Source organism: Lissotriton helveticus, chromosome 1_1 (assembly GCF_964261635.1).
Source record: "Lissotriton helveticus chromosome 1_1, aLisHel1.1, whole genome shotgun sequence".
In the NCBI taxonomy this organism is placed as follows: domain Eukaryota; kingdom Metazoa; phylum Chordata; class Amphibia; order Caudata; family Salamandridae; genus Lissotriton; species Lissotriton helveticus.
Window position 1 is genome coordinate 470,160,700 of NC_136057.1, and position 144,179 is coordinate 470,304,878.

General features: G+C 49.3%; 1 protein-coding gene across 1 annotated transcript; it reads right to left on the reverse strand.

The window, feature by feature from the left end:
- Positions 1-6,417: 6,417 nt before the first annotated feature.
- TSPO (translocator protein) lies at positions 6,418-99,607 on the reverse strand. Its single transcript, XM_078654030.1, has 4 exons — positions 99,442-99,607; positions 66,099-66,302; positions 39,126-39,264; positions 6,418-6,865 (listed from the first exon to the last, which is right to left on the reverse strand). Exons 2-4 carry the CDS (start codon positions 66,278-66,280, stop codon positions 6,692-6,694), a joined length of 495 nt encoding a protein of 164 aa, XP_078510156.1. The 5' UTR covers positions 66,281-66,302; positions 99,442-99,607; the 3' UTR covers positions 6,418-6,691.
- Positions 99,608-144,179: the final 44,572 nt, after the last annotated feature.

Consider the following 144,179-nt stretch of genomic DNA (forward strand, 5'->3'; position numbering starts at 1 on the left):
GCCCAGTGTCGCGTAATTTGCCGTCGCCATGTCGGCTAAGGAGGGTGCCAATAAGACGCCCAAGTACGGGAGCAGATCTTTAGACCAGGTCATGGGGAAGCGGTTCTGCAACTCAAGTCTCGTTGCAGCGGTCAGCGAGAGGTCTAGGGCAGACGACTTCTTCATGTTCATTTTGAAGCCCGCCACCGCGGCAAAGGCCTCCAGTTCAGCTACGCAGGCCGGGAGAGCGGTCCCCGGGTCATCAAGCATGAGGATCACGTCGTCCGCGTAAAGGCTAATGGTGTGAGTGTAGCACCCCATCCGGACTCCAGTCACTTGCGGATTCCGGCGGATCCTCTGGGCAAACGGCTCCATATAGAGGGCGAAAAGAAGTGGGGACAGTGGGCACCCCTGCCTGGTCCCCCGTTCTATCGCAAAGTGCGCTGAACTGCACCCATTCACCCTCACCACCGCCGACGGGCGTCTGTAACAGTTAAAGACAAGGGAGCGGAATTTCTCCCCTACCCCAAACCTGCAAAGAACTCTCTCAAGGTAAGACCAGCGCACTCGATCGAACGCCTTCTCAGCGTCAACCGATAACAACATGCGTTACCCCGGGACGCGAGAGGCCTTCTCTAGGACGTGTATCACTCTCTTAGTGTTGTCCACCGTTTGCCGGCCGGGGACAAACCCAGCTTGATCCGGGTCCACAAGTCCCGGTAGATATTGCGCAAGCCGAGTCGCCAGGATCCCCGTATAGAGCTTAAGGTCCACGTTCAACAAGGAGATTGGCCGATAAGAGCCGCACTCAGACCGGTCCTTCCCCGGTTTGGGAATAACCGACACAGTCGCCCGGAGCAAGTCTGGAGGGATAGCTCCCGGCTCCGCGAAGGTGTTATAAAGACGCGTCAACAGCGGGACCAGTTCTTGACAAAATGTCTTGTAAAAGAGAGGGGTGTACCCATCGGGCCCCGGGGCCTTCCCAGGTTTAAGACGGGAAATGGCCGCAATCACCTCCTCCGGCCGGATGTCCCGTTCCAGGTGTTCCGCCTGATCCGGGGTGAGAGCAGGTAGCTCGACCGACTCAAGGTAATCAGTCTCAGCCAATGCTGAGGGGGGGTTCGCCTGCGTATAAGTCAGCGTAGAACCGGCGGAATTCTTCCGCAATCCGAGGGTCCTCCGCAACGATCTCTCTGGTGGAGGTCGACAGCTCCGCAACCCGCTGACGTTGATGTTTCACCCGGAGCTTGTTCGCCAGGAGGCGGCCGCACCTATCTCCACCAGTGTAGTATGTATGTTTCAGGCGCAGCGCTGCATATTCCGCCCTGTCCATGTCCAGCGCGGAGAGCATTTTCCGGGCTGCCTTAAGTTGCTTCCAAATTCTAGGGGCCCCTGTTCTTTGATGCATCTGTTCCAGCTCCCGCACCCTGGCGGTAAGCTCATCTCGTTTTTGTTGTCGGTCTCTATTTTCCGCTGACGAGGTGGCGATGAATTCCCCACGAAGCACCGCCTTCAAGGCGCCCCATTGCGTCGCGCGTGAGGTATCCCCGTTTTCGTTATGGGACCGAAAGTCGGCGATCGCGTCCCGTATTTGTTTCACCACCACTTGCTTATGCAGCAGGGTGTCCCTGAGGCGCCAGACTCCCCGAGTGGGTGACACCGGCGGCAGTTGAAAGGAGCCTGTCACCGGGGCATGATCCGATAATGTGAGTACCCCCAATGTCAGAATCCGTCGCAAGTGCGGCCATCGGCCCCGTAACCAGGATATGATCCAATCTCGCGTACGTCCGGTGTGCGTTTGAGTAATAAGAATAGGCCCGGGCAGTCGGATGTAGGCGTCTCCAGAGATCATGCAGGTCAAGATCGCCTAGGTGAGAGCGACAGAGGTCTGAGAACTCCCCTGTGTGTGGGCGTCGCTGTGCCGACCTGTCCATGAGGGAGTCAAAGACCATGTTCAGGTCCCCCCCAACGATCACGTGTCTGTCGGGTGTAGTCGCTATGTTCTCGAGGGCTGTTTGTAAGAACAGGTCTTGATGGTCATTCGGGCTGTAGATGGAACCCACAGTAAACAGGAACCCCCCCGAGTTTGAGCCTGTAAGCAAGGAGCCTCCCTTTCTGCTCCGCAACTTTGTGTAGGACCTCCCCCTTAAATGACCTAGATATTAAGATGGCTACCCCCGCAGTCTTGGTAGGCCCCGAGGAAAAGAGCTGTACTGGGAATTTCGGTGACCTCATCCTAAGGCAGTCACGTGACAGGAGGTGAGTTTCTTGTAAAAGGCAGATGTCCGCCCGGGTGTTTTCAAGTAGGGATAATATCGCTCTACGTTTGACTGGGTTGTTTAGCCCTTTCACATTGAGAGTGACTACCTTAAGGGCCATGAGTAGTTGTCCCAGAAAAAGCGTTCAAAAGAGGCTAAGGCGGGAGTGATCGCTGTGCGCACCAAGGGCGTAAGGCCAGGCAAATTCCGGAACTCAAGAGCACCAGAATCGTAGCGCAGTGCATGCAGTGTGAGGTCAGCGCAAAAATAGCAATAAAGCAACATAAGCCAGCACAAATCCCCCAGTCCCCCCCCAACATCCCGCAACCAACCCAACTCCCGGCAACTCCACCCCGAACTTCGAGTCCCCGGGTTCACCCTCCCCGAGCCCAACTTCCCACTCCCCGTGCCCCCCTCAACCCCCCGCCCCCCCCCCCCTTCCCCAACTTCCCATGAGCAAAGATCATAGTCCCAGTCCGGCCCTTATCGGACAAATCTGTGGTGAGTCAGTTATGTGGACGTCCAGCCACCTCCTGCACCCCCCCGCCGCCCCCTCCCCCCCAGAGCCCCCGCACCTGCTGTGAAGATGAGGCCATAAAGATCTCCCCCCGGAGCTTGCTCAGGCCGTCAGGGCCACATCACCAGACGACGTGTCTCTGGATACCTCCAGTATCGCGCTGTCCATTTCAGCTCTGACTGTGAGCGAGTCCGGTCGCGATGACAAACGTGTGGGTCGGCGCCGTCGAACAGTCTGCCAGCCATCCCCGGCAGGGTGCCGGCGGGAGACCGTGGGAGTGTCGGTGTCCACCGCTGTGATCCCCAGCACCTCGCAGGTATCCTGGAGGGACCGGAGTTGATGCAAGGCGCCGTTCCAGCGAAAGATCAGCCGAAAAGGATGGCCCCAGGAATACTGTGTGCCGTGTTCTCTCAAGAAGTCCGTGGCGATCTTGAAGGATTTGCGCTTTTGAAGGGTGATCGTGGATAAGTCTTGAAACAGCGCCACTGGATGGCTCCGGAACTGCAGTGGTTGGCGACGCCGTGCCTCTCGAATGATCCGTTCCTTCAAGGACAAGTCCGGTAGGAACGCCAAAATGTCCGGGGCTGGCGCCGAAGCCCGTCGAGGTGGGCCCACTCTGTGTGCTCTATCAATCCTCACCGGGAAGTCGCTCGGTTCACCTAAGATGTCGCGAAATAGATCTCCCAGATAAGCCGTCATGTCCTCCCCTTCTTCTCCGGATGGAACGCCTCGGACTCTAATGTTGTTGCGCCTGGATCTATTCTCAAGATCCTCCACGTGGGCCTGGAGGTCAATCTGCTGATCCCGGAGTCGCAGAACCTCCTGCTGCAGGTGCGTTACTTCCTCATCTCGGGTGTGGTTAGTTTCTTCCACAGCAGCTACACGTTCACCGAGGGAGTCGACCTCCCTCCGCACCTCCCGCACTTCCCCAGCCACTTCTTGTTTCAGCACCTGGAAGTCCTCTCTGAGGGTGCTGAATAGCGATTCCAAAAATGAGCGGGTCACTGGGGGTTCCCCACCTTCTGCCCCGCGAGAGCTGGATGGGGGGCTCGGGGCTGGCTGGTTCCTGTCCTGCCTTGGGGTCGCTCTGCTCAGCATATCGGGCAAGGTGCGCTCGCCTTTCTTACCCCCACGGTTGCCAGACATCGTGGGAGTGGGGGAGTGGGGGGTGTCTGTGTCGTAGAGTGTCACAAGAAGGGGCCAAACCTCGTGGGTCGTGATGAGTGCGGCTGCACTCCGAATGCTACTGACTCCACAGTCTCTCACTACTGCTCTCTAGGGCGCGGAAAGCATCCAGGACCAACGGTAGCCGGGCTACTTCTCCACCTCCACTGCGCAATGGAACACCACCCGTGGTGACCTCAGCGTGTCCCAAGCAGATGTCGAAGTTCAGGTCCCAGAAAGAGGGGGACGGCCAGCCCCCCACCGTGGCGCTGTGGAAACTGTGCAAGCCTGCCCCCTCCAAGGCCAACGCGTTCCACTGTTGCCTCTGCACCGTCCAGTTCAACGTCCAGGCCGAGAACCAGGCACTTCTTGGTGCCCCTCAGAGGGGGGTCAGCCGCACAGTTCAGTGTCAGCGGCCCATGTGGCGCAGGAGAGGGAGTTCCCAGCTAGATATGGGCCGCAGGCTCTCCGGAGGCCGCCCGAGGGCGGGCAGGGCCCCCGCGACCGTGGGCGCTCTCCGGCCGCTGCGCAGGACTCTCGGGTCTTGGGAGGCGCCGCGGAGAGCTCCTCCCGGAACGTTGCTGAAGCGTGGGCCTCCTAGAGGGGTCTGGGGAATCCCTCACCGTGTCGCCACGGAAGTGGCGCGAATCCGTCGTCTCTCCGGTCTGCGTCCCGCTCTCACTCCCTCCAACGGTCCGCGCAGGCCACCAGAGCGCCACCCAGGCCGGGCCCCCAAGGAGTCCAGCCGTATAGTCCAGGGCCGGTAGGCCTTGCGGCGCGGGAAGCAGGGGCCGCCGGCAGGCAGGGCTCCGAAATGAGCGACGGTGCTCCCCAGAAGGCCCGCTGGGGCCCGGTCCAGAAGTGCGTCGGGGCGAGGGCCTCTGTGCAGTGCTCTGGTCACTCCGTGTGCTCACAAGCGCTCCCTGGAGGCTCCGTCGATCCCCTCGGCCCCGCAGTGTGCGGCAGAGGGCCCCAGAAGCCGGCGCCCCGGGGTAGGCCTCCCGGCCCTCCGGATCCCCGGGGTCGCGTAGTCCAGACTCCCCGAGTCCGCCGCTCGGGACTCCGGCCCGCTCCACGCAGGGCCGCCGCGATGTGCTGTCTTGTCCGCTAGGGCGAGCCCCACCTCCGCCTGTCGCCGCACTTCTCCAGGGCTCCGGGGTTCCCCGCCGCTCCGCTGTTGTTCCGCGCGGGGCGGCCCGCAGACGCTCTCCGACCCGGCGGCAGGCCTTCTCACGGGGGCTCCCTCAGCCCGGCTCCGTCGCGGTTCACAGGGCACCGGGGATCCCCAGACTGCACCGGCGTTCGTGCACCGGCACAGAGCACCGTCCCCCACAGGATCCGGGGGAGATCAGCGGGAATAGGCGGTACTAGGGCTCCGGGGTCTCGAGAGCTCGGCAGGAAAGCGTCTTCCTAGACCGCCATCTTGGCCACGCCCCCACAATTACAATTTTAAAGGGTCAGCTGCCACCCTTCAGATCAGACACCAAGAAACAAATATGCGGAATCCCACAGGGATCATTTCTCAGCCCCACTCTTTTCAACAAATACATGACAACTCACCAACATCAGTCATCTCCTACGCCAACATCCTTTCCCTGATGGACAAGACAACCATCACCAGAACAAACTTTACCAACTGCATGACCATGGTAGCAGGCTGGATGTGAACAACTGCCAGAAGCTCAACTCGAAAAGACGGAATGACTTCTTCAGCAACAAGACTTCCATATTGGACTCCACCTGGTGGCCTTTGGAGCTAGGACCAACACCCACAGACCACACAAGAAATATAGTAATCATGCTAAACAGCAAGCTCAACATGACACCTCAAGTCAAAGCAGTGTGCACCTCTTGCTTCCACATTCTCTACATGTTGTGAAAGATCCTCAAATGGTTGCCTCACCAAAATAACCACCACACATGCACTCATCACCTACAGGCTGGACTACGACAACACACTCTACGCCGGTATCTATAAACAACTACTACACAGTGCCAACTCATCCAGAACACCACCGCAATACTCATACTCTAGTACCCACATTCCAACTCTGAAAGCCTCACTGGCTCTTCATTCACAGGTGCAGCCATTTCAAACTTCTCATGCACACATAGAAAGCCCTATCCAACACAGGACCAACATATCTGAACAGTAGCATACACTTTCACCAGACACCTACGTTCTGCCTAATTCTCACTCGCACACACTCCCCTTATCCGCAAAAGGTAAACCAGAGGTTGCTCATTCTCCTACATCGCACCCATGACGTGGCACAACCTCCCTCAACTCATCAGTGCTCCCTCCTCACTTCTCGAGTTCCACAAGAAGCGGAAGACCTGGCTCTTCGTATAAGCACTTTGTGAACCACATACTTACCCAAGCGCCTGGATTACCCTGGATGATTAGTACGATATACAAATCAACATAACAAATACTAACTGGAGACTACAACCTGCCACTCAAGACAGCATTGGATTTAACAAAAAGACACTTGCCTATATTTTTTCCCATACACTTTATTTTTTTATTCAGAGTAGAAAAGACAAAAAGATTTTTAGATTACTTTCAATGCATGGTTTGATTGTCATCACTTCACTCACAATCTCACTATTAAACATGTACCAGTAATACAACATATGTTCAAAGAATTTACAATCATTTTTAGTTATAAACACAAGTTAGAGCATTGTTACTTTTAAGTAGTTACACCTTCAATGTCTGTATAAAATGTATATTTTCAATATAACTATTGAGAATTAAACGGTCATCTTTTTACTCCATTTTCTTGTCTTTGTTGTCTCTCCAAATACAATAATTCAAAGTAGTGGCGAGGCATAGCCATGCAAGATAAGGATACATGCAATAGGCTGCTGTTTTGTTTATAGGATACCAGGAAATTGTTGTGGCAAGCGCTGTTCCAGTCATGAAAACTACTTCAATTGCAGCCTGTGAAAATTAAATAAATAAATAATACACGATTAACGTGATTAGACAGTAGGCAATGTATCTACATTCAATCAACAGTTCAGATTACAAAATGGTAATAGGGGAAATGCAGCAATCCGTGTTTTAAATTCTGAGTTTATTAGGCCACGGTTGTTCATTTTTCCACAACCACTGAATGCAGTTATATGCATTTACCACCCTCGTCAAAAATAACTTTCCTATTTTGGTCCTGATCCTCAGCATCCCAGCAAATCTTCTTACAGGGCACTTGTTTATGAAGCGCATTTTTAATGGCACAAACCCATTTCCTCTTCTGTAACTTAATTTCAAATACTAATTTGCCTTACAGGTCTCCCATCCTATTTTTCTGAATCACAGATTTACGACACTGGATCTCTATTAGGACCGTTTTCCCTTACATGCACCATTATGGTACCCCTTTCAGACTGACTGAATGAATGAATGATTTACATTGCACCTATTTGCCACCAGAGTGATCACAGTGTGATTAGATACATAACCTTGGAGAGCATGCTTCGGTCAATTGAAATGAACAGTGAACATGACAAGGTGTTCAGTGCCTCTCAATGCTTAAAGAGTAGGCAGATTTTAGATGGATGAGATTTCTAAAGTGTGATTGCTTACACAGAAAACAATCAACATTATATGTCTAGTAATTAGAAAGGAGGAAAGCCCAGAGCTGGATGAGAGCTCATGGAATAGTTTGAAGTGGGAATTTAGAAATGAGAAGTAGAGTTCCCACTCAATAGACAGTCACAGAGGGACTCAAAATTAATATAGTTGAGGAGCGGGGGACTTCATGATGACAGACATTCTACATTTTTATTTTTTGTTAACTCCATTTTCCAAACTCAAAACAATATTTTGGCATACTCTTGCTACCAGCACACATGGCAGGTGATGGGCGGCGGGCATGGGATGTACTGTAGGAGAACAATGGCAAGAAATTGACCTACTTTGTGGCCCCTCTGTCCTGAGACAGTCACCACACGAATGCCACAGAATGCAGTCTTTTAGCTTAAGGCTTGGGCCAAGAAATGTTGCTTCTGTTACCTGCCACCATATTAGCCCAATTTCAGAGATGGAAAGAATTAGGTGGTAATCTCTCAGAATTAGCATTCAGGGTAGAAATCGGACGCGGTAGTGATACATTCCTAATTACAGTGTCATTCATTTAAAGGTCAGGTAGTTACATCGTAAGAACCACTTGGGAATGATAAGTCATAAATGATGCATTTGTGACATGTCGGTCTATATTGCAAATTCAATATTAATGATGTATCTTTGCTATACCTTAAAGATTTAAATGAGAGTTAACAAGACACAGCATGAATGTCATTACATTTACTTAAAATCTTTATCAAATTGTGTGCTAGAGGCAAATGAGACTTCGGATGCCCATCCTTAAAATGAATAGTTGTGCATGGATTAGAAAACCCATGTATAAACAGCCTACATAAGCTTTTTTTAATGTAGTAGTCCAAGAATCCCTCAGTAGCAGAAAATTCCAACATCTGATGAACATGTGATGGATCATATAATGAAACACGGGGAGCTGCAAAGGAATTATAGTCTGCAAACTGCCAAGAGAAATATAGTGTAAAAAAACTGGGTATTGGTTCTGGAGGATGCGACTCTTTCCCAAGTAAAACGTCCAAAATCCTGCCAGGTCAACACAACACACAAGTTAAATAAAATGACCCTGGTTCAACTCCCGATGGCTATGACATGCAGCAGACAGGCCTAACTTGTGGAAAATGTGTTAAGTATCTAGCAGTACTAAAATAGGTAAAAGGTCATAACACAAAAATACAACATTTACCTTCTAAAGATCAAGAAACATCTAATAAAAAAAAAGATACACAAATATGATTATAATTCAATAAGGGGAACCGGAGCATTTATTTTTTAAACTTTTAAGGCAAATAGTGGCAAGAAAAGTGAAGCGCCAAACAAAAGTCACTGTTCATGATTGACAGCGACCTAGGCGAGAATTCAGGCATACAGCAATAGAGACAATAAGCGGCCCATTCCTTCTTAGGGCCCGATTCGGATATCGTTCGGAAGGCCTCCGAATCGGATGTGGGTTTCCCGGATCCAATTCGTAGCCCTTGTTTACGACCAAATCATACACAGGTCCGAAAGACCAAGTATGATGCGAAGATAGCGTACGCGCCGACTGAATCGTTTCCGGGGCTTGAACCTGTCCGTACGACTCGTTCGTAGCCGAACCGTGCCACGCTTTGGAGCCGAATTCCAACCGAGCGAGTAGGATGCACGATTCGAACAGCCGCTTCACCTCGGTCTCAGCCAGACTAAACAGCTGTCTGAAGCATACTGCGGGTGGCCGTAGCAAGCCCCCCTTCACTCAGGGCCCTCCTAATCTGTCATGGGGGTGTGCCTAAGAGTCCCCCGTTGCAGGCATGCACAGTGTGGTGCCCGCCACAGGGTGTATGATTTTGCCCACCCACCCCTTTTTGCTATGGGAGCCGGTGTACGCTTCTGTAACAGGCTCCCATAGAGTTCAATAGGAGTCTGAGTGAACCGAGTCTGTAAGCATACGCTGAATCATTCTCGCTCGTTCGGACCCCTGGGGCACGTTTAGCTCAGAAAGCCCTCCAGATCAGAGTCGTACGGAGGGCTTTCCTAGCAAGATTGGAATCCTGCCCTTAATCTTTTTTATGAAGTGAAATCCTCCAGCTGTAAAAGGTTGAAGGCTGTTTCTAAAGATGTCTCCCCTCGAATTCAGTTAGTAGTTGGATGAGGTCACATTTAATCTATTGGTTTTGGCAGCAAAAGCTCAGAGCAGGGAAAATTCAAATTTTGCACCTGCCAAAAAGTCCTCTTGTCTGCAGGATACGCTTTGAAGGTTTTCTACCTTAAGACTCCAGTTTCTTTTTTGGAGCTTAAGATCCTCCAGCGAAATAAGGCTGCAGGAGGTATCTGGGAAGGTCTTGCCAAAATTGGTTACATTTGCTGTGAGGTCCTGTTCAATCTCTGGAGGTGTTGGAAGTTTAAATATTTTTTAAGTTCCACTTACCTCCCTTTGGTCATTTCTAAGGTTCCCAGGACCTCTGGGACAGCACTCAGAGGGCCAAGATCTGCTATAGCAGTGTCTACCAGCAGCATCCAGTCATAACTGGTCAGGCAGTCACCCCAGAAAAAATTTCCCTGTATCAAAAACACAAGCCTGCAACTAACCCTTGGAGTCCCCTTGTCTGTCCTGGGTACAAATGAGAGCATCAGGCCTCCTGCAACTAACCCTTGGAGTCCCCTTGTCTGTCCTGGGTACAAATGAGAGCATCAGGCCTCCACATAGGTCACATACAACAGGTCCAGTCCTCTTCAGTTTATCAACAGGTCCAGATGTGTCCTGAGATCTTAGGGGGTTAGGTGTCATGTTTGTACAATTCACTAGCCTGTGGATGTGGATGACTCGTGCACAGCACCTAACCAACAAACAAACCTCCCCCCCTTTAGTAAAACATCTTGTTTACCTTAATGCAAGCCATTTCACAGATCACCATTCTCAGGGAAAATCAAGATGGCAGAACCTTTCTGCAACTGGGTAAGGCCTGTGCCCACCCAGGGGTGTGTATTGCGAAATGATCAGTCCCCTCTACCTCAACCACAACAAACTAGTTCTGGGACAATCGCCCCCTTTCACTGGAAGAGAACTAGGCTGGATTTAGCTGACCCGAGATCAAAGAACTCCACTTCACACTTCGCTCGGAATGGGCAGGGCTCACCCTGGTAACTTTCAAGCTAAATAAGTCCTGAATCCTACCCAAAAGCCTTTCCTGAGGAGCGGTACAAAAGGGGGTGGTGATGGACGGAGCATTTGAACCAATCAAACACTCACACCCAGTCAAAAGATCTGAGTTTAATCCATCACCGTTCTTTAGCCCACTCTGCCACCCCAGTTCAGACATGGCCATATGCAAACCGTTCTGAGCCTGTGCTTCATGGGAACAGTCCAGCCCGAACTGCAAAGCCATGCCTTCCCTAGACCGGAAACAAGCTTCCTAGGACCGGTTTCTGGCATTTCAGCCGTCTTCAGCCAGGCTTGCTTGAATCCAGTGGCAAAGTGAGAAAGGGACTCACGTCTGAGCATACCCTGCCAACTTATGGCGAACAAAGCAGTACAAAAGGGGGTGGTGATGGACGGAGCATCTGAACCAATAAAACACTCCCCCCCCAGTCAACTGATCTGGGTTTAATCCATCACTGTTCTTTAGCCCACTCTGCCACCCCAGTTCAGACATGGCCATATGCAAATCAGTCTGACCCTGTGCCTCATGGGAACAGTCCAGCCCGAACTGCCAAGCCATGTCTTCCCTTGACCGGAAACAAGGGACCATCCTGGGACCGGTTTCTGGCTAATCAGCCGTCATCAGCCAGGCTAGCTTGAATCCAGTGGCAAAGTGAGCAAGGGACCCACGTCTGGGCATACCCTGCCAACTTAGGGCAAACAAAGCGATACCTGGATGAAGGGGGGTGAAACCCAGAAACCGGCCCTAGGATGCCTGTTTCCAGTCCAGGGAGGACCTGGCTTGGCAGTTCGGGCTGGACTGTTCCCATGAGGCACAGGGTCAAGACAAATTTGCATATGGCTGTGTTCAATCTGGAATGGCATGGTGAGCAAAAAAACGATGGATTTAGGCCCAGATCTCTGTATTGGGTTGAATGTATGACATTGTTCTGTATTCTGTCCATCAACTGTTGTTTTTGCATTTGTTATTTCCTTGCAGTATGTCACTCCTGTATCATTGGTACTGTGATCTGAGGGAACAGAGTTCCTCTGCGAGTTCAGGTTGTGAGTGGGTGTTTATAACCGGGCACGATTGTTGAGGCCGAAGGCACTGCCAGTTTCTCACAGTGCCAGGCTCAGTGGGTCATAAACAGGGCCGCTGGGATTATGGAATGCTGTGGCTGTGCCTTTTTTCGCACAAATATGCATTTGTCGCATTTGGCACATAATCCATAGTTAAACGCAGTGACGTGGGGGGGCGCATGCAGCAAAAGGCACTTTGTAAAGGTTAACTGGTCATCTCGCTGTTGCTTTTTCCAGTATTTGGTTGTTAAACTGGTAATAATAAGGTGAAATCTTTGCCCAGTGTTACTATCAATCAATCAATCAATCAATGAATCAGAGAATTTGTAAAGCGCGCTACTTACCCGTGATGGTCTCAAGGAGCTGAGGGTGGGTTGGGGTTGCGGGGTGTGACTGCTGCTACTGCTCGAAGAGCCAGGTCTTGAGGAGCCTTCTGAAGGTGAGCAGGTCCTGTGTCTGCTGTAGATGGGTGGGGAGGGTGTTCCAGGTTTTTGCAGTGAGGAAGGAGAAGGATCTGCCATTGGAGGTCGTTCGTTGGATGCGCGGGACGGTAGCCAGGGCGAGGCTGGCAGAGCGGAGCTGGCAGGCAGGGGTGTAGAAGTTGAGTCTGTCGTTCAGGTATGCTGGTCCGGTGTTGTGGAGTGCTTTGTGTGCGTGGGTGAGGAGTTTGAAGGTGATCCTCTTGTTGATGGGGAGCCAGTGCAGGTCTCTGAGGTGGTGGGAGATGTGGCTGCGGCAGAGGACGTTGAGGATCAGTCGGGCTGAGGCGTTCTGAATGCGTTGTAGTCGTAGCAGGTATTTGGCCGGTATTCCTGCGTAGAGGTCAATGCCGTAGTCTAGCCTGCTGCTGACGAGGGCTTGGGTCACCGTTGTTCTTGTTTCGGTCGGGATCCACTTGTAGATTCTGCGAAGCATGTAGAGGGTGTTGTAGCAGGAGGAGGAGATGGCGTTGACCTGCTTCGACATGGAGAGGGAGGAGTCGAGGATGAATCCTAGGTTGCGTGCGTGGTTCGTGGGTGTCAGAGCTGCTCCCAGCGCGGTCGGCCACCAGGAGTAGGCACAAGCAGAGGGGGTGGAACCTAGGATGAGGACCTCAGTCTTGTCAGAGTTTAGTTTCAGATGGCTGTTCCTCATCCAATCAGCGTCGGCCTTCATTCCCTCCTGGAGGTTGGATTTGGTGGTGTGCGGGTCCTTGGTGAGGGAGAGGATGAGCTGGGTGTCGTTGGTGTAGGAGAAGATGTGCTGGCGGGCCACTTGTGCGACGGGGGCCATGTAGACATTGAACAGGGTCGGGCTGAGGGATGAGCCCTGGGGTACGCCGCAGATGATGTCGGTGGCTTTGGATCGGAAGGGCGGGAGGCGGACTCTCTGGGTTCTGCCAGAAAGGAAGGACGTGGTCCAGTCCAGAGCCTTCTTCTGGATTACGGCTTCTTGGAAGCGTGTTCTTAGTGTGTGGTGGCAGACCGTGTCGAAAGCGGCTGACAGGTCCAGGAGGAGGAGGGCTGAGGTTTCGCCGTTGTCTAGCTGGCGCCTGATGTCGTCAGTGGCGGCGATAAGGGCAGTCTCGGTGCTGTGGTTGCATCTACATCTGGACTGGGATGGGTCTAGGATGCTGTTGTCCTCGAGGTGGCGGGTCAGCTGCATGTTGGCGATTTTCTCGATGACCTTCGCTGGGAAGGGGAGCAGGGAGATGGGCCAGAAGTTCTTGAGGTCTTTGGAGTCAGCCTTGGGTTTCTTGAGGAGGGCGTTGATTTCGGCGTGCTTTCAGCTTTCCGGGAATGTCGCTGTGTCAAAGGAGATGTTGATGATCTTTCGCAGACGGGGTGTGATGGTTGCGTCAGCTTTGTTGAAAACGTGGTGTGGGCAGGGGTCTGATGGAGATCCTGAGTGGATGGAGTTCATGATCTTGCGTGTCTCTTCGTCGTTGACGTGGGACCAGGAGGTCATCTGGTTGGTGCAGGTGGCGTTGGGGTGTGGTCTGTTGAGGTCGGGCGGTTGAGGAGTTGAAGCTGTCGTGGATGTCGGCGATCTTGCGATGGAAGAAGGTGGCCAGTGAGTCGCACAGATCCTATGAGGGTGGGATGTCGTTGGTGTTGGCACTGGGGGTGGCGAGTTCCTTTACTATGTTGAAAAGTTCTTTGCTGTCGTGTGCGTTGTTATCCAGTCGGGCTTTGTAGGACGATCTCTTGGCTGTTCTGATGAGGTGGTGATGTCTGCGGAAGGCGTCCCTGTGGGCTGCATGGCTGTCTGGTGCGCGGTCGTGTAGCCATTTCTTCTCCAGCTTCCGGCATGTTCGTTTGGATATCTGGAGTTCTTTGGTGAACCAGGCAGCTTTCTTGCTGGGGTGATTGATGGAGGGTTTCTTGATCGGGGCGAGGGTGTTGGCGCAGTCGTTGATCCACTGTCTGAAGTTTCGGGCGGCGGCGTCTGTGTCGGTGGGGTAGGTGGGTGGGTTCTGGGAGAGGGTGGAGGTCAGCTGGTCTTCGGTGACTTTGCTCCAGCAGCGGCGAGGCAGCTGTTGGGTGCGGTGGTGCATGGTTGTTTTCTTGAAGGTGAAGTGGACGCATCAGTGGTCAGTCCAGTGGGGTCCGGTGGTGTGGTTGAAGGTGACGTGTGTGCTTGTGGAGAAGACTGGGTCGAGTGTGTGGCCGGCGGCGTGGGTGGGTTCGGTGAAGAGTTGTCGGAGGCCGAGGTTGGCGATCAGGGCGGTGGAGTTGGCGTCATTGTTGCTCTCGAGGTGGAAGTTCAGGTCCCCGAGGAGGATGTAGTCCATGGAGGCGAGTGCGTGGGTGCTGGCGAGGTCGGCGGTGGACTCACTGAACTGAGCCCAGGGTCCGGGGGTCTGTAGATGAGTGTTCCTCTGAGGGTGGTGTTGGGGTCGGTGTGGATCCGGAGTTGAAGGTGTTCGGCGGAGTTGAGGGAGTCGTCTGCGAGGGTGTGGACCTGGGGGGTGGACTTGTGGACGATGGCTATACCTCCTCCCATCCCATTGGCGCGGTCTCTGCGGGAAATCTTGTAGCCGTCCGGGATGGCTATGGCGATGTCAGGTGCCGATGAGTCGTTCCAACAGGTCTCGGTCAGGAAGGCAACGTCTGGGGCGGAGGTGTTGAGCAGGTCCCAGAGCTCGACGGCCTGCTTTCGTGCGGAGCGGGTGTTGAGGAGTATGCAGCGAAGTTGGTTGGATCCATTCCTTGGGGTTTTGGAGGTTCTGTCGCAAGTGAAGTTGCAGGTGTGGCAGGAGAAGGGTCAGTGGGTGCGTTTCGGGGCGGCCTGGAAGCAGCGGTGGTCTCGGCCGGTGTTGAGAGCGTGGAGAGTGTTGGCGTCTTATCGATTCTCGCGTTGCGGCATGTGCGGGGTCCAGGGGTTCTGGCACTGGGCGCGGTCCAGACGCGGACGCGCTCAGACGGGCTTGGCTTTGACGCTCCCGCTGCGCGCATCCGCTGCGCGTCCGGGCAGCGGCTGCCATATAAGGCGTGGAGGGAGGGAGGAGCAGGTGGGAGCGGGGCGGCGAGGCCACGAGGGACAGCGGCGGGAAACAACGGGTCAAAGAGAGCAGAAAAGGGGGGGTGGCGGGGGCAGGTGGGCTACACACGGCAATACAGGGGCAGACTGAAAAACAAAAACAAACTACAAACAGGCAGGAGGGAGAAAAAACAGAAATCAGACCACAGTCAGAACGGCGGCAGGGGAGCGACTCGGCCCTTAAGCAGGGTCAGAGGTCACCTATTAGTAAAAATAATGAAGTCATACCATCTAAAAAGGGCTGTATTGTGCTGCATAATTTCCATTTTCTTGCTGCATAATTTAGTGAACCCGGCTGCATAATTTGGTGCTTCCCTGCTGCATAATTCCAGGGGCCCCGGTCATAAAGGTATTTAGAATACATGCTCATCCAATTCTTAGCCCCTCTGCAGATTGCATAGAGCAATAGTGATGTGCAGCAATTTTAATTGTGATTCTGTTTTTGCTTGCAAATCTTTTTATTTTATACGGTGGTAACCAAACACCGGGCCTGAGATACACAGCGTTATGCCAACAACCCTATTCAGGGCCGGCCGCGCATTATATGATGAAAGAGTGGCAATAATGCATAATTTTAAACACAGCATGTCGCCAACAACCCAGAACGGGCCGGCCGCGTGGTAAATCTTGAAAAGCAGGACCAACTTGTTGTGATGCTTCAGAAGGCCCTTTAAAAACTGTTAACATTACTACAAGGGCGCACGGCCCAAAAGAGAGTGAAACGAGAGAAGGAAAGAGGAAGAAGAAAGAAGGTAATTGAGAGGCATTAGTAAAGGAAGGCATTCCGTGGGCGAGCGGGGGGGGGGGGGGGGGGGGAGAAAAAAAGGGGAGGGGGTGGAACCAGCAAACCAGGCCGTTGCGGGACATCATGAGCCATACAGAGGGAGTTACGCATTGGGTTGGGTCAGTTGCGGGAGTAACCTGCCAGGGTCAGGCGGGAGGACAGCATCCTCGAAGAGGCGCAGCGCTCTCAGCTTGGTAGGTAGATAGCGAGCATGTTCCACCTTACACAGGGGGCGCTAGAGGGCGCACTGCGGAATGGCTGACTAGACAGTCAGCTCCGCCGGACGGTCGCGAACCTAGCGGCCTTTGACCCCTTAAAACCCCTGCTAACGCTGATATACACCGAGAATTAGGCATCGGAGCTCGGGTCCCACGTCGCCATGGCAAGTAGGTGACTCCAAATGGGCTGCTTGTATGAGATCTGACCCGAATGTCGAGGAGCCGACCGCGGCGATCCAAAATGGCCGCTCGAGAAGATCGGAAGATCTGCGCTAAAGTGGCACGCAGGTAAATTGGGGCTGTGTGCTGACCCGGCGCCGAAAGGATTAAGGGCGCTGACCTTCATACGAGGCTGCGAGACAAGCGGGGACCGCAGATGGGAGCGGAGGCGCTGTGCTTTGCCGTGCGTTCCACCAGATGCAAGATGGCGGCGCCCTTGGAACGCAAATGACCGGCGGCAACGGACGATCGAGACAGGCACAGTACTGCTTCCCCCTATCACCTGGAGATTGCGAGGGGCTCTGGAGGCGTGAAAGAACGGAGGGCTTCATGCCCCTGCGGCTGACTGTGCTGCGCGGCGGACCCCTGGACGGCGATCAGATGGCGGACACCACGAGGTGAGCGAGGAGGGCAGTGACTCACACGGGGCAAAGGGAAAGCAAGCTGCAAGAAATGCCCTAAGCTGCGCCGCAAACACACGAAATCGAGCTCTGAGGAGTGCATCGGCCCCGCTAGACCAAGTGTGCCTCTATCTCCAGCGAGGGGGTGAGGAGGTGCAGGGTTCTGTTCCTGCTGTGCCCCATATGGTCCCCAAACAGCGACACCCAATGAGATTATAAAGCGCCAAACCAGCAGAAACCCGACAATACCCACACCTGCGTCTATCAGCCGATGACTACGCGTACAGCAAGGTGGGGGGCCGCAACAGCGACACACCACGCTAGCTCCACGGTCTGTGCGACGAAGACTAGCAGCCCTGGGACGACTGGACACGGTTCGCCACAGCCACGCACCGAAATGGGGAAACCAGACAGGCAACAGACCAAGCTCCAGTTTGAAACTCGGAAACAGGGCAAAAATACCGTGACGGACCCAGAGGCGAATAGCGGCCAAGAGCTGTCGGAAGGCACGGGCATGGAGGCGGTACTGCGGGCGATCCAACAGAGCCTACAGGAGATGAACGGTAAACTGGACAACGTGGTGCAGAGGGTGGACAATATGGCGGCGAAAATTGAAAAACATGATGAACGCATTGTGGAAGCCGAGCAGCGAATCTCAGCAGTAGAGGATGGCCAAAGAACCACGTCGAAGACCTGCAGTGGACTAGAGAAAACAGTGGAGAGCCTACGAGCCAGGGTGGAGGACCAGGAAGCCAGGTCCAGGCGCAATAACGTCCGGATTTCGGGCCTGCCAGAATCCACAAACACAGGGAAGATGGAGACCTATATCGAGGCACTGATGAGGGAGATCTTTGGCTCAGACAAACTGTCCACGGTGTTCCTGGTGGAACGTGCTCATCGTTCGCTGGCACCCGTCCCAAAGCCGGGCGCTGCCCCACGCATGGTCATTGCTCGCATGCTCAATTACAGGGATAGAGACACAATCTTAAGACTGGCCAGAGAACTAGGCAAGATCACTCATCAGGGAAACACTCTGGAGTTCTATCCCGATCACACCGTGGCGGTGCAACTGGCTCGGAAGGAATTCGCCCGGTGAAAAAGAAGCTGAGGGAGCTGGGTCTGGAATACGCCATGTTATATCCAGCGAAACTCAAAATCACAAATGGCGGGAAACCGGTCATACTCCAGACGGTGCAGGCAGCACAGGAGTATATTAAACAGCAAGGAAAGCGAAGGAAATCTCAGGAACGGAATGAACCAACGAGCGATGTGGAATGAGTGAATCTGTTTGATGCGGGACTACACTGAGCTACGAGACTCGCACGACGGACGCCAACTGACAGAGGCTGCAACCGACTGTGGGAACTGCTGCGTGGCACGGCTACTGCGGTCACGTTAAACGATGGCTTGACGATGCTCTTACGAACTTACTGTGAGTACGGACCTTGCTAATGATAAGCCGCCGCAGAGACAATCAAGATGTGAGTATCGGATGTGCAGACAATGTGGTGGGGCGATATATAGGCCAGCTGATGGGAGAGTTGGGCCAAATGCCCCTAGCAGACACTTTGCCCGGACCCGTCATCGTGCAGCTTCTCTAGCATGGGAGACACTGTCCATAGAATAGCTCCACATATCCGATGACCTAAGACACTGTATAGTGGTGGACATGAGGGACTGTATTTGCGTCATCTCAACGCTACAAGTTACTTTAAGGGGGTTGGAGGAGATTACACGTATGTTACATAGTGTTAAGTACGCAAGCGTCTGTCCACATCCACCATGTGGATGGAGATGTGTGAACCTGGTGACACCCCCCTGAGGGTGTGCCCCGAGTCATGTTTGCTACCTAAGTTAAAGGTTGTTCAGGGATGGCTTTGTCAAAGTTTGGGTGCTAAAGTGGGTGGGGGGAGGGCAGGGAAGTTAGGAACTAGTCAACTACAGCCTCTGTGTCTGAGAAGCATGGCAAACTCCTTAGTTGTATGTTATCAAGTGAAAAATGCTTTCATTCTACGTGTACCACTGTCGCTGTCAGCTGTGCTACAATCTGTCACCACGCACGCGCACTGCAGGAAGCAGGCGCGATGCCTGACGTGTATACTAATCATCCACACACATGCTCATGACACGTAATAGTACGCTGAAATTTCTCACCTGGAATGTGCGGGGGCTGGGCAACCCGAAAAAGATTAGGCGATTGTTTGCATATTTTGACCGCTTAAATGTTAACATTGTTTTCTTACAGGAAACACACTTGACACGCGACGGCACATCCACACTAGGTGCTAAATGGGCGGAATCTGTAACCAACTCTAACTACTCATCTTACTCTAGGGGGGTGAGCATCTTAATACGTAAGGGGACAAACTTTGAGATTACGGGCATACACAGGGACACGGATGGGAGGAGCGTTGTTGTAGCAGGCACGATTAGGAGGCAGAGGCTACTGTTGGTGAACACATATGGCCCCAACGTAGATGACCCGGGGTTTTTCGGTAAGGTGTGGCACAACATTGCAGACCTACAGACGAATCACGTAATTTGGGGGGGTGACTTCAATGTTACACTGCGCGACACTTTAGATAGGGCAACACACACTTTGGAACAGCATGGGAATGCCAGGACGATGCTGCAGGACGCCATGGAAGACCTACACATGGTAGATTTGTGGAGGGTGCGAAACCCAGGGGTGACAACAGCAACACACATTAACGCGGCGAACAACAGTTGGTCCAGGCTAGACTACTGGCTGGGTACACAAGAGGTACTTACTTGGGTTGTAGATATAACACACCTACCACGAACACTGTCAGACCACAACCCGGTGATGCTGGAGGTTCTTATCCCACAATATGACCCACCACCCTTCACTTGGCGCTTCAATGCAGCTGCGTTGCGAGATCCTGTGTACGCTACCACCATACATAAGGCGATAGTAGATTACTTTGACCTGAACGGCCCGACAACTGAGAACCAGGGTTTACTGTGGGAGGCCTTTAAGGCCACGATTAGGGGAGTCTGTATCAGTACAACCTCAGGCATCCTCAAGGACATCCGACGGCAACTGAACACACGAGAGACAGCCATTCAAGCGCTGGAACAGACATACACCCAGACGGGAGACACTAAAATACTGGGGGACATTCAAACACTGCTGGCGGAGCATGCAAAATTTGCAACAGACGAGCTTGCATATGTGACTAAGCGGGCTACTGCTAGGCGTTATGGCGAGGGGGGCAGGCCGGGCAGGGAACTGGCAGCTAAAATATGCTCAGGCAAAACTCCACAGAATGTAGCGTCAATTTGTACTGACACCGGAGAGGTGGTTACAGACGTCAAAGGGATACTGAAGGAATTTATGAACTCGTATGGCAAACTTTATACGGCGCGCCCGTCACCATCACAAGCTGATTTACTGAAGTATATGGAGGATATAGAAATAGCGTGGCTAGCTGATGGGCATAGAAAATATTTAGAGCGCCCTATAACAGTAGAGGAAGTTACAGACACCATAAGACGTCTACCTAATAACAAGGCGCCAGGGCCAGATGGCTTCGTAACTGAATTTTATAAAACGTATGCTGACTTACTCGCCCCACACTTGGTGCAACTATATGGGGAGGCACATGAAGCCCAGACGCTACCGGCGTCTTTGAGGGAAGCCTTGCTCATTGCATTGCTAAAACCGGGAAAAGAGGAAGATAAATGTGATTCGTACCGCCCCCTTTCGCTATTAAATGTAGATACCAAAATTATTGCTAGTCTGCTGGCGGATAGGCTGAAACCACTTATGCCGTTGTTAATAAGACCTGATCAATCCGGATTCATCCCTGACAGGGCCACCACACATAACACCCGCACTTTGTTCGCATTAGCACACTACCTGGCCCCGGAGACGAAGGCTGTGGCAGTTTTGCTAGACGCTGCTAAGGCGTTTGACACTATTGGCTGGCCCTTTATCCACGCAGTACTGGTGCGTATGGGATTTCCGCAGATCTTCCTGGGTTGGATATCGATGCTATACACGAATTTAACAGCACGCATCAGAGTGAATAGGTACATCTCGGAACCCATTCAAATATGCAGGGGTACCCGGCAAGGGTGCCCACTTTCACCGATGCTCTTCGCGTTAATCTTGGAGCCACTGGCCTGTAAAATCCGACAACACCATCACTGCTCGGCGTTTCAAATGCCCTCCCGGCCAATACACATCTCGCTATATGCGGATGACATGGTGTTGTATGTTAAGAATCCTGAGCAGCACTTGAATCCGCTTCTAAGAGAATACATAAAATTTGGTCAACAATCCGGATTGCAGATAAATTGGAATAAATCCCTTGTCCTAACACTGACGGACAGCACACGACCGACACAGTTGGACTACCCGCTGGAATGGCAGGAGGAACCAACAAAATATTTAGGCATATGGTTTCACAGAGATCCTGAATTGGTCATTCGGACAAATTACGGGCGAACCATAGCGTCCCTTGAGGACAAAATTAAAAGGTGGAACAGACTTCCTCTATCCTTGGCGGACAGGGCAGCGATCATCAAAATGGTACTTCTGCCGAAGTTCCTGTATTTATTTAACAATATTCCGATAAAACCTCCAGCTGCAGTATTCCGTAGCATCAACACGCTGGTACTTAGTTTGCTTTGGGCGGGGAAACAGGCGAGGATGGAACTGCGCACCATGACATTGCCGTATGCTAGGGGGGGTTTCAAGGTTCCAGACTTCTACTTATATTACTTGTGCGCTCAGGCGCAATTTGCACACTTCTGGTACCACGACATACCCTTCATGACACATGTGGCTGTGGAAGCGGGCGACGCTGACCCGATCCCGCTCACCAGCATAATGACGCATAAACGCCCTAGGTTACACGACCACGACATCAATCCGGTCAACACCACCACGGAGGCATGGAGACTGATGGGGAAAGCAGCGGATAGCCTTCCACTATATGCACCCACGCTTCCACTAGAGCATCACCCGGCCATTTCGGTAACACAGGAGCAGGTTGGCATGGATCTGTTTAAGCGGGTTGGCATAGATACACTGGGGGACTTGTATATAGATGGTGAATTCCAGACTCTGGACAAGTTACAATACATCAGCAACCCGTCCCCACTTTTCAGATTTAACTACTACAGGCTACAGAGGGCACTCCAGGAACACTACCCTACACACCCTGTAGAGCCGAAAGCACTTGAACCCCTACGACTGCTCCTCACTACGCCCACAGCATCTCACCTAGTATCCAAACTATATGCAAGTATACAGGAGGCGGTGGGGGGCACTACACACAAGGCCAGGGACAAATGGAGCGCGGGGCTGTTAGAACCTCTAACCGACGAAGAATGGGATTCCTCCTGCATGCTTACTGGCATGTTGACACCAAACGGTAACTTGAAAATCATTCATTATAAGTATTTACACCAGGTGTACCATACGCCTCAGCGACTGTATAAATATGGCTTGAGGGAAGATTCACAATGTTGCAGGTGTAAACAAGAGGATGCGGACTTCATGCATCTAGCATGGCACTGTCGCAAAGTGGCGGGATACTGGGAACAGGTCATGCACATTTTGAATGAAATGCTCGGAGTTTCCATGCAGTGTGAGGCTAAAGTCTGTCTGTTAGGTATTGTCCCGCAGCTTAGAGCCTTGAAACGAAAATTCTGCGCTGTGGCACTTCTGCTAGCCAAGAGAAGGGTGTCTCTCCACTGGAACAGCAAGAGAGCCCCGGAGGTAAAGCACTGGATTGAGGATATGGTCTATTGTCGAGACACGCTCAACACATACGAGGAGGAGTTGCCAGTCAGATCTAGGCCAAAAGACTATTGGGGGTACCTGCGTGCCTATTTACTAGAACATGGTACGTCAGAATCAGAAGCAGACACCGAGTAATGTATACATCTGAGGGTGGGGACGTGGAGTGAAAGATTGTATAATATTGGTACTGAGGAGGGAGGATGCTGTGATGCAGAGTGTTTGTAGTAAGAGGAGAATTACAAGTTGGGTAGTATATTGTTATGTTTAAATTCCGTTATACAGAAAATGTGAAACTGTAAGAATACTGACGAATTGTGAGCGAGTGAAGCACTGACGTCAATCTGTGGACTATCAGATAACACGCCGCCGGTCCGCTGGATGTCGGCTGATGGGATGTGTATAACTACCACCAATTTTCTCTGAGGTGGGCACCTGTAGCCGGCCCCACGCGGTTGTAGGCGAATACAATGTACGTTTTTCTTTATGTGATGAAAAGTGCAATAAACATCTTACACCAAAAAAAAAAAAAAAAATAATAATTTTTCCACCTTACACAGATATTTGACTATGGGCTGCCAAACTGCGGTGACATGCGTGTCGCGGGCTTGCATTCGTGCTGTAAAAAGCTCCACAGTTATGACATGCCATAAGCGCACATACCAAGCGGCAATAGGGGGCGACTCCGATTTTTTCCAAAACTGCGCAAGGAGTTGCTTGGCTGCCCCAAGCATGTGCATTGCTATAGTCCAATCTTTCCAAGTGACAGCCTTTAAAGTGACCAGTTTAATGCCCAGCAGGATCGTATTGATAGAATCAGGCAGGGGGAAACCAAGGACCCGTTGATGTCACTTAGATCCTCTTTCCGGAATAGAGTCAAGAGTGGGCAGGACCACCATATGTGTATGAAATTGCCAGTCGCAGCCAAACACCTCCAGCACTTGGGGGAGGAAGCAGGGAACATCTTGTGCAAGCGATCCGGTGTTTAATACCATTGTGTCATGATTTTATATGCGCTTTCCCTTTGCGGGATACTGCGAAAAACTCTGGGTATGTCCCGCCATAGACGGCCCCACTGCGTGGTCGAAATTTCCTCGTCAGACGCCTGCTGCCACTTGCGTTGGTACGGATGGGCAGGTACCAAGGGAGGGTGCTGTAGGATCTGATAGGTGCGAGAGATAAGGCCCTTGGACTCATCAAATCAGCGGACCAGCCGCTCGAAGGGAGTGAATGGGTGAGTTGCTGCCTCCTGCATCTCAACCGAGGTAACCCAATGTCCCAATTGCGCATATTGTAACTCCGTTCCCTGTGGAAGATTAAATTCCTTTCTACACTGCTCAAAGGATTTGAGTACTCCCCCATCGAAGAGGTCCCCCCCCACCCCCCGAGTCCATCTGTCAAAAGCCTGAGAGCGGCACGCCGGGGGGAATAGGGGTTTGCTTGCTATAGGCGTATGGGGAGAGGGAAAGGTTGTGAGGCCTCTGCGCACCGCTACTTTGTCCCAGATACCCAACACCGTTTTGGTGGGTACCGCCAGGTAGGCACTCCTGGAGCGTGCCGTCCGGTGGAGCCACGTGAGGTCCCAGATGGTACGGCCAGTGACCATCCTGTCCATGTGGAGCCAGATTTTTTCGCTCTCAGTTGTCGTCCACTCCGATGCAAAACGGAGATGAGAGGCCCAATAGTAGTCTAAAAGGTTGGGAAAGGCTAGTCCCCCTCTATCCCGCGCCATCATCAGAATCTTGTGAGAGAATCTTGGCTTGCGTCCAACCCAGATGAAGGTGATTAGATCACGCTGTAAGCCCTGTATTTGATGGTATGGGATCGGGGTGGGCATACACTGAAATAAGTACAATATTTTGGAGAGGATCGACATCTTGATGGCGTGAAGCCTGCCCAGCCATGACATCGTCAAAGGCTTCCATCTACCCAAGTCCTCCAACAATGTCCTCCGACAGGCACGGCAGTTGATTTGGGTCCATGTGTCTAGGGAGGGAGTCAACTTAAGACCTAAGTGCTGGATATGATCAGGGGCCCATTGGTATGGCGCGAGCCTCTCCAAGGTGGGGATCTCTTCTTTAGGAATGGTAAGGTTGAGGGGCCAAGATTTAGCATGGTTAATCTTGAGTCCCAAAGCCCGTTCAAAGGTTTGCAAGAGTGAGTGCAGGGCCAGGAGGGATATGTGCGGTCGGGAAAGCGTAAGGATGAGGTCGTCCGCAAAGAGCGCCACCTTGTTCTGTCGACCCCCCATGGTGATGCCGTGTATGTCCGTCCGCTGCCTAATCATCTCTGCCAGGGGTTCTACCACGAGGGCAAAAAGCAGAGGGAACAGAGGTCATCCCTGCCGGGTACCCCTGTGAATTTGGAATGGTTCAGTGAGTTGTCCATTGACCCGGAATCTGGACTGTGCAGATTTATATGGCGCCATGATCCGGGAGATCATATTCTAGCCTAATCCGATCTTCTGCAGCACTGCCCGAAGGAAAGTCCAATCCACCCGGTCGAACGCCTTTTCCGCGCCAAGCGATAAAAGGCAAGCCGGCACATTCCAGGCGTGCACCTTCCCCACCAAGTGTGCAATCCTGCGCACATTGTCTGCCCCTTGGCGATTGCGGATGAAGCCAACCTGATCCGGTTCCACCAAACCAGGCATAAAGGGGTCCAGCCGCTTAGCTAGGATTTTCGTGTAGATTTTAAGATCGGTAATCAAGAGCGCTATGGGGCGGTAGGAAGCGCATAGTGCGGGGTCCTTCCCAGATTTGGGTATGAGCGCTATTTCCGCCATGCCCATAGCTGACGACGGGCCATCGGTGTCCGAGAAAGAATTATATAACTGCAGAAGGTGGGGTATGAGCTGCGCCTGAAACATGCGGTAGAAAGACAACGGCAAGCCATCCGGACCCGGAGTTCTTCCAAGGGGAAGGTCTTTAAGGGCTGCCAACGCCTCCTCCGCAGTTAGAGGCCCCTCGAGGTTCTGCGCATGGTGAGGATGTAGCAGGGTCCAAGTACATTGGTTCAATGCATCTTTGATAAGAGCTGAGGGCAGTGGTTCCGCCGCGTAGAGCGTGGCATAGTAGGCCCTGAAAGCTTCACTTTTGGCCCGTTCCGAAGTAACTCGCGAGCCGTCTGAAAGTTTGAGATTAGCTATGAGAGCCTTCGCTGCCCGTGCCCGCAGGTGCCTTGCCTATAGTGTGCCTACTTTGTCCCCTCCTTCATAATAACACAGTTTCTGGGTGAGAAGTGACCTTTCCGCCTTATTAGTGCGCAAGACTCGCAGTTGCCCCCTAAGGTTCGCAAGCTGCCGCCGAGTTGCGATTGAGGTACGGGTCTGATCACGCTTTTCCGCTGCTTTAATATCTGCAGACAGGCTATCTTCCAACCGCCGAACCTCGCGCCCTCACGCAATCGAGAGGGAGGTGATGTGGCCTCTAATTGTGGCCTTGAAGGCGTCCCACACCACTGGGAAGGGTGTCTCAGGGATATCATTGCTCGCCAAATAAGAGTCAATGGCGGCGCGTATGCTTTCCACATCAGCCGGGTCCCGCAGGACACTCGGCGGCAGGCGCCACCTCGAGGTGTGTGGGGGGCCAGCGGCCGGGTCCTGCAGGAGTAAGTCAACATGAGCGTGGTCGGACAGGGATATATCAGACATAGTTGCCGCCAGTACGTCGTGCACCATAGCGTGGGAGACAAAGAGGTAATCAATGCGCAAGTACGAGCGGTGCACGTGGGAATAGAACGAAAAATCCCTTGCCTCAGGCGAACTATACCGCCAAACATCTATCAAGCCCAAGACCGTGATGTGATTCTGTTTTTGAAAGAGGAACACAACTGTCGAAATATTTACAGGGAAAAGTAAAACAACATGCATTGCTTTCAGGTGAGTGGGTGCAGTGTTTGTGGGTGGAGGAGATGCAAGGAAGCGCATGCAAGGGGGGTGAAATGAGGTTGCTGAAGACAGAGAGAGAGAGAAGGTGTGAGATGCAAAGGGAGGGTTGTGGAGGAAACATGGCATATCTGACAGGCTGAGGAGGACGGTGGTGTGTGCAGGGACATTTTCAATTATAATTAATTACAACAAAATCACGGTGGAACTCGTTTATCTGACACTGCTAGCAAGCATTGGTAACGCCAATAGTTCTGGCTTGTTGCACATCCATTACTGTGCGTTATTGTTGGATGCGAAAGCTGCCTTCGAGGCACCACAATACTGGTCCGGTGCACACTGTGGGAAGTTTTAGTGTACCTGTTTCAAGCCAGACCCTTAGTTATGTAGATTCCTAGTTACATTTCTTAGGCCACGCCCCTTTTAAAGACACCCTACACACCCCTTCTCTCCAATCACCTACTTTTAACCCGATTAAAGCCCTGAAGACAACTGCACCTCTTATTAGGTGCTAAACCAGTTCTTCTGTTTCACACTCACCCGATTTGTCCTGAAAGGTGTAAGACGATGCTGAGGCGCGCGTCACTATCGGAATCGCGTCATGTTTACAGTGAAAGTGCTCCTGCCTCAAACGGCCAGGGACCGAGTTTGAGTCTCTGCATCGGCTCAACATCCTGTGATTCTGGGCAAATCACTTATTCTCCCCCTGCCTAAAAAAAGCCCCCCACAAAAAAAACAAGTGTACTTCCGTAATGTACCTGGTGCTCATGTAAAACGCTCATACCTTTAGGTTGTGTTCTACTGCAAAATAAATAAACAATACCTAAATAATCAATCAATCTGAGGTCAAAGCATTCGTACACTCACCGCAGCTCAGCCAGCACCCTATCACCTTTCTGGAAAAGATGCAGGAGAGCAATCCAGTGGCCGTAAGAGAAAATGGCAGGTGTGTTCTGACACAAGAGGCCTGTGTTCCTCTGAAAACCTGCTGCCTCCCTTTTCGTTATATTCGCACCATTTAAAAATGGAACCGAAAAAAGAAGTCTCTTGGTTTGAGAGTGAGAACGGATAACATATTTCTTTACATAGATGATGGAGCAAGGTTTTACACGTAAAGTGACTTGCTCGTACTCAACCTTCTCGTAATAACAATGTACTAATTAACATGTTTCTGTCTTATTAATATTGCATTACACGACATAATAGGTATCTAGGGGAAGCTTGTCAATGTGCTTTTGCTAACAATAATCCGCTTGCACTAAAATGGCTGCTGCTACGCGGGATTTTCTACTGCCCACGTGATATGCTTGGAGGGAAATTTCTGCTTCTGCGCAATAGAACTAAGATGGCCGTTATGTGTCCTAACGTGCAAGAAGCTTGCACCGCTGCCTTGCTAAGCTGTCTGTTTTGCATAATCTCTAACGCAATAGTATAAATAAAATAATGGGGGTAGAGTAGAAAGAATTGGTATACAATGCATTCATTTATTCTGGGTCTCTAAAACTGTTCTTTTCTATTTTTACATCATAAACTGAATGGGCCTAAATGCTTTGCTGAACTCCATCTTTGGAGAAACTGCGACTGCACGACAAGTCCTGAAGTTACAGAAGCTGTATTCTTGAATCATGGCAAAGACGGATATGGAAGGCTGAGAAGAATGAACTTCTTGCCTTGACAGAGAAATCTGAATTGATAAAATTGTTTATTAAAATAAAACATTTGATACATTTCATTACCGGGAGGAATCAAAAGAACATGGGTTGATAAAGTTATGGGAGGGGATGTCATGAATACATGATTGACAAGTTACCGCTAAAAAAATATGGTGTGATGGCTACTCCTCGTTCTTGTCCAATAAAATTGTGGGATTCACACATTTGAAACATTTGGGGGTGGTACACTGACCTGAAAAATAGTATAACTAGGGTAGGCTTAGCTAGCTAGATTGTCCGACTTGTCCGAATAGCTGACCTGTCACTGACCCAACGCACTCAATAGGTGATCGAGAGCAGAGTTGCTGGCGGAGCACTCTGTCAGAAGATTCGATAATCCAATCGGGGTTATTGGGAAGGAGATCGATGACCCAATCGGGGTTCGACTGTTAGCTGCAGAGACGGTTTATAACGCTGGCGTTTTGAACTTTAACTCTGGTGCGAGTCTTAAACTGTGGTGGTCCTGTCCGGATCCAAATTGGTCCATATCCTGTCCTGGTTCTGATTCTGGCTTGCACCTGTTCTTTTCTGCTGGCACCTGTACTTTGGGATCTAATTTCTTTGTCTCAGCCTATGACCAGGGTTGGTCATCACAACGGAATAGGTAACTATTAAGTGTGGGTTTGTCATTGAACTGTTTTTCCCTTTTCTCTTACCCACCCTCTGGTCAAATGCTTAATGACAATTTCTCTCCAAGTTATTGCAAATGTTTGTTTTTAAATCTGAATTAGTCTTAAACATAATAAGAAATTAATTTGAGTTTTTAGGTTTATAAATTTTCAAAGATTTTTACTTTAAGATTTTAAACCTTTCCCGAGTTTGTGGTTATTTATGGAATGCTAAATGTTATTATTGCTATCTATTTCTCTCTAACTCCCTTGATCCTTAGGACTTTAGGTATCGGTGACTTGGATTGGTAAAATAATTGGTATAAAAATCCAAATGGTAAAAACACCCCAATTGAATAAAGTGTGTTGGTTTACCTGATTAATATATAGATATATGAGCCCAGGTGAGTATGTTAAGCAGGTGACCCTGCGCTCTATCATAGACACTGGGCATCTGCAGCCATGATGGGCATTGGCAACAGGGCACAATATTATTTACTATACCCACAATCCAGTGTTTATGCTGTGCCCTTTAAGTAGAATTACAGGTGGCCTAAACCAAAACACATCCAAAGTCCCCGTTTTGACCCATGGCACATTTTACATAACTTGAAAAAAACACTCGGTAGTGCCTTGAAGTAGGGGTGGAGAAAGAAAGAGGTTTGCCGCTTGCAAAGTCAGGAAACTTCTCTCTAGGAAGCAGTGGCCAGATTCCCGTCTGGCGAGTTAATGTTTTATTTCCTTCCTCTGATCTATGCCTTCCTGCATCCAAGAACTGTGCCCAAGATGGGCGCAACTTCAGACTTCAGACTGCTGACAAATGTGTGCCAGTTTGCCACTCAGGGATTCTCTAGCCCTGAATGGACGTGAATGCAGGGCGGACAGAAGATGTGCACGCTGGGACTGGCTTTACTGGCGGCGAAAAAAAGAGTCCCGCTGCCAGTAAAGCATCCAATCCCCACGTGCACATCTTCTGTCTCGTTTGTCCCCCAGCGTGCACGCTGGAATCGTATAGATTCCAAACGGCCTCTTATGGCAGAGCAGCGCATGCTAAAAAATAGTGCTCACCCCCTAGTAAAAATAGTGCTCACCCCCTAGATAAAGCAGGGCGTGTAACCAGCCAAGTAAAAGTTCCAGTCAATATGGGCCGTAACAAATTGAGACAAGGCGGTACCAAGGCGGGACTAAAAAGCCCATTTACGAATCAGAAGCCACCATTTAAGAAGGACAATGACACAACGCCAATGACAAATATGGGCGGAGAGTGGAAGACGCTTCAACAACATACCCGAATACAGCATGCAACGCAGAGCAAGCAGTGCATGCTTGCTGCTGGCAGGCTCAACCGAAAAAGCGACGTCATCAGTCCACAAAAAAAATGAGGGAGACAATGCATAAAGAGACATTTCTAAAAAACAAATCACTGAAAATACAATTGCTGCTCCTTATTCTCTAAAATGTATTGTTATTCAAAGGGTCTGATATCTTTCATGGTAAAAAACAATACTTAGCCACATGGGATTATGGCGCAATTTAGGTTTGCTGTATTTATCTGGACACAATTGTATGAACATGTTCTTGTTTCATGTAGCATAGAAAACCATTTTAAAAGCTTCATGTTATGTTATGTTACTGCAATTTATACAGCACACAAATAGTGTCTTGGTGCTAGCTGAACCGGAGCTTAAAACCAGAACGCTCTCATTATTGAGCAAAAATCTAAGAAATTAAAAAGCCATGTTTTAAGTTCTTTCCTGAACCGAAGCAAGGAAGGGGTGGCCCTGATATGAGATGGCAGACTATTCCAGAGTTTTGTAGCGCCAGTAACAAAACTTCCTCCACCCTAGCTTGGCTTCCTGACTCTGGGGATTATAAGAGTATTAGATCCCAGAGAGCACATGGGTCTGTTGGGATTGTACCACTGGAAAATGTTTCTCAGAAGTTCAGGACCTGTGTTGTGCAGAGCTTCATGAGCAACACAAAGAGCTTTACATTTTACACAACTTCACACAGGAAGCAAGTAAACCTTCCGGATTCCAGGAGATATAGCATGGAATTTAGGTAGTCCTAACACTAATCTGGCAGCAGCATTTTGTAATGTTTGGATCCTGTTGATGTGTTGTTCCAGAAGATTCAAGTACAGGCCATTACAATAGTCTATCTTTGAAAGAACAAACGCAGTGATCACCTTAATTAAAGAGTTGATAGGAATGTATAGTAAAAAAAAATTCAATCTGCGCTCCATACTTTAACTTATTGTCAACATAAAAATTGAGGTTCTTAGCTTTTATTACAGGGGTGGGAAAGGAGCCAATCTCATTTGGAAATCAGAAAGGAGACCAGGCAGGGGATAGGTTACCAAATAATTCCACCTCCGTTTTCCCTGAGCTGAGCTTTAAACAGTCACTGTTCATCCAGAAACTGACTGCTCTCATACAGTCCTGGAAGTGCATGGGCACTATCGGGCCATTACTGAAGGCCACACTACCAATAGAGTGTCATCCGTGTAGGAAGCAAGTGCGAAGTTATATCTTTTGAGCAAAGAAGATAAAAAGGACACATATATATATTATAAAGTGTGAGACTAAGCGAGGATGCCTGAGGGACCCCGCATTGTAATGTAAAAGAAGAGGACCCACAGCAGCCCAAGGCCAGTGACTGATCCTGTTTGAGAGAAAGCCTTGCATTTTACTCCTAATTCAGCCGTATGATTGATTAAGTTTTTATGGTCAACCGTATCAAAGGCTGCTGATAGGTTGAGGAGGACAAGGGCCACAGAGCTACTCTTGTCTACAGAGGCCCTTATTTCCTCAGTGGCTTTGATGAGGGCTGGCTCTGTGCTTTGCCTTGGCCTGAACCCAAACTGAGTAGGGTCCAGGAGCTGGTTCTCATGGATGAATTGAGATACATATGTGTTCAGTATTTTTTCATCAATTTTGGCAGGGAGGGGAAGGCGGCATATGGGACGGTGATTGTTTGGGTCTGCTGGATTCGGATTGGGTTTCTTTATTAATGGTGGAGGCTTTTTTTCAAGCTGGTGGGAAGCCTCCGGATGAAAACAAAGAATTAAAGATGGATGAGCCTCCGGATGAAAACAAAGAATTAAAGATGGATGAGAGATTGGTGGCAATCACTTCTGGTGGAGTCTTGAGTATCCCAGGAGGGCAGGGATCATAAGGGGGGGAACAAGATTTCACTCTTTTGAGCACTGTAGTAACCAGCTCAGGGGAGGTAGGTGGAAATTCTATGAGAGGAGCATAGGATAGAGCAGTCTTGGGAGTTTGGTCTTGTGCATATAACATATTAAAGTCCCCGACATAGATTCACACATCATCTATATTAGTACACAGTCACTGGTCATGAAAAGTGTCTTGAATAAAACATGCACCGCCGTAAAGAGAGTTCTACCACCAACAAGGGATGTGAGAGGCTGATTGCATCATGCAGGGCTTCTGTGTGTAGCGTCCTCTGGAGACCAAATTCCATCGGGCTATCCATCACCACTGTGGCAGCATCTTTACTATGGGATCTAAAGATTGTGAAAAGGTAAGCCAGATATGCAGAGTGCTTCTACTGTCAACCCCGGTCAGCATGACCATGCTTGGAAAGAGGGTAAGGCAGTTGGATACTTTTAACATTGCTGGTACGACTGAGGCAGTTAATTTTAACAGTCTGCAAATTGGAGGGGCCGAGTCCCAAAGTGCTAATGAACAAACTTCCATTGCCACCACCATAAAAAAAAACAAATCAAAGAAAAATATTCCTTCTAAAGAGGAATAATAAATAAGAAATTGAAAAATAAATTATATTGTAAAGTGGAAAAGGGCAGTAAGGCAAAATCTTCTGTTCATATATTCTTCCACCACATGCTGTCTTTCTGCTAAGGGTTAAACTGCCAATGGAATGCATTGCGGATTTCAGGAATGCATGTTTGCTTTGTACCTGCATTTACCTTTACTTTTACTTAAGATTAATGGTCTGATTTACTGTTTATTCTTTTGAAACAAAATTCTGGGGAAGTTAAGAAAACGAGGCAGTGGTGTGTTATTATGAATGTGCGAAACTCATGCAATTTGCTTTAGCATAATTAAGTGAAATTTCAGGAAAATTATATACGTAGTTACACAAAATACAAAATTGTCATTTAGAGCTACATTTTAACATGAAATGCGCTCTTCGGACAAATGTGTACACAAAATAAAATTTAGTGCTATAAATATAGCGCCCAAAAAAGTGACACAAAAAATGGTCGATCATGTTCTGGTTGTTTGTATCATTCCTACACTATAGTTTTCCAGCAAATGCAACAATAACTACACAACATAGAATAATGGTGTTATTTGAACAAAAACACCAATGGAAATTAATGAAATTATGCAAATTAGGCCAGTGTAACTGAAATTTTGCTCAGCCCTAATTTGTATATCTAACGACCATTGCTAATGAATATTACACAATGGATAACATTTAGCTGCTGGGAGTTTTGCGCATAACATTTAAAACACATTCAGAATCCTGAATTGTTTACAAATACAACAGGTCTCATTTATCTTTAAAAATACATCAGACCTATTCATTATTTTATTACATACAGGTTTTTGGCACAAACCATATCCATTTTTCTTCATATTAGAAGGGCAAAATAATTGTGATCATAAACGAAGACAATCATATTGTTACGTACCTCAGCATTATTAAAAAGTGATGTTATAGTTAGGTGATAATAAGCAGTGCATGGCGAGGAGACAAATTATAGTTACTTCAGTTAACTAGAACTGGTGAGTTTCTATGTTTTTTTTGTTTTTATCAATGTGTGGACCTATAAATTTTTAAAGCAAATATAGATATTATATCCAATTGATCTGATGTGTCCTTTAGCCTCAGTTATGATTGCGTGTTTCCTGGCTGTATTTGGCCCAGAAGCTGTTTTTATCACAGTAGTTCACATGCACTTTCCTACAGAGCATAACCTTGTTTTCTATACTGGAACTAGAAGCGTAATTTAAGGAGGATAACAAACTCAATTGTATGCATGAATGATATCTTCTCCTCAAGGACGTCTCACGCTCCCTCCAACAGAGATCATGTCATCTGCATAGACTGTACTAAATTTAAATGTACTTTAACATTAGGCTCCAACTGATCCTTTTCTAGCGAGAGCTTTGTTCAGATGAAAAGATAATTATCTTTTGATTACTTGCTCTGCTGCTTTCTTTTTTTCATTAAAACCTGGTTAGGCTGGATCGCTTACCCAAGTTTTGTGTTTTAATTTTAACAACAACTAGAACACATCAATTAGTTGTAGGAAAGTAGGATCCGCTTTCATGGTTACCCCCACTCTTTCCTGGTGTCAATATGTTTTTTTGACTAGTCTAGCTGGGATCCTGCTAACCAGGACCCAGCCACTGTGCTTCCTCCCTAAATGTGACATGGTAAGTACTTTGGTATTACCACAATTGGCTACTGGTGTCCCCTTGTAAGTCCCTAGTATGCAGTATTAAGGTACCCAGGGCATAAGTACACCAGGGGTCTGCCATGGGCTGCAGCGGGTATTATGCCACCCATGAGAAACCACTCGAACATGTGACTACAGGCCTGCCTTGGCAGCCTGTCTAAGCTGGTGCTAGCACCACTTACGACAGATATAAGCTTCCTTATATCTGAGGTCATTTCACTTAAAATCTATAAGTCACCCCTAAGGCAGGCCTTTCAATCCTGAAGGCAGGGTGTTATGTTATATGTGTAAGGGTGCCCCCTACAAACCCTGGAGTCGATTCTCCAGGCTTTGTAAGTGCAGTCAGCCATTTTCATCCTATAGTGGCCATGCGTCATTATAGCTAACTATATATTGGCTGTGCCGAATCTGGGCATGTTTGGTATCAAACATGTTGGAATTATACCCCAACGCCCTTACCGGTGTTGGATGTATGATTCCATGCAATGGGGGCTACTGCGGGAAGCCCTAGCACTCCTGGTAACATCCTTCCCAGATCTGCTAGCAAGCTAGCCCTGCTGCCGACCCCAGACACAATTCTGTCCTTCTGCTGCTGAGCTGAGAAAGCGAAGGTAGAACAATAGGTTTCCTATCACAGGGAAGTGTGACCACCTCTCAGAGAGGACTTAGAGTATTGAGCTGGAGCGCTTGCCAGCGCCACCAGACTACTTTGAAGGGCACGTTTGGTGCCCTTCTTGCATATTCTAGTTAGAACCAGTTCTGTGAGCCCTTGGCTCCCGCTCTGGCGCGTAACTGAACAAAGGAAATAGGAGTATCCTCCCCTCTGTCCAGCCCCACCTCTGGGAGGGACCCCTGAGTCGGCCGAACCTCTTTCTTAGGGTATAAAAAGGCGTACTAGTGGGTGGGGTCTCAGATTAGTTGTGGGGCAAGACTGAAACCACATCACTCTTCGACCATCTGGACACTTGGACTTCGCTGGATGTCACCTGGACCAAGACTGTATCAAGGATTGGAAGCCTCAAAAACAAAAAAAAGGAATTTCCTCTACATGGTATGCTTCACTTAATCTACCATCATGGCGCCCACCCAGCTGGTTGTTTGGTCTTCTCCACAGGCCTTTATCTTTAGTGAGCTGCTCGAGGTCCTCTTGCGACTCTTGTGCCATCCGCCTGTGGGTCCTCTCAAGGGTCTTCTTTTGCTTCAGTGGACTCCCCTGCTTGCCCGAGGCCTGCTCCGACTCTCCTGCACTTAGTGAGTCCCTTGGACCGTGCTGGTTCCAACATTGCTCCATCGTTTTCCACATCTGTTACTACTGCCAAGGCTTGTTGGTACTGCTGTCGGACACCGACCCCCTGGTTCTTAACTTCTGACGTGGGACAGCTCGTGAATGGCTCCTGATCTTCCACAGCTTCACTGTGTCCTGACAGCTGCAGCGACACGGTCCCCGTCATCACTCCTGCATCTTCTGTCATCGGTGGTCATTGCTCTTCCGTGCCTCCAGGTCCTCCGAGTGGCATAGACTCTGTCCCCTCTGCTTACAGGTTCTCCTCTTCAAGAATCTACCCTTGGATTCCACCAGACTCTTGCACATCCTTCGCCAGCGGCATCTTCAATGAAGTCTTCCATTGTGGTCTACGGCGGTTTCAGACGTCACTTTGCACCTATGCACACGGCTTCCCTGGTGTAGGTATTGTGGTTCCTGGGGTATCCATGGGTGGAGTGACTCTCCAATCTTCTGTCTTTCATGTGGGTTTCTCCAGCGTCGACTTGGAAGGGTCCTTCTTCTTCAAAACTGCAACCGCAACTTCCTCATTGACTTCTATTGTGTACGTGGCTTTATTTCCACTCTGCACACAGCCGCGTGGTGGTTCCTTGGGTCCCCAGCTCTCCCGAGCCTCCGCATACAAGTCCTGACTTTGGTTGCAGTTCTCATTCCACTTTCTTAGAATATGGCTTGGTCTCCCCGCAGAGACCACTGTCCATTGTGCCTACTTACCTGTTTATTATTGAAGTATTGTGTGTATTTGTGTTGATATCTCCGGGTGGGAGATACACCAGCGTGTATAGACATTTTTATGAATACACTGTGTGGTTCTTTTTCCTTTAACCTACACTACATGATTAGATCTGGTAAAACATGCTGCTTAACACTCATTCTGGACTAAGCCTGAAGGCTGCTCTACACAGCTACCATGTAGAGCTCTTTCTATGGTTGTCTAAGACCACTAAAATCACCATAAGGGTTGTCTGGTTTAGTGAAAGGTGCTACACTTAGTTAAGTGTTATGTTGTGTTACGTTAATTGTTCTTTTAAAGCACATTGCTGCCCCAGCAATGGGGCGTCCCAGCACTAGGCTACCAGGTGCAGACAGGAAAGAGAATTAAACTATAGATTGGAGAAAAGCCACATCTTGATCATTTTCCTGAAAGCCCAATGATCCTGCGTGCTGTGAACAACAAGAGGAATAGAATTCCAGAGGGCAGATGTCATAGCTTTAAAGAGCATCCTCCTGCTCTTGCCCTGCGCACTCTCGGGACACAGGCCAGATGGACGGCCGCTGAGCGCAGGGCTTGAGCTGTATCATACATCAAGCACAATTCGTTCAGGATTTACGGGCCTATGCCATGCAAGATCCTATGAGAGACATAGCGTCTTGAAGTTGACCCTATGTTCTATCATCAACCAGTGGAGTCGGCGGAGAAGGTCTGAAGTATGGCAGTGCTTAGGTAATGCAAAGAGCATCAGGGCTGCCGCATGCTGGGCCCGTTGAAGTCTTTTGGTCACAGCTTTATTTACCCAGAGTAGTAGCCCATTACAATAATCTAGGCGTGACTTCACGGTGGATTGGATTATCATCTGCCGAGTGGGTGCGTCAAAAAATCCCAGAATGGGTTTCAGGACACATAGAAGGCCAAAACAGGTGCCAGCCACTGACTTGGCATGGCCTTCAAATGAGAGGGTGCTGTCCATCAGAACTCCTAAATTCTTCCCCACAGTTTTCTGTTGGGGGGGACCCCAGAGCCTACGGCCACCATATGTTGCCCCATGAGTGGGTGTGCCTGCCCACCGGAAGCACCTCGGACTTGGTGGAATTTATTTGCAGGCAATTGTCCATCATCCAATCCGAGATGACCAAAAGATAGTCTTGAAATTTTGCCTAGTCCAGCTTGAAGTGGTTGGAAAATGTGAACACCACTTGGGTATCATCGGCGAATAATACCATGGCAATGTTCAGAGCTTTTGCCAAAAGGGCCAGAGGATGAACATAAATATTGAATACAGGGGGGCGAAGAGCAGATCCCTGTGGCACACCACAGCCAAGAGTATAGACATTCGAAGTGAAAGGAGGAGCAGAGACCTGGAACGACAGATCAGTCAGAAAGGACGCAAGCCATTCCAGTGCTTTACCCTTGATCCCGATCTCCTCTAACCGATGTAACAGAATCCTGTGAGAGACCGTGTCGAAGGCTGCGCTCAGGTCTAATAAGATCAGTGCTGAGCTTCTGCCTTCATCCAAAGCGGACCGTAGCTGCTCTGTGACAGCAAGTAATGCAGATTCCGTACTATGTTTATGTCGGAAACCGTTTTGTGACCTGTCTAAGACCGAGTTTGCTTCCAAATACAGAGTTAGAGTAGTGTTGAGATAGGGCTCCATGATTTTGGCAAAGTATGGGAGCAGTGATAAAGGGCGGAAAATCTCTGGTAGAGATGTGTCCAACTTAGGTTTTTTTAGTAGAGGAATAACTTTGGCAAGTTTCCATGACTTAGGAATCACCGCGGCTGATAGTGACCTATTGACCAGCTCCCAACCCTCCAACAGGGAGCAGTCACGGATTTTCCTGAATAGGTCTGGTTTAACAGGGTCATCAGGGGAGCCTGATTTTACCTTGGCCAACAGAGCCTCCGTATCTTTTAGGGACATGGGTGGTAGGTCCTGAAGGGAATGAGGCGTAGCGACCCAAGAGGAGTTTTCTCGGAGTTCGGGAACATCCTTCCCTGGACAGAATGTATTATGAACTCGTTCCACTTTACTGATAAAAAATGTAGAAATGTCTCGCATTGAATGTTTGAAGATATGGTGCTGTTGGCAACAGATGGGAGTTTTACCATTTCTTTCATGAAACCAAAAATGGTTTTAGTAGGGTTGCTATTCGTGGTAATCATGTTAGCGTAAATCATTGCCCTGGTCTTCCGGACCAATTTATGGCATGCTTTTACTGCGTTCCTGTGAATAGTTTTTACTGTGGGATCATATAAGCTTCTCCAAGCCTGTTCTAAGATTTTAAATTTTTTCTTTTCTGCAGTCAAAGACTCATCATACCATGCATGGGTTAAAGTGCGTTTGACAGGGTTAATTTTTGCTGAAATGCAACATTCGAATGCTTTATTAACCCAACCCCTGAAGGCAGAGTCAGCTGCTTCTAAATCTGTTGTCCATTCTAGGCGGTGCGAGCTTACGATGTCTGTGAAGGTGGTTGGGTCTAGCTTGTTCCCAGGGCGCTTCATTGTGGGTGGACGGGGGATTTGCAAAGGAGGACCAATTATGCACAGTCGCAGTGAGATGAGGGAATGATACGTCCAGAACATAGGAAGGGGGGTTGGCCTCCATCGCCTTTAGATTAGAAAATACTGTGCACCCTATACTAAACCAGCCTCCTACATTAGTGTTATATAATAAAAACAAAACTGTAGAATACACACTTGTAGATACACGTATGCACACATGACTGGAGAGGCTGGGTTCAAAGGATAGGTCTTTGAAAACCAAAGCTAACAGAATTTAACCAAAGTATGCAAACAGGGCAATGGTGTCAAATGCACACTTACCCATCCTATTTTGTGAGCACCAAAGAAAAGCGGCGTCCATGCCCAGTTTAGGGCTAGCTGTCCAGCATAAAGTCCAAGAGGAACAACTGCATCTTTGTTGAAGCCTCCAAGCTCCTTCCACACAAGATAGGATCCATAACTAGGAAATAATTGATAGAAACAGTGAGTGTTGCAAATCTACACACAAGTAAATTCTCATAACACTCTACAGAGTAAACACCTTGCTACCCAAAGGAAAGGATTCCTGTTGGCGAGAATCAAGATACACAGGCTTTGCACGTATAACATTTCAAACAGGTCCTTAGCCCTCGAACAGATGGAAAATTGAAAACTGGTCACAATTTAGATTTTCATAAGACAACGATGCGTAACCTTCAAAGAGTGTTGGATGCTACAGATGAGTCGAGGCCCATTTCTGTGCTGAAAAGACTTCTGACTTTTTGTATATTCATGGATCGCTAAATCAATTCAAGAGATTAGTAAACTGAAGTCCAACATGCTTATTTCTTTCACTGTAACCCGTTTTTGCCTCGACTGAAGATCTGTGTCATGTATATTTGGAACACATGTGCAGTAACCGAACAACGTCCGTCACCACCTGTAATCATAGACGAGCCTTGGCTACAGGCAGACCAGGATGTGGACTCTGGTGTCATTCTGGCAGGCTTGTAAGAGACCCTGTGCAGGCTACCATCTATAAATCTCCTTAACAAAGTTGCATACTTGTGTTAATAAACTGTAACAAAGCACTGCATTGTAACACTGGAGACAGAAGAGTTACTGTGACATTTTATGTAACCCGAAAAAGCTATGCTCTGTGCCTCTACTCATTGGGTAAAATGAATAACTGCAGATTGACTTTATCGTGCTCTCAACTTTATTTAAATCCTCTTTTTGGACGCACAGAGGCAGCACAGTCTCCTGGGACGCATTAAAAACAAGCATTTACAATGCAATGGTCTCGGCATCATTAAAGGTAGAGCTATTGGCATTGCTCATGACATTTCTTTTTTTTTCTTTAAATCATAAATAAATGGCATTGTCATTTACATTGTCAATACACACCACTCTACACTCAACTGCACTCACCTGCACTGCACTGCACTCACCTGCACTGCACTGCACTCACCTGCACTGCACTCACCTGCACTGCACTGCACTCACCTGCACTGCACTCACCTGCACTGCACTCACCTGCACTGCACTGCACTCACCTGCACTGCACTGCACTCACCTGCACTGCACTCACCTGCACTGCACTGCACTTACCTGCACTCACCTGCACTGCACTCACCTGCACTGCACTCACCTGCACTGCACTCACCTGCACTGCACTCACCTGCACTGCACTCACCTGCACTCACCTGCACTGCATTCACATGCACTGCACTGCACTCACCTGCACTGCACTCACCTGCACTCACCTGCACTGCACTCACCTGCACTGCACTCACCTGCACTGCACTCACCTGCACTGCACTCACCTGCACTGCACTCACCTGCATGCCACTGCACTGCACTCACCTGCACTCCACTGCACTGCACTCACCTGCACTGCACTCACCTGCACTGCACTGCACTCACCTGCAATGCACTCATCTGCACTGCACTCACCTGCACTGCACTCACCTGCACTGCACTCACCTGCACTGCACTGCACTCACCTGCACTGCACTCACATGCACTGCACTCACATGCACTGCACTCACCTGCACTGCACTCACCTGCACTGCACTGCACTCACCTGCACTGCACTCACCTGCACTGCACTGCACTCACCTGCACTGCACTCACCTGCACTGCACGCACTGCACTCACCTGCACTGCACTCACCTGCACTGCACTCACCTGCACTGCACTCACCTGCACTCCACTGCACTGCACTCCACTCCACTCACCTGCACTGCACTCACCTGCATTGCACTGCACTCACCTGCACTCACCTGCACTGCACTCACCTGCACTGCACTGCACTCACCAGCACTGCACTCACCTGTACTCACCTGCACTGCACTGCACTCACCAGCACTGCACTCACCTGTACTCACCTGCACTGCACTCCACTGCACTCACCTACACTGCACTCACCTGCACTGCACTGCACTCACCTGCACTGCACTCCACTGCACTGCACTCACCTGCACTGCACTGCACTCACCTGCACTGCACTGCACTCACCTGCACTGCACTGCACTCACCTGCACTGCACTCACCTGCACTGCACTGCACTCACGTGCACTGTACTCACCTGCACTGCACTGCACTCACCTGCACTGCACTCACCTGCACTGCACTCACCTGCACTGCACTCACCTGCACTGCACTCACCTGCACTGCACTCACCTGCACTGCACTCACCTGCACTGCACTGCACTCACCTGCACTGCACTGCACTCACCTGCACTGCACTGCACTCACCTGCACTGCACTCACCTGCACTGCACTCACCTGCACTGCACTCACCTGCACTGCACTGCACTCACCTGCACTGCACTCACCTGCACTGCACTGCACTCACCTGCACTGCACTCACCTGCACTGCACTCACCTGCACTGCACTGCACTCACCTGCACTGCACTCACCTGCACTGCACTCACCTGCACTGCACTCACCTGCACTGCACTCACCTGCACTGCACTCACCTGCACTGCACTGCACTCACCTGCACTGCACTCACCTGCACTGCACTCACCTGCACTGCACTGCACTGCACTCCACTGCACTCACCTGCACTGCACTCACCTGCACTGCACTCACCTGCACTGCACTGCACTCACCTGCACTGCACTGCACTCACCTGCACTGCACTGCACTCACCTGCACTGCACTGCACTCACCTGCACTGCACTCACCTGCACTGCACTGCACTCACCTGCACTGCACTGCACTCACCTGCACTGCACTCACCTGCACTGCACTCACCTGCACTGCACTCACCTGCACTGCACTCACCTGCACTGCACTGCACTCACCTGCACTGCACTGCACTCACCTGCACTGCACTCACCTGCACTGCACTGCACTCACCTGCACTGCACTGCACTCACCTGCACTGCACTGCACTCACCTGCACTGCACTGCACTCACCTGCACTGCACTCACCTGCACTGCACTGCACTCACCTGCACTGCACTCACCTGCACTGCACTCACCTGCACTGCACTCACCTGCACTGCACTCACCTGCACTGCACTGCACTCACCTGCACTGCACTCACCTGCACTGCACTCACCTGCACTGCACTGCACTCACCTGCACTGCACTGCACTCACCTGCACTGCACTGCACTCACCTGCACTGCACTCACCTGCACTGCACTCACCTGCACTGCACTGCACTGCACTCCACTGCACTCACCTGCACTCACCTGCACTGCACTCACCTACACTGCACTGCACTGCACTCACCTACACTGCACTGCACTCACCTACACTGCACTCAACTGCACTGCACTCCACTGCACTGCACTGCACTCACCTGCACTGCATTGACCTGCACTGCACTCACCTGCACTGCACTCACCTGCACTGCACTCACCTGCACTGCACTCACCTGCATGCCACTGCACTCACCTGCACTCCACTGCACTCACCTGCACTGCACTGCACTCACCTGCACTGCACTGCACTCACCTGCACTGCACTCACCTGCACTGCACTCACCTGCACGCCACTGCACTCACCTGCACTGCACTCACCTGCACTGCACTGCACTCACCTGCACTGCACTCACCTGCACTGCACTGCACTCACCTGCACTGCACTCACCTGCACTGCACTCACCTGCACTGCACTCACCTGCACTGCACTCACCTGCATGCCACTGCACTGCACTCACCTGCACTGCACTGCACTCACGTGCACTGCACTCACCTGCACTGCACTCACCTGCACTGCACTCACCCGCACTGCACTCACCTGCATGCCACTGCACTGCACTCACCTGCACTGCACTGCACTCACCTGCACTCCACTGCACTGCACTCACCTGCACTGCACTCACCTGCACTCCACTGCACTGCACTCACCTGCACTGCACTCACCTGCACTGCACTGCACTCACCTGCACTGCACTGCACTCACCTGCACTGCACTCACCTGCACTGCACTCACCTGCACTGCACTGCACTCACCTGCACTGCACTGCACTCACCTGCACTGCACTGCACTGCACTGCACTCACCTGCACTGCACTCACCTGCACTGCACTCACCTGCACTGCACTCACCTGCACTGCACTGCACTCACCTGCACTGCACTCACCTGCACTGCACTCACCTGCACTGCACTCACCTGCACTGCACTGCACTGCACTGCACTCTGCACTCACTACTCTGCACTCTGCACTCACTACTCTGCACTCACTACTCTGCACTCTGCACTCACTACTCTGCACTCTGCACTCACTACTCTGCACTCACTACTCACTACTCACTACTCTGCACTCACTACTCTGCACTCTGCACTCACTACTCTGCACTCACTACTCACTACTCTGCACTCACTACTCACTACTCTGCACTCACTACTCACTACTCTGCACTTACTACTCACTACTCACTACTCTGCACTCTGCACTCACTACTCACTACTCTGCACTCTGCACTCACTACTCACTACTCTGCACTCACTACTCACTACTCACTACTCACTACTCTGCACTCTGCACTCACTACTCTGCACTCACTACTCTGCACTCACTACTCTGCACTCACTACTCTGCACTCACTACTCTGCACTCACTACTCTGCACTCACTACTCTGCACTCACTACTCTGCACACTCACTCTGCACTGTGCACGCTGCTGATATCATGGAATCTTCCACCACACTTTCTAAAACTCTATAGTCCGAAGCATAATAGGCACAGAACCAAAAGAAGGGTAGACATTGCTTAAAATAATCTTATTGTATTTATGAGAAGCAAAAGCGAGACTGTGAAATGTGCTGAATATCAGTTTGTTACGAATCAACAGAGTGGAGTTAGAGAACCAAGAAATAGTAATTTAGAATCCGGGTTAGAAGGAGTAGTAATCACAAGCTGAGGATCAACGGGCGCGAAACAGCGTGGTGGGCGCGCAGGAGACCCAGCCTGAGCATGCACATCAGCTGAAGATCGCTGGAGAAGACACCGAGCCTGCTTGCTGCCGTGACTGACCCGCTGCAGAGGGAAAGAGCCCGGTGAGTGGGGGTAGAGGGGGGGGGGGCGGCAGAGAGGGAGTGGGCAGAGAGGGAGGGAGGGTGTGTGTGTGTGTGTGTGTGTGTGTGTGTGTGTGTGTGTGTGTGTGCGTGTGTGTGTGTGTGCGTGTGTCTGTCTGTGTCAGTCTGGTGTGTGCTTGCCTGCCTGCCTTTGTGTGTGCGCGTCCACAGACCCTGGTCGGCTCGTGCACCGCTCTGTACTCCCTTGGGAGCTTACATGGCGACAATAGTTCTCGTTGCCGAGACCTAAAAAGGGCAATTTATTAATGCTAGCAAGATGCTGCTGGCTAAAATACATGCTACCCAAGGGGTGGTCTACACCGTACACTCCCAATCTGCTGTTGGAGGTCCTTCCTGGAACCTACACCTACTATGGGCACCCAGAAATCGAAGCCTAGAGGGCAGCGGGACCGGACATATGGGGAGACCTGTTTGCAGATTTGCAATTACAGGACTTCACGGTTTGGTGGACCTTTATGGGATACCACCGGAGATATTCCTGCTCTACACCACCCTGTCAAAGCACTTCTTATACTTATGGGGTAACACTTGTAACAAACCTACCTCTTCCCAGCCTCTGCAAACCGTATTAACACATGGACAGGGTAGGTGTGCAATCACAGCGATTTACAACTCTTCTAGGCCTGATCCGACACCCCTGTTGGTCCCATTGTACGAGTATTGGGACACAGCACTGTCCACTAATATTACCGATAAACAATGGACACAATGCATAAATCATCCCAGAGTTGTATCACCAAATGCTAGGCTGAAGTATACACAGTTCAATTATCGCCACCATACATAATTAACACCATACAGGCTTGCACGCATTTATCCCACCTCGACATATGTCTGGCTCCAGAGGCACCATTTCCCCACATAGTGTGGACGTGTCCATGTCGCAGACCATTTTGGGATGAGGTGGCTGGGACACTAACAAAGGCAGCAGGCACCCCGATAACAACCCAGGGACCACATTTTCTGCTGGGAATAACGAACGCCAACGCACCGCGCAAGACTCTCAATAAATTCTTGGACCTAGCACTGGTGCAGGCAAAGCGCAGAATAGCTATGTCTTGGAAGTCGGAGCAGGCCCCAGCACCCAATTATGGCTCCAGGACCTCCGTAGAGTACTTGTCGCAGAACATGAGTCACACTCACTAGATGCATCTAGGCTACCCTCACAAATCAATCCCCGACAAGGGCAAGAATATTTGACTGCCATCGAAACTAAGCTGCACACAATTGTCTCAACATAGAATGCTCCCTCGCCCTGTGCACCACCACAAGTAGAAGTGCAATCACCACACATACCGCATATCCTCACACTCTACAAACCCTTGTCTGGACATGGATGTGTAGGCGCTGTGTGGGCACACACACAGCCTATGGGGTTCTCTCTCCCCTCCACCGACACTCCCTGACCTCACACTTGCTCGCCCACACCTGACGGCACGTAAACAGTTCTTATTCCTGAATATAAGGCAGTCGATGAAGGAAAATATTCAGTTATCTGCAATTCTACCGATAGAAACAGTAAGCTTTGCGTCCAAGTTATAAATTGTCAATACTGGTTAAAAAATATTATTTTGAGTTACTGTGAGACACTTCACCACAGCCGCTTCTGTAACCTGTGCTGTAGTAACCTACAAATGTCAGTTAAAGCTCAATTGTATAACCTGCTGAAAATGAATAAACATCTATTTAAAAAAACAAACCTATATGATTATTCAAAATGTTTAATCTTTTTTCCCGCGTGTTAACCCAAGTGCCGACTTTTGTGCCAAATTTGGGAGCACGTCCCGGACGACGGTACCAAATGCACAGGTAGTGCATGTGGAAGACCCCCGCCATCAGTGCATGTTTAGTTTTGCCCTTGGTGACATCAGGGAATAATAAAAGGAAGTTGCGCAGCGGGAGTCAGAGTCAGTCCACGTCGCATCTAAAATAGCGTGTGCACTTAATTTCTTTCTAGGCCTGTCAGTACGCCTCATGTGACAGAGAGAGTTGTGGACGGGGTGTCCCTGCACTCCATATTTATTTTTCTGTGGTCCACCTCACCCTACAAACTACATCTCCTCATTCCCCGCACTCTGCGTAGCTCCCTTCCTGCTAAATCCCCTGTCCAGGCTTCGGTTTGCCTTAATGCACACTCGCCGTTTCTTTTTTGGTATTGAGACGTTCCAATGACTTTCATATTCCCTCGACAGTTCACACTTCTATTTTTTCAACAGAATTAATATTTACAAACATCTGCTTTAACACCTTCCATGCTAATGACGGAATGGTTCACTCATGAGCACAAGTGCAAGTGTGCTCATGACGGAACCATTCCATCATGAGAACACTTAAAAACAAGCAACCAGTAAACGCGTCCGTCCTAGATAAACAAACGCATTTTAAAACAAGAGGTGCTAATGCTACCTGCTGTGCGTCTGAGATGCCACGGAGTGCTAGCGGAAGAAACGATCGCTATTGTAAACAAGTTGAGGATCAACGGGCGCGATACAGCGTGGTGGGCGCGCACGACGCAGCGTGGGCGTGCTCATCAGCTGAAGATCGCCGGAGAAGACACGAGTCTGCCTTCTGCCGTGACTGACCCGATGCGGAGGGAAAGAGCCCGGTGAGTGGGGGGGGGGGGGCGGCAGAGAGAGAGAGTGTGAGAGAGTGTGTGTGTGTGTGTGTGTGTGTGTGTGTGTGCATGCATGCGTGCGTGCGTGTGTCTGTCTGTCTGTCTGTCTGTCTGTGTCTGGCGCATGCCTGCCTGCCTGCCTGCCTTTGTGCGCGTCCACAGACCCTGGTCGGCTCGTCCACCTCTCTGTAGTCCCTTGCTAGCTTACTAGGCGACAATAGTTCTCGTTGCCGAGACCTAAAAAGGAATGATAAAACATTATTTGAATAGTTTTTCAAATTGGAATTTCTCTAAAACCTATTCCGAAAGCAACTTTTAAATAAACCAATCAATGTAATATTTGTAGCCATTCTGTATTATGATGAAGCATTGGCACAGCCAATAAGGCCTGATATTTTTATCCAGCTGTGCTTGGTGTGAAAAGGGCTGTCAGAGCACTGTAAACAGGGGCACTTTGAGTCCAATGATGTCCCGTCTCAAACATGCTCACACACATACAAACTCACATACATGCATAGACATTCACAACTATCAGCCAGTGGTTCCACTGCTCTACTGGCTAGGTTGTGCTATCTAACAAAATATAGTTAAAAAACAGAGAGATACATAACAGTGGCAAAACAAGGGTCATAGGACAAATAAGTGTTGGCCAGCAAAACATGCTAAGTGTATTAACATAGGGATCCAGATATCATGGGTTAACTGTGTGAGGAACTCAGCACTGGATTTAAGCTTCGTGTCTTCAAATTCACAACTAACCTAATAGTTTTCTATAAAGTCGAGTGGCAGGATTGAGTAATACAATTCTGTAATAAAGGTGAAGGATGCAAACCACAGCAACAGTTGCTTTTGAATTGCAGATTTTAGAGCATAACCCTCATTACTGGGACACTTCATCGTTCAACCATGTGCATTCAGAGCTGGAGAGAAACCAGAATACCGTGCATGGCTGCAACAAACCATATATGCATATAAACAAGCTGTGCTAGGAATCAAGTTGATCAAGCACAAAGCTGGCTGACCCATCCTCATACCAATGCCCCAAGATTGAAAATATAACACTCACTGGTATCGCACTCCTAGAGACAAGCTACACATCTCCACGTTTCTGCAGAGTGTTTTTACAGCTGGTGTACAAAAAGAATATACTGCACATCTGTGTGATCTCTTTCTGTCAAGGGTACCAACTATCTGAAAAGGCATGGAGTGCTTGCACTTGCAAGTATGATGGTCATCCCACCATATTACATCTTTGTATAAAGTGCTGGAGCAACACATGACATCACTCCTGACAATGGGGCATGAGACAAGGCTATCCAAGTTCAGAAATACAGAAGCTTGAAATGCCACTTAGTTATACAGGAGTTGCCATGCTATAAATTATCACTAATGAACTCAAAACAATGTGCATGAGAAGGCTGTCATGGGAACACACACTGAAGAGACGGAGTTGCCTCTAGTTTTAAATAAAAACAGTTTGAATGAGGAGTTTTCTTTCTAAACAGTAAGCTTGCAAACTGGTTCGTCTGACTTGCAAAATCTAGTATATTGTAAGTGATGACGCCGGGTCCTCGCAATGTTCGCAGAGTACCATTTATATGTAGTGATACACATTTCCGAAGTGAAATGTACTACTTTAAAGGCTGATGTTCACACCGAAATAAAGTCACCCAAACAGGAGTAGAGAGAACGCCTGAAATGGGCTGATCCAATTCACCGTGTGTATACCATGGTGAGCGACAGAAAAAGGTGAATACCTAACAAACCAGTGGATGAACACAGAACAGAATAGCTAATCCAAATACCCTCTATGCAGCGGTAACAGGATTGTTTTTGGGGGAAAAAAACATAGCTTAATAAAAAAAGCTAGGCTGGTTGTCTCGGAATAAAGCATGCCAGATCTAGCATGTTCTCTGCCAAAGAGCATTGTCCCTCCCGACCTGGGCCCGCAACAGTCCAGGCCTTTGGATATCTCTTGGTCAAGCTAAGAGATTGACTCATTGTTTATCCAGGGGGCCAGTTCCACAGGAGGTGGTCCTGGCATACCAAGTTTTATCCGACTAAAAGTGACACAGGTAGTCAATGTTAGAACCACCTCATCGGTGTACACCACAACGCTCCTTAATACAAGAGGAGTACATTTATTTTTCATTTATTTGAGGAGTTTTTTTTTTATATATATCACCTCTGGACCCTCAGTTGCACCCGACAACGATGAAAATATTCCCTCTTCTGCCTCAGCTCTTCAGACATCAGTGCACCTGATAAACAATCAGGAATAATTCATCATATGGCACCAGCAGTCATCTGCCCTGCTTTTTTGACAGTAGGTATTGATTTGTTTTTGCTTAGCCTTCTACCAGAAGTGTAGAACATAATTTAGAACAGGATACATATGTATATGAAAAAGTAGAAACATGAAACCGGTAATAACTGTAGATTGCGAGTTCAACGTAGAACAAGAGATGTAAGTGCATTTTGCTTAAATATGTGTATTAAATTCATGCAATATAAAAGAAACCACAGTGGTAATAAAGGTCTGAGAGGGTGTTTACATGTTGGGGTAGGTGTTCTAATAGGTCTTATTTACTAGTTCAAATAAGTGTGTGTTAGACGGGGACCCTGAGGGTCGGACGGATACTGAGGGAGAGATCCCCGAGGGGGACCGTCTCCGGCGATCGTACAGACACGTTACCTCCCTCCCCACAAATAGGCACCACACCAGGTCGAGTTCAATACTTTATATAAGGTTCGTAAGGCAAGGATATCAGCGATACAGGATATCTCGGACCCGGGGGATCCTCTCACTTCTAGTCTCTGTAGGGAAAGGGTGTAGCGGGACAGTCTTAGTACCGGGTCCGTACATGTGGTGGTAAGAGGCGAGCTCACAATCCTCGAGCTGGAGAGTCTACGAGTTGGGCCGCGGCAGCGCCAGCAGGCCAAGATGGTGGTTTCACGAGGCAGAGGGCCGCGGCAGCGCCAGCAGGCCAAGACGATGAGTTCACGAGGCAGAGGGCCGCGGCAGCGCCAGCAGGCCAAGACGATGGGTTCACGAGGCAGAGGGCCGCGGCAGCGCCAGCAGGCCAAGACGATGAGTTCTTCTCGTGTCTCTCGACTCCAGGATACAACTCCCTTCCTGGTCTGGCCCTGCCCCAGTTATAGGTCTGGTCCCCTTTGATGTCCGGACCCTCGCGCCTGGGGGCCGGGAGGTCCGGGATGAGGGAGTCCAGACACCCAGCAGGGGGGTGGAGCCAGCGCCCAGGCGGCCGGGGGTGATCGACACCTGGCGGAGGAGAGCCGTTGACGATTCCTTCTCCCATTGACTCGCCAAGTGGTCACTCTGCCTCCTGGGGGGAGGTTGGTGCCTCGATGTCGGGGCCGGCCGGGCCCAGGGTGAGGGTCGAGTTGAGGCCACGCGGCCTCGTGCTGCAGTGCCCCAAGATGGCGGCTGGGCCGAGGCCGTGGTGTGGATGGTGACCCGGGCCAGCTGGGTCCGGAGCTGGTGTCTTGTGGTGGAGGAATTGCAGTGTACTTCGGGTGGTCGTCGGGGACTCTGGCTGGGGATGCAGGGGGAGCCAGGGTCCAGGTCCCATTGCGGGGAGGGGGGGCAGCCCGACCATGCGGCCTGTCCAACATGCGTCCCCCCCAGCTGAAGGCGGGGAGAGTCAGCCATCTTCCTGGGGACTCTCCTCGCTGAGGCGGAAAAAGCGGGACAGGCCGTCGGCGTTGGCGTGGTCCTGGCCTGGACGATGTTCTACCGTGAAGTCCATCCCCTGCAGGGAGATGGACCAGCGCAACAGCTTCGGGTTCTCCCCCCGCATTTGCATCAGCCATTGCAGGGGTCGGTGGTCTGTTTGCACCCGGAAGTGGGTGCCGAAGAGGTAGGGCCGGAGCTTCTTGAGTGCCCAGACTACGGCGAAGGCCTCCCTCTCAATGGTGCTCCAGCGCTGTTCTCGGGGCAGCAGGCGTCTGCTGATGAAGGCCACGGGTTGGTCGACCCCTTCGGCGTTGAGTTGGGAGAGGACGGCCCCCACACCATGATCGGAGGCGTCCGTCTGCACAATGAATTCCCGGCTGTAGTCGGGAGCCTGGAGCACGGGGGCCGTGCACATGGCGGCCTTTAGTCTCTCGAAGGCCGATTGGCAGTCCGGGGTCCAGTTGACGGTTTTGGGGCCCTTCTTGGAGGTGAGCTCTGTGAGGGGCCCCATGATGCTGCCATAGTCCTTCACGAACCGCCGGTAGTATCCGGTGAGCCCCAGGAAGGCCCGGACCTCCGTCTGGGTCGTAGGGGGTTGCCAGGCCTGGATGGCAGCAATCTTGAGTTGGAGAGGGGCCACCAGCCCGCTTCCCACTTGGTGTCCCAGGTAGGTCACGGACCCTTGGCCAACCTGGCACTTGCTGGCCTTGATGGTGAGCCCGGCTTGCTGGAGGGCGTGTAGAACCTCCCGCAGGTGGCGGAGGTGGTCGGTCCACTGGTGGCTGTACACAGCAATGTCGTCCAGGTAGGCGGCGCTGAAGTCTTCCAGGCCCGCCAGTACCTGGTTTACCAGCCGTTGGAACGTTGCCGGGGCGTTTTTCATGCCGAAGGGCATTACTTTAAAGTGGTAGTGCCCGTCCGGGGTAGAGAAGGCGGAACGTTCTTGGGCCCTAGGGGTGAGGGCGATCTGCCAGTAGCCCGCTGTTAGGTCGAAGATGCTCAGGTAGCGGGCGGCCCCCATCCGGTCAATTAGCTCATCTGCCCGGGGGATGGGATGAGCGTCGGTCCTGGTAACTGCATTCAGCCCCCGATAGTCCACGCAGAACCGGAGCTCAGGGGCAACGCCCGGGGCGGCCGCCTTGGGAACCAGGACGACTGGGCTCGCCCAGGGGCTGTCTGAGGGTTCGATCACTCCCAGGGTCAGCATTTTGGACACCTCGGTCTGGATGCAGGTGCGCACCCGGTCGGGTACGCGGTACGCCCGGTGTCGAATAGGAGGGCTGTCCCCGGTGTCCACATCGTGAAGGCACCAGGGGGTGACTCCGGGGGTGAGGGAGAACAGGGAGGCGAACCGCCTCAGGAGCGTTTGGCAGTCTTGGCGTTGCTCCGGGGACAGGGCCTCGGAGAGCTGGACCCCTTCCACTGAGCCATCCCGTTCGAGGACCCTCAGTAAGTCCGGAAGGGGTTCGGAGTCTTCTTCTGTCCCATTATCGGTAGCCATCAGGAGGCTGAGTTCGGATCGCACAAAATGGGGTTTGAGCCTGTTGGCATGGAGGACTCGTAGGGGGTTCCGGGCAGTCTCCATGTCGATTAAATAGGTGACGGGCCCCTTGCGTTCGATCACCTTGAAGGGCCCGGACCATCTGTCTTGGAGTGCACAGGGTTCAACCGGGGACATCACCCAGACCTGTTGTCCTGGTTCGAACTCAATGGAGGACGCGTGCTGATCGTACCACCTCTTCATGTCCTCCTGACTGGCCTCGAGATTGGCTTTGGCGGTGTCGCGGAACCGCCGGGTCTGGTTGCGGAGAGCCAGGAGGTACCTGTAGATGTCCGGGGGAGTTTTCTGGGGGGGCTGCACCCAACCTTCCTTGACTAGGCTGAGGGGGCCCCGGACGGGGTGCCCGTACAGGAGTTCAAATGGGCTGAAGCCGAGGGATTTCTGCGGGACCTCCCGATAGGCAAACAGGAGGCATGGAAGTAGCACGTCCCACTGGCGTCGAAGGGGTTCTTCTAGGCCCATAATCATTCCTTTGAGGGTGCGGTTGAACCTCTCGACCAGTCCGTTTCCTTGCGGGTGATAGGGGGTCGTGAATTTGTAGGTGACCCCGCATTGTTGCCAGAGAGACTTCATATATTTGGAGATAAAGTTCGTGCCCCTGTCACTGACGACCTCCCGGGGGAACCCCACCCGGGAGAAGATCCCCATCAGAGCTCGGCCCACCACGGGGGCCGTCACAGTCCGAAGAGGGATGGCCTCGGGATAGCGGGTGGCGTGGTCTACTAGGACCAGGATGAACCGGTGTCCTTGGGCTGTTCGAGGGTCGAGGGGCCCCACAATGTCTATTCCCACTCGTTCAAACGGGGTGGTGACGACCGGAAAGGGTTGTAAAGGTGCTTTGATTTTTCGGCCACTTTTTCCGCTGGCCTGGCAGGTGGGGCAGGCCTTGCAGTGGTTGGTGACATCCTTTCGCATTTGGGGCCAGAAAAAATGGGTCACCAGGCGGTCGTAGGTTTTATCCTGTCCCAGGTGTCCGGCAAGGGGGACATCGTGGGCTAAGTTCAGGAGGAAGTCTCGGAAGCGAAGGGGCACCACCAGCACCCGACTGGCTCCTAGTTCTGCAATTTTCTGCTCGCTGTAGAGCAGGTCTTGGTCCCAGTAGATCCAGTGGGCCCCCGAGGTATCCCCGGTGCTCTGGGCCAGGGCTTGCTGCCGGAGTCCTTCGAGAGAGGGACATGTTTTCTGTTCGGCCCGGAATTGTTCCTGAGTGGGGCCTCCCTCCTGCCGCCATTGTGCCAGGTCAGGGACGTCCCGAAGCTGGTCGGATCCTTCTTCGGTTTGGGTCGAGGGACTGGCTTCTGGGGCGGCCTCCTCTGGGATGAGCGCGGGAGGAGGTTCCGGCCACTCTGGCTCTTCTAGACTGGGGACCGCGCGGGCGGTCATGGACCGGGTCGTGACGCAGACCCATTCGGGGAGGCCGAGCATCCCCAGGTGTTCCCTCCGTTCGACAGCTGCCCAGGGAGAGCTTTCGAGGTCGTTTCCTAGGAGGCAATCCACGGGGGCATCATCGCGGACAGTTACCTTTAACATCCCCGTTACTCCTCCCCACTCGAAGGGGACGCAGGCCATGTGGCATAGGCTTTCGGAATTGTCTGCTGAGCGGACAGGGCAGAGAATGTTCGGCAGGATTTGGTCTGGAGTGACGAGATGGCGTCGGACCGCCGTTACACTGGCCCCGGTGTCGCGGAGGGCTCCCGCCCGGCGGCCATTAATGTTGACCCATTGACTGTACTTCTGCGTGTTGGCGGGAAGGGGGGCCCGCGGAATCATCTCTCTCTCCCCTAAGCAGACCAGTGCCATGGCGGCGGGAGCCCAGTCAGAGGGGTCGGTCTCGTACTCTTCTTGGTCTTCCGGGATTAGTTCTTCCCCTAGGGCGGCCGCTGCGACCTGGCGGGGGGTAGTGTTCGGATTCTTTGGGCAGTTGGGATCACTGGCGTAGTGGCCGGGTCGCTGGCATCTGTGGCACATAACGTTGGCCCGGAAACCGGCCCGGATGGCAGGGCTTCCTCGGCCGACCGGGGTCGAGGGGCTGCTGGGGGGTGACGAGGGGCCGGGGTCTCTCCCCCGACTCTGGCCTCCTCCTCCTCCTCGGGGGCGATGGGGCCCTGGGTATGGTCTGGATGATTCGCTGGGTCCGTTCCGGCCAACTCGGGTGCTTTCCCACCGGTCGGCTTCGGCGGCGAGTTGTCGAGGTTCGGTTAGCTTACTGTCCAAGAGGTGTTGCCGGAGCTCCACGAAGCAGTTGTTCGACAGGTGCTCCCATACGATAAGGTCAAAGAGTTGTTCGTAGGTGGTCACTTTGTTGCCCTTGATCCACCCCTCGAAGGCTCGGCTAAAGAAGTTCACGTACTCCACCCAGGTTGTACCCGGAATCCGTTTGCAGTCGCGGAACCGTTGGCGGTACATCTCAGGGGTGAGCCCGTATCGAGTGAGGAGGGCGGCCTTCATGTGGTCGTAGGATGTCATCAGATGGTCCGGGAGTTGCAGCAGGGCGTCCCGCCCTTCGTTGACAAACCTCCCCCATAATCCGGCTCCCCAGTCGCTTCGGGGAATCCGGTGGGAGGTCATTGCCACCTCATAGGCTTTAAACCACTGCTGTATATCATCGTTCTTGTGGTATTCCCGGATGACATCTTTGGGGATGTGAACCTTGGGCTCGGTAGAGGCAGGCAGGGTCGGTCGTTCGGGGAGCCCGAGGTCTTTATTCTGTTTCTGGATCTCCAGTTCTTTGAGATTGCGCTCATGTTCGTACGCTAGTTTCTTTTCCTCTAGCTCTCTCTGTCTTTGCTTCTCTTCTCGCTCCTCTCGGAGCCGTAAGTGTTCCAGAGTTATTTTTTGTTCCGCCAGCTTGAGTTCCCCATCCAAGCGAAGTCGGGCTAGTTCTAACTCGTGGAGTCTGCTTTTTTCTCTTTCTCGGATCTCTTCCAGGGAGAGACCCGCTCTTCTTTCTTCAGTTGGTGCGGGGCTCGTCTCGGTTGTTCGTGTTCGGGGTACGGCCGTACCCGTTTCCGCCCAAGCTTCTAGGGCTCGTTTGAAGTCTTCCTTCGTGCTCAGACCTGTGGTTGGGAGACCAAGTTCTATGCAATATTGCTTCAGTTCTCGGTGGTTGTAGTCTTCCAATTTTTCCATCTGGAATTTCTCCGTTGTTCCGCTCTCTGTTGTCATGGTGGTCGTGTGCCGTGGGTCGAGTGACTTTCTGTACGATTATGCGTAGGTTCGGATCCCGTCGCTGGCCACCAATGTTAGACGGGGACCCTGAGGGTCGGACGGATACTGAGGGAGAGATCCCCGAGGGGGACCGTCTCCGGCGATCGTACAGACACGTTACCTCCCTCCCCACAAATAGGCACCACACCAGGTCGAGTTCAATACTTTATATAAGGTTCGTAAGGCAAGGATATCAGCGATACAGGATATCTCGGACCCGGGGGATCCTCTCACTTCTAGTCTCTGTAGGGAAAGGGTGTAGCGGGACAGTCTTAGTACCGGGTCCGTACATGTGGTGGTAAGAGGCGAGCTCACAATCCTCGAGCTGGAGAGTCTACGAGTTGGGCCGCGGCAGCGCCAGCAGGCCAAGATGGTGGTTTCACGAGGCAGAGGGCCGCGGCAGCGCCAGCAGGCCAAGACGATGAGTTCACGAGGCAGAGGGCCGCGGCAGCGCCAGCAGGCCAAGACGATGGGTTCACGAGGCAGAGGGCCGCGGCAGCGCCAGCAGGCCAAGACGATGAGTTCTTCTCGTGTCTCTCGACTCCAGGATACAACTCCCTTCCTGGTCTGGCCCTGCCCCAGTTATAGGTCTGGTCCCCTTTGATGTCCGGACCCTCGGCCTGGGGGCCGGGAGGTCAGGGATGAGGGAGTCCAGACACCCAGCAGGGGGGTGGAGCCAGCGCCCAGGCGGCCGGGGGTGATCGACACCTGGCGGAGGAGAGCCGTTGACGATTCCTTCTCCCATTGACTCGCCAAGTGGTCACTCTGCCTCCTGGGGGGAGGTTGGTGCCTCGATGTCGGGGCCGGCCGGGCCCAGGGTGAGGGTCGAGTTGAGGCCACGCGGCCTCGTGCTGCAGTGCCCCAAGATGGCGGCTGGGCCGAGGCCGTGGTGTGGATGGTGACCCGGGCCAGCTGGGTCCGGAGCTGGTGTCTTGTGGTGGAGGAATTGCAGTGTACTTCGGGTGGTCGTCGGGGACTCTGGCTGGGGATGCAGGGGGAGCCAGGGTCCAGGTCCCATTGCGGGGAGGGGGGGCAGCCCGACCATGCGGCCTGTCCAACAGTGTGCTTTGAGGGAAATGTTAACAAATTGGGAGAGAGGGTACAGCTGTGAGTTGAGGCAATAAGACAGTTACGTAGAAAGGGACTTGCAATTCAAAGCCCTCCGGAAAGAACAAAGGGGCTTTAGGGGCAAGAAGTTGTTGAGACTTGCTGAATATAGGACATGAAGTGTGGTCTGACATGGGATGTGCGCTGTAGTGTTTAGAAAACAAGTATAATGATTCTGTATTGGGTTGTGTTTTGGATGAATGCCACCTGGATGGTGGACGGGTGCTTCTGGAGGCTGAAACGCCTCATAGCTGCAAAGGTGGTGACCTTGTTGTGCAGTTTAACTATTTGACTGTTAAAGTAATATAGCTTGCTCATCACACAAGTGTTCAGGGATATGATGGAGGTGTAGAATGGAAAGTGTTGACAAATGTATCTAGTGTTCAGCAGCTATAACCTAAACGTTGAGGCAGTGGTTTTTATTTATTCATTTTATTTTTTAAGGAGTTTTACATAGCACTAACATGACCCATCAGGGTAGCAGAGTGCTGTACACATAGCAAACAAGTCCTACATACAGGGAAAAAAATGCAAAAAGGTATAAGCAAGCAGCAATATAGATACATTATAAACAATCGTCCTGGTAAATTCAAAATTCAGAGAAAAATAGTCAGGCCGAGTGACTTCAGGGGCACTTTTAGAGGAATCTATTCAAAAGAAGCATTTTAGTTTGTTTTGAAGAAGGTGGTCCAGGGGTTAGTCCGGGTTTTCGGAGGCAGTGTGTTCCATATTCTTGGGGCTACACTGGAGAAGGAGCGGTTTTACCTTTTCTTTTTGTTGAACTTCTGTGGTTTCAGCAACTCCCTGTTGCTTCAGATAGTTCAAATGTTTTGGTCAGATAGACTGGAGTGTTGTGGTGGAGAGGCTTGTGCGCCATGCAGGCTATCTTAAGTTGGATCCTTGCTTCAAACGGTAGCCACTCCCGATACTTTCTCGGATTATGGGCACTTAAAGTAAAAGTGCATGAAAAAGGAGCATCTCTGTATGGAGAGAGCAGTGGTACCTCACATCTAGAGGACAGAGCAGGACAGACCTCACTGTAGGAAAGTGGTTCTATATATACTGGACCAAAGTACGGTACAGTGTGTATAGAGTCCCCAGTCCCCAGAGGTTTGGCAGAGGCTAAAGTTAGATATAACCTTACTCTCTAAAGTGGTAGCTTGGTCAAGCAGTAAGGCAGTATCAGAGGACAGTGTAAAGCATTTGTTGTACACACTCAGTCAGCAAATGGTCTCACACACAAGAACTGAACTCTAGGCCAATTGTTTTGTATCAAAAGATATAGTTGTTTTATTTTAGAACCAACAAGGTATCAAAATATACTTTCTCAGGATGAGTTACTTTAGTTAAATAATTTTCAGGCAATAGACTTTTTGGATGCAATAGTTACAGTTTGTTGCAATAGGCAACACAATTTCAAACACAATGCAACATTGCATTTATCTAGAAATTCCCATTGAGCTCAATTAGTTACTTTGTAGATTACTTTTCTAACCACAGGACTGGATCCTAGATTCAGTCCCGGGACATGAGCTGAAAACAGTTAAGTAAAAGTGTTTTGGTTACAGTAATTATTTTTAAGGAATTTTATTGTATTTTAAAAGTTGACACAAACTTTTTCAGTTGAAATGACCAATGTTATCCTATGGAAGGAAATTCAATTTACAGGTAAAGTATGTTCACGTTACTTTTGTAATCCAGTGCTGGACTCCTAGGTTCAGCACTGGGACCTCTATCTAAAACAGGCAAGTAATTACGTTTTTATCGTTGGCACGATTTTTAGAGAATATGTGTAGGTTTCTAAAATCGACACTTAAAAACCTTTTCAGCAAAAGCAGGCAATGATATCCTATGGAAGGAAATTCAAGTTACTGGTAAGTACGGTTAGAATTACTTTTCAGGGTCAGTACTGGGCTCAAAGATGCAGCACTTAGGTCTCCCCTGATAACTAATGAGTAAATCGGAATTCGTAGTTCGGCTTTTTAGATGAATATTTTAAAGTTCCAAAACTCCACACTAAGAAGAATTGCCAAGTGAAACCAGTCAAAGTTAGCCTATGGAAGAAAAGTGAGTTATCGGCTTTTAGGTAAGTACTCGACTGGCAGAGTTAAGGTTCTGGCATAGATTATGGGGTCTCCCAGTGTCAGGTAGGTACAGTTGGTACACCCTTTGCGGCACAGGGGCAGCCGGGTGCAGAGGAAGTTAGGCCCAATATTATCAAATGAGAGGCAGGGGGCCTTCGGTTGGTGGCTGCTGGCTAGCAGGTCACGTGGCTGAGGGAGCTGGGCTCCTGGTCACTTGCTCAGGGCAAATGAGGAAGTAGGATAGGACAACGGTTGCACTGCCAGAGGCATTCGGGCGGCTGGGTGCAGGGTGCTTTCGAGCTGTCGGGCACTCAATGTTATTCAAGGAGATCTTGAAAACGGAACAAAGGCTGCAGGCTCGGGGACGGAGCATCTTCTGGAGCGACCAACACTTTGAGGGGTAAGTTGGGATCTTGGAGGATAGGTAGGCACCCCGGAGTTGGGTACTGGAGTCCAGGGGGTGCCAGGTGCAGGGGTGTCTTTGGACGTCAGGACATCTTTCCCTCGGCTGGTCGCGGTTGGAGGGGTCCCTGGTTCTGAGTCTGCAGGCCTCGTCTGCGTCGTCGAGGAGGGTCCTTGGACACTGGATTCCAGGTCAGAATCGCCGGGGGATGTCCTCAGGGTCTTTGTCCACTCGGGCACAGGCCGGGCTCCGCGGGTGCACTGTGGGCTGGATTCGCGGTTCCTGGCTGGCACCAGGGGTATTGCTGTCTGAGCAAAACCCATGCTTGTGGGAGTCCCAGTCTCTAAGAGAGTTAAGGCAGGCAGTTCCTCCAGGGTTCTTGAGGTTGCTGTCTGCAGGAAACGCCGGGATTTAGCAGGAGCAGGTTCAAGGATCAACAGGCCTGTAGGGCTGGGGCCAAGTCAGTTGGTGTCGTCCTCTTGTTAGCAGTTGCACGGCAGGTCTTCTTCTTGGTCTTCTTTCTTTTTTCGAAATTGGGATCTGGGGAAGGAAGGTTCAGAGTGCCCCTAAATACTAAATTTAAGGGCGTTACAGGTAGGGTGAGGGCAGGGACCAATATGTCCCTGTCCTGGGGTGGGGGGCAGGAGCCTAGCTGTGAGTGGGTAGGGCTCCCCATCCTCAAGATGGCGGTAGCCCAGAGTCGTGCTTCACCTCGCCTCTCCCACCTGACGGGCGGAGTTGGCACAGGCTGGCACACCCCCTTTCCTCACAAAGGGTTTCCCGCCAGTCTTCCCACCAGAGTGGGGGTCAGAACTGGTGGGGGCAAGCTGCGGAGTACAGCAAGTGGCCTGGAGAAGCTCACAAAGGTGGCATGCCTTTGAAGCTTCCCCCTGCCCATCCTGGGGGAGGAGACCTAGCACCTCGCCCAGGATGTGCATTGTTGCAGGCCCAGGAGAGCAGGGGCTCTCCACCCATGAGTCCAGCAACATATCTGCTGTGTGGCAGCCTTGGCAGCCTCTCAGACAAGACGTGGATTGTAGGTTAGGTTTCAGGAGGCATCTCCAAGATGCCCTCTGTAGTGCTTTTTACATTAAATCCCACACTGGCATCAGTGTGGGTTTAATGTGCTGAGAAGTTTGGTATCAAACTTGTCAGTCTTCAGTGTAGCCATTATGGTGCTGTAGAGTTCGTAATGACAACCTCCCAGCACCATATACTCTTAATGGCATCACTGCACTTACAGTGCCCAGGAATGGCCCTGGCCACAGGGCTCATGCACCTGTGCCCACATCACTGGCCTAGGGTACCCAGATAGAGGGGTGACTGATGTATGCCAGGGCAGTGGGTTTGTGGGCATGGCACACAGGGATGGGTTATGTTATGTTATGTTAATTGAGGCTTATTGAGCGCACTAACACCCGAAGGTTTCTTGGCGCTAACTGGAAAAACATGTGAATGAACGGAAAAGAATTTATTCAGGAAGGGTAAACAGAAGAGTCTTGAGGAGTTTCCTGAACTGAAAAAGGGAGTTGCTAGATTTAATAGTCAGAGGAAGGGAGTTCCAGAGCCTGGGGGCAAGGAAAGCAAAACGACGGCCACCAAATTTATGAAGTTTAAATTTGGGGATGACAACCAAGTGATGGGAAGCTGAACGAAGGAAGCGGGCAGGTTGGTACAAGGTAATCCGGGATTTCAAAAAAAGCAGGGCAAGGACAGTGAAGGGATTTGAATGCCAGGCAGCCCATCTTGAAGGCCGCTCTCTCCTTCACTGGCAACCAATGGAGCCTGTGAAGCAGGGGCCTTGCCGATTGCCACTTAGGGATCTTGAATATGAGGCGGGCTGCCTGGTTTTGGACCACCTGAAGACGGTGTAAGAGGAAGCATGGGAGTGCATGATAAAGGGAATTAGAAAAATCCAGGCGCGATATGACAAGGGACAAGACGACCTGACACAGGGCCGCGTGTGGGAGTAGGTGCCTGATCTTCCGGATTTTTCGTAGTTGAAACATACACGAAGAAATCGTAGCACCCACTTGGGCCTTAAGTGACAGTTCGGCATCGATTGTCACCCCCAGACTCCTGACGGACTTGAGAGGTGTCGGGGGGGAACCCAAGTCAGGAGGCCAAAACTGCGGGCCCCAAAAAGCGGCACTGGCGCCAGGAAGGAGTAGCTCAGTCTTTCCAGGATTGAGTTTCAATTGATTCTCATTCATCCATTGATGGATATGGATCATAGCGGCGTGGAAGTTGTTAGTTGCCTGAAGAGAATCAAGTGGAAAGACGAGCTGCAAGTCGTCAGCGTAATTGAAGACGCTGACGTCCTAGTTGTGAAGGGAGGAAATTAAAGGACGCAAATAAAGATTAAACAATAGCGGGGAGAGTGAAGAACCCTGGGGAACACCGCAAGTGATGGGGGATTTGGTTGCAGTGAAGGGGCCAAGGCGCACGGCTTGAGATCTTCCCGTCAGGAATGACTCCACCCACTTGAGAGCCATGCCCCGGATGCCAGCTTGTTCGACACGGTGGAGAAGGATGTCATGATCCACCGTGTCGAACGCTGCAGACAAATCCAAGAGAACCAGAGCCTGCGGTCTCTTGGCATCTGCGTTCTCTCTCAAGGTATCCATGACTGCCAGGATGACTGCTTCCGTGGAATGGGCCGGCCTGAAGCCGGCCTGATTGGGCTCAAGGAAGCCCGAGCTCTCGATGAAAGTGGAGAGACATCCGGTGACATGGGCCTCAATGAGTTTTGACAAGTAGGGCAGCAACGATATTGGGCGGTAGTTGGAGAGTTCGGCCGCATCAGCCCCTGGCTTCTTCAGCAGAGGCAAGAGAATAGCCTCCTTGAAGGTTCCAGGGACTGTGCCAGAAGTGAGCGAGGCATTCAGAAAGGGAAGTACACACTCCGGCAATTTTAAGCAAACCTCACGCAGTACCGCGGGAGGACAATGATCCTCCGGCGAGCCCGATTTTACACGATTGGCTAGCTTCGCCAGGGAGGGGGGAATCCAGAATGGGAATTGAAGTGAAAGAGGATAGATTGCCCGGGGGGGTGTCCAGAGATAGTGACGGCCGAGGAGTAAAGATGATAGAATTTTTTATTTTAATGATTTTTTCAGAAAAAAAGAGGTTGAGAGCATCACAGGTCTCTTTAGAGGGGGTTTGAGCTGGAAGAGTCCTATCGTCCGTGGTCAGTTCGTTCATAATCCTGAACACCTCACGAGATTTGTTGGTTGCAGTGAGGATTCTGTCGGAAATATGCTCCGATTTGGCTGATAAAATAGCCAATTTATATTCCCTCCGAGCAGTAACAAACAACTGTCTGGAAGACAAGGAATAATCCCGTCTCCAGATACGTTCCCATTGGCGTACCTCAAGTTTCATTTGCTTGAGGTTGGCCGAGAACCATCGGTTGGCATTAGGATGTCTGGTACAGGGGAATTTGACTACAGGGGCAAATAGGTCACTAGCCCCTTTCAACCAGCTGCAGATGTTAGAGTCGAGCCTATTGATATCCTCACAAGGGAGGGTGCTCGGACAGGTAGAGGCCAGGGTAGTTATAAAACCCTTGGTATCGTAGTTCTTCCAATTGCGTGCAGAGCCCCCTGCCCTTAGTGGGGCCTTAATTCGCCCACTGAGTGTGATGGTCAGGTCGACTATGAAATGGTCTGACCAAACGCATGGGAGTGTAGAAGGGGTTGAAAGGGATATATTCGAGGTCCAGACCTGGTCTAGTATGTGGCCTTTTGCGTGCGTCGGAGAGGTGACTTGCTGACTCAAATTCAGACTAGTCAGAATCTCAGATAGTGCTGTGGCATGTGCCCCAGCGTTGGTGTCCTCAAACCAATAATTAAAATCCCCAAATAGGGCAAAGCTAGGTAGTGAAGGCAAAAGGGCAGACAGCTGTTCGCAGAGTTTCTCTGCGAAGTCTGGCATGGGGCGGGGCGGACGATATAAAAGGCCGAATGAAAAGGCCCCCACTTCCGTCCCCAGATTAATAACCAGATTCTCTACTTGAGGAAGTGCAAGGGAAAATGACGAGATAAGATGAAAACGTTTCGAGATAATGGCAGCCACCCCCCCACCGGGGTGATCGGCAGTGCGGTTAGCATGGAGAATAAAATAATCCGGGGGAAGGGCTGCCAAGATGTCTGGAAGAGAATTCTCAGTGAGCCAGGACTCAGTAAGCAGAAGGAGATCGGGGCTTTCTTGTAACAGCAAGGTGAAGATATCTGCCTGGTGTTTGACCATAGAGCGGGTGTTTAGAAGTAAAGTCCGGATGGAGGTGTGAGTCTGTGCAGAGGCCGAGCAGGAGACCGGGGGGCCGGGCGGGAGGGGGGGGTTGCAAGAAATACCAAGTGCAGTAAGTTTCCCCATGGTGACAGGAGGGGGGGCCAACCCAGGTAGATGGTAGAGTCTGAGTTGGCTGGCTGTATATGAGATGTTATGACAAGCCTCTCCTGCCCCTTGCCCCTGCCGGCCGCGTACGGGCGCAGACGGGCTTAACTCTGGCGCAACTCCGGCGCGTTTTCGGCGCGCCCGCTGCGCTCGTCCGCTGCGCTGACGCATGGAGGCAATATAAGTAGGCTCTGACGAGGGAGGTGGGAGGAGTCAGCAGGGCGGGAAGGGTGGGGTATTTTAAAAATGAATAGCGTCTAGCGCTCGTATTCAGCGCGACGGCGAGGGGGTGATTCTGCTCCCACTCAGCAGAGAGAATGAAGGTAATTTAAAAAGAAAGTGTTCCCAGCGCGCAGCATGCAAGCCCTCTGCCACCGGGCTGCTTGTCTGTGCTGGGGAAAAGTGGGCGGAGCCTAAGTAGGCTCAGACGAGGGAGGTGGGAGGAGACAGCAGGGCGGGAAGGGTGGGGTATTTTAAAAATGAATAGCGTCTAGCGCTCGTATTCAGCGCGACGGCGAGGGGGTGATTCTGCTCCCACTCAGCAGAGAGAATGAAGGTAATTTAAAAAGAAAGTGTTCCCAGCGCGCAGCATGCAAGCCCTCTGCCACCGGGCTGCTTGTCTGTGCTGGGGAAAAGTGGGTGCCATGTCGACTCTTTGTTTAGTTCTGCACCAGGACACTCAGCCTGCAAAGCAGTGTGTGTGTGTGTGTCAGGGTGCAGGGCCCCTAAGCATGGCACAATAAGTGCTGCAGCCCTTAGGGGTCTTCTCTGGTCACAATGCCCTGGGTACCTCTGGTACAATTTACCAGGGGCGGACATGTGGCCAGAGATGCCAATTGGGTTTTAGCTTCAATACAGTTTTTAGGGAAGGGACACAGGCCCTGGGCACCTGTGTGGAAGGAGCCCAGGGCACACTCAGTCAAAGCTCATCAGCAATTCAGCAAAAAGCGGGGGCATGCCATGCAAGAAAGATGGCACTTTCTCACACTCACCGCCTCTGACCCACCCGCTTTCCCCCTGACAGGCCTCACCTCCTCCGAACCCCCCTGGACCGGCTTCACAGCCTTTGCACCCCCCTGGACAGGCCTGCATCTCCTAGACAAATCTCTCTGGGGGGGCTGCAGCATCTTCTCACAGGAGCTCGCAGTGAAGGATTCTCATAGAGGACAAAGGAGTCAAGAGTTAATTACACCTCATACAGCACTTCTGACTCTGCACTAAGCCTTGGTGGGCTATGCACAGGCTCCGAAGAGAGACACTGCTCCCCTGGACCTGTGCAGATGCGCTTGATGCTGGACAAAGCACTCCCCCACATTTACTGGACAAATATGCCTATAGAGTCTAGACAGTAGCTATGGTGTGCCAACAAGTGAAAGAGACTGTAGCAGAACTTGGGCATAATGAAGAGACATAAACTCAGTCACCGTGTAGATAGCAATTTGTATGAATGCATGTATGTATATTCCATTCCTATAGCTCAGTGGTGTCTAGTTAACTTTGAAAGTAGTGGGGGGTAACAGTAACCATGAATTTGCATGCGCATTCAAGACTGGAGATGGAGCATGCCTGTTGCATGGTGGGTAAATCGGTGACTTTTCCACACCCACTGCTATTCTAAACATAAGTGATATTGGGAGGGTGAGGAAGTGTCCCAAACACCCCATTATTTAGTGTAGATGAATGCATGTATGATTCATTTACATGTTGCTCGTTCTAGACCTCACTCTGGGTAGCACAGTACACTACATGCATGATAATAAACAAAGACAACAGCAAAAGAAAAATTGAGTGAAAAGGAAAACAATAGGTACATGATACACTTTTCCCTATATGAAGGTAGACCATATAAGACATTTATAAGGAAATAATTTCCCACAAATTGTAGAATCAAACTTCTTAACGATAAATAAGGCTAGGAGAATATGTAGTAACAGAAGGTTGTTGACGTTAGACAGCATTTCTTTTCATACCTCACTCTAGCATCATTTGTGATTACTCAGTATGTTGTTCTAGTCCTATTTCAATTTCCCTCAAATGGTTACAAGGTATATCGGCTGTCAGACCATACCAGGTCTTGGAGCGCTCCCTAGAAATGACCACTTCAGGCTAGAGTCCTTTTTGAATACGTTAGTTTCTAATCAGAAAGCAATTTTTGTCTGGAGGCCTCCTCTCCGCAGGAAATGATTCATGTGTTCATTATGTCATGAATTATTCCAGTATCATGAACGGGATACATAGAAGACCTAAGTTCTGATCTGACGGAGAGTGATGAAGTGGGTAGGGGAAGAAGTATATCTTAACATGATATTGCAGACAGACAGAAAAATATGATAGATACAACAAAAAGTATGGAACCCAGGTTTGAGTTTAAAGTCGAAGAACAGGGGTATTAATGACTGTAATAAAAACTACCAGGAATTATTAGCAATTCACTGGGGTGCAATACCCGAAACATGGATAAAACAAGTGCTGCACATGTTAGATGTTCACATTTAAGTATTTCCGTTTTTTTTATAGCAATTAATTATGTTTATAGCAGTTAATTATGCGTAGTAAATTACATTTGAAATGAAAGTTATTTCTCGTTTGCTCATGGTAAACATTTCTCTTCAAAAGAAGATCCTTGCAAGACTGTTAAATATGATAATAAGGCAAAAACCAATCTCTGGAAACAAAACTTACCCCATTGATGTATACAAAGTTGTCCACACCGGACCAAACATCCAGTTGGGTGGGCGCCATGATGGTAGCTTAAGTGAAGCATACCAGGTGGGGATTTCCTTTTTTGTTATTGTGGCTCCTAATATTCCACCAACGTGTGGTAAAAGAGAGAACCCAGCAGCAGTAGCCCAGGATGGTACCATTTTTCAATCAGAGGGGTTATTTCTGAAAGAGAAGACTTCATATAATCAGAATTGGAAGCATGATGGACCAGAAAGTAAAAGCTCAAATCTGCAGTTTCAAGCGGAATCAAAATGCTACAGCTGGTCTGACATAAGTAGCTCCATACAACCACTTTGCTGTTGCTAGAATGCTAAGCCTGCCAATTGCCACTCATCACAACTGACACTAATGCAAACTAGATCTATTCCTACATATCTGCACAGTAGATGTTTAATCATGCACAATGTTCATGTTTTTATAGCTGAATCTGTTTAGGTGAGACTTGCATCGCCTTCAGGTGCTTGGTGCCAGGTTCAGTGCATCTCTTCAAGTGATGTTTAGTCTTCAGCTGCCCTTTCTGACATGGTGTTCGTGATATCCTGTCCATTGTCACTGGGCACTGGCCCATGACAATGGAACTCGGTCACCGGGGGATTGGTCCATAAAAATGGAACTCTGATGTCACTAAGATTCCAAATGCAAAAAGAACAATTGATGGGCAGAATGTTGCACAATGCCAAACATTCACCCCCGTACAGAGATATTTGCCTAAATCCATAGTTTTTTTTGCTCCCCATGCCATTCCAGTTTAAACCCAGCCATATGCAAATCAGTCTTGACCCTGTTCCCAATGGGAACAGTCCAGCCCGAATTGCCAGGCCAGGTCCTCCCTGGACCAGAAACAAGCATCCTGGGACCGGTTTCGGGGGTTTCACTCCTCATCAGCCAGGCTAGCTTCAATCCAGTGACATGGAGAGCATTGGACCCATGTCTGGGCATACCCGTCCCACTCGGGTGAGAAATGCAAAAGAACAATTGATGGATTAAACGCAGATCTTTTTGACTGGGAGTGAATGTTTACATTGTTTAGAATTCCGTCCATCATTTGTTCCTTTTGCTTTTGTCTCCTTAAGTGGGATTGGTATGCCCAGACATGGGTCCCGTGCTCACTGCGTCAATTGGATTCAAGTTAGCCTGGCTGATGAGGGGTGATGCCCCGAAACCAGTCCCAGGATTCTTGTTTCCGGTCCAGGGAAGACCTGGCTTGGCAGTTCGGGCTGGACTGCTCCAATGAGGAGCACGGTCAAGACTGATTTGCATACGACTAGGTCCAAACTGAGGTGACATGGTGAGCCAAAGAACGATGGATTAAACCCAGATCTTTTTTTACTTGGGGTGAATGTTTGCATTGTTCAACATTCCGTCCATCACTTGTTCCTTTTACCAGCAGCGGTGCGTCCATTGGGGCGTAGGGGCGGAGCCCCACCAGCCACCATGGACGCATCGCAGCTGCCGTCCGTAATTAAATAAAATACATGCTGAACTATCAGCCGCCGGGAATTGCCAGGGGGGGTGGCCTGCTGCAGCTTGAGTGACAGTCCACACTCAGGCTGCAGCAGACGTAGTGCGCAGGCTGGGGAACTTACAGTGCTCATGCTTGGGAAAGTTGGCAACTTTCTCAAGCATGCGCACTGTAAGTTCCCCAGCGGGACCCAGGGGTGCTTGTTCTTCGCCTGCCACAGTGCCACAGCCCGGGTCTCCAAAGGGCGACAGGGCGAGGGCGAAATGTGCCCCCCCTAGCCAATCGATTGGCTGGTCCACCGGCGCAGCATCCCATTGGATGCCGCGCGTGGGGGTGGCCTGCCATTCGTTGCTGAGTGGATGCAAGGTTTCCTTCATCTTATCGGCGGGAAGACCAAGGACAGAGAAAAGAAGCGAGATGGAGACCGTGTAAAAAAGTCTCACAAAAGGAGAGCTGCCTGGACCTTCGGAAGGGGCGGGAGCTGCCACCCAACACCTCCCTCCTGTGGGAACCTCTGCAGAGACTTACCTACCCCGGAGCGAGCGGCTGAGCCAGTGATTCTCAATCTGTGCGCCGTAGAATCTACCCAGGGGCGCCGCGCACCAAACGCACAGTTAGGGAACCAAATTAATTTGTTTATCCCGTCCTATCAATAGTTCAAGTCCGTGATCCACAGTAGCATTGCACGCCTGTTTACAGGGAAATACTGCCGAGGGGTGCAGTACCTACATTGGCCGCCGGGGGTTGGACCAGCGTCACTCCTAGTGTTAGGAAATAATGATTCTCCGGTGGCAGCTGCTGCGGGGAGACCTGGCCTGAACCGGCACGCTGGGGTTAAAAGAGCAGGCCGATTCGGATGAGAAAGAAGCCTGGGTGGAGAGAGGGGCTGACAGGAGAGGCTTTACAACTGGAGCAGGTAGGAGGCACATACGTCACCAGTGGCAGCCTTTACTGAAATGTTGATTACATGTTCTGAACACAGTGATGGCAGTTAAGGTAGAGCTGTAGACTGGATAGTGTGTTTGGCGACTAAACTGCCTTTAAAGGAGCCTTTTATGTGGTCAGCAGCGCACTCTTGACCTGTGTTTTTGAAAGATAAGAATTCTATGAAGCTTCCCAATTAAATAACATAAGCACAAACCATAAAGGACAATAAAAACTGAATTAACACACTGTCTAAAATACGTCATGTGCACAGATTCGAAGAGGACAGACAGGCACGTCCCCCCACCCCCCTCCACAGAACTTGTTGGGTACACAAAGATGTTGGTTGCAGGCACGTTAAACTCCTGTTATTTTAAATTGCAGCACATTTGCAACATTTAAACAGGCAAGAACATATGTACTTTCTTTTACAAATTGAGTTGCAGCAGGTGTGTATAGATCCTGCAAATGCCCACTATTTAACAAAAAAAGCACTTTAAACAAGATTTTTCCCTTTAAAACAAATATGTTCAAAATCTAATAGTTTAAAAACAGTACTGCTTACTGTTATATTTGGTAATTGCATGCCCATTCATTCGTGGTCCAAACTTGTGCCAGCACTGTGCTCAACCTACTTAGAGCTGGAGCTCTGCGTTATCACCTCAGCAGTTTCTGCAGGGGATCACTTTCTGCGTGTCTCTGGGTCGCAGCTTTTGCTTCTCTCTGCTGTAGGGGCAACAGTGCCCCTGTATTGGTCCTACCAATCCTCTTGTAGTAACACTACAGGGCAGCGAGTACCTGACCCAGATAACAAAGAAAACTGCGGAGAACATGTCCTGGCAGCATCTTGGTAAAGTGAGCAATGCACTGCACTGGACAGGGAGAAACATAGAAGTACTCCCAAGGCTGGGATTACATCCTCCCCGCCTGCCCAAAAAAGTAACAAGATGGGGAGCCGTGGCCAACGGCCAACAGGTTAAGGGAGCCGGGGGTCAAGAAAGTTTGGGAACCACTGGGCTGAGCAGTGAGCACCCCGAGAGAGCGAGGCCAGACACCCGCAGGGAAGGCACACAAAGTGCCGGAACCGCCGCGAGGCACTAGATCGAGGGCCGCGACACCCCAGTAGAAACCCGCACACTGCCTGGCACCCCCAGAAACATGCTGCGGGCCTTCCTGATCAAGAAGTCCTCGGCGTCCAACAGCAGGAGGAAGTGGAGCGAACTGCCCGACGAGGAGCGGGGTGAGGTCTACTCCTTGCTTTTCAAGCACTACTTTTTCTTTTGTGTTAAGCATTTCGTGACTGTTTCAAATTCTGCCTTGCTCATTGCCGCCCCTGTGCCTCTTCCCTTTCCCTTCAAAGTTGTGCTCGCCCTCATTTACTTGTCCTCCACGTTGCTTTCTCACCTTGTGCTTTTCCACCGCCTGCTCCATGTTGCTCTCTCTCCCCTTGTGCCTCTCCCCTCTCTTCTACCCTCCATGTTACTTCCTTCCTTCCAAACCTCAGTGTTGCTTCCCGTCACCCTCTGAGTCCCTTAGTGATGCTTCCCCCGCCCGCCCGCGCTCTCAGAGTTGCTCCCCCACCACCAGTAATTTATCTGTTGGGGACGGGGAGCTGTGCTTTTGGTGTCGTAAGTGATGGAAGTAACGGGTTTCCTCTGAGGATACTCGGTTTTGGGGACATTTTCTTGGCATTGACGTGCATGATGTTGGAGGCTACCCAGAGGGAGTTGAATGGAGTACGGTACGGAGCCTGGTCTCAAAAGCTTGCGTACTGGACATATTCTTCAGGAAGGCATGGTGCTAACAATTGAACCAGGAATTTACTTTATTGATCACTTGCTCGACCAAGCACTGGCAGACCCCGCACAATCCCATTGCCAGTGTAAAGTTCTAAACTTGCTAGATTGATTCAGACATTGGCTCTGAGCAGCCGTCTGCGTCTGGCGTTTCTTGCAGAGCTACAGTATTGTGATGAAAACTTCTCCTATGCACAGCCTTTCAGCAACCTCTGAAATGCAAGAGCGCATGAATTGGTGAAATGCAAATGCTGATTTTTACAATGTGAACATTACTGAATATCTGTTTTTATAAGATGATCATCCCTCTAAGGTGATTCAGATATAAACTATGCATTCTGTGTAACTGCTTTCTTTGATTAACTGTCGATAATCACGTTCATCTGGATAGGCTGCTTCTGCTGATAGCACTCATAACGTTGTTGGAGGAGTTATTGCTGTGTGGGTTATGTGACGCGTTTGCAGAAAGGCATGAATTGTTATTTGTTATTATTATCATGTATGTGTTGACTTTGAGAGAAGGCGTCCAGTGTAGTTCACATGAAAGCTGAGTTTGATAGCTGCGCCGATGGTAGCAGAGGGATCAATTTTGCATTTTTTACAGGTTTCTCAAAATGTAGATCACTTGAATATTAGGAACATGGCGGTTCTGCAACTTTTCAACTAACTTACTTCTAGTCCACCTCTAGCCAGATCTTCCAGTTTTAAAGAACGTTGCTTGATTTCTGCCACTGCCAAGCCTATGCGTCACTGTCAGAGGCTTAATGCGCTGGACGTCTCTGGCAAAGTTCAAGTGACACTGCGAGCTCTGAAGGTTAGAGGTCACTTGCAACATTCAGACAAGGTCTCTGCATCACTAGTTTGTTTCACACCTATAGGCAAGACCACCAGAATTATGCGATTCTGTTGCCGCAGCGTTTTCCGCATAATCGGGGATTAGTAAGGTTAAATATTTGCCATAACGCCGTTACCATGTGTAAAACTGTCAAAGTTATGAAGTAATACTATCACAGAGTGTGGCACATTATACTGCACAATTTGACTTTTCTTGATGCATAATCTAGCCAACCCTGCCACATACTTTGGTCCTTCCCTGCCGCATAATTCCAGTGGCCTTGTCTCTAGGTGGTGCAGTATTACTTAGATTTAAGACATGCAAAACTATCCAGTAGTAGTCTGTGGCCATGCCCTCTCTGCCCCTCCCACCAACACATCTCCAAAACAGCGATGGTCTGTGGTCTAAAGCATTTATGTCATAGCTCTCTGTTGGACTCCATGATCACATGTTCCAATCCTAGCTTGCCCACTTAGCCTTTCATTTTTCTAAGGTCGATAAAATAAATACAGTTGAGTTGGATAACAATAGCATCTGCTTTTCCGCGTTAAGATAGCCATCGGTGAAAGTATGTTTTACCTAAGCATGCGTTATATACCTTGTTTTATTGACGGGTACATCACAACTTTAGGTACACATGTATGCATGTCATTCAGGAACACTAAGCTTCCCGGCTTATAGGAAGAGTAACGCTGCCTTTGTCGCAGGACCTCACAGCTCCATCAAGTTTCTTGCCCATGTTTATGAAGCGACATGTTTCAGAGTGTTGAAGTTATGCAAAGGGTGATGGGGCAGGAAATATGTTTTAGAACTCCCTCAGGGGGAGCTCTCCCTCTAAGCCTGTCTGGCGCATATTTTCTTTTTCTGGCTACTCCCTTGTTTACATCAAATATTTTTACTCTGTAATAATATCCCTGTACGTGCTTAATGTACTTAAAAAGGCAGCCTAGTGCATGACTTGTAACATTTTAGAATGCATCATGAGTGATGTTTCAGAGGATTTTCTATGCCTTTAGAGAGGCAAGCTGCCGCGCATAACTATTAGAAGATATTCATGAGCTGAATAATGGTGTTTAAATTACCAACAATGTCCACGAAGTCTTCCTACACACTCCTTTCACATTTCCATTTTATATTTAAAATGCATTACCTTAATCAGTCCAGTTTGCGCCTTAGGCAAGACATCATGGCTCACATTAGAGGCTTTTACAAGTGTGAATGTATGAAGCTCTGTGGTTATACTGAATAAGCAGCTACCTATGTTATGCCATCTATTAATGTAATAACTGCACTTTCACAATTGCTTTATTAACCTTCCTGCTTTCTCAAATTTGCTTGAAAATGCATGATTTTTCTTCTTTTTTCTCAAAATTTTCTTGGGGGGGGGTTATCCCCCAAAACCCCCCTTTTGGCGTTCGGGCTCGCTCGCTGCGCTCGCTCGCTACGGTGCTGTATGCAAATCAATTTGCGCCCCACCACTTTCAAATGTCACCCACCGCCCCTGCCTTTTACTAAGATTCCAAGGCAGCCGTCCAGGGTGACAGGAATGGTAATGACATTTGTTTTATGGCTGTGGCTTAGGTGTATGTAATAAACTCAAGCTCCTACTTCATCCTGAGTGCCACTTCGGTATTGTACCTAGCCTGCTCTTTTCAGTGCTCTTCCACTTTTTAAATTACATTAAAAACTTCAATATTTCAAGAGCCGGATGATTACGTGAATGTATATTGGAGGGTGTATCAGAGTGCTTTACATGTGCAGAAACAAGATTACAGAACAAAGAACAGATTATTCAATAGCAGGGCATTCGACCGGGAATATAAAAGCAAACAAGATCAAACAGAATGGCAGAGGGCAATAAACATGAAAAAAGGCGCTTAACTGAGGTCTATTTAACATAGTAACAATAATCACAAAAAATAAATTTATATAGAGAGTGACAGAGGGAGAAAAAAGGTTCTGGGCTGGGCTGTGGGTGAGGCATAATTAGATAAGAATAGGCGAGAGGAACCAAATTGGGGAAGAGGGGGAAAGGTCGACCGGGAGGGATATTAGGAGGCGGGAGGTAAGGGAAGTAGATGGAGGAGAGAGTATAGAAAGGGGGTAGGGAGGTAGTGCACAGGGAGAAAGATAAAAAGATGGAGTGGGAGAGGTGAGAGATAGGAGTGAAATAAAGGATGATAACGACAAGGGAGACAGAGTGTAGGGTCAGATGCCAGGTTAAGGACCCCAGTATTTTCTGAGAAGGTGAAGTTTGAGTTATTTTTTAAAGCTGGGGTAGGAAGGGTTACAACGCAATTCCTTCGGGAGGGCATTCCAGATGTTCGGCACATTTCCTGAGAAGGAGCGAGACGGAGTGGTTTTCTTTTTTAATAAGATGGGGACGAGGAGGAGAGTGTTAGTGCTCCTCATCGGTCTGGAGCCACCCGCTATTTTGAGTTTATTTGTGAGGTACAAAAACGCATTTTGGTGTAGAGCTTTATGCGTAGTGCATGCAGTCTTGTACGAGGATCTACCTTCAGCGGGAAGCAAGTTAAGGGCCTTCAGGGCTGGGGAGATGTGGTCAAAACGTTTATAGTCAGTGATTAGCCTGGCTGCTAAGTGGAGCATGGATCTGAGTCGGGCTAGGTGTACTTTGGGGGTTCCAGTGAGGATAGCGTTACCATAGTCAATTTTTTGAGAGCACTAGGGATTGGACAACCCATTTGAAGTCTTCGGGTGGGATGAAGGGTTTGATTTTCTTCAGATGACGGAGAGAGAAGAGAGTTCCTTTAGCAGTTAAGAGGTGAATTAACACACCAGCCATGTCACACACACTTCCTTGAAGGCTTGTTCAGAGTCCAGCACAGTCTGTCTCACACGCTCCATTTCTGAAGGGAAACCAACAGTGGCAAGCCTGGGAGAGAGCCTCTTGATCCAGTAATCTTTGCAGAGCTTGGGTAGCTGTTGACTCGTGATGCAGTCGGCATGTTTACAGTGAGGTAGCCACCTGCATGTGAGGTGAGACGGTATTCACTGGTGTAACGAAACTTGAAGGGGCTCCCTTGCAAGGTACGTGGAGAGGCCACTCCGGACTAAATCTGCAGCTCTCCTGCCAGAGTACTGTGCTGAGGGGGTCCCCCTGGAGCTTGGGGGCCCTCTCCGCACTGCAGGGCCTGCGGGACGCTGTGTTACGCCACTGACGGTATTGCTACTTTCAGTCCTCTCACTCTTCAATGTGTTTCATTATTTTAGCTGTTGTTTTTGGTTTCCCTAACAGTGCACTGCGGATGACTCATGTTCCTGCAGTTAGCAGATAATTAATTTCGAAGTTCGGGGGCTCTGCGAGAGGCACAGTGATCAGAGCTGGATCACAACGTTTTGAGTTTTAACAAGTTTATGTGCATGTCAGTGGTGTAACGAAACTTGAGCACTCCATCCCCCTGCAAAAACATGGATTCCCCCAACCCCCAGACTCAGTCAGGACCTCTCAGGCCAGAATAAATTAAATGAAGGGTGTCAAGCTTTCATATTGTAACCTCAAATTGCATATAGTTTTGTATTAACATTTGCCTCGTGAAAAAAACTTGCACCAGTCCAAAATGATGTTGGTTTTAGTGTTGGGAATTAATTTGGCGTTGTTTCATTGTTGTTTTTCACCATGATGAATTATTTTCTATTTTTGTCAAGTATGCCAATAAACATACTTATTTAATTGTAACTCTAAAATGTTAGTTTATTAACTTAGATTATCATCCTTCACATGCCAACCAAGGCAAAGTGTAATATTCTTTTAAACCTACTTTGTTTAAACAATATAGAAATGTAACTTGCTTTTTATACGCAGACTTTCATTCAATGCTCTGGGTAAAAGCAGCTCGCTCTGCTAATTCCTGCAAATGTTTTCTCAGCAGCAGCTGCTCAAGTGGGTGAGTGTAGAATCAAATCGAGGTTGCTTTGCTTGACATATACAAACGAGTGGGTATGAAATGGTGGACATCTCATCTTCCCACCAACAGATGTCCTCTATAGACAGAGTTGCTTATAGGAGGCTGCGCATGTCGAAATGCAGTTTTGGTATTTTGTTTTGCTCTTCGCTCTTTTTGTTAGACAGCATTTTATGCCCTAGACTCCAGCTCTATATTTTCTCTTCTATTGACACCCCTGCAGGCTGTTATTTACCATGGCACAGCCATGTTAGTCACGAAGGTACACAAATGTAGTAACCTCATTGCGTGCATATTTTGGCAGTTTCTTTGCCTGTAAAATCACGTAAAAGTGGTGTGCGTGTTAGGAGTTTGCTAAGGGGCTAGTGATACAAACCTCAACCAGGTCAGTTAAATGGTGCAAAGCCTTAAAAGGGTTGCCTAAAAAGGGGAAGCACATTTTTATTCTATGCCAGTTTTTTCTAGGTCAGAATCTTAACCTACGATTTGTGAAGTAGGTAATATGTGTTTCCAGAGACCAAAAATGTGCTTGCAGCCATCGAATTCTTTTTTTGAACTACACACACCCAACAGATTTTCCCGGTAATAACGTTTTACAATATCCATGACAAAAACAACAACAACAAGCATTTGCAATGCAATAGGTCTCGCATTAGGAAAGTTTGAGCTATTGGTATTGTAAATGACAATTTTTTTATTTATGTGTTGGTTTTGAAAATAGCTAAATTAATAGCTTTGTCATTTACAATGCCAATAGTTTTAACTTTCGCAAATGTGACACCTATAGCATTTGTACTGCAATGTGTGTTGTATTTACGTGACTTAGATGTATTGATATTACAAATAACAATGGGTTTTAATTTTTCAATTAATACTTAAATAAAAGTTATTGTAATTTATAATAGCAATAGCTTAAACTTTTGTAAATAACTTTTGTGAAGATTATGTTCAGTGTATTTTATTGTGACGAAAATGCAAGAATAGAAGTGAAATATTAACTTTTTTTGTGACATTTGTAATAAAGCTTGAAACATTCAGAGAACATATTTGAACCAGTTGTTGAATGGATGCACAGATTGATGCTGTGGTGGCGCCAAGTAATGCCGTGGCATTCAGTGATGCTGTGGTAGCGCATAGTGATGTTGTGGTGCCCCTGAGTGATGCTGTGGTGATGCGACAGATAGAGTGAGTGCGATAGATAGATAGAGTGAGTGCGATAGATAGATAGAGTGAGTGCGATAGATAGATAGAGTGAGTGCGATAGATAGATAGAGTGAGTGCGATAGATAGAGTGAGTGCGATAGATACAGTGAGTGCGATAGATACAGGGAGGCCGATAGACAGATAGAGGGAGGCCGATAGATAGTGGGAGGGCGATAGATAGAGGGAGGGATGCCGATAGATAGAGGGCGATAGATAGAGTGATAGAGGGAGGGCGATAGGGGCGCCCACGACTGTGGAATTTCTGCACATTTACCAGAAGTTTCACAGTTGCAACTGGTATTTGCACCTACACAAATGTACTCATTCGGCCCATTAGGAAGCACCACGAGAAGAATACACTGAACATAATCTTTACAAAAGTAATTTACAAAAGTTTAAGCTATTGCCATTATAAATTACAATAACTTTTATTTACGTATTATTAAAAAAAATTAAAAGCCATTGTTATTTGTAATATCAATACATCTAAGTCACGTAAATACAAAACATGTTGCATTACAAATGCTATAGGTGTCACATTTGCAAACGTTAAAAGTATTGGTACTGTAAATGACAAAGCTATTCATTTCGCTATTTTCAAAACCAACACATAAATAAAAAAATTGTTATTTACAAGACCAATAGCTCAAACTTTTCTAATGCGAGACCTATTGCATTGCAAATGCTTGTTAAAAGTAGGGTGGAGAGATATACGAGACTAAAGCTGAGGAGTATAATTTAGGTCCAGTAGGATCTATGACACATTATGAGGGCAGCCTCCCCGGGGTGTGAATGGAGCAGGCAGCCTTCCTGAGGTGTGCATGGAGCAGGCAGCCTTCCAGGGCTTGCAGGCACCAGACCGTGAGCTGTTTGATAGAAAACACGCAAGTACGAATAGGCATGTCCTTTCCTGTGTGCGCATAGAAAGTTATCCAACTGACCCGGGCAGCTTCGTGTATGTACGAGTGTGTGTTCGTACACCGGCCACTTCCATGTGCGCAGGCATTACATTATTGGGTTCAAGCACCCCACCCCCACCCCAGTGTACCAAGAGGCAATTGATTCGATCTGCTTGGATATTATCTGCTTTTTGTCCTCATAGTGCCTTAGAACAGCGCCTAGAGGCGGGTGAATCTACTGTCTGCACTAAAGCAAACATAGCCACACCCACACGTGTGGATTTAGGGAACTGGTCCCCCACCTGTACACAACACAGTTAACTCAGTGTGCACACAATCAGCATCGGCTGTGCTCCTACCTGTCCTCTGTGCACAAACCTTCACAGAGATCGATGTGCACACATCCGCACACCCCTACGTCCCGTCGTCAGCGTTATAAAAAGACAAATCCGTCTATGTAGGTCCCATCCCTTTCATCTGTACTCGGGCAACACGTGTGAAGTACCGAAATTATATTATCGCCTCCCAACAATTATCATTACATTACCAAATCCCCTTACCAATACCAATAAGCAGTCGGTCGGCAGTGTAGAAGGTTCAAGCGTTTATTAGACAAACACAAACTCTGCCAGAGGAGCTCCTTGCGACCTAACCCACGAGGTCTGCCAAGAAGACTGCTGGCACATTGTCAGTACATCACATATATACAGTTGCATTGGCATCATCATAGCCTAACATGGAAAAATACAAATTGGTACAAGCTAGTACAGTAATAGGAAAACCCATATAAGGCACACAAAGAGCTCCTTGCTTCGCTCAGGCAGCAAGGTCAGACGGGTGACTCCCTTCTGTCTTCTCAGAGACAGTCCACCCTGCACCCCTCTCGGAATGTGCTTATCGGCCCTTCCTCAGCTAACTACGACCTTGCCGAGTCTAACGAGCTGAAACAGCAGTTTCTGCAACAGTTGGTTTCTTCCCCAAGAGCAGGGTTTTTAGAGGCAAATGAGAATAGGGCCTGTGCGTGCACGATACTAAAGAAGGCCATAATATGGCATTCATATAGCGTAACGTGGTGTGAAGCTAAGTAAAAGTAAATACCGCAAATACTAATATTGTATGTCTACGGTGTGAGTCTAGGGACACCATGCTAATTCCAACATATCGATTATCAATACTACATGATCAAGAATCGATTCTAGTACCTCAAACCCTCCTTTTAGCGTGGTGGAGCTAAATAACGACAAACAGCTACTCCTCGAATATTTCTTCATCGATGGCCATTAGGTCATGTACCTCTTTCTGCAGCATTTGGGCTTTAATAGAGACAGGGGTTGGGACGCACAGTGTGGTGATACGGGAAGCACAGTAAGAACAGCAAGGAGGACCACACTGCATCAAGACACAACACGTAAAGATGATGGCAGCTGCGCCTCCTAAGATCAACATCAGCTTCCATCCCCACGTGGACAGGAGTCCCCAAAACCAACCTGACAATGACCAGGACCCATTTTCGGTATGCATTTCAGAGGCAATGCGGTGCAGCTTTTGGATGGCTAGATGAACTGAGGGGGCGGAGTCAGGAATATACACGCAGCAAGAACTGCCGATGACACGGCATGCCCCACCCCGATCAGCTAAGATAACATCTAAAACCATACGATTTTGAAGCGCTACAAGCCTAGTAGCCTGAAGTTCCACAGTCAAGTTTGTTAAAATATCAGTGGTGATATTAATGACATTCTCCACTATTCTAGACAATCTCCTAATTTCCCTACTATTGAAAATAGGCCCCCAAAAGGGTAGTAGACCCTTACTAAAATCCGTAAATTGCTGCAAGGAGGTGTCTGTTTGATCAACTTCCGTCATATCGAACTGTCTACGTGATCTGTGTAAGGGTGCAATATGGGAACGGCTAGAGGTCACCTCGGCAAAGCTTGCTACTGGTGTACTTGTCACCGGGGCGGCTGTATTCCCATGATGGGATCGCATTGGGTATAACTGATGCGTTTTGTGATAGTTGGAGGGGGCCACATAAACAGGAGGAAACAGGAAGGATAGATAGCAACGTCCCCCCCAATTCCGTGGTAACCAAGTGTATGCGTGCTCCCCACACACAAAATACACATTGTGTGGGGTAATCAAAGGAGGGCTAATACGTTTCCGCAGTCGATAGGTATAATTGCAGATGCTATTCCCCATTTGTACCCTACCCATCCCTTGCACACAAAATCCTGCAGAAACATTCAAAATCGGGATAGGTACAGTGCGATCTCTGGTAACATTACGTTCAATGAAAATCTGAAAATATTGTGTGGCATTAAAGTCCTTAAAGTCATACAATTCATCTTGCAACCAAGTTTTGTTCATTTCCGCTAAATACAGTTGTATGCAACCTTGTGGGTCAATTGTCACCCGATTCCCATGTCCCGTTCTATTATAAGCATAGTGTGCTCGAACATAATCAAGAATAATATTATGCTCATTGACATCGAGGTCCCTGTGATGCTCACCCCCATGCCGGTATATTGCCAGAAACAGTTTGTACCAAGCTTCACAACTACCTAGATAAGACAGAGGGCGGGAGAGAAACAGATCATGATTGCGCACTACAGATGGCAGGAGCCCACAAACCCAACAATCCGTAGTGTTAGTAACATTGTGTGTTTGGTGCAACATTTCTATGAATACGTTTTTAGCATATTTCTGGCGATGTCTTTCTTTGTGTGGTGCTAGGGTGAACAGGAAATGTTCGGGGGTGCAACGGTAGTTGGCAAAAACTTCTGTAATGGGTATTTATGTTCTAAATATACGAACAGACTCATGAACACAGCTACGATAACAGTTATAGTCACAACAAATGCTATTTTGACCTTCGTGGTCCATGTAGAAAACATCGGTTCATAAAAAGGTATGTATCGAGGCGCAATAGGTAACTCTTCTTCTATTATAACACGACCAAAAGGGTACATTGCTAGCTAAAAGTCCAAAAATAGGCCTAGCAGTCCGACCTGCCAGAGGGTTCTTCTTTCCTGCGTCCGTCAGAGTCTCACAGGCAGACTCGTATCCCTATCCCAAAGTAGAAGCCGTCTTGCTTTAACAGAATCTTCTTTCTGAACAGAGCACAATGATCAAAAGTTCCAGCTCTCAACGAGTTCAGTCCAGTGTCTCGCTCAGCGCCCAGACCTGGAGTCTAGCAAGCCCTATCTTATGCAATGAAGTCCTTCCCTATCTCCTAACAATGGGGACTGAGGCGCCGCGTGCCGGCTTCCTGAGCCGGAAATTGTATCGCTCGCGACCCAGCACTTCAGGGTCAGAAAAGAGCACACCCGGGGCTTTCCGTACTTGTGAGGTTTCGTCGTCTGGGGTACTTGCAACAGGATTCAAAGCTGTTGCACGTTCACTTGCAACTTCAGTGGAGACCAAGTCATCTGATCTCGCCGATCCCTCCTGTGGCCTACGCTCAATTTCGCAGGCGTCAGAAAAGGGCACGAATGCATCAGCTCTTTCAGTTTCCTGTGTCAGAATTTCCCCTGGACGTGACCGCTCACCAAGGAGTGGAAGTGGTAGTCGTTTGAGATGCGAAACATGGATCCAATGCTTACGACCATCCACTTTAACCGCCGTCCGGGTGGCCAACAAAATCTGCCGTGGCTCAGACCATCTAGGAGCCAAGCTGGAGTCCCGCTCGAACTTTTTTACCAGGACCCACTGGCCGGGCTGCAAGCGATGACCGGGGCCCTCTGGCAGTGGCTGCAGTACAGAAGCTACCTGAATACATATCGTGACTAGGCGTCCCCTCCGGTGGGGTCGGCTGACTCTCGTCTAACCTCCCTTCATCACTACGGACACAACCAAAGCACAACTTGCTAAGGCACGGCATATTGGATTATCTCGTTTCTGGCTGAAAAGGAATTTTTCCGTTAGTACAAATTCAATAAAATTAAGTATCACGTCATCATTGTGCTTTCATTCTCATGGCCATGACATCAATCATTCTCCCATCCGTCTTTCATTATATATCTGACAAAGAATATGGACGTAAAACGTAACACATAAATTCCAACAGTTGCAATCAAAAAGTGGAGCCCGTCGGCTCCTACTTGTGGAGAACTCTTCAGCTACTATTCAAAAGGCTGCAAAGAACACTTCCAACAACAGTCTCATCCTCAGACTGCCTAAAGATAGTCACACAGGTTTTAAACCACAGACCGGTCTACAGGCCATCCGACAGCATTCATGGTTCACTTCCCGAACTATTCTGGGTAAGCCCGCGTTTAAGCGCCGCTCCAGATTTGTCCGGGTGCTACCCAGTCTCAACCATCGGCTTTCCCGAGAACAGTCCGGCCGAGCAGGAACCGCAGTTCCCCTAGGCGTGTAATCCTTATCTTTAGTATACCCAGAGCGTCCGCACGTGCAGTTCCACGCTGCCCCCGTCGGACCTCTGCCCAAATTCTCTCCGCGTCCGCGGCAACTAATGCAAATTCAGAGTTCCTCCGTGACCATAGGCCACCAAATGCTTAGATTCCGCTATACAAATCTGTATATGCAATTCAACATACAACGAGACACAACACTCACCTGGTGCACGCAGGTCTGCCAGAACGTTCTCCACTGCCGACGTTTGTTAGTACCAACGTTGCAGGTTCTCGGGTTGCACCCGAAGGACTCCGGCGTGGGGCTACTAGCAGCTGGAGCCCTCCGGACCAGGAGGGCAGAGCAAAACCCCGAATTCTTATGTATCAGGTCTGCAACCCCCCCAATCAGGAGAACCCCTTTCAACGTCACCTATGCTTACACAGGGACGACCCCAACGCGGAGTCCCGGCGGAGTCGCCAACTGAAGTACCGAAATTATATTATCGCCTCCCAACAATTATCATTACATTACCAAATCCCCTTACCAATACCAATAAGCAGTCGGTCGGCAGTGTAGAAGGTTCAAGCGTTTATTAGACAAACACAAACTCTGCCAGAGGAGCTCCTTGCGACCTAACCCACGAGGTCTGCCAAGAAGACTGCTGGCACATTGTCAGCACATCACATATATACAGTTGCATTGGCATCATCATAGCCTAACATGGAAAAATACAAATTGGTACAAGCTAGTACAGTAATAGGAAAACCCATATAAGGCACACAAAGAGCTCCTTGCTTCGCTCAGGCAGCAAGGTCAGACGGGTGACTCCCTTCTGTCTTCTCAGAGACAGTCCACCCTGCACCCCTCTCGGAATGTGCTTATCGGCCCTTCCTCAGCTAACTACGACCTTGCCGAGTCTAACGAGCTGAAACAGCAGTTTCTGCAACAGTTGGTTTCTTCCCCAGGAGCAGGGTTTTTAGAGGCAAATGAGAATAGGGCCTGTGCGTGCACGATACTAAAGAAGGCCATAATATGGCATTCATATAGCGTAACGTGGTGTGAAGCTAAGTAAAAGTAAATACCGCAAATACTAATATTGTATGTCTACGGTGTGAGTCTAGGGACACCATGCTAATTCCAACATAACGATTATCAATACTACATGATCAAGAATAGATTCTAGTACCTCACGTGCACCTCAAATACCAGCCGGCAATACCTCCGTGGACACGTGCAAGACCTTGTGCACACGCACACAAGCGAAACTTAAGCAATTCCCCAGAGACACTTGCAACATTATCTATGTGCACAAAACTACATAATTTCTTGAGCGAGCATCCGGGCACCACCAGCCATACTACACCGTCAGAGCACACCGTTGTGTGTAAACTTGTAGCACCATCTGTCCCATAACAAATACGGTACCCTCACCCACGTGTGCGTACCAGCATCGCATGTGTTTAAAACCAGTATCTTCTGTGCACACAGACACAGAGTACACAGTGGTAGTCGTTGGAGCGCACACAACTGCAGTACATCAATGTGTGCATACACAACGTTCTGTGTACAAACTGCCAGGTTTCTGTTGTACACAACTAGTATTCCTAAAGGTGCACACAGTATCTTTGCATGAGCCTCACGCGTGCACATTGATTATTCTCCGTGCTCATACAACCACAGCATCCCCTGTGCGCCTGGGTGCACACTAGTATGCTCAGCTCCTGTGCGGGTGTGTGCACACAGACAGCATCCTCTGCGCGCTCCCTAGTGCACATCCGTGTTCTCAGTTACCGGACGGAGGTGTGCACACATACAGCATCCTCGGTGCTCATACATTCACAGCATCTCCTGCCCGCCTGTGTGCACCCTAGTGTACACTAGTGTGCTCAGGTCCTGGGCGGGTGTGCACACAGACAGCATCCTGCATGGACACTATATCACAGCATCCTCGCGGGTCGGTGCACACCCTAGTGCACACTCGTGTGCTCAGCTCCTGACGCGTGTGTGCACACAGACAGCATCCTCCATGCGCACACGAGTATCTCAGCATCCTTTGCGCGCCGGTGCACACCCTGGTGCACCCCCGTGTGCTCAGCTCCGGACTAATGTGTGCACACATACAGCATCCTCGGTGCTCAAACAATCACAGCATCGCCTGCCCACCTATGTGCACGCCAGTGTACACTAGTGTGCTTAGCTCCTGGGCTGGTGTGCATACAGACAGCATCCTGCGTGGACACACTATCACAGCATCCTCTGCCCGCCGGTGCACACCCTAGTGCACACTCGTGTGCTCAGCACCCGACGCGTGTGTGCACACAGACAGCATCCTCCGTGCGCCCACTAGTACCTCAGCATCCTTTGCACGCCGGTGCACACCCTAGTGCACACTCGTGTGCTCAGCACCGGACGCGTGTGTGCACACAGACAGCATCCTCCGTGCGCCCACTAGTACCTCAGCATCCTTTGCGCGCCGGTGCACACCCTAGTGCACACTCGTGTGCTCAGCACCGGATGCGTGTGTGCACACAGACAGCATCCTCCGTGCGCCCACTAGTACCTCAGCATCCTTTACGCGCCGGTGCACACTCGTGTGCTCAGCACCCTACGCGTGTGTGCATACAGACAGCATCCTCCGTGTGCACACTAGTACCTCAGCATCCTTTGTGCGGCGGTCCACACCCTAGTGCACACCCGTGTGCTCAGGACACGTGTGTGCACACAGACAGCATCCTCCGTGCGCCCACTAGTATCTCAGCATCCTTTGCGCGCCGGTGCACACCCTAGTGAACACTCGTGTGCTCAGCACCCGACACGTGGGTGCACACAGACAGCATCCTCCGTGCGCCTGCTAGTATCTCAGCATCCTTTGCGCGCCGGTGCACACCCTAGTGCACACCCGTGTGCTCAGCTCCAGACACGTGTGTGCACACAGACAGCATCCTCCATGCACCCACTAGTATCTCAGCATCCTTTGCGCGCCGGTGCACACCCTAGTGCACACTCGTGTGCTCAGCACCTGACACGTGTGTGCACACAGACAGCATCCTCCGTGCGCCTGCTAGTATCTCAGCATCCTTTGCGCGCCGGTGCACACCCTAGTGCACACTCGTGTGCTCAGCACCAGACGCGTGTGTGCACACAGACAGCATCCTCCGTGTGCACACTAGTATCTCAGCATCCTTCGCTACTCACCGCTCTGCCTGCAACCAACCCACCATACACAGTCTAGAAAAGAAAAAACCAGCTTGTACAAATTAAGGTTCCAGAAGAAACAGCAGTACAAAACTAGGTCTTGTATCCCGGCTATGAGGAGATCTGGGAGGGCGGGGGCATTTCTAACTTTTATTCTGAAGAGCCCCAGTTACAAACGCCACGCAAGCGCGGGCAGGCCCTGCCCTCCCAAGTCCGGCAGCTGAAGTCCCAGGTCCCAGGAGGGGGCCCGGGTGAAGAACATCGGGAAGCCCGGTGAGGTAAGAGGGGGAGGGGGGTGTAGCTGTGTGTGTGCGCGTGTGTAGCTGTGCGTGTGTATGTATATGTGTGACTGTGTGTCTGTTAGCTGTGTGTGTGTATATGTGGGTCTGTGTGCCTGCGTGGGTGTATGTGTGTGCGCATGCGTGAGTGTGGCTATGTGTGCGCGCGGGCGAGAGCAGGTCTTGCTGTGAATCTGAGTCAGGGGATGTGCACAGCGCCGGGCTGGGCGTGCGCGCCCACGAGGTGAAGTCGACGCTCGTGCCCAGCCCCTATCTCAGATTCCCAGGAGACGGACGGCTATAGTTGTCGAGCAGGACTCCTGCATGCTTCGCATGCTTTCTCCTAGCTCAACCTAAAAAAGACTGCAGGACAATGCCATACCTGTTGGCTTTACCAATTCTTGTTTTCTTTTTCCTTGCTCACTCTTAGGGAATGGTGTCATCCCCGTATCACTTCTGTAAGACACAAATATTCGAAAGGGTCTCACCAAATTGAACGCTGGTTAGATGTTGAGTTTGTTGTACTCGTGTTTTTTAGGTCGAGCCAGGGCAGCGCTTGCGCTGCTGCGAGGCATGTAGTATTGGAATATGCACTTGAACCCCGCCCACTCTCCATCCATATTTTCCATTGGCTTGTGTCAATGTCCTTCGTAAATGCTGGCTTCTGATTCTTAAATAGACTTGTTAGTCCCTCCTTTGTACCGCCTTGTGTTTATTTGTAACCTCCCATGAAGACTGGCCCTTTTACTTCGGTTGTTACACTGCAAGTCTCATTCGGAATCCAAGCACTATTTTCTTTAATGAGTTTCTATTACTGCAAGCACGCCAGGCGCTGCTACAGCTAGTTTTAAAAGCAGCGGGCACGCCGTGCTTTAGCTTCAACAATGGTGGCCTGCTGACTGCTCAATATTATTCCTCCTCTCAAAATGGGTGCCGCGCTTTAATCACACATTAAAGTCCACACTACCATCCCACGCTGCTTTTCTTTCTCTTGCCACCGGGACCTCAGCTTCTTTTCAAACAAAGGTGCTAGCGCACACGGGCCGGTCGTCGGAATGGTATTCACCCCTCAGTGCCAGATACATTATGGGCGGGTTATGCAAAATGAGCGCTGCATTCCCTTGAGGGCACATAACAGCTCCCTGCCAAGCCTGTTTTTCCACAACTCTCTTTCTGCTGCCTGTACTCTAAGCCCCCAGCAGGACGAAAGCTGAGCCTTCCTTGAGTTTTAGTATTCATGGAAGGGAGGGTGTCCAACAAGTAACGCCAGTCTTTCCGGCTCAGCTTTTAAACAAGTATTTGCAATGCAATAGGTCTCGCATTTACGAGAGTTTGAGCTATTAGCATTGTAAATGACAATGCCTTTGATTTATGTTTTAGAAACCAAAACATGAATAAAAGGCATTGTCATTTACAATGCCAATAGCTCAAACTTGCGTAAAAGCGAGACCTATTGCATTGTAATAGCTTGTTTAAACTGTCCTGTGCCAGGCTGGCATAATAACTATCTTAACACATTCTTCTTTTATACTGTTAACTTTAGGTCCACCTTAGAAGCTCTGAGATTTTAGCTACAGGTGCCTGTTTTTGAAGGAGTTTCCGGTTTCAGTGTTTCTATGTTAACAACTTTGCTAGTTAATACATTTTAACCACTGAAATGTTATTTCTAAGGATTTTTTTCTTTTAACAAGCACCATGCTTCGGTGTAGTCTCATGTATTGGGGCATGTTTCGGTGGGCATCGTATGCAGCTGTCACTTAATCGTGTAAGTAAGGGAACAGTAATCCAAAATATTCACATTTTTTAAACCTGTGCCTCCTATATGCTTCTCCCACACTTATTTTGTTTGAGCTTCTCATATTACATTACAACGTTGTTTTAGTCAGTGTTACGGCACTACATAAAGGATGTAATGGTGGTTGACTGCGAGTTGCTCTTTTAACACTTTTTTTTACTTGTCTACCTTTACTGGTGCAAAACGCAGAGGTACCAGCATGCTGCACAAGATGGACAAATTCTTTAAGGTACAGCTCTTTTGCTGTTTCTTACACACACTCGCCCCACACTATTTTCATGCACAAAACTATTCACTGTTTCTTTCAAACCCAGTGTGTAGTATTTCTATACCTCTTCAATCCTTGGCGGCACAGCACCCACGATGATGTGCTCCAAGGCTAAAAACTTAAAAAACGAAAAAGATCCAAAAGGCGAGACCTACTGGCTGGCTATGCCAATGCTTGTTTTTCATTACAAGAGATTTTGCAAGCGCTGAGCAGGTAAAATATTAAAATGCATGTAAACTGTTTCTTCAAGTACAAAGTTACGTGCCAAAATGTGCTATATGTACACAAAACACTCACAGCATCCCATTGAAATCAATATAAAAGGTTAGTAAAACAAATAGGCCACATAGGCACAAATAGTATGTTCTCAGGTTGCAGGCAATGATCCAGTTTGAGAATGGTCTGCATTTAATCTGCTTTCTCAGTGGAAGAGTTTCACAGAGATCACACTTTTGCATTTGGATGTATGCCAATATACAGCATGTGAGCCAGCAGTCCTTCTCAGGGTGAAGAATCGTCTTTGTTTTTGAATTTGCGTTAGTGAGGAGGGGAGAGACCAGGATTCTGGCCCATCACTAATTTGATTCGACAGTCCCATTGGATCCCAGCGCTGAGCCAGGCTCGAGCCTGCATTGACACACTATGCTATAATGCCTCAGTTATGTTCACTTATCAAATACAAAACAAGTTTGTTCGTGTTCGTAGCCATGGAACTTATTTAGTGTGGTCACCATTTATTTCTTCATTATTTTTTCACCAGATAATTATTTTTTTATATCGGTCATAGACGTAGGATGCTCCAAGGTTTTAATATATAAATCACCATGATGACAACATGTCCGAGAATGCATCTCTGAGCACATTTTAGCAACAAGCTCTGTGACAGTTCCAGCGTGTGATTCGAAACAGGATTAGACTGTTTTACAATGTTATTAATAGTTTTGGCCCTTCTTCAGAGATGTACATTTGGTCCCAGCATGATGCCCTCTCTGGCCAAAAAACACTTTAAATTCCATAGTCTAACATCACAATGGCCTCGAACACTACATGTCCTAGAATGCATTTCGGTGAATTGCCAAGTGACACAATGGCCTATTTCAAGTTCTAGCCATTTAAGTTGCACAACAAGTGCAGGATTGGTCAGACTGTTCTCCAATCAGTCCCCAAATGTATCACATAATTAAGAGGTTTAAAAAAAAGTAATCTCACTTTGTTGGACTGACAGAGACGACCGTTTGTTCTGCATGATCCACTGAAAGCAAATCAGGCACATTGTAACCAATCGATATAGAATTACTTTGCTGGCAGCATTACTTGTAATTTTGTTTGAACTTTATTTTTATTGGACAGCCTTAGTAAGCTTGCGTAAATAACTGCTAGGAATGTTGATAAAGCCTCTGCTTTCATGCCACAAAAGAAGGTAGGCCTCGAATACAAGGTCCTGTCTCAAGAACTTTTTTTATGTCCCCCCCCATGCAACCAATGCCACAAATGTTTCATTTCGATAATATTCCGCTATTATGTTCCAACAATTAGCCAGCACAAGGTTCGTAACAAAATACCTGAAACTAGCTGAAACCTTTCCAGTAAACTGTTCAGCTCAACTTCCATAGACAGAGTAATAAGATTTTACTGCCTCATGTCCAAACAAAATAAACCAATCGGACATGCATGAACTATGAACAAGTCTCCCAGCCTCGTTTGAAAAATTATTATACTGATATAAGATAACTATTTTCACACAGGCTTCTGAAAATATGGTTGGCGACCTCAGCAAGCTCTATAATGAAATGTAATACAGCTTCAAAATATAGTTGATCTCTGCCTGCTTCATGGTTTCATCGAAACAAGTGCGTGAAATGTGATCAGCCACCTCCTCATCCATGGAAGCACTTGATAGTCCACACATTGGTCACACAACTTTCGTTTTTTTTTTTTTATTATTTAGCCACAACAAATAATAGCAGAATAGATATGCATCTCAGCACATGTGATTGAACCCGTAAGTTGCCATGTGGAGACGAACTGAATAATAGAATTCAGTCCAGTACTCCACTAAGTCCTAAGATTTTAAAGTGATTTTTCTTTGTTCCTTTTCATTGCACACAGTTGTTAGCAGTTCCTGGTCCAGAGGAGAGAACCTATAACATGGTCCGGGTTCGAAACACTTCGACAGCAGAACACGCCAATAGGATTGCGGTCAAAAAGCCAAAGATTTTGCATGATACAGAGCACAATAAATAGGAACAATTTGTAATTTTATGGCCCCTGTTGTCCGTCTTTGTTGTTTCCATCCCCTGGTTTGTCCATTGAGTAGGGGCTCTCACTTAGTTTGAAACTACACATAAGCTCCTTTGAGGTGTTATAATTGAGAACTGTGATAGATTTTTGTTCATGTTTATTCCAAGTGCATGTGCCACAATTTGTGTTAATTCACTGTTCAATGTATTGTGTGGTTTGCTTTTATGTCACATAGGCTACAACAAGTATTCTTTGAAGTAAACAAGTATTGTTTGTTTGTTCCTACGTCTATGACCGATACCAAAAAAACTAATAATGATCTGGTGACCAAAAAATTATGAAATAAATGCTGACCACACTAATTAAGTTCCATGCTCGCGAACATAAAATAATGGTGTCTGAAGCAACGTCAGTACCATCTCTTGTTTTTATTTGATACTTAAAGCGGCCTAGCCTTACTAACATTAAATTGGCCCAAACCCTGGTTTGTTCATTTATCTTCAAGGAATCAACATCTGAAGTAAATTGTCCACCCCAAATGTTAGCCTCCTAGGTTGAAATTGTTAATATTCTGCTCGGGATTCACCTGAAATTAAGTCTGTTCTGTATTCTTATTATTGGGGTCTTGACACTCCTTACCCTCGGCCACAGTGCCTCACAATAGATCACAGGCTGGGGGAGTTATGATCTTTACCTATCAAGTCTTAATAACTGCAGTTTCTCCAGACAGCTTGGTTCTCTGTTTAGGAACAGATTTTAGACCCAAAGTGGAGTCTTCTTTTCACATCAACTCGAAATAATTCTACCTTGCTTTTTAACTTCTCCCTCCTCAATGGAGCAGAAATCTTTCACCTTCTCAGTCTTAGAAATGTAGTCAAATTCTATCTCGTTTTTCTGACTAATTTCAGGCTGTGTGACAATCACTGTGTTAATTTTAGTATCTTTAAACAGGGCTGTAAATGATATGCCTGCCTCAACTGGTTGACTAAAGGAATTATTTCTCTAGTCAATCAATCTCAGAGAGCTTCCCCACAAAGACAGTTCAAGGAAGCTCCACTCGGGGAATAGCAGCTTTTTGGGCAGAAGCAGAGGGTGCCTCTATTTAGGATATTTAACGTACAGCAACTTCGGGGGAAGAGGGGTACTTTTGCCTTACTACCCTTTCACTTCCATTTAATGAATCAACCAGGCTTGGACTTTGGGACAAGGGTTCTAAATCCTGCATTGTGAATTTATGATACTCTGATTATCCTTCCTTGTCCAAGTACAAACACCATAATCTCGCTCAGTTGATTGTGACCCTGATTCCTTTTGGCTTTAGGATGACGCGATTTGATGTGGTCTCCCTCCCCTTTTGATCCCACAAGAGGAGATGAAGTCTAGGGCAGGGTGAAAGAGGGCTGGTATGTGTAATTTTTTTTTATAGTTTTAGTTTTGAAATATGGTACTTGGGTGAAGGTGTGACTCCCATAATTTCAGCATGTACAGAGAGGAGGAAGGACAATCACATTAATGAAGAATACTGGGAAGTAATCAACACACTACCACCCTAATGTGGTTTGCATCCCCAAGGAAGACTGCAAGGCCAAAGTTGGACTTGTTCACGAAGGATCCCAACTTTCTAATAATTGGTCTGCAGACAATTTCACAGCAGCCAACCACCTGGTGCTAGCCTATTTAAGTTGCCTCTTTTTCATGATTAAATGTAAAGTTCAGAGGAGATGTGAAAACTTGGTTGCTCCTCAGATAATTACATCAATCACTGACTCCAAGAAAATATATAGAATGATCTCTCTTATCAGTATGTTTACAGTCCAGATTTAGGGAACAGTGCTGACCAGCACACCATGCCAAGAAAAAGATAGACACAGGCAGCCTTTCCAAAATGGGTGATTCCTTCCAACACAACCTTACAACGACTTCACCATACGGATGAGGTATAATAACTACGCCATCGCAATCATAAGATATACCTCTCTATTTACTATTCGATGTGCTGCCACTCGGCACTGAAGACCCACTTCCTGATGGTTGTACATTACTATGCATGCCATACATACACTTTAGATTCTCATAGCCTCCATTTACCGCTTCCCTTCCATTAACATTAAAATTACCATAACCTCCCTGTACCACCACCCACCCGAAACCCAAGAATGACCCTATACCCCTTCAACTCTACCAACACCAAACTCCTAAAATTAATTACTCCCTTTACCTCTAATCATTCTAAAAACCTAAATGTATCCTAACTTCCCTTTACCCGCAGCTTCAACTCCCTTAAAAAGAAAAAAAAACACGCATTTGCAATGCAATAGGTCTCACATTTATGAGAATTTGCGCTATTGGCATTGTAAATGACAATGCCAATAGCTTAAACTCTCGCAAATGAGAGACCTATTGCATTGCAAATACAATTTTTGTAAAAGCGCCCGTGCCGCGCCTTCACATTAATGTCGTCCACATCCCTTTCTTTAGACGAGCTGTGTCTAAAGAAAGGGGTGTGGCTGCCATTAATGTGAAGGCGCCATATGGGGCGCTTTTATAAAAAAGCATCTGTTTGTCAAGTTGACAAACAAATGCTTTTTATTTGTAACAGTACCTCATGCTGCGGTTTCACTTTAATAGCGGCAGAGTCCCTTTGTTGACGATCCGCATGTACAGAAAGGGGAATGGCTAACATTTATGTACAAGTGCTGTATGGGGCACTTTTACAAAAAAAATAGTTGTAATGCAATAGCTTTTGCATTTGCAATAGTTTAAGCTACTGTTATTTATATTGGCAATAAACTCTTGCAAATGCAAGACCTATTTCACTGCAAAGCAGCAGCTGCGATTGTCCCGGGCTGCTTTGAAAGTGAAAGCGGGCATGGCACGCTGCACGGGGTGCCTGCAGAGCATCACATCAGCTCCTCACACTCAACACTGTGGGCTCCCTCAAGGGTCCATCAAATGCCCCTCTAATATTCAACACCTATCTAACCCCCTTACCAAACACGATTAAATCAACCGCACCTGTTACAACTATGCAGATGACACCCAAATCATTTTTTAAATGAGTGGCCGAGAAGGCCTCTACATATTAAAACTTTACAACTGCCTTTGGGCTATAAATGCATGGATGATGAGCAACCACCTAAAGCTCAACACTGCAAAAACAGATCATGAATTGCATAAAATGGCAGAAACACAAGCCTTGTGCAATATGGCCCAAGGAACTTGAAGCCTCTCCAACATCATCAGAAATCAGAAACCATGGGGTAACCCTGAATTCTCTATACCACATGTCAATGCCACAAACAGCGCATTCTATACAATGAAAATACTGTTACATCTTCCCATACCTTGGATATCAAGAAAAACTACAAGCGCTCCGCCTTCAAGCTTCTCCTGCCAGATATCCTGTACCGCAGTGGCTAATTCCGACAGCAAACGCGCTTCGCTGACCCTCCACGAAATCCTGAAGCTTTTCCTCCTTGGCAAGTCGGAGAAATACTTGGACGCAGCGGGCGGCCCGCATCAGCGTACAGACCGGGGCCTCGCGTGTCTATCGAGGCCGGTCATCAGACGCGCTCCCCCGGACTTGGTGACGGTGCGGTCCCGATTGGCCGCTATCATCGGCCAGCGGACCCCGCACTCTCGTCCCGCTGCACTTTTGGCTCTGCGACGACTGCACCAGCCTACAACCTTAACGCTACGGACACCTGCACTGTGATTTGTGTGCTTATTGCCTGCATTTCGTCCCGCTATTGGTGATGGGCTTCCGATCTGGCCAGGCACTCGAAACCAAGCGGACCGACGTATTGAACAGACTACACTACTGTCTGCACCCAGGCTCAGACATCTGACTTTGCAGCACGCCTGGCTGTCCTTCTAGGGTGCGCTGCCTGTTCCTACCGGGGGTCTCCCTGCCTGATGCTATGGCGGACATGCTGCTGTGTATCATGACTAATTGGCCGTGATTGGTGTTTTCTCACTGAGTGGAGAACCATGCCTGATACATTGTGTGCTCCCTCTTACAGCTCTGGGAGCATTTTGGAAGCGGTCCTCTCCTTCCGATCTGAGGCTCTACGCTCTGGCTACGCCCTGCTGGACAAAATGGAGGGCATCCTCAGTGCTTCAACTCGCCCTAAGATGGCCGACGCGCAGGGACTCGGCGCCGCTCTTTGTTCCACCTTCGTCAGTGCTCCGGTGGTGTCCACTGGAGTCGGTGGCACCCTCGTGACCCCAAGCCTGTCACTGCCATCAGTCACGGGAGAGTGGCTCCCGAAATCGTATACTTTGGAACCTTCGCCACGACTCGAGCCCTCCCTCCTTGCCATGTTCGCAGACCCCCGAGATTCGCTCCGGGAGGAGAGGTACACAGTGATTTCCCTCGCTGTCCTGGCTACCCTCGGAGAGTTTGGGATGGCATACTCGGCGCTTTCTTTGGGACTCCTGCACTTCATTGCCTTATTTACACCGGGTTTCCTGCATCGCGGTTTATTCCCTGGATTGCCGTCTGCACCTACATTGACTGCACGGGTCTGCGGTGGTAAGGAGAGGACGGGACAAGGATAGACGCTTTCATTGTTGGACTGATGGATTTCTGGTTACTGATCGTGCCGGATGGGGACATATTGTCGGTATTCTGTTTATTGATATTGCCGCTGTGCTCCACTCTGTGTTTTGGGACCGTGCTATGGCCATCGGGCTACTGACTCCTACTCTTGCGCCAATCTTGTGGGTGGGACGGTGAGGGATCTAGTCTCTTTGAGTGACCCGGACATGTATCGGTGGGGATAGAAGATTATAGCGGGGGCTTGCGCTTGGATTGGGTGTTGTTGCATAACATATATTGCGCGCTGCTGCTGCGACTCCACTTTCTCTGCATATTGGACATATTATAATTGTTGAGCGTCAGACCACTGTAGGAACTATTGGTACGGAATGGCGGAGCTGGGTGACGGGTAGTGGGCTCCTCCCCACTTTTTTCTTTTTTCTGAGGGTTTTAGGATTCTCTCCTTTTCTTACTCTCTATATTTCGGGACTCCTTTTCTTGGGCGACAGGCACACTGCTAGGGGGGGGTCAGGCCGTAGCCAGCTGCAGGGGTGCAGGGTGGGGGGTACTTAGGGGGTGGGGCTGCTTTCTTTTTGTTTTTGTTTTTTCTTTTGTTCTATGGGCCTTCTATTCTTTTCCCCTTTTTCCTTCCCTGGGGTTTAGACGCTTCTTTCCTGGGTGCTACGTAGTGACTCTGGTGTTTGCTAATGCTTCACGATTACCTATCCTGATTGTTTTATAACAGTATTGCCTCGTTGCACCACGTTATCCTGTTCATGTCTATCCTACAAGGAAAACTTTTAAAACTAGACCTCAGTCCTTTTGTAATGAATCCTTTGTGCTTCAGTAATTTGTAATGTACCGCACGTGTGAGCCTCAGGCTCCTGTTGATTTGTAATTGCCTTTCCTATCAATAAAGGTCTTAAAAAAAAAAAAAAAAAAAGAAGAAAAACTACAAGCTATTCTTGCACTTGTAATCTCTGAGCTTTAATATGCCAACAGCCCATTCCTTGGCATTTCCAGACTCGTCATATCTTAAGTGCAACTAATCCAAAATGCTGCTGTAACACTCATCCTCTGCCTTCGCCCAAGAGAACGCAGGACTCTAGTCATTCAATAACTCCACTGGTGACGTACAGCTAAAAGGCAATTTTCAAGGCACTTTGCCTTGTCCACAGACCCTCTCAAGGAAAACGACCATGATACCTACAAGTTAAATTCAAGCTTTACAAACAAAATAGCAGACGGTGCTCCAGGCTTGCCCCACGGATACTACCAAACCATACAAATTCTATTTATGGTGCTGCTTTCTCAGTACAAGCTGCCAAACTCTGGAACTCACTACCAGCCATGGTTCTTAGCAATTAGGAGCATATACACTTCAGAAGCCAGTTGAAAAGGTGTCTCTTTCCAAGATCACTAAATCATCACACAACCCTAGGATAAAACCCAGAAAGATAATCACACTTTCAGTACAATCTACAATTTACAGCCTACAGATCTGGAACAACTGAACCACAACACTACTTCTCTATACCAAGCTAAGCTAAGTAGGGCTGACCTATGGTTAGCCTGACTATTACATAGGAACATTAGTTCATACATTACTCTTCTGGCCCACACGAATACATAACACTGAATGGTTGCCCATTTGTAGCTTAATCCTCTTACACTGACATAAAAAGCATCTGCTACAGGTCTTGTCCCTCAACCCATACTGCACCAGTCAATAAACAAGCCAACAGCAAATGAGCAAACATGGGATAACTCAATAGATCTGTCACCTACTGCTGGCCATTTGGATGACTCTAGTTTAGTCCACCACTGCAGGTCCCAAGTAACAACACACTATGACTGTTTCTTCACCTCTCACAATGACATTCAGATATAGGAGGATAGTAACAAAGCTCATCCCAGCAGATCTCCCACCACTTCTCTCTTTAACCAGGCCTGCTTAGGACCAAACATGCTTAAAACAAAATATTAGGTTGGACAATCCAGTGCAGTAACCAGCTATGTATGGACTAGGATTATAATAAGTACCTTATAGAGGGACCTGCAGAGCTACTCAAAGCTGCAAATTTACAGAAAAACATAAACTGTGTGTCTCACCACTTCTTCATGCCCACACTATTAGCACAAAGTCTAGTAACACAATGACCGCACTTCGGTGGTCCTCAAGCACGACATGGAAACACCTACCACACAGGATCAAAAAAGAAAGACAACACAATCCTCAACACACACGCTGCATAACGTGGCTGGCTGCCAATGCAGACAGGCACTTAAGTGCCCCACGTCAGTGGCGTCACTAGGGGGGTGCGGGGGGTGCGGCCCGCACCGGGTGACACCAACACATGGGGTGACACCAATTTGCACTGCAGCCTCGCCTCTGCTCTCACCTTTACTGTCGCTCCCTGTGCAAGCTTGTTCCACATGCTGTTCATACTCGCCAGCGTCTCGCAGGAGATCTGCAATGCTTGACTGCAATTTTCTTTGCTCACAAGGCAACTCTATAGCAGCCTAGCTCATCTGAGGGTGCATGGTTTCCTATTTTTTAGTATCTTGCACAGTCTTCAGTTTTCCAGTGAAACAGTTACAAATTTCAGCTTGCTCTTCACTACAGTGCCACCTGTTGCTCGCCAGGGAAGACAGATGGAGTAAGAGAGAGAGGGATGCAGAGGGAGCTAGAGGGAGTAATACAGAGAGAGGGAGCCAGAGAGACCAAGACAGAGAAAGAGGGAGCAAGAGGGAGTAACAAAGGGAGAGAGGGAGCTAGAGAGAGTAAGACAAAGGGAGTAAGACAGAGAGAGAGAGGGAGCTACAGGGAGTAAGACAGAGAGAGAGAGCTAGAGTGAGAAAGACAGAGAGAGGGAGACAGAGGTAGCTAGAGGAAGTAAGACAGAGAGAGAGGGAGCTACACAGAGAGAGGGAGCTAGAGGGAGTAAGATAGAGAGAGAGGGAGCTAGAGGGAGCAAGACAGAGAGAATAAGAGACAGGGAGCTAGAGGGAGCAAGACAGAGAGAGAGGGAGCTAGACAGAGAGAGGGAGCTAGAGGGAGTAAGAGAGAGAGAGAGGGAGACAGAGGGAGCTAGAGGGAGCAAGACAGAGAGAGAGGGAGCTACACAGAGAGAGGGAGCTAGAGGGAGTAAGATAGAGCGAGAGGGAGCAAGACAGAGAGAGAGGGAGGGAGCTAGAGGGAGCTAGACAGAGAGAGGGAGCTAGAGGGAGTGAGAGAGAGGGAGACAGAGGGAGCTAGAGGGAGCAAGACAGAGAGAGAGGGAGCTAGACAGAGAGAAGGAGCTAGAGGGAGTAAGATAGAGCGAGAGGGAGGAAGACAGAGAGAGAGGGAGCTAGAGGGAGTAGGAGAGAGAGGGAGCTAGAGGGAGTAGGAGAGAGAGGGAGCTAGAGGGAGTAGGAGAGAGAGAGGGAGCTAGAGGGAGTAGGAGAGAGAGGGAGCTAGAGGGAGTACGACAGAGAGAGAGGGAGCTAGAGGGAGTAGGAGAGAGAGAGGGAGCTAGAGGGAGTACGACGGAGAGAGAGGGAGCTAGTGGGAGTAAGACAGAGAGAGGGAACCAGAGGGAGCTAGAAGGAGTAAGACAGAGAGAGGGAGCTAGAGGGAGCTAGACAGAGAGAGGGAGCTAGAGGGAGTACGACAGAGAGAGAGGGAGCTAGAAGGAGTAAGAGAGGGAGCAAGACAGAGAGAGGGAGCTAGAGGGAGTAAGACAGAGAGAGAGGGAGCTAGAGGGAGTAAGACAGAGAGAGAGGGAAGCAGAGGGAGCTAGAAGGAGTAAGACAGAGAGAGGGAGCTAGACAGAGAGAGGGAGCAAGACAGAGAGAAAGGGAGCTAGAGGGAGTAAGACAGAGAGAGAGGGAGAGAGAGGGAGCAAGACAGAGAGAGAGGGAGCTAGACATAGAGAGGGAGCTAGAGGGAGTAAGACAGAGAGACGGGGAGCTAGAGGGAGCTAGACATAGAGAGGGAGCTAGAGGGAGTAAGACAGAGAGACAGGGAGCTAGAGGGCGCTAGACAGAGAGAGGGAGCTAGAGGGAGTAAAAGAGAGAGAGGGAGCTAGAGGGAGCAAGACAGAGTGAGAGGGAGCTAGAGGGAGTAAGACAGAGAGAGGGAGACAGAGGGAGCTAGAGGGAGCAAGACAGAGAGAGGGAGCTAGAGGGAGTAAAAGAGAGAGAGGGAGCTAGAGGGAGCAAGACAGAGTGAGAGGGAGCTAGAGGGAGTAAGACAGAGAGAGGGAGACAGAGGGAGCACGACAGAGAGAGAGGGAGCTAGACATAGAGAGGGAGCTAGAGGGAGTAAAAGAGAGAGAGGGAGCAAGACAGGGTGAGAGGGGCCTAGAGGGAGTAAGAGAGAGAGAGCTAGATGGAGTAAGAGAGAGGGGGCTAGAGGGAGTAAGACAGAGAGAGGAAGCTAAAGGGAGTAAGACAGAGAGAGGAAGCTAAAGGGAGTAAGACAGAGAGAGGGAGCTAGAGGGAGCAAGACCGAGAGAGAGGGAGCTAGAGGGAGTAATAGAGAGAGAGAGGAAGCTAAAGGGAGTAAGAGAGAGAGCGGGAGCTAGAGGGAGTAAGAGAGAGAGCGGGAGCTAGAGGGAGTAAGACAGAGAGAGGGAGCTAGAGGGAGTAAGACAGGGAGCAAAACAGAGAGAGAGGGAGCTAGAGGGAGTAAGACAGAGAGAGAGGGAGCTAGAAGGAGTAGAGAGGGAGCAAGACAGAGAGAGGGAGCAAGACAGAGGGAGAGGGAGCTAGAGGGAGTAAGACAGAGGGAGCTTGGGGGAGTAAGACAGAGAGAGAGGGAACCAGAGGGAGCTTGAGGGACAGAGAGAGGGAGCTAGAGGGAGCTAGACAGAGAGAGGGCGCTAGAGGGAGTAAGACAGTACCTAGCGCCGTACATTTCCGACAGAGGTGGTCCATGCGGTAAGTCGTGAGGGGGGTGACACCATGTGTTACCCGCACCGGGTGACACCAACCCCAGTGACGCCACTGCCCCACGTAGGAGTAATAAACACTATATAAATGCTGATATACAATACAGCCACCAAAGTGGGTAATAATCTCTTACTTACAGAACATACAAACGGGCGTTAAATAAAAATATTTTCTATTAGCATGCCATTCGCCAGATGAACCGCTGAACTTTATCAAACCTCTAAAAAAAGATGTCCCTTAATCTTACTCCCAAACCTACTCCTCCAGGTGAGCAACGGTGCCGCCCACAATCCCCAAAGCACGTTGCAACGCAGGAGTTTCTTGCGTAACAACAAAAACACATTCTAAACTTAAATGCCGACTTATTTAGCGAAAGGAAACGTCCCCGCGCCTCGCAAGCAAATGCAGTCTTAAGGTGCAGAAGTTCCCAAATAAACCGGTATCCGTGGAGTGCATGGGGACCGAGGACACCGGGGCTGCAGCCCGCAAAGCGTGCCTTACATAAGCCCCCGCCCTCTTTCATAACATCTGCGTTCTGTGCAAAAACGTCAGGCGAGTTCGCTAACTACCCTGCGCAGTAAAGGAAAACTCCACCATGGAGGCGCTTCAGCCGGTACTGTGCCCTGGTACATGTCTCACTCTTACCTCACATGCAGCGGGTCCCGCGGTCCCTGGTGCGCCTCTCCGAGTTGGACAGGAAGTGGCAACTGCAACACATGAGCTTCTCTTCGTTGGTTTCTGGACTGGCCCTTCCCAGCCCATGAGTGTCCCTGGAATGCTAACCGGAAGTGAGCTAATCAATCGTTTGCACGCGAAGGTCGTTCGGTCTGGAACTCACACCTTTTAAAAAGGCGTCCGAAAAACCCGTGTCTGTGCAACGTTAAGATAGGGGATTTATTATTGTTACCAGTGAGGTCTGCAATAGTTCTGATAGTAAGCGCTTCGACTCCTCGCCAGGGGTAGTAAGCGCTATATGAATGCAATTGCAATACAATACAATAGTGCTATGTTTTTGTAGCGCCTCACGCGTGCTTGTTACATATTAACTTTTCAACTTCCACGCTTTGGTGTGATTACTTCAGTCTTTGACCCAGGCCAGCTTGTGCATACGGTTGGCACTTTTATTGATTTTCAAAGGGCATTAATTATTCTTCGGGTGCGGAGAAAAAGCTTCTAGAGATTCAAGAAATAATTCTTTATTTAACCATGAGCTTGGCCTGAGTACAAAGCGTTAAGATAAACCCTTTTAAACTGGCGCAGCTTGTTGATCGAAGGCGTTAACTAAATACACATGCGCTACACCCCAGTGCTTGTTGCGTTCCTAGGTAGAAACGCTTTTTTACTAAATAGAACTGAACTCTCCAAGTAACAGAATGTTTAATAGTTTCTAGAGACCCCGTTTCCAGGTGAAATATGTGGAGGGACCAATTTCAAATTGATGTAAGGGCCCCATGCCTATGCCGGCCTTAATCCCTCAATCCCAACCACAGTTTTCAATTTAAGAAATATAGTGTTTATTGGTGTCACATTGCCAGTGCTTGAAGTGGAACTATGAAGTGCAGGTGCTCACTGTTTAGAGTACCTGTTTGCACCTGCACTCTCCCATTAAAAGTATTGCAGCAGTGCTGAGAAGTGCAGGTACTCTCTCGCTCACATTAAAGAAGCACAGGTACTCATTCAGCCGCACCTGCATGATGTCTGCTTTTCCCTTCCCAGCAGCAATGTGCAGGCAGCGAGGAGAGGGAGGTGAGAGGAGAGGTGAGGGGGAGCGAGGGGGTTAGGGATTATTTTCACCTCCAGAGGGGCTCAAGTCAAAGGCTTAAATTAAGGGGACATCAGCTCTCCTTTTCTTCCAGCATGATCCTGGCTGCCAGCTATTGAAGTCTCACACCTAGATACCAATGCACTGGAGGAGAAACAAAGGCACACAGCATATACTTGTTGGCGTCTAAAGGATTGGCCAAAGTGGCCACTTAGATTACACACCCCAATTTACAGATTGATCCTCAGAAATCCACCTGGTGCTTGACAGGTCGGATGGACCTTTGCCACTGTATTGCGAATGGAGCTGGAACAAAAACACAGGCCATGCATATATCATCTACCAGATCTTCAATATTCAGTCAATGATGAGAGGATAAAGAAGTTGTCAAAAACTTTATTCAGGACTTTAACCTCTTCTGTGCTCGTGACGGAACCACTCCTTCACGAGCCACGGACGCGCAGTGCTGGTGACGGAGTGGTTCCATCATGGCGTGGCCGCCCCGCCCACGCGGCAGGAATTCCGCGCCTGCGCGGGCGTTCTATTGAGCGGGCGGGGCCGTGACGGAACCACTCCGTCACAAGCACAGCGCACCCGTGTCTCGTGACGGAGTGGTTCCGTCACGAACATGGCGGCGGCGCGCGGACCCCCCTCCCTCCAGCGCCGCAGCGGAATTATCACCGCGGACAAGGGGTTAAGTGAGCCAGGTCCCGCCTGTGCTCAGCACCTGCAGTTCTAAAAAGCAGGTGCTGAGAGGGTCTCTATTGGGCTCTCCATTTTTGCCCTCACCCTCAGAGTGAAAATAAATTTTAACTCTACAGCAGTACCATCCTTCGCTGCCTTCAATGTAACCTCATATAGATTTGTTATAGTTCATGCACAGTCTCATCATCTCAGAACTGAGGCATTTTTAATATTCTAAACAATAAAGCCATAGTTGTTGCTTATTTGCCTTATGCACCTAACAACCATTGACCAAGACAATAGACCTGGCGTGTTGTAGGTGTAATGTTACTCGTTTTATTATATACCTGAATGCAATGACAGAAGCAGCAAAATACCAGTCGGGCAGCACACTATGCTAAGCACAGACTTTTAGCTTACAAGTTTTTAAGCCACACCCTTAATTAGATTGGTCACACCCATTTGAGAGACCACCCCGTTTTTTATCCCACTTAACGCCCTGACTTTATTTATCTTTAGGATTTAGTAGGTTTGTTAATCTCTATTCAGATTAGTCCAATTTACAGAAGTGACACATACAAAGTTGATTAGTGACAGCATAGATCAATACAGCATGTTCCATAAAGGAAATTTTCTCTAAATTAGTTAAAGGACTGTAACAGTGGGGTACCGGGGGAGCCCCGCACTGACTCGGAGTGGTGGTCTACAACTGCTCTCTCACCCTGCCCATTGTCCCTACAGCTGCCCGAGAACGAGTGGCAAGAGATTCAAGACGATTGCTGGACATCCGCAGTTAAGGGACGTGGTACCTTTAACTGGAACGACGAGGACGGCGCAGCTACGCCCCCTTTCCGAAGCGCGACGTCAAAAGGCGGAAGTACCTCATCATCGACGGACGGCGTTTCCCTGGAGGTGGACGGTGTGGAGAGGACGCGAAGGAGCACCGAGGCGAAGCAGGAAGAGGTCGGAGAGCAGACGAGCCCAGCGGAGTTCTACAAGCCAGGAGGCCAACGTATCCACCCATCGCCCCGCCACGGTCCCGAGGGAGGAACGTGGCTAAACAAGGTACGGGGCAGAGTTGCGGAGTGGGTGGGTCGGAATAGCCCTACGGAGTAAAACGCTACCGCTGCCGAGAGTGAAAGGTGTCCCAGGTGCCCCTCCCTTCACGAGCACCGAGAGCACTGCGTGACGTTTGGCATAAGGCACCGACACTTGGTTTCCCTCACTTCCCCTGCCCTCCAATATATAATAGGACGTCTCAGTAACCCATTGTATGTCCTTTGTTTGTTTTCTGGGTCCACTACCGTGCTGACGAGGGAGACACCGGCGAAGGGGAATCCACTGAGCCAGGACCCTTACACCGAGGCCGCCTAAAGCACAGACTCCCCAGCCTGATTTACCTGGACTTGGAATTTGTTTTCTCCCCCCCCCCTTTTTAAGAGACTTATAATACTTTCCGGGACACTGTGACTGGTATGCAGAGAAAAACATACATACCAATAAAACCATCGTTAAAAGCACTACTGAGGGAGCCCACCTTTGTGTTTACTCCTAGAACGGAGACGGTAGACGTGCAGGTACCCACAGTACAACCCCCCCTGGGACAAGGACCTAATCTACCCTAAAGTAAGACCCCTGAAGAGTCCCTTCTAGAAAAGAGCAAGATGTTTGGAGCATGGATAAAGACTAGAACTTCCCATAAAGGGTTATTCTGGAAACTCAGTTGAGTTCCCCCCAGTTGTAGTAACAACTGTTAAAATATCAGTGATAGAGGAATGATTGGTGCAGTATCACTGATCTATGAAAGTCAGAATAAGGAAAAGAATAAAGTCACCTTTAGTAATTGCTGTCGGTAACAAAGGGCCAAGATGTAAAAAGAGCGACTCTCCCATAGTAGAGTCATAAGGGATCTCCTAACTCACTAACTGGGAAAACTCATTATAAAATAAACTCACAATAATATAAAATTAGTAGGTGTCTAAATCTCTCATCCAATGGAAACTGCTCATCCGATAATGTCATCAATATCCGTTGCTTCTCCACCTGATTCTCACGGTAAACATTCACGCCAGTACATAGCAAAACAGTGTGGCAATTACTAGTAACATGGAGGAAAGTTCTCATGAGAACGTTCTTACCTAAGTTATTAGCTGTGTTCAATGTCACATTGTGAGTGCAAAAGGCTAGTCAGATGCAACGAAAAAAATCTATCAATGATATTCTAGTTAAGCATATATAAAATATATCCAAACTATTATTTATTCTAGCAGTCTATTCATTATGAATTCACAGCAAGAATAATTGTTATAATAAAGTGATCTAATATGGTGTGATGAAGCAAAAGATATCTTGAAATCCGCACATTCTTTAGCATGATGCTGGTGCTAGGCACAGAGTCCTATATAAACATTGCAGGAAAGTAGGATCTGCTTTTCTGGTTCCCCCACTTTTGCTTGGTGTCAGTATTTTTTTGACCTAGTCTGTTTGGTATCCTTGTAATCAAGACCCCAGTCACTGTGCTTTATTGACCATGGTAAGTGTTTTTGTACATCCACAATTGGCTACTGGTGTACCCCTGTAAGTCCCTAGTATATGGTACTAAGGTACCCAGGGCATGGGTACCCCAGGTGTCTCCAATGGGCTGCAGCATGTATTGTGCCACCCATGGGCGTCCACTTAAACTGTGACTATAGACCTGCCATTGCCTCCTGTTTTGAGTTGGTGCTTTGCATCTCTCACAACAGATATACATTTCCTTAAATGTGAGGTCACTGCTCATAAAACCTATGAGTCACCCCTATGGTAGGATCTTCAGTTCCGGAGGCAGGGTGCCCCTGGATGAGCAGGTCACCCCTACAAACTGCAGAGTCGATTCTCGTGGCATTATAAGAGTGGTCAGCCATTTTAAATATATAGTGAACATCATTCATTACGCTAACTATGTAGTGGCTGGACCGAACACGGTTATGTTTGGTATCAAACATGTTGGAATCATACCCAACACCGATTCCAGTCTTGGAGGTATGATCCCATGTACTAGGTGGCTCCCTTGGGATACCCCCTGTACTCTTGGTAACCGCCTTTCTGGGTCTGACAACCCCCTACTGCTGCTGCGGATCACAGACATGATTCTGCCTTCCTGCTGCTGAGCTGAGCTTGAGCAGGGGAAGGTAGAACAATAGGTTTCCTGTCACAAGGAAGTGTGACCACCTCCCGAACAGAACTTAGTGTATTGGGCTGGGGTGGGGGCACTTGCCAGCTCCACCAAACTGCTTTGAAGGGCACGTTTGGTGCCCTTCTTGCATACTCCAGTTTGAGCCAGTTCAGGTAGCCTTTGTGTTCATAATATATAGAAGAAGAAGGTACAAGGATTCCAGAACTATATCTATTTTCACAGAAGTTTTTATGAGAATGGAGGAAACATACTCAAAACTCTGGACCTTTTAGAGTTTTACAATTGAACAGTTTTTAGGGGAAAGAGAGTATGTTTTCCAATTTTATATGCGTGTTTTTTTTTAAAGGTTGAATCCTGTAATCATTAGTTCAGATTGTCACTCAAATAGTAAAGTCGCTCCAAGTTTAGAGAAAAATAGAATTTTATTGATGCAGATTCGAACATTGACAGCCGACACGTGTTTCGCCCCCTATGGCGATTTGCGCCAGGGCTTTCTCAAGGCTATAAAGATAAAAATTATGTGTTGAAGTGAGAAATAATGATTAAAAGTAAAAAGTTAAAGATGATGACCCCAGCCAAAGAAGGTTTAAGTGCAGGCAAAAAACCCGATAAGTGTAAAAAAAGGATAAATGAAAGGAAAAGACAACAGAACAGGAAAAGTTCTGTTTGGTGATATTATTAATTGTACTAAAAGCTCAAAAGCAAGTGCAAGTTTTAGGATAGGAAAGGAAGTGCAAAAAGAACAACAGTGTTTATAAAAAATGTATTAATAAGAGAAGAGTAGCATAGTAATTGATCTTTAGAGATTTAAAGAGAAAGAGAAAGAGAAAAAGAGGAAGGGAAGAGAAGTAAATGAGACACCCAAAGCCAGCAGTGCATAGAATGAACCTTATATGTGCTACAGAAACAGATAAAATAATACCTAATTACAAATTCGTTTTTGCATTCTGCTAGATTCTCCTTTGTGTCTTGCTTTGGTGCAAAACTGGACAAAGCACATGGGAGAATCCTCCTCTCTGTTCAGCTCCTCCTCTGGGAGGGACCCCTGAGTTGTTCAACCCTTTGCTTAGTGTACTTAAGGGCTACCTGTGGGTGGTTCCTTAGATTCGTCGTGGGACAAGACTCAAGATTTAAACCACGTCACTCTTCAACCTTCTGGATGTTTGGACTTCGCTGGACTTTGCCTGGAACCGAGACTGCACTGAGGAAGACTCTTGCTTCTCCTGGTCTCCCTGTTCTTCAAGTCTTTTTCGTCGTCTGTGACTGTGCTTCTTCCAGGTTCCTCGATGAGTTTCAAGGACACCCAAAGTAATCTCCCTTAGAGTGAAGGAGTCACATCCCTGCACCTGCAATCAATCAATCAATCAATCAATCAATCAATCAAGTCACTTGTAAAGCGCACTACATACCCGTGTGGGTCTCAAGGTGCTGGGGGGAAGGAGGAGGGGGTGTGAGTGCTGCTACTGATCGAAGAGGAGTCTCCTGAAGGCCAGTAGGTCTTGGGTCTGCCGCAGATTGGTGGGGAGGGTGTTCCAGTCTTGGCGGCGAGGTGGGAGAAGGATCTGCCACCGGTGGTTGTTCTTCGGATGCGGGGGATTGTGGCGAGGGCGAGGTAAGCAGAGCGGAGCTGGCGGGTGGGGGTGTAGAAGCTGAGTCGTCTGTTGATGCATGCTGGTCCGGTGTTATGGAGACCTTTTTGTGCGTGGATGAGGAGCTTGAATGTTATCCTCTTGTTGACGGGGAGCCAGTGCAGGTCTCTCAGGTGGGGAGTGATGTGGCTACGGCGGGGGATGTCGAGGATCAGACATGCAGAGGCGTTCTGGATGTGTTGCAGCCGTCTCAGGAGCTTGGCCGACGTTCCTGCATAGAGGGCGTTTCCGTAGTCCAGGCTGCTGGTGACGAGGGCCTGGGTGACCGTTCTTCTCGTTTCGATGGGGATCCACTTTAAGATTCTGCGGAACTTTCTGAGGGTGTCAAAGCAGGATGAGGAGACGGCGTTGACCTGCTTAGTCATGGAGAGTGTGGAGTCGAGTATGACCCCTAGGTTGTGTGCGTGGTCGGTGGGTGTCGGGGCTGTTCCCAGTGTTGTGTTGTCAGCCACCAGGAGTTGTCCCAGGCTGAAGAGGTGGCGCCAAGGATGAGGACCTCCGTCTTGTCCAAGTTCAGCTTCAGCCGGCTGTTCTTCATCCATTCGGCGACGGCCTTCATTCCTTCGTGGAGGTTGGATTTTGGGGTGTGAAGGTCTTTGGTGAGGGAGAGGATCAGTTGGGTGTCGTCGGCGTATGAGATGATGTTGAGGTCGTGCTGTCGGGCGACGTGGGCGAGGGGTGCCATGTAGATGTTGAACAGCGTCGGGCTGAGGGATGAGCCCTGGGGTACGCCGCAGATGATCTTGGTGGCATTGGAGTGGATGGGTGTGAGGCGGACACTCTGAGTTCTGCCGGAGAGGAAGTATGTGGTCAAGTCCAGGGCCATCTCTTGGATCCCGGTGTCGTGTTCGTAGTGTGCGGTGGCAGACGGTGTCGAAGGCGGGTGACAGGTCCAGGAGGAGGATGGCTGCTGTTTCTCCATTGTCTAGCGGGGTCCTGATGTCGTCGGTGGCGGCAGTGAGGGCGGTTTCGGTGCTGTGGTTGCCGCGGAACCCGGACTGGGATGGGTCCAAGATGCTGTTTTCCTCAAGGTAGTGAGTCAGTTTTTTGTTGATGATTTTCTCGGTGACCTTCGAAGGGAACGGGAGCAAGGAGATGGGTCGGAAGTTCTTGAGGTCCTTGGGGTCTGCCTTGGGTTTCTTAATTAAGGCGTTGATCTTGGCGTGCTTCCAGCTTTCCGGGAAGGTTGCTGTCTCGAAGGAGATGTTGATTACTTTCCGGAGATGGGGTGCGATGGTTGTGTTGGCTCTGTTGAAGATGTGGTGAGGGTGTGGGTCTGAAGGTGATCCGGAGTGGATGGTGTTCATGATCTCGCTGGTTCCCTCATCGTTGATGCTGGTCCAGGAGAGCAGGCGGTTGGTGCAGGTGGTGGACGTGAGGACAGTGGTTGTCGGGGCGGGCGTGTCGTTGAAGCTGTCATGGATGTCGGCGTTCTTGCGATGGAAGAAGGTGGCCAGTGAGTCGCACAGGTCTTGCAAAGGTGGAATGTCGTTGGTGTTGGACCAGGGTTTGGAGAGTTCCTTCACGATGTTGAAGAGCTCTTTGCTGTTGTGTGAGTTGTTATCTCGGCGATCTTTGAATGATGCCCTCTTGGCGGATCTGATGAGGTGATGGTGTCTGCAGGTGGCGTTCTTGTGGGCTGCGTAGCTGTCCAGTGTTCGTTCGCGGAGCCAGTTCTCCAGTGTTCGGCATGTTCGTTTGGAGGCCTGGAGGTCTTCGGTGAACCAGGTGACTTTCTTGCTGGTGTGACTGTTGGGGGGTGTCTTGAGCGGGGTGAGGGTGTTGGCGCAGTCGTCGATGCACTGTCTGAGGTTGCAGGCGGCGGTGTCGGGGTCGGTGGGGTCGGCGGGTGGGCTCTGGGCGAGGGTGGTGGTTAGCTGGTCTTCGGTGACTTTGCCCCAGCAGCGACGGGGCATCTGTTGGGTGCGGTGGTGCGTGGTGGGCTTCCTGAAGGTGAAATGGATGGTCAGTCCAGTGGGGTTCGGTGGTGTGGTTGAAGGAGATGTGGGGGCTTGCGGAGAAGATGGGGTCACGCCTGTGGCCGGCGGCGTGGTAGGGTGTTGTCACGAGCTGTCTGAGTCCAAGGTTGGTGAGGTTGTCGATCAGGGTGGTGGAGTTGCTGTCGTCGTTGTTCCCGAGGTGGAAGTTCAGGTCCCGAGGAGGATGTAGTCCGTGGAGGCGAGGGCGTGTGTGCTGATGAGGTCGGCGATGGAGTCGCTGAACTGTGGTCGGGGTCCGGCGGGTCTGTAGATGAGGGTTCTTCTGAGGGTGGTGGTGGGGTCAGTGTGGATCTGGAAGTGCAGGTGTTCGGCGGTGCTGAGGGTGTCGTCGGAGATGGTCGAGACTCTGAGGGTGTTCTCGTGGACGATGGCGACTCCTCCTCCTACTCCGTTGATGCAGTCCCTGCGGGTGATCTAGTAGCCTTCCGGGATGGCTATGGTGATGTTGGGTGCTGAGGCGGGGTTCAGCCAGGCCGACGTCAGGGGAGGTTGAGTCGAGGAGGTCCCAGAGTTCGACAGCGTGTTTGCGGGCGGAGCAGGTGTTGAGGAGGATGCATCTGAGGTGGTTGGGTTCTTTGGTTGGTGGTTTGGCAGGCCGGATGCTGGTGAAGCTGCAGTTCTGGCAGGTGAAGAGTCCTTGGGTGCGCTTCGGGGTGGCCCAGTAGCAGGTGTGGTCTTGTCCGGAGTTGAGTATGTGGATGGTGCTGGCATCGTAGCGGATTCGGGCGTCGTGGGGGCCTGGGGTTCTGACGCTGGGCGCGGTCCAGGCGCGGACAGGAGCAGACGGGCGGCGCGCCCGCTGCGTGCGGCCGCCATAAGAAGGGGTGGTGGGAGGGAGGAGAAGCAGGGAGGGGGGAACGGACGAATGGGAGTGACGGGGCGGGGCCGCAGGGGACACAGCGGTGGGAAGCGGGACCGGCAAGGGAACAGGAGGCAAACGGGCACAGGAAAAGGCAAAAACACTGCTCTTACTCACCACACAGCAGCCTGCATATTTTAGGGGAGGTAGGAGGGAGGTGCAGCTGGGAGGTGGGAGCTGGAAAATGGCAAAGAGGAGGCCCCTCAACAAAGATAACTGGTTTACTGTTCCCTTCATCCTACGGACTTTCTGAGGCTCAGCAACACAGGTGGTGGTTCTGCAACTCCCTCGAGGCCTGACCTGTCCTCTCTGCAATTTTGATGCCAGTATCCCTCCTCGGAGCCACTGGGACTGAACTCCTCTGCACAGTGTCGACTTGCCGTTGCCAAGGCTTGTTGGCTCTGCACTCCAGAGATCTTTGGGCTACAAGAAGCTCCAGCATCCTCCAAGCTCAGTGTCCTTACAGCATCCTCGGTATTGTGGGCTTTTGTTCTTGGTGAGCTGCCTGGAACCGAGACTGCACTGAGGAAGACTCCTGCTGCTCTTGGTCTCCCTGTTCTCCAAGACTTTTTCATTGTCTGTGTCTGTGCTTCTTCCAGGTTTTTTAAAAGACCCCTGGGTTTCAAGGACACCCAAAGTAATCTCCCTTAGAGTGAAGGAGTCACGTCCCTGCACCTGCAGGCCCCTCAACAAAGCTAACTGGTTTGCTGTTGCCTTCATCCTGCAGACTTCCCGAGGCTCAGCAACGCAGGTGGTGCATCTGCAACTCCTTAGATGCCTGACCTGTCCTCTCTGCAATTTGCCAGTATCCCTCATCGGAGCCACTGGGACTGAACTCCTCTGCACTGCGTCGACTTGCCATTGCCAAGGCTTGTTGGCTCTGCACTCCAGAGACATTTGGGCTACAAGAAGCACCAGCATCTCTTCCCTTCAAGCTCAGTGTCCTTTCCGCATCTTCTGCATTGTGGGCTTTTGTTCTTGGTGAGCTGCTCAAGGTGCTCTTACGACGCCTGTGCCTTTGGGCTCTGGGTCCTCCTTAGGGTCTTCTACTGCTTCAGTGGGCTCCCCTGCTTGCTCAGGGCCTACTCTGAGCCTCCTGCTATTTGTGAGTCCCTCGGACCTTGCTGGTCCCAACATTGCTCCTTCTTTGTTCTCCACAACAGTTGCGGCTGCCAAGGCCTGTTGGTGCTCCCGTTGGACACCGACCACCTAGTCACCAACATCCGACGCGGGACAGCTCATGCAGGACTCATGTTCCCCCTCAGCATGCCTGGTCCTCACAGATGCAGCAACAAAGTCACCTTCGACTCTTCTAAATCTCGTGACATAGTTGGGCATTGTGTCTTCGTGCCTCCTGGTCACTCCCAAGTGGCAGAGCCTCTGTCCCCTCTGCTTGCAGGTTCTTCACCTCCATAATCAACATTTGGATTCTACTGAACGTCTTCACCTTTTTCTCCAGATGCATTTTCTTCCAGGTCTTCCGATGTCTCTTTACCCCTATATGCCTGGCTTCCTAAGTGTTGGTAACCTGGTTCCTAGGGCCTCTATGGTTGAGGCGGCTCTCCAACCTTCTGTCCTCCACGGGAATTCTTCAGGGTCCTCTGGGAAGGGTCTTTCTTCTTCAAAACTGCAACCATGACTTCTTCATTGACTTCCATTTGTCACGCAGCTGTGATCCCACTCTGCACACCGACTCCGTGGGGCTCCTGGGTACTTACCTTGGGTGGTTCCTTGTGTCCCCAGCTCCTATGGGTCTTCTGGTCCAAGTCCCGTCCTCCTTTCCAGTTTATATTCTACTTTCTTGGTATACTGTTTAGTCTCCCCCTGGCAACCACTGCATTTTGTGCTACTTACTTTATTTCATTTGAAGTATTTTGGTGTATTGTGTTGAGATCTCCGGGTAGGACCTATACCAATGTGTTAGTGAGTGTTGTGTAATAAAAAGAAGTATTTTTATATAAACACTGTATGGTTCTTTTTCATTTAACCTACACTATAGGATTGAACTGGTAAAACAAGCTGCTTGATACTCCTTCAAGATAAGCCAGAAGGCTTCTCTCCATAGCTACCACTTTGAGAGCTTTCTGTGGTTATCAAAGACCACTAAAATCACCACAAGGGTTGCCTGGATTAGTGCAAGGTGCATCACCTAAATAAGTGTGCACCATATACTAAGCCAGCCTCCTACAAACGTTTATTTAGCTATGAGCAAGAGGTGAAAGAAAATACTTGGGCCTAGTTACAGGGGAACAGTTAGGAATGATAACCCAGTACAAAAAAAATTCTCCACATTGTTTTTCATATACGCGTAAAGCAAACACTTTTTCCCAGCTCTGCCCATTTTTTATCTTTGAGGGCACCGAGGCCCCGCGCCCAGGCGGATCGGAGCATAACAAACGTGTTGGACATATGGCATATAAATGAGCAGCAAACCTGCGTAACTGTGTTTCCCCAGCTCCTCCATGAGTAACTTTGCTTCCAGGTGGTTATACTCCTGGAGCACTTCAAGTCTCAATATATAGGGCGTTAGGGCTTGCTGTAGTTGTAAGTAACAATAGAATTGGTTTTGATGTAGGTCATACTTGGTCTGTAGAATCTGATATGATTTGAGTATTGTGTCCTCCATCATGTCCCCTGGGGTGGAGATGCCTATTGTGTCCCATTTTTGAAATCCCACGAGCTCAGCCACCTGTGGCATCGCAGATCCTACTCACAGTGGTGTCTGTTCAGTAAGCCTCCCGGGTCATCCCATGTTCCTCTGAGTGGCCCTCCACGTCTGAATCAGCACCCTAGTTGTCAGAGGGAGCAGCAGTCGTGTCCCTCTCCCCAATGAGGAGGTGCTGTATAGGGGTTCCTTGGAGTGCTCATTTTTCAGCTGCACAGGCTGGATCCCCCGAGTGTGGTACCACTATTCATTAACTATCCCCAGGCTCTGTAGTACGATTCGATATCAGCCACTCTAATGCTGCCATCGTACGTAATTGCAAAAAACAACAAGTGATGGACTGAATGTGGATCAATGTCACACACTCCCCCAGTCAAAAGATCTGGGCCCAAATCCATCGTTTTTTTGCACTCCACACCACCCTGGGTCAGATAATGGCTTTATGCAAATCAGCTCTGACCCTTTTGCCCCATGGGAACAGTCCAGTCCGAACTACAACAGCCATATCTTTCCCAGACCGGAATCAAGCATCCGAGGACCGGACCGGTTTCGAGGTAACACCTCTCTTCAGCCCGGCTAGCTTGACTCCAAGTGGTGTGGAGTGCCTGGGACCCACGTCTGGGCATCCCCAGCGCACTTAGGGCGGCAATTGCAAAAAACAACAAGTGATGGACTGAATGTGGATCAATGTCACACACTCCCCCAGTCAAAAGATCTGGGCCCAAATCCATCGTTTTTTTGCACTCCACACCACCCTGGGTCAGATAATGGCTTTATGCAAATCAGCTCTGACCCTGTTGCCCCATGGGAACAGTCCAGTCCGAACTACAACAGCCATATCTTTCCCAGACCGGAATCAAGCATCCGAGGACCGGACCGGTTTCGAGGTAACACCTCTCTTCAGCCCGGCTAGCTTGACTCCAATTTTGCAATTGCCATCGTACGTAAAGCATTTATTGAGAGTGATACGAGGGAAGCCTCGGTTCCACAGGAAGCTGTGAATCTCTGAGGGTATTTTATGGAAAAAGGAACAGGTCAGGTCATAAAGGTAATTTTGCAGTTGATATAAAAAATGAGGCAGTGATATTATTTTGAAATTAAAATGTTTGAATGACCCATGAGTGACAGAAACCAGCCTTTAATGTATGCATCAGTGGATGGATGTTTGCATCTCATACCATGGTGGCAAGTTGGGTAATCTGTACTAACAAGTCATGCGTGACAAACTGTAAGCTGGATGCCCATCCTGGTTCTCAAGGTTAGGAGGAAAGTGGAAAGACCCAGGACTTAGGTAGGTTTGTTGAACAGGCCTGATAAAAAATTTGGAGGATCTGGAGCGTCCGTGGGCTGGACCTCAGGATCTGTGAAGAAAATCAGGACATCGTTGATGTATGAGGCCATCATGTCAGAAATGCAAGACCCCCACCAATTCCCTTGGGACCGTATCCACAAGGTTGCTCAGATTATGCATGAACAGTTTAAAGAATTCTCCCAGGAACCTGTTAGGGCCAGGTGTCTTCCACAAATTCAACCGTCGCAAGGCTGCCAAGAGTTCTTCAGGCATGAGGTCCCCTTCCAAAGATTGTCTTTCAGCATCAAAAGGAGTCCGGAGCGATAGATCGACCTAAACTGATTGATCGGTGCCTGGAGCAGTACATCTCTTCTAGCATATGGTCAGCGTAGTATTGTGTGAAATGACCAGCAATGGCATTCTCTCCAGTGAGTTTTCACCGATCTGAGTCCAAAAGGTATGTGTTTGGGGTACAGTGTCATATACTGGAATAGAGTCAGTGGAGGAGCTTGCTTGCTTTGACTCCCCATTGATAAAGGCGCATTTGTGAGGCGAGTCATATTTTGTTTGCTTTGTCTAGCTATGTGTGTTGCAATAGCTTTAGAAAGTTGCCATTTTCTTACTTTAACCATTCTCTGCCTCTGCCTGTCTTTGAATACACGTCTGGGTTAGGATGACTGTTGGGCTGTTTGTGCAATCACTTTAGACAGTTGCACAAAGGGAGCTGAGGTGTGCCCTGCAGATCCTAATGGCCCATCCCCCTGCTGATGGGTCTTCCTGAGGTAGAGTGGTGGGAGGAGTAAACACTGACACCTGAATAGGGCTGTGCCTGTCCTCACACAGAGTGGTTTCCATCCTCTGTAGTTTGTATGGAGCTAGGGCAGGGAAAAGCATGGTCTTGTGCACTATAAAGACTGTCCATTGAAGTTTCAATCAATCAATCAATCAATCAATCAGGGTTTTTGTAAAGCATGCTACTCACCCGCGAGGGTCTCAAGGTGCTACGGGGGGCTGGGAGGGGTCCCCTCCAGATCAGTTGAAAAGCCAGGTCTTGAGGCTCTTCCTGAAGGTGTGCAGAGTAGGGGAGAGTCTGATGTTGACTGGGAGCCAGGTCTTTGCTGTGACGTGGTAGAAGGCTCTTACACCTGCTGTGGTTTTGCGGATGCGTGGGGTCACTGCCAGGGTGAGGTCGGTGGAGTGGAGGTTCCTTTTGGGTACGTGGAAGGTGACTCTCTCGTTGAGGTATTTGGGTCCGATGTTGTGGAGGGATCTGTAGGCATGGGTGAGTAGCTTGAAGGTTACTCTCTTCTCGATGGGGAGCCAGTGGAGGTCTCGTAGGTGCTGGGTCATGTGCTCGTGTCGTGGGGTTCCAAGGGCGAGTCTGGCTACAGTGTTCTGGATGGTTTGGAGCTTGTGAAGCAGGGTTCTGTTTATTCTGGTATAGAGGGTGTTGCAGTAGTCCAGTATGCTGGTTACGAGTGCGTGGGTGATGGTCTTTCTGCATTCGGGGGGATACACCTGAAGGTCTTGCGGAGGATGCGGAGGGAGTTGAAACAGGTGGAGATGACAGCGTTGATCTAGCGGGTCATGGTGAGGGAGGAGTCTAGGATGATGCAGAGGTTACGGGCGTGGTCTGAAAGAGTGGATGGGTTTCCGAGGGCCAAAGGCCATTAGGTATTGTCCCAGGCAGTGGAGGAGGGTCCAAGGACGAGGACCTCAGTCTTCTCTGAGTTGAGCTTCAGGCAGCAGTTGTTCATTCAGGCTGCGACGTCTTTCATTCCTTCCTGGAAGCAGTGTCTGATGTCTTTAGGGTTCTTCGTGAGGGAGAGGATGAGCTGGGTGTCGTTGGCGTAGGATACTATGCTGAGCCCATGCTGTCTGACGATGGCGGTGAGGGGAGCCATGTAGATGTTGAAGAGTGCAGGGCTGAACGAGGATCATTGGGGTACTCCACAGTTGACCTCTGTGGGCTCAGAGAGGAAGGGTGGGAGTCTGATCCTTTGGGTTCTGCCAGAGAGAAAGGAGCAGATCCAGTTGAGGCTGGTTCCTTGTATACCAGCATCGTGGAGTCTGGTTGCGAGAGTGTGGTGTGGAGCGGTGTCGAAGGCTGCGGAGAGGTCTAGTAGGATGAGGGCCGCAGTGTGGCCTTGGTCGAGTAGAATGCGATGTCGTCAATGGCGGCGAGGAGGGCGGTCTCGGTACTGTGGTTGCTTTGAAATCTGGACTGCGTGGAGTCGAGGATGGGGTTCTTTTCAATGAAGGTGGTCAGCTGGGCATTGACGAATCTCTCGGTGACTTTGGCTGTGAAGGGAAGGAGAGAGATGGGCCAGTAGTTCTTCAGGTCTGTGGGGCCGGCCGAGGGTTTCTTGAGAAGGGGCTTGACCTCTGCCCACTTCCAGTTGTCGAGGAAGATGCCGGATGCGAGGGAGGAGTTGATGGTCTGGCCTAGCTCGGGTGCTGAGGCGGCGGCGACGGCTCTGTGGTTTGTGTGCGGCGGGCAGGGGTCCATGGGGGCTCCTGAGTGGGTGTTCTTCATGGTCATGGCCGTGTCTTTGGTGGTAGCAGGTTTCCAGATGGTGATGGTGGGCTGGTTGATGGTGGTGGGGGGTGGTGGTGGTGTCTGGAGTCTGTTCGCTGAAGTTGTCGTAGAGTGCCTTGATTTCCAGGTGGAAGTAGGAGCCAAGCTTGTTGCAGAGATCCTGGGATGGTGCGACGTCCGTGGCTTCACTGGGGCATTTGGTGAATTGCTGTATGACGTTGAAGAGTTCTTTTGCGTTACTGGCATTGGTGTGGATTTTGTTCTTTATAAAGGTCTGCTTGTTGGCTCTTAAGCGCTGGTGGTATTCAGTCACGGCGTTCCTGTAGGTGTTCTGATCTTCAGTAGTTTTCCTGTTCCTCCAGAGTTTCTCGAGGCGTCTGAAGGAGCGCCTGGCTTCTTGGAGGTCGACGGTGAACCAGGCGGCCTTCAGGGGGCGTTGTTTGACAGGGTGGCCGAGGGGTGCGAGCTTGACTGCGCAGCTGGAGATCCAGTGGTGTAGTTCTTTGGCTGTGGAGTTGACGTTGGTCGTGGCGGAGGGGGGTCTTGGAGGAGGCTGGTGCTAAGGTGTTCCTCTGTGATCTTACTCCAGTTCCTTCATGGCAGGCGTGGACGGGGTTGGGTGCGGTGGTGGTGTTGAAGTGAAGTGTACACAGTGGTGGTCTGTCCAGAGGAGCTGCATGGCGTGGCTGAAGTGGATGTTTGCCCCTCCTGCGAAGATAGGGTCGAGGATGTGTCCGGCTCTGTGGGTGGGGGAGGTGACAAGCTGTTTCAGTCCGAGGTTGTCGAGGTTGTCAAGGAGGGTGGTGGAGTCAGGGTCGCTGCTGTTGTCGAGGTGGAAGTTCAGGTCTCCAATGAGAATGTAGTCCGTGGAGGGGATGGCGTGGGGTGTGTGGAGGTCGGCAATGGTGGTGGCAGAAGAGGTGCAAGGCCCGGGTGGCCTGTAGATGAGGGTCCCAAGCAGCGAGGTTCTGGGGCTGGTCTGGATCTGGAAGTGGAGGTGCTCTGAGTTGTGGAGGGGGTCGCTTGTGCTGGAGGTGGAGAGTTGAAGAGAGCTTTTGTGAGCAATGGCGAGTCCTCCTGGGCAGTGAAGGCGGTCCTTTCTCTGGATCTTGTATCCATCAGGGATGGCGGTGGCGATGTCGGGTGCGGAGGTAGCATTGGTTTCATGTTTCTGTGAAGAAGGCGATGTCTGGTGAGAGGGTGTCGAGCAAGTCCCAGATCTCTACGGCATGTCTGTTTATGGAGCGCAAGTTGAGGAGGATGCACTTCAGGGTTTCGGTGGTACGGGCGTCCGGCGTGTGTTGCGCCGTCAAGGGGGAGTTGTCGATGGTGAAGGATTGGCGGCAGTGTATGCTGGAGAACTGGCCATGAGTGGTGTTCGGTGTCGCTCTCTGACAGTTGTCACTTCCGGGGTTGAGTGCGAGGAGGGCGGCGGAGGTGTAGCAGTGGGGGGTCATAGATCCAGGGTTCCTGGCCCTGGCCACTGTCAGTTGGTGGGCGGGCGCAGACAGGCTTGCCTTTGGCGTGACCGCACAGCGGCCACCATTAAGCAGGGGAGGGGAGACCAGAGCGGGGGCTGTGCAGGGGGAGGGGCCGCAGGGGCAGCAGCGGCGGCAAAACCATTGGAAATTTTGATTTTAATTAAATTAACTAAGAAAATGAAGCGGAGCAGTGAACTTTAAAATAAGAGCAAGAAGAGGACACCAGGCAGGCGAAGACTGGAGCAGCTCTGAGGCAGGCAGGAATCGGACTGCAGGCGCGAACCCTCACCAGGAGGAGGATTCAATACTGCTCCACGGCAACAGCACTGCAGAGCTGCTGGGTAGAGAGTTGACCCAGACCAGAGGTCAAAGTCTTACTTACTTCAAAGACTGAAATGGGTAAAATTACTGAACCTGTGACCCTATATACTCAGAACACTTCTGGGTTGAGGATATTCTGCCAGGAAGAAGACCTGAATAGCTGTCAGGAGGGACTGCCACTTTGCTGCTTGCTTTGATGTGTTGGCCTGCTGCTTGCTGCTTCTGTCCTGAGAGTGAAAGGACTGGACTTTCTTTCTACCGCCTGCTTCTAAGGTTCTCCAAGGGCTTGAATTGAGCTTGCCTCCTGTTAAGACGTCTCAGGGCCATCAGAATGGAAGTGAGTTTGGGGCACTGCTAAGAAGAAACCAAGGCATCAATGCCTGATCGTCTTCGGAAACTCACGATTGTCTGCAACTCTGACACCATGCCGCTGCCTGCATTGGAACCGTGGTCCTGGTCAATGCACTAACTGCAACTTGAACCGCAGGTTCCAATGACGTGCCTCTGAGTCTCTGCCACTTCACGAGTCTTGAGTACTACACCACCAAAGTCCGTGGGCGTCGCCCCGACTCCGACGCTTGTGTCCTGGTTAGACATCGATGCCGCAGAACTGAAGCCTCGCGGCTTGACTTCCGACACCTCATCGACGTCGCCCCACAGTACGGAACCGAGGTACTGCACCGGTAACTGCAGCATCACCTCCACTGCGGCAGTAAGGAATCAACGCATCACCTCTCCTGCCCGGCAGTAATGAACTGACACATCCCCTCCCCTGCAACAGTAATAACCAACACCACACCTGCCTTCGACATGCCTCACCTCCCCTATGGTTTGCATCGCCTTTGTTTTACACAACACCTCCAAGGTACTTCACTGGGGTCTGCCCGACTCCGTAATCAGCCCTTGTTCCATCGATGTGAGTCTGACTCTGTAGAGTAGTTCTTGTTGACCGTGACCAAAGAGCCCCGGTTGGAGCTATTTTAGATTTCTAATATGTATACTTCATTTAATCTATACAAAGTAATATCTGCTCTGTGCCAAGCTACCAATGAGGTGAGCAGAGGTTATCTTAGGTGTGTAACTTACTTACCCTGACTAGAGTGGTGGGTTCTACCTGGTGCAGATGCATACCCTAGCCAACCGGGAACCCAATTTCTAATAACTCTATTGCTCCCAATTCAGATAGCTCTTTCTTAGAGTAAGTTTAAAGAAGTGCAGGTTTTTTAATTATTGATCCTCAGTACATCGGCCATCCCCTGTAGCTGCTTCCTAATCTCATGAGTCCAATTGAGATCAGTTGTAATGATTTCATCCTTACATAGGGTTGTTATTTTAAGTTGTTCTGATGTTACCAGTTTGCTCCAGAACCTCAATGTTCATATCACTGTAGTAATGAACCAGGATTGGAGCACGACCTCCTTCCTAAAAGCTGAAGTTATTGTACATTTGGGAAGGAATAATAGACTTCTACCTTATCCTAATTTAAAACATTACATAAGCCTAGCACTTTTACTTCACATGGGACCTGGGCCGGTATCAGTGCTTTGCAAACTACTAGGACTGAGTAAAACGAGGGCTAGCCATAATCGTTTAAAGATTTTCTTAAGCCACCAATGGTCGATAGCACTTTGCCTTTAATGACTCAATATGGGAAGAACATGTCAGTTATTTATTAAAGACCATACCTAGATACCAACAGGCATCAAAATGTATTGGTTAACTTATTTTTTAGACAGTGCTTGTCAAATTCTGCCAATTTTCTTTGTAAACCGACAGGGTTATGATCCATATTTACGAGGTTGTCCACGTAAAGCAGACAGGATATGTGGAAGCACCCCATTTTAAACCAATGACCTGGTCAGTTCTTTTCCCTACGTGCAGCTCCACTGTTAAGTGCTGCCCCCTGAGCCCTGAGCTCTCTATTGTGGTAAGTGTTTGAGGCCCTCCTTCAACTGCAGGCTCTAGCCTGCACCTGATGCCTGGTGGTCCAGTGGGAGAGTACTCTGCTCTTCTACTGTTGCACCTCTCTTGGCTTTTTCTGTGCCGTTTTCTCTTTTTGCTCTCTCTGCTCTCTTTTCCCTATTTTCACATTCTTTTTGCCCTTTCCTCTCTCTTTACCCTCTTGCACTCCCTGTCGCTGCTTCCACTGCCCCTGCGGTCCTTCCCCCCCAGCATGTCTTTCCTGCTCCCACCTCCCAGCTGATTGCCCTCCCCTTGACCCCTACTTAATGGCGGTTGTGCAACAGACGCGCCGCTGGTGTGCCAAAGGCAAGTCTGTCTGCGCCCGTCCGCGACCCCACCGCAACCAGCGCCAGGGACCCTGGTTCTCCAACCCACCTCGGCTAAGACTCCAGCATCCTCCACGCTCTCAACCCTCGACGCAGCAACAACTACCAGCTCTCGACACTGAACAACACCGAAGGACCGACCGCCTGTCGACACCGCCATTGCCCCTTTACCCACATCCAGACCCCAGCAGTAGACCCCAATCTACCAGACGTCACTGATCACAAACAACTCAACTGCATCCCCTTCAATGTGCGCTCCCTACACAAGCACACTATAGAAATCTGGGACCTCCTCAACACCCACGTGCCCAACATTGCATTTGTCAAGAAAACTGGAGCAACGCCAACTCCGTGCCCAAAATCACCACCGCCATTCCCGACGGATACAAGATCCTGCGAAAAGACCGCCCCCAACCACCCAAGAGGAGGCTTTGCCATCGTCCACAAGAGCTCCCTCTGCATGGCAGCCACCGGCACGGACGACACTACGACCCTCATGGAGCATCTCCACTTCCAGATCCAGATCAACCCTAAAACGACTCTCCGCGGAACTCTCATCTACAGGCCGCCCACCCTGCGCTCCTTTCACAGACACCATCCCCAACCTCATAGCACCCCACACCCTCGCCTCCACAGAATACATTCTATTCAGAGACCTAAACTTCCACCTGGACAACCACGATGACCCCAATACCACCACCCTCCTAAAGAGCCTCACCCACATAGGACTGAAGTAACTAGTCTCTACCCCCACGCATGCAGTAGGACACACACTCGACCCAGTCTTCGCAGAAGGAAACAGCATGTCTTACAGTCACACCACGGAACTCCTCTGGACAGACCACCTCTGCGTCCTCTTCTCCTTCAGAAAACCCGCCGTACACAAGCACATCTACCCCCTCCCCAGTAGAAACTGAACAAAGTCACCGAAGACCGGCTCACCTCCGCCCTCACCAGCACCCCACCACCAATGATGCCAGACGCCAGCACCGCGGCACGCAACCTCCACCGCTGGATCAAGGACTGCATCAACACACTCTCCCTCCTCGAGAAAGCCACAGGACGACACATCAAGAAAGCAAGCTGGTTCACCTCTGCACTCCAAGAATCCAAGCACTCCTGCCGGCGAATCGAATAGACCTGGACGAACAACAAAACCCCAGCAACACACACCGCTTACAGAGCAGCCACCCCAGCATATCACCATCTTATCAAATCCACAAAAAAGAACTTCCTCCAAGACAGAATGCTCACCAATGCCCACAACTGCAAAGAACTCTTCTCCATCATAAAGGAATTCACCAAACCGGCAACAAAACAACAGATGTCCCACCCTCCCAAGACTTGTGCAACAGACTCAGCATCTATGACAACTTCGACAACCAGGACCTCTGCACCACTCCAACTCTTGCCCCCAGCGATGCCACCCAACAGACCCTGCTCGATTGGACCCCACTCACGACAGAAGACACTTTAAAGACCATGAAGAGCATCCCCTCTGGAGCACCCTCAGAGCCCTGCCCACCCCACATCTTCCACAGAGCTGCCACGGCCATCGCACCCAAACTGCGCCGGACGATCAACTGCTCCCTCAAAACCGCCACATTCCCCGAGGACTGGAAACACGCCAAAGTCAACCCCCTCCTGAAGAAACCCTCTGCAGGCCCATTGGGCCTCAAGAACCTCAGGCCCATCTTCCTTCTTCCATTTGCAGCCAAGGTCATCGAAAAGGCCATCAACACCAAGCTAGCAAACTTCATCGAAACCAACAATGTCCTGGGCATCTCCCAATCCGGGTTCCCCAGCAACCGCAGCACCAACACGGCCCTACTGCTCAGAGCTCCTCCCGGGACCCAGGAGTGAAGAGAAACAAAGTATCAACTTACATTGTTTCTCTTCAGTCAGAGCCGGGCCGGAACAATCTTCAGTCAGAGCCAGGCCGGAACAAGGATGGGGGTGGGGGTCCTCAGAGTTACAGCAGGCCTGGGATGTGCACAGCATTTACAGGGATCTCTCTCTGTAAGTAGGTGTTAACCTAGTGATCTTTCTGCGTGGTGCGGGGAGGGGGGACTGATTATGCGGAAGGTTTGGTCGTGGCTGCAGGGACATCTTAAGGATTTTGGGGGCCCTGGGCCAAACTATATTGGGGACCCCTGCTCAAGACATCTTTCAGTTTAAAAGATCCAATTCTAGGCCTATTATGACCTCTTTGGCCAAGTCACTGACAGTGCACAAGCACACTCGTCCAAATTTCAATGTGTTTATATGTATTTATTCAGGTAAGTGACTTGTGTTTTCAATATTTAACACAGCAGCAGCAGCTCACGCATATGCTGCTGCAAATAATCTCTGTAACCCCCTCCCATTTCTCATATGTGAGATCCTCTTTTGATCTAAAAGAAACTTTTTTTTGGGCTGTTGCAGCAAACATTAACAGAGCATTTCTCTGCAAATTATCTGTAATCAACTACATTCAAAATAAATTAAAGGAATATAGTATTTAAGAAATGTGTTTAAGAATTACTCAAGATCATCAGGGTAAAACATAACAGAGCTGGCTCTAAAAGGGGCCCCCTAAAAAGGCTGGGGCCCTGGGCCAGACATTGATAACCACTGGCTTAGGGACTCACAGCGTGGCATGTGGAGACGAGCCCAGGTCCAGTGGCAACTGATCAGCTGGGCAGTTGTAGGATAAGCCTCTTGGAGCTTCTTGTATCCCTGTAGATTGACAGGAGGTCAGCCTTACACCCTTGTTCACCCACTTCCTTATCGTGGGTACACAAGGAAGGACAGGTCCGGTCTTCTAGGATCCTCTCTGGTCTCAGACAGCAGATTTAGTCCAATTTTGATCTTCCAGAGGTCCAGGAGTGTCCTCAAGCCGGTGCCTATCACTGACACATGTATTACTGGCATGAGCTAGTGGGTGGGAATGACCCCTGAGGGCGCCCTACACAATAGGAGACCGGTTCCCACAGCTAACCCTACTCACTTTGAACATTTTCAAATTGGCTGAACTCTTCAGCCGCACTAAACTTGGACTCTGAGGGCTGGGGGTAAGTGTGGAGTATACTATGCTAATCCTAGTCCCCTCACACATCTATCACTAAACTCTAGTTCTAAACAGTCCCTGTACCCCCAACAAACTCAGAGGCAGGATTCTGATCAAATTAAAGCTAAACTTTTGGCAACCAGAAAGTAGATACACATAAAATGGTATGCCATTCTGTTCTCCTCATTTGAAGTGCACCCTGAATGTTATATGTAAAACTCCAGCAGACCTGTTAAGCAGGATGTGACATTCAAGCAGAATTTTACATTCTAATGTCAAAGGAGATGCTCCCAGCCTCTAAACCAGTTCTGGGGTAGCTCCTCTTTCCTCTGGGGTTGGTGCCTGGCAACTCGAAGGACAAAAGGATTGGCAGGCCCAGGTGCGAGATACATCTGCTTGTGACAAGGGAGGCCCCTATGAAGTGCACCACCGAGTCCTTAGGCAGGTAAACAGTACACTTTTCCAAAGTGTCTTTCCTGTAATAGTTGGACAAAAATTCGACTTTACTATTAAATTGGATTTTGTTTAACTGTTAAAAAGAGTCCTTGAATTATTTTGCTAGCTGTTACCAATTTGAAATTAGCATTATATGGTGTTTTAATGTAATCCAACACTTCCCTATGGAAGCAGCCAGCCTTGCTACACATCCTGCTTTTAAATAGCTGGCATCCTGCCCAATGGGGAAATCAGCCTACATTAAGGGTGACTTATTAATATTTATAAGGAAGGTTTGGGCCTGTCAAAAAGGTTTATTTTGAAAGGTTGAATTGTCTGGTTAAACCTGCACAGCCAGGCTACAGTGGTAGCCATGGAGACATGCTCTACTCCATCACTGCAGTTGTTGACACAAAGAGTGCTGCAGCGCACTGGTGACATTTAACTTACAGGCCCTGGGTACACTTTGTGTACTATATGCTAGGGACTTATAGCTATGTTAAATATGTCAAACAGGAGTATATGAATGTTGCCATGTTGAAAGAGAAGCACAACAAGCATGTTACCACTGGTTAGGAGGGGAAAAGTGCACAGAGTTGCATAGCCAGCAAGAATAGGGTTCAGCAAAAAGGCCATTAAATCGGTGTGACCCTGAAGCGACCACCCCTGGCCTCCTTCCTTCACACTTACCTCATCCAGGTAACATGTAACTCGGATGCTGGCTGATTGGTCTCATCAATGCCCACTGCCAGTCGAGCCTGGCTAGAAGCAGGTCGGGTTCTAGAGGGTGGGCCAGACCCACCCAAACATGAGCCTTGGCCCTTGTGGTGAATCTGCCACCGATGTACAAAACAATAAAAATGTTCAGATAACTGGTGCAGTACTCTGTGGGGGAGATTCTCAATTCCTACCGTGGCAGCAAGCACATGAAGGGCGGTTCTTGTTCTTAGAGCCCAGGCGCTCTCGTGCGCTTATGGTTGTACTAAAGTAAAGTAAAAGCCAAATACTTACTGACTGCTATGGTGTTGACTCGCGTTTTGATACTTTTCATTCCGTACTTTCACTCTCTCTGACACCTCTCTGTATGCCTCTGGTCCCGAGGTACAGCGTCACAGGCTACTCTCTCTCACAGACATGCGTTAAAGAGTCGTTATTGCCCTAGGGCGACGTGCTGGACTTGTTTGCCAAATAAACGCATCTGTTTTTGCACTGCTTTCAGAGAGTCCCTGCTCCAGGTCCAGGGTGCGGATGCTTTTGGGCAGTTCTCAGATGTTTTTTTTTCAAAACTATTATTATTATGGGTACTGGAGGACATCTGCGTGCTGGTTCCTCTCTGCTAAAGCAACGTTCACGACAATAAACAGGTGGGGGCATTTCAATTATTTCAGTGTGAAGGCACTCCTGGAATTTTGCCTTAGAAAGGGCTCTTTTTCAATTACATATAGAGGGTGCAATCACATTTTAACAGATGTAATGCTGTTTTTGTCTTTTCTTCAGATTGTTTCGTAATACAAACTGTGTAATATGTAAGCTCTTTTGGAAAGCCAACCTTCCCTAACTTGCAGCCCCTCTCTCTCTCTCTCTCTCTCTCTCTCTCACACACACACACACACACCTATATACACTCACACACACAAATCTTAGTCACACGCACTGACTCTTCTCTACACACATAAATAAAACATCTGTTTTTCTTACCTACTACATACACTTTACTCCTCTACACACCCTCTCTCTAACGCAAACATACCGCACTGTCTTGCGTTAATTTACACACTCTCACACACACAAGCGTACCCTTTCGCACTCTCCCATAGGTATTCTCTTTCTCTCGCTTAAATGCACACTCATTCTTACTTTACAGCCCCTCTCTAACAAGAGCAGACAATGTTCACTGTCTTTCAACTTAACAAGCTGCTACTCTTTTGCACGCACAAACGTGCGGGTGTACAAAACACCACGCATAAAATCATCCACATGATCACGTGTAGTCTTATCCTGCAAATTGTTTTGTATGCAGTTGCAGAATTTCATTTCAATACTCGGCAAGCTTCTTTGCATATTAGTTTTGAATCTTTTTTCTAATTATCGTTGAATTTGTCCCACACATCACTGCATGCAAAATGTACTGAAATGACAAAATGCAGCAGTCGCTATAGCAATCATACCATGATGCGGTGCCGGTGCTCTTAAAAAACTATATGAGCTACTGAGCTGGCTTGAAATCGTGAAGGGAAGATGCTGTCGCTGAACATTTTGCAAACATCTGAACTTCTGGCATTGTGTGGTTTCGGCAGAAGCAGCTCTTTCTGACTTTAGATTTACCTGCCCTACGTCTTCTCCGCAGGTGGCACCATCGCCCAAACCAAATTCTCAGCACACTGTACTGTTATATATTTATTTACCAAAAATGTACTGAGTCGACTGTATCTGGGAGAATTCGCATCTCAGAGCAGCGATTTACATGACTCGTTGCTTCTAGTTTTAATGCACACCGTTACATTTGCTGACACAATGCAGTTGTCTTGTTTTAGCTTTTGTTCAACGTTATAGTGTACATGATTGCTGGCATCCGAAATAATGACTACAGTGTCGAACCGGCTTTTGGCAATAACGCCACAGCAAGAATCTATTTCTGGTCAGGCCGGGGCATCTTTACTTATTAAATGGAGTACATGGTGATCTAAGCGTTAAAAGTACAAACGAAGCTGCACACGGTTCAGTTTGCGGTTGAATGGAAAGACGGGAGCCTTTACATTTTATAACTGCTCCAATGTATTTTCTAAATGTAGTTGACAAACCATGTGTTCCGTTTAGAATCATATAATTTCTGTTCCTCCAAAAATGGCGTTGGGACTAATTCAGAGAAAACAAGAAAAAGGCATGCAAGGAACGTGCGCGTCCCTGCTTGCTCCCGAGGCAATACTCTAGGGGAGTGAACTCACGAGTAAAGGTGGGACATTTAGCCACCATTAGCCCTTTGCAGGCTATGGTTTTTAAAGGACAACCAGAAAAGCCAATCCAACGCGTGGAAGGAGTCATCCCCCGCAAAGTAAAGATAACAGATCGCCTACAGCGTAAGCGCTGTTTAAGCTCGACCTAAAAATGTTCAAGTAACTGGTAATTTATGATCCTGCTGGAGAACAATCATTTGTCTGTTGGTAGTTTTAAAATGTAGATAAACTGAATTTTGTGTGGATAGCTCAGTGGGTTACTGCCTTTGTAACAGAGATCCTTGTGTTACCTGCTGTTCAGAAGTTATTATCCTAACATAGGACAGTGACCTATGAACTGTCATTAAAGAGCTGCATAGAAACGTTGCTTTTTTGTGTTGTGATATGGTTAGAACTTCCTCAGTCTTTCATTATTCTAATGTTGCTAAAAAGAGTTTGTTTGGGCAGTTATACATTTTTATCAGTAATGCCAACCCCCAACCACTGGAGTACTCTTTAAATCCTGAGTTCGTGCTTCTCCAGACCAAACCCTCGTAAAATATATTGCCCACCAGACTGGATGACATGTGATTTCTACACCTTGTAATCCTCATTGGCTTATGTGACATTCTCTGTAGACTGATTTATTGTCTCTGTGTAATGTGTGATGTAAAGTACTGTGACACGCTACACTGATATAAGTAGCGCTATGCAACAAATTAAATGCATATGAGAGAGGGGCAGCAGAGAGATGAGGGTCGCTGGTGGAGGGTGGCAGTGAGGAAATCCGGGGAGGAGGTCATGGGGTTGGGGGGGACTACAGAGAGATGAGGGGCATTGGTGGAGGGTGGCAGTGAGGGACTCTGAGGAAGAGGTCATGAGGTCATGAGGGGGAGTGGCTACAGAGAGATGAAGGGCCTTGTTGGAGAGTTAGTAAAGGTATCTACGGAGAAAGAGGTCATTGGTGGGGCCCTAAAAAAGACTTTTGGCACCAGCACTAAATCTGGCCCTTTCATGGCCTTTCCATTTTTGTTTATTTAATTAACAGTTGGGTGATTAGGACAACTGTGGAGCATACTTTAAAGTGCATGGTAATTACATTTACTGCTATATTCAATGTTTCAAGTTTGAAGGTGATTTTACATCGTTTTTTTACCAGGAATAATGAAAGAGAAGCCGGATGGTGGCTGATATGGAGCTCGGGACCAAGGTCAGCTGCGAGATAAGTTGCACTTGAGAGGGGTGGTAGAGAAGTGGATAATCAGGCCTGAAAGAGAGTGCGCTGCAGAGTCCGGGGTCAGGTGGAGGTAGTAATGAGGGATTCACCCTGAAGGCTCGCACAGAGGGAGCCAGAGTAGTGTAACTTGCCTGATACTCCCACCTCAGAAACCTCCTCTTCCCACAATTACATGGAAAAAACCACTTTATTGAGAGAGTGATAACATTTAGAAAGAGATTTGGAAAAGAGTGCGTTTTACTGGGCCTTGTAAGACCTCGAAGCTATAAAGGAGGGCCCTGAAGCCGGCCTGGGAAGACACATTAGCGACAAATGCAGTGGCCCACCCGAATGCACCCTTGGCCCACCCAAATAAAGGTTCCTGGAGCCGGGTCTGGCTAGAAGGATATATAGATAGGAGAGAGTTGCCAATCTCCCACCTGCCGTACAACAATGCTGCTGAACATCTGGCGGTTCTAGGCTATATGCAAAGACTGATGACACCCTTTAACCCCTAGAGTATATTGCGAGGACCAGTTTGGCACTTGTTACCTGGTTTTCGGAGGATTAGGAAGCCAGGCCAATCACAGGCACTCTCGCGATGGCAGCCATGACAAACTGGAGCCAGAAGGAGGTGTGCGTCATTTCCGGCTGCCTTAATGGACACAGCAAAACAGGGGAGGGGAAGAATAAGTGTGACTTATGTGACAAGAAACAACTTCTCCAGTCCTGGGCTTTTCTGGGATCTCTCGATTTATTTCTGTGTTCGTCCAGTTCAACTGGAATAGCTCCCAGAATGCTCTGCTTTGTTAAATGGCACTGCATGATTTGAAGCAGACTGTCACGGGCATGGAATAATTTAACAAGTGCTGCACGGCACTACCACCGAAGCCCTGTAAACCATTAAAGGAATGACTGCTAACAGAGCCTTCCATTCTCCACCGCATTATCCATGGATGCACTCACCCCTTTATTTAACCGTTCATTCACTCGCCCCTTTACCAGCCATCCAACCTTACACCCAACTATTAATGCACTGAGTCACTTGGTGCACTTGTGTGCCCATTCATCCATACAAGCATTCATTCATTCATCCATCCGTGCACTCAATCATTCATCCAAACATTGACTTTTTCACGCATTCACCGCTCACTTGCTAATCAGAGAAGGAGAAAGACTTGTTTCCCAAAGAAATTCTCATGACGTCAGTGCTGTTTTTTCTAGCTCATTCACTGAAATCATAAATAGTGAAATGACTGGAATATCACCAATCGCCTCAAGTGCACTGAGGCTTTCCGCACAGACCTTACCACTGCTGCTAGATAGGTACCAGGGGTCGGAGGCTGCATTCCTAGGAGGTGAGGGAGTTTGTATTCATGAGTGAAGCTTGGGGACTCCCGTGTCTGCTGATGATGTCACGCCTTGGGTTGGGGCCGGGAGATGTCACAGCGAGGGGGATCAGTGAGAAGGGCTTGGACGGAAGTCATGCCTGGAGGCTGTGGACTGAGGGGGATTTCGGGAGGTCCATCCCTTGGGAGGCGCAAGAATCAATGTATTAATGTGCCGGGATGGGCAGGGGAACGGGAAGTGCTTCTACTTGTCAATGAGTGGAATGGCTTTTTTTTTAACCCCCTTACATTTCTGTGCTACGGATTTGAAACAGTAGAAAGTGTAAAATGTAAGTGTTTTTCGAACAATTCCTAAAATTGAATTAGGTTATTTCTACAGTGTTAAACAGCTGTGGTAACACAGGAAGGAGTGGATTACTGGACAGTACTCGAGAGGAGGAGCAGGGCAGACAGGGAGATTTTTTTGTTGCAGTGGTTTATAGCGCTTAATCGACCCGAAGGTATCAGAGCGCTACACTTGAGCACCGGTTACATGACAGAGAAACACATTCATTATTAAGGCACGGGGAGATGTGCCCAAAGTCACAGGACGTTTGAGCCTCCTGCAAGACCCGAACCTCGTCCCCGAGCTTCAAGGTCGGCCGCTCTAGTCGTTAAACCACATCCTCACCCGTATTGGAAATGGTGATATGGCCCAGTAAAAAAAAATTAATTTGTACAAGGAAAGAGCCCTTTTTGAGCAAGTTATGAGAATGCGGCCTATGATAAAAAGTTTCATTTATTTTAAATGAAGACTGAGAAAAAGCTACATTTTAGATTGACTTGAAAGGCGCGTGCCTTCCCAGCGGCACCAGAATCAGAATCCTGTGAATGGAACGCTTATGATGTAACATCACTATGATGTCACGAGGCCCAGGGCAAATGCAGGGGGGAGGCCGTCTCCGCAGCTGAGAGGAAAGAAGAGACCACTGTTGAGGAAGAGTGTCGGGTAGGGGGGATCTTCTTTCAGGTTCATCGCAGGTTCTTTTGTCATTAAATAGTTTGATTTACTTAACAAATTCCGCACTACCCTGCCTTGCCGGCTCCCCAGTTAATCGTAAAACACATGGTATCACCCACAACGTTGTGATGTATGATGACACGTCGAAAAGCCAGCATTGTGACGTGTCCTTGGTTTAAGAGGCTGGTAACCAGGCAGCTGCAGCATTGCACTGGGGGACGCCGGACGGAGAGGACCGCTGCTGGGGGCTGGAGCTCGGGGCAGAGAGAGGCCGAAGCTGCAGGCTGAGCAGGCTCCGAAAAGGGAAAGGGGCAGGAGAGGGGTGGGCGGATTAAGGAGACAAGGTGAGTGAATAAACCAAACTGAAAGCTGAACTTGAAATCAAACTGAAAACTACCTTGAAACTGACTTGAAATTCTAATACCCTTCTCCGAAAACCAAACTGAACTTGAAACTGACTTGAAACTGACTTGAAATTCCAATACCCTTCCCTGAAAACTAAATTGAACTTGAAACCAAACTTGAAATTCCAATTCCCTTCCCCCTTTTCATCTTCTCCTTTTCCGTCCATTTAATTTAATTTTCTTTTCTTCTTTTCCTTTCCTTAATTTCCATTACCTTCCTTCCCCCAAATCACGTCCTCTCTCTTTCTCTCCTCTCCCATTCTCTTCCTTTCCTTTCTGTCCTTCCTTTCCCTCTTGCCATTCCCTGCCCTTCTGCCCTTTCCCACCCTCCGGCCCTTTCTTTCCCTCCTGCCCTTCCTTTCCCTCCTGCCCTGCCTTTCCCTTCGACTCTGCCCTCCTGTCCTCCTTCCTGTCTACTGCTAAACCCCTTCCTTGTCTCCTCTTATACCCCTTCCCTGTCTCATACACCTTCCCTTCCCTCCCCTTCCCTGTCTCCTCCTATACCCTTCTTCCCTTCCCTTCCCTTCCTTTCCCTCCCCTTCCCTTCCTCCTTTCCTTAACCTTTCCTTCCCTTCATCCCTTACCGTCTCACCACTCCCCTTCGCTTCCCCTTTCCTTTCCCTGTCCCCTCCCCTCTCCTCTCCTTCCCTTCCCCATTCTCCCTTTCCTATGTAATATCCCTTTCGTTTCCCCTTTCCTTTCCCCATTTCCCCTTTCGTTCCCCCTTTTTATATCCCCCTTCCCTTCATTTGCTTTACCTGCCCTTCCCTTTGCTTGCCTTTTCTATCCTATACCCTTCCAACCCCCACTTTCCCTCCCTTTACTTCTTCCCTTCTCTTCCCTTCCCTGTCTCCTCCTTTTACCCTTCCATTCCATCTCCATCTATACCCCTTCCCTGTCTCGGTCTATACTCTTTCCCTTCCCTTCCCTGTCTCCTTCTATACCCCTCTGTCGTGTCTTCTTACCTCAGGAAACACAGGAGACGGTAGGGCTTTTCATATATTCCTTTATTCAGATCTGTGGTACATGCTCATTGCCTCTGACCTCTCGCTCCGAGGTCCTGCTACCAACTGACCCCTGGTCCCCTCCCCTGACCGGATGTAGTGTCTGGTGTCCCCTTGTCCCCACCCTGTGCCTCAGGGTACTAGTGCCACTCTCAGGGCACGACATCTCCCCCTTTTGGGGGGGGGGGAAGAGAGAGAGAGAGAGAGAGATGGACATGGAAAAAGCTCTTTCCTTCCTTCATGTGTTTGTCCATCTATTGTCTCTCTTTACATCTCCGCAATCAGTCTCTTTGCACTCTCTTCTTGGTCGTTGTTCTCTGGCGTCAGTTGGTGATTCTGTTGGCGCCGTGTCTTCACTCTGTTCTTGCTTTGGTGTCTCTTCTTCCTTTATTTTTAGTTCTATGAAGTGGGAGCTGTTCCGTGTAATGTGATATCTTCCCGCTGATGCCGTGATCATGGTCCCCTTTACTTCAGTCACTTTCAGAGGTTCCTTTGCGAATGCGCTGTCCGACGTTTTTACTTGTCTTTGTCTCACTAGCACAGTGTCTCCTTCTTTGATTGTTGTGCCTGTCGGATGTCTTCTCTGGTCAGCATACGCCTTCATTTTCGCTTTCTGGTCCTTGTCTCTTGTCGCGATGTCCTTTTGTTCTGTTTGCTCTGTCTCTTTTAGCTGTGGCAGTCTTGTTCTGCTTGAGCGCCCTAGTACCAGTTCTGCAGGGCATTTTCCCGTGGAACTGTGAGGTGTGTTGCGATAGTCTCTTAACACCTGACATAGGGCCTGCCCATTTGATATTTGCATCAGCTTTGCTCTCTGTATCGCCTTTTTGATTGTTCCCATGAACCGTTCGGCCATGCCGTTTGCCTGCGGCCACAGTGGCGTTATTCTTCGGTGATTTATTCCCAGGTACGCCATGAACTTCTTGAAATCCTCGCCAGAGAATGGCGGGCCATTGTCTGTCTTTAGTGTTTGCGGTGAGCCCCACGCAGCAAATACATCATCTAGCACAGGCAGGGTCGCGTTTGCTGACGTTGATGCTACTGGTTTCACTATTGGGAATCTTGAATATTCATCTATGATTACCAGTAGATAACTTCCTGTTTCCAAAGGCCCATAGAAATCGGCTGCCAGTTCTGTCCACACCGCTTTCGGTAGTGGAGACATTTGTAGTGGCTCGGGCTTTGATGACGGTCCTGTTATTTGACAGATGTGGCAGCGCATCACCGTTTCTTCCACCATGTTGTCTAGTCCTGGGAACCATACTTTTTCTCGCAGCATCTTTTTTGTTGCTACGATTCCTCGGTGCGATTCGTGTGCCAGTTCCACGGTCCTTTTTCTCAGTGTCCTGGGCATCACTATTCGTGTGCCTCTCATCATTATTCCGTTTCCGCATTCCGATAGTTCTTCATGTACCCTTTTGAAAGCTAATAGTTCTTCTTTTTCTACCCCTTGGTCTACATGGCTGTTGCTGTTTACATTTCTCCATCTTTGCTGTTTGGTGATCTTCATCGATTCTTGCATGGTGTGATCTCTTTTTGTCTCCTCTTGCAGTTCTTCTAATGTGATTGTTGTTGGGGTGCTGAGTTTCAGTGCAAAGTTGAGGTATTCTTCTACCATCGTTGTTGCTTGCGATGCCTGTGACAGAGGGTGTCGTGACACATAGTCCGCTGGGTTGTGCTCTTTTCCTGGCTTGTGAATGATCTTAAAGTTGTAGTCCATGAGCCGGATCCCCCATCGTTCTATCCTGGGCGGTATTTTTGCATTAGGGTTTCCATAGATTGTTGTGAGTGCCTGGTGGTCCGTTATTATTGTAAATGGCTTCCCGTAGATGAACATGTGGTAATGTTCGCAGGCCCACACCACTGCCAGGCTTTCTTTCTCCGGTTGTGAGTATCCTTTTTCAACTTCTAACAAGCTCTTGCTTCCGTATGCCACTATTTGCCTTGAGGAGTCCCTCCCTTGTTGATGCTGCACCAGTATTGCTCCCAGTCCCACTGGGCTGGCGTCTACTGTTAGCTCGGTGCATAGTTTCGGGTCAAAATAGGCCAGATGATCCACTGCTGTGACTGCTCGTCGTATTTCTTCGAATGCTTTGCTGCATTCGGCAGTCCACAGGAAACTTTGTCCTTGTTTTGTTAGCTCTCTTAGTGGTGCACTTACAGTGGCAAAGTCTCTGATGTATCTTGCGCAGTAACTTGCTAGGCCAAGAAATGACCTTACTTCCGCTACATCTGTTGGTTGGTTTGCTTTTTCCAGTGTTTCCACCTTGCTGTGGTCCGGCCGCATTCCTTTTCTGGAGAAGATGTGGCCAAAGAAGATCAGTTCATTTCGCCCTAGCTCACACTTGTCTTCATTCAGCGTCAAACCACATTCCTCCAGGTGTGAGCACACTTCTCTTAGAGCTTTGTCATGCTCTTCATCCGACTTTCCGAACACTAGAATGTCATCGCTGTAATTTAAGCTGTTCTTTACTGGCCTTATTATCTGTCTTATTGTTTCTTGAAATATCTCTGCAGCTGATGATATTCCAAAGCTCAAACATTTGTACCGGAACAGACCTAAGTGAGTGGAGAACGTTGTTATATATCGAGACTGAGGATCCAGTTCTAGTTGGTGGTAACCTTTACATAGGTCCAGTTTGGAGAAACGCCTTGTGCCTGTGAGACAGCTGATCATGTCGTCCAAGTGTGGTCCAGGATGTCGCTCACGTTCAATGGCCTTGTTCGGTATCCTCATGTCTACACATATTCTTATCTTCGAGGTGCCTTTCTTTGGAACAGCCACGATTGGCGATACCCAGGGCGTCGGTCCTTCAGCTGGTTCTATTATGTCTTGTTTTAGGAGTGTTTCGATCTCTTCGGCTACTTGAGGCTGCAGATGTATTGGCACTCTTCTGTGGTGCTGTGCAACTGGCCTCACTGTCTCGTCAATGTGCAGTGTTATTTGTCGGTCTCTCAGCTTCCCTAGCCCTCTTAGTAATTTTGGGTACTCCTTCAGAATGTTTTTCTTTTCTGACATGTTGTATGTCATGGCCATGAGACCCATCACTTGAGCCGTGACGTTGCTCAGTAGGCATGGTGCAGGGATGTCTCCTTTCAGTACGTGTATCTCTTCAGTTGTTTTTTGATCTTTGTCCAGGACAAATTCTGCTTCATGTGGCCCGACCTTGATGTTGACTGACTCTGTTTTCTTTATCTTTTTCTTGTCTATCAGGCATATTCTTTCATCCTCATCTTCCTCGTCTGTTTCTGACTCTGCGGTCATGAGGTACAGTCGTTCCGTTTTTTCTTCTTCTTCTTCCGATTCTACTGATGAGCTTCTTGCTCCTGACTCGACATGTCTGATGTGTCTGTTTGTTGGCATTCTGGCTCGTCCCGGCCTTCCGCGGTCATTTCTGAATTGTCTCCCTTGGCATACACTGGCATAGTGATCTCTGCCATTACACTTTCTGCAGGTCTGGCCGAAAGCCGGGCATGGTCCTCTGAGCGGGAACTCTAGTCCGCACCTGTAGCAGGTTCCTTCTGTCTGCTTTTTCGCCGTCTGGTCATTTTTGTCTTTTCTCCAGCCTCCTGAGCGGTTGTTCGTCATCCGCTGAATCTGTTCTGTGCCTCGTCCTTTGCCTCGTTCCATTTCGTTGGCATGTGCGGTTGCCCTCGCTTCGGCCCTTCCTAGTGCCAGAATGTTTTCTAGTGAGATTGGTTCCTTTAGGATCCTTGTGCGAAATGCAATGTCACGACAGCCTTCGATGATGCGCAATCTTATTGCCTGTTCATTGTCAAATTTGTCAAAAGCGCAGTGCGTCACTAGCTTCCTCAACCTGGTCGCAAAGTCATCCAGGGACTCTTCTGCTTGTTGGAATGCGATCATGAAGGTGTATCGTTCAAAATCAACGTTTCGCTGCGGATCAAATTTGTCTGTCAGGCACTTCTTCAGCTGATCATAGGTGGCAATCTCTTCTTTCGGCAGAGTTACCATGAGGTCCTCCACTTCATCTCCTACTAAGTTTACAAATAGCCCTCTCATCTTTGCTTTTGTCACATCCGTCGCTTCCGCATAGTTTTCAAATCGTCTTATCCATTTTTCCCATCTGATTCCTGTTTGTGGTTCAGCAAGGCTGAATGGTAGTGGCCTTCTGTATTGCGCACTTGGCTTTGGGTCTGCCATGTCTTCTTTCTTCTTCTTCTATCACTTGTCTTTCTTGTCTGTTTTCTCTTTTTTTAACTTTCCCAGTAATTTCTGTTGTTTCCCCTTTGGTTCTGTCTTCTTTTTGCTTTATTTCCTTTATTTCTCTTATTTCTTGTCTTTGCCTGTGCTTTTCTTTTCCTTTTCCTTTGAAAATCGGCGTTTTTTACTCTTTTCGGGCATTTCCTGACCTTAAAATGGCCGCCCGAGTTTCCTGCTTTCCTATTGGCTCCCGTGCCTGACTTCAAAATGGCCACCGAGAGTCTCGCGAGACTTTGCAGCCAATTGCGGTGTTGCCTGGCCTCAAGATGGCCGCCCGCGCGATGCTGCTCTCTGATTGGCCCTCGCGCCTGACCTCAAAATGGCCGCCGAGACTCTCGCGTGAGCTCGGGCCAGTTCTTTTAAACTTCGCGCTGCTCTGCACGGCGCTTTCCGGGCGATCAGTCTTCTCTTGCGACGGTTGGGGTGGGCTCCCACGTCGCTTTTCTTCTTTCTCGGCGCTTGCGGCAGTCGTCTTCTTCTGGGCACGATGCGATCCAGGGTGGGCTCCTGGTGTAAAATCGCTCTTTTTCCGATGGGCTCGTCACTTCGTCGCCAGATGTCGTGTCTTCTTACCTCAGAAAACACAGGAGACGGTAGGGCTTTTCATATATTCCTTTATTCCGATCTGTGGTACATGCTCATTGCCTCTGACCTCTCGCTCCGAGGTCCTGCTACCAACTCACCCCTGGTCCCCTCCCCTGACCGGATGTAGTGTCCGGTGTCCCCTTGTCCCCACCCTGTGCCTCAGGGTCCTAGTGCCACTCTCAGGGCACGACACCCTCCCTCCCGTTCCCTTTTTACCCATACCCCTTCCCTTTTTTCTCCTATACCCGTCCCTTTGCTCTCTCCTATACCCCATCCCTGCCTCCTCCTATATCCCTCCCCTCTTCCCTGACCCCTTCTTTTTCCCTTCCCAGTCTCCTCCTATACCCATTCCCTTCCCTGTCTGCTCATATACCCCTTCCCTTTCAGTCCTTTCCCTTTCTTCTCCTTTACCCCTTCCCTGCCTCCATCTATACCCCTTCTCTGTCTCTTTATATTGAATTCCCCTTCCCTTCCTTTTCTTTACCTTTCCTTCCCTTCCTCCTTTCCTTTACCTTTCCTTCCCTTCACCCTTTACCGTCCCCCCACTCCCTTTCACTTCCCCTTCCTTTCCCTTTCCACTCCCCCTCTCCTTCCCATCCCCATTCTCCCTTTCCTATCCCATATCCCTTTCCTATGCCCTTTCCCTTTCCTTTGCCCTTTCCCCTTTCCTTTGCCTGTTTCCCCTTTCTTTCCCCTTTTCATATCCTCCTTCCCTTCAATTGCCTTCCCCGCCCTTCCTTTCGCTTGCATTCTCACCCTATACCCTTCCAACCCCCACTTTCCACTCCCTTTACTTCTTCCCTTCCCTGTCTCCTCCTTTAACCCTTCCTTTCCATCTCCACCTATACCCCTTCCCTGTCTCTGTCTGTACCCTTTCCCATCCCTTTCTCCTTCTATACCCCTCTCCCATTCCCTTTAAACACATAACCCTTCCTTTTTTCTCCTATACCCACCCCATCCCTCTCTCCTATACCCCTTCCCTGCCTCCTCCTATACCCCTCCCCTCTCCTTCCCTTCCCTGACCCCTTCTTTATCCCTTCCCAGTCCCTTCCCTGTCTTTTCATATACCCTTCCCTTTAAGTCCTTTCCCGTTCTCCTCCTATATCCCTTCCCTGCCTCCTATACCCCTTCTCTGTCTCCTCCTATACCATTCTTCCCTTCCCTTTACTTCTTTTCAATCCCCTTCCCTTTCCCTTCTCTTTCCTTCCCTTCCTTTTCTTTACCTTTCCTTCCCTTCCTCCTTTCCTTCCCTTCATCCCTTACTGTTCCCCCTTCCTTTCACTGTCCCCTCCCCCTTCCCCTCCCCCTCCCTTCCCCATTCTCCCTTCCTATCCCATCTCCCTTTCCTTTGCCCTTTCCCTTTCCTTTGCCCGTCTCCCCTTTCTTTCCCCCTTTTCATATTCCCCTTCCCTTCATTTGCCTTCCCTGCCCTTCCTTTCGCTTGCCTTGTCTCACCCTATACCCTTCCAATCCCCACTTTCCCTCCCTTTACTACTTCCCTTCTCTTCCCTTCCCTGTCTCCTCCTATTACCCTTCCATTCCATCTCCACCTTTACCCCTTCCCTGTCTCTGTCTATACCCTATCCCTTCCCTGTCTCGTTCTATGCCCCTCTGTTCCGTTCCCTTTTTACCCATACCCCTCCCTTTTTTCACCTATACACATCCCTTCCCTCTCTCCTATACCCTTTCCCTGCCTCCTCCTATACCCCTTCCCTCTCCTCACCTTCCCTGGCCCCTTCTTTTCCACTTCCCAGTCTCCTCCTATACCCATTCCCTTCTCTGTCTTCTCATATACCTCTTCCCTTTCAGTCCTTTTGCTTTCTCCTCCTATACCCTTTCCCTGCCTCCTTCTATACCCCTCTCTGTCTCCTTTACCTTTTTTCCTTTCCTTTCCTTTCCTTTCCTTTCCTTTCCTTTCCTTTCCTTTCCTTTCCTTTCCTTTCCATTTCTTTCCTATGCCCTTTACTTTACTCCCTCCCCTTCCTTTCCCTCCTCTGTCTCCTCCTATACCCATTTCCTTTCCTGTCTCTCCCTGTAACCTTTCCCTTCCCTGCCTCCTCCCATACCCCTTTCCTTTCCTTCCCTGTCTCCTTCAATACCCCTTCCCTTTCCTTCCCTGTCTCCTCCTGTATCCTTTCCCTGTCTCCTCCTATACCCCTTTCCTTTCCTTCCCTTTCTCTTCCTATATCCCTTCCCTGTCCCCTCTTAAATCCCATCCCTGTCTCATTTTCCCTTTGCCTCTCTCCTATAACCCTTCCCTTCGCTGTCTCCTATACACCTTTGTCTCCTCATATGCCTTCCATCCCCTTCCCCATTTCATCCTATACTCCTTAACTCCCCTTCCATATCTCCTCCTATACCCTCCCCCTCCCTGTCTCCTCCTATACCCCTTCCCTTTTCCCTTCCCTTCTCTTCCCTTCCTCCTTTCCTTTAACTTTCTTCCCTTTCAATCCTTCCCTTCTCCATCTCTTCCCTTGCCTTCCCCTTTCCTTTTCCCCTCCCCTCCCATTCCCTCGCCCCTTTTTCCCCTTCTCCCCTTCTTTTGCCCTTTCCATTGCTGTCTTTCCCTTTCTTTTGCCCTTTTTCTTTTCCCCTTCCCTTCATTTCCCTACCCTGCCCTTCCAATCCCTTTCCTGTCTCCGCCTATACCCTTACAACCCCCACTTTCCCTTCCTTTCCTTCTTCCCTTCTCTTTCCTTCCCTGTCTTCTATTAGCCTTCCCTTGTTGGTTTCCTCCTATACCACTTCCCTGTCTCCTCCTCTACTTTTTCCTTCCCTTCCCTTCCATTCCCTGTCTCCTTCTATGACCCTTCCCTTGCCTTCCATGTCTCCTCCTGTACCCTTTCCCTTCACTTCCCTTCCCTGCCTCCTCGTATATCCCTTCTCTACCCTTCTCCATCTCCTCTTATACCCCTGCCCTTTACTTCTCTGTCTCCTATACCCCTTCCCTTTCTTTCCCTGTCTCCTCGTATACCCCTGATCTGTCTCCACCTAAACCCCTTCCATGTCTCCTTCTATACCCTCTCCCTTCCCTGTCTCTGCCTATACACCTTCCCTGTCTTCTCCTATACCCCTTCCTTTCCCTGTCTTCACTTATACCCCTTCACTGTCTCCTCCTATATCCTTTCACTTCCATGTCTCCTCCTATACCCCTGCCTTCCCTGTCTAATCCTCTACCCCATCCCTTCCCTGTCTCCTCCTGTACCACTCCCCTGTCTCCTTCTATACCCCATCTCGGTCTCCTCTTATTCCCCCTTTCCTTTCCTGTCTCCTCATACGCCTTTCACCCCATCTCTGTCTCCTCTACCCATTCCCTTTTCCATTTCCCCTTCCCCCTTCTCTTCTCTTCCCAGTTTCCTTGACCTTTCCTTCATCCCATCCCATCCCTTCCCCTCCACTCCCCTTTCCTTTCCCCTTCTCCCTTTCCCAATTCCTTTGCTCTTTTCCTCTTGCTTTCCCCTTTTCATTTTCCCCTTCCCTGCCCTTCCTTTCCCTTCCCTGTCTCCACCTATACCCTTCCAACCCCCACTTTCCCTCCCTTTTCTTCTTCCTTTCGTTTCCCTTCCCTGTCTCCTCCTATTACCCTTCCCTTCCCTGTCTCCTCCTATAACCCTTCCCTGTCTCCTCCTATACCCCATCCCTTCCTGTCTCCTATACGCCTTCCATGGCTTCTCTTTTATCCCTTCCGAGTCTCCTCCCATAACCCTTCCCTGTCTTCTCCTATACCCCTTCCCCTTTTCCTCCTATACCCTGTCCCTTCCTGTCTCCAGTGCCCCTTCCCTGCCTCCTCCTATACCCCTCCCTTTCCCTGTCTCCTCCTTTATCCCTTCCCGGTCTGCTTACACACCCCTTCTTTTCCCAGTCTTCTTCTATACGCCTTCCCTTCCTTTCCCTGTTTCTTCTATACCCCTTCTCTGACTCTTCCCCTACACCTTCCCTGCCTCCTCCTATACCATTCCCTTCCTCTCTCCTCCTATACCCCTCCCCACTCCTCCTATACCGCTTCCCTTCCCTGTCTCCTTCTATACCCCTTCCGTTTCTCCTCCTCCAAGACCCTTCTCTTTCCTGCCTCCTTTTATAGCCTTTACCTTCCATCTCTACTCCTATATCTCTTCCCTCCCCTACTGTCTCCTCCTACACCCCTTCTGTCCCCTACTTTACCCCTTCCCTTAATCCCATCCCTTCCCTTGTCCTTTCCCTTCCCTTCCATTCCACTTCCGTCCCCTTCCTCCCATTTCCTCCCCCCTTTACTTTTCTTTTCTTTCCATTCCCTTCTCCTCTCTGTTCCCTTTCCCATTCCCCTTCCCATTTCCTCCCCCTTTCCTTTGACCTTCCCCATTCCTTATCCATTTGCCCTTTTCCTTTCCTCCCCTTTATCTTCCATTCCCTTTCCTGCTCTTCCTATCCCTTCCCTGTCTCCACCTTTACCCTTCCAACCGCACTTTCCTTTCCTTTCCTTTCCTTTCCTTTCCTTTCCTTTCCTTTCCTTTCCTTTCCTGTCCCTTGCCCATCCTCTTCTCTTTCTTGGCTTTCCCTTCACTATGTATTCTTCCCTTTCCCTCGCGTCCCTTTCCTGTACTCTCCTCTCCTTTCTTTCCCTTTCCTCCCCTTTCCTATGCTTCCTCTTACCTTTCCCCCTTTTCCCCATTTCATTCCCTCCCCTTTCCTTCCCTCTCCTTTCAATTCTTTTCCTTTCCTTCTTTTTTCATTAATTTCCATTTTTCTCTGTCGCCGCCTATACCCTTCCTTCCATCTTCTTACCTATCATCTGTCCTATACCCTTCTAACTCCACCCATCCTCTTTCACTTTCCTGTGCCCTTCCCTGTCGCTCCTCTCCTCTCCCCTTCTCAATATCTCCTCTCGCCCCTTCCCCCTGTCTTCCTCTTTTCCCTTTTCCCTTTTCCCCTTCCCCTTCCCCTTCCCTCCCTCCCTTCCCCTCACCACTCCTCACCTACCATGAACCCTAAAATTACCCATGGCTCCCCAAAACCCATACCCACCCTGAACCCTAAAATCAAACTTGGCATCCCTCAACCCATACCTACCCTGAACCCTAAAATTACTGTTGGCACACCAAAACCCATACCCACCCTAAACCCCAAAATTACTCTTGCCTGCCCAAAACCCATACACACCATAAACCCTAAAATTACCCATGGCACCCCCAAAACCCATACCCATGCTGAACCCTAAAATTACCCGTAGCACCCCAAAACCCATACCCACTCTGCACCCTAAAATTACACATCACCCCAAAACCCATACCAACCCTGAACCCTAAAATTACCCTTAGCACCCCAAAACCCATACTCACACTGAACCCTAAATTTACCCTTAGCACCCCAAAAGCCATACCCATGCTGCACTCTAAAATTACACTTGTCACCCCAAAATCCATACCTGCCCTGAACCCTAAAATTACCTTTGGCCCACCACAACACATACCAACCCAGAACCCTAAAATTACCCTTGGTACCCCAAAAACCATACCCACCCTGACCCCTATAATTACCCGTGGCCCCGCAAAACCCAAATCCACCCTCAACCCTAAAATTTCCCTTGCCACTCCGGAACCCATACCCACCCTCAACCCTAATATTACCCTTTCCACCTCAAAACCCATACCCAACCAGAACCCTAATATTACCCTTTGCACTCCAAAACCCATACCTAAAATTTCCCTTAGCACCCCAAAACCCATGCCCACCATGAACCCTCAAATTACCCTTGGCACCCCAAAACCCACACACACTCTGAACCCTAAAGTTACCCTTCACACCCAAAACCCATACCCATTCTTAACCCTAAAATTACCCTTGGCACCCCAAAACCCACACCCATCCTGTACCCAAATATTAACCTTGGCACCCCAATACCCATACCCACCCTGAAGCCAAAATTTCCCTTGCCACCCCGGAACCCATACCCACCCTCAACCCTAATATTACCTTTTCCACCTCAAAACCCATACCCAACCAGAACCCTAATATTACCCTTTGCACTCCAAAACCCATACCTAAAATTTCCCTTAGCACCCCAAAACCCATGCCCACCATGAACCCTAATATTACCCTTGCCACCCCAACCCACACACACCCTGAACCCTAAAGTTACCCTTGGCCCCCAAAACCCATACCCATTCTTAACCCTAAAATTACCTTTGGCACCCCAAAACCCACACCCATCCTGTACCCAAATATTAACCTTGGCACCCCAAAACCCATACCCACCCTGAAGCCTAAAATTAGCGTTGGCACCCCAAAACCCATATCCACTCTGAACCCTAAAATTACCCTTAGCACCCCAAACCCGATATCTAAAAATACCCGACACTCCAAAACCCATATCCACCCTGAACCCCAAAATTACCCTTGGCACCCCAAAACCCACACCAACTCTGAACCCTAAAATAACCCTCGGCACCCCAAACCCTATGCCCACCATGAACCCTAAACTTAGCCTTGGCACCCCAATTCCACACCCATCCTAAACCCTAAAATATCCTTTGACATACCAAAACCCGTACCCACACTGAACCCCAAAATTATGCTAGCCACCCCAATACCCATACCCACCTGAACTCCTAAATTTCCTTTGGCACCCCAAAACCCATACCCAATCTCACCCTAAAATTAACCTTGGCACCCCAAAACCCATACCAAACCTGAACCCAAAAATTAACCTTAGCACCCCAAAACCCATACCCACCCTGAACCCTAAAATTATCCTTAGCACCCGAAACCCCATACCTAAAATTACCAGTAGCACCCCAAAATCCATACCTCCCTGAATCCTAAAATTACCTTTCGCGCACCAAAACACATACCTACCCTGAACCTGAAAATTACCCATGACACCCCAAAACCCATATCCACCCTGAACCCCAAAATAACCCTTGGCACCCTAAAACACACACCAACCCTGAACCCTAAAATGACCCTTAGCACCCCAAACCCTATGCCCACCATAAACCCTAAACTTACCCATGGCACCCCAATTCCACACCCCTCCTAAACCCTAAAATATCCTTTGACATCCGAAAACCCGTACCCACACTGAACCCCAAAATTATGCTGGCCACCCCAAAACCCATACCCACCTGAACCCCTAAACTTCCTTTGGCACCCCAAAATCCATACCCAATCTCACCCTAAAATTAACCTCGGCACCCCAAAACCCATACCTAACCTGAACCCAAAAATTAAACTTAGCACCCCAAACCCATACCCACCCTAAACCCTGAAATTAGTCTTGGCACCCCAAAACCCATACCCTCATAACCCTAAAATTAATCTTGCCACTCCAAAACCCATATCTACCTTGATCCCAAAAATTAACCTTAGCTCACCACCCTACCCATTCCCACTATGAACCCTAAAATTACCCTTTGTACCTCAAAACCCATAAATAAAATTGCCCTCAACACGCCAAAAACCATACCCGCTCTGAACCCTAAAATTTGCCTTGGCTCCCCAAAAACCAGAACCACCCTGAACACTAAAATTACCCTTGACACCACAAAACCCATACCCACCCTGAAACCTACAATTACCCTTGGCAGCCCAAAATCTATACCTACAGTGAACCCTAAAATTATACGTGGCAACCTAAAATCTATACACACCCTGAACCTTCTTGATACTGCAATACTCATACACACCCTGAACCCTAAAATTACCCTTGGCAACCCAAATCCCATACTCACCCTGAACCCTAAAATAACCCTTGGCACCACAAAACCCATACCCACACATAATAGAACCATGACCCAAGCGCGCAGCGGGCGCGCGCAGCGGGCACGCCGAAGGCAAGCCCGTCTGCGCCCGTCCGCAGCTGGCCCGTGCCGAGTGCCAGGACCCCTGCCAATTTTGTATCAGGTAATCAACCTATACTGTCCTACTCAAGAAATAGGCTGGTCCAATTAAACAATTCAGGCAGGAGCCTAGAGTGTCCATGCCTTTCCCTATATGAAGGACTAACTGAAAATCCGACATTCTGTCCTCACTGTAATATTAACCTTCCCGTGCCCCTATTTAGTAAAGTAATTAAAAGGCCATTGGAGGAGGCAGGTGCTCGGAGGAATAATACACAGAGCCTAAAAGGACTCCTCCTCAACGCTCGGTCACTAGTTAAGCATAGTACCGAATGCGCCACCCTGATAGAAGATCTGGGAGTCAAAGTGGCTTTTATTACTGAAGCATGGACGGACGGTGCCTCCGGACCTGACTTAGTAGAGGCTTCACCGCCTGGCTTCCTATGTCACACTGCGAATAGGCAGGGCAAGAAAGGAGGGGGGTTGGCAGTCATCTATCATGATTCCATTAAAGCTATTTTTAAAACAATTACAAATGGGGGGTGTGAAGCCTTGAGCTTCTCCCTCTTTCTCCCTCATAAGGAGAATTTTGGAGGGGTCCTCTTATACAGGCCCCCCGGAATGAGGAGATCGTTTATTGAACTAGTTAAGAACTTAA

Excerpts from the sequence above, each read along its gene's own strand:
- TSPO (XM_078654030.1), bottom strand. The coding sequence starts at position 66,280 with ATGGTACCATCCTGGGCTACTGCTGCTGGGTTCTCTCTTTTACCACAC. Across the intron at positions 39,265-66,098 it reads ACTTTGTATACATCAATGGG|TTATGGATCCTATCTTGTGT; the intron begins GTAAGTTTTGTT and ends ATTATTTCCTAG. Across the intron at positions 6,866-39,125 it reads GTGCTCACAAAATAGGATGG|GCTGCAATTGAAGTAGTTTT; the intron begins GTAAGTGTGCAT and ends TAATTTTCACAG.